The sequence below is a fragment of the Rattus norvegicus genome, chromosome 1 (genome assembly GCF_036323735.1).
Source record: "Rattus norvegicus strain BN/NHsdMcwi chromosome 1, GRCr8, whole genome shotgun sequence".
NCBI lineage: Eukaryota > Metazoa > Chordata > Mammalia > Rodentia > Muridae > Rattus > Rattus norvegicus.
Genome location: NC_086019.1, coordinates 134,371,218 through 134,510,879, shown reverse-complemented (window position 1 = coordinate 134,510,879; position 139,662 = coordinate 134,371,218). Strand labels below are relative to the sequence as shown.

The window sequence follows — 139,662 nt, the reverse complement described above, 5'->3', positions numbered from 1 at the left end:
TATGCTGAGTTCGTCTAATTTGTACCCATGAAACACTACACAGATTACTTAGAACATGTGTCCTGTTGAGAAATCCGTGTGCTAAAAGATGATAGCCAGATGAGTGCTAAGTTTTCCAAGGAGATCCTACTTTGTTCCATGATTGGAAAAACCAAATATGAGCCCCTATCGGAAACTTCTATCCATTTCTCTGTTTATTCTAATTTATAATGAAGCTCTATCACTTTGACTACCAAAAACATTGGGGGTGTTACAGGGTCAACTATTCACTGAGTGTGAAGTGTTAAAGAAACTAAATTTAAATTCAAGATTTCTTATGCTCAGCTCAGCTCGGCTCAGCTCAGGAAGGCTCTGGGCACTCAGTCTTCCGGGTGTTACTGTATGTGGGTCCTATGTAAATAGATCCAGTTGTACTTCATTTCCAGCTGTTGGCACTTAACAAAACTAAGATGCCCTTGAGAGCACCAGATGGTCCAATCATGGAAGTTTAAAGAGTGGATCTCCTTTGGGGGTTTTAGTGCCCATTAGAAGTTTACCTAACCCTCTTTTGTATGCTGAATTTTTATCACTATAACATGTTCTAAATGAGATCTGCATTGCTTCTCATGGGCAGACTTCAAGAAAAAGCAATATGTCTCAATCCTTCTTTTTACTGAACTATAATGCCTTTTATAGGGGCATTTTTACCCTTTGGAAATACAGGTTTTCAGAAAGCCTGAGTTCCCCCATTTAAAACAACAACAACAAAAGATTGTTACTTAAGGCATGTTTAGATCAAATGTTATTTTTTTATGAATTCATGAGACAACAATTTAGACTAGACTACATATTAGAAAAATATTTTATCTTGGAAACACCTCGAAGGAAGAGGGAAATCTCCCTAGACTTGAGACAGACTACATTGGATAAAATTCCATTGAAGGGGGATGGAATGGGTCAGAAAACCTAAGTCCAAAGGAACCAGTTCTCTCCAAAGGAACAGATCATGGTTTTTCCATGTCTAATTTCTCAGTTTGTGACTCTTGTGGGAATTTTTAAACCCATAAAATGTGCCCTTTTTTTCTGTCCCTGGTAATGGCCTAATGAAATAAACACTCATAAATATATGGTGTTCCCAGAGATAAGATCTGAACATCAGATGCCTTTTACCTGTCACTGGAGGATGATTTATTGGCAATGCATTAGTCATGTGATCTCTTCCAGTTATTCACCAGGCCCCAGCACTGAAGGTCAGTCAGTTCTCTTGTCAATGGATTCTTTTAAGTGTTCTAATGCCCAAGTGCCTAATGAACCTAATTTTATATACACAACCAACTTAAAAGTCTACGAAAATGGTCATTGGACTTCATTGGATACTTATAAGTTTAATCTGAATCTCAGAGATTTGCCCTAGGACTGGTAACCCTTTGCATGAAAACTGAGATGCTCTGACCCTGCAGGAAGCAAGAGTAGATCTACTTTGTGGACATTACCATTGGATTTAAATTAAATGAATGCCTGGGTGGATGGATGGGTGGGTGGGTCAGTGGTTAGGTGGACGGATAAATGGATGGATAAATGGATGGGTGCATGTTACCAAGATTTGAGTCGACGGGAGCATCTGGCTTGACTTCAGAGCTTCTGGATTGAGCACACAGTGCTTTACCAATAGGAAGAGACAGTGGTTGCTACCCTTTTCATCTTTCCTTTCTCTTCAAGAGGCAGTCAGGAAATAGGCAGGCTTTACTTCGCTTTCTCTTTTCTTGGACTTCCAGGACTTATCTAGGCATTATAGATGCTTTAAACCTGAAAAGCAGCCAGTTCCGTGTGACAAGTGAGGCCAGGAACTCTACCCCACACCCCACTAAGTTGAGAATTATATACTTCAAAAACACAGAAGGAAGCAGGACTTCCTTTGCCCACATCCTGTTCCTTCTATCCGGCTGCCTTTTCCTAAGCCATTGTTTGGTTACCATGAAGAATGATTTTACTTCCTATAGTTCTTATCTCTGCTGCCTCTGATTGACGTTGAAGCTTTCTCTTTTTCCCAATAGCACCACATTAGTATGACAATGGGGATTCCTGAGGAAATTCAGAAAAACTGGACATATCTGCCATGATTTTTATACTTCCTACTTTTATTCTTTATTATACTCTATGCTAGATATCCAAGTAGCTGCCTAAGTCTACAATGGGCAATGCATGTACCATCAGTTAATTCAAAGTACAAAAGTATGTTTGTTTCCTGAGCACTCAATGAGTGGTCCAAGCACTTGAAGTCCCTGCCATAGCCTGAGACAGAGCAATGAGGCCACTATGTGGAATCTATATACTTAGCTTTCTATGAGCCCTTGTTTATTAATAGGACTTTTCTTGAAATATTTAGCCCCCTCAGACACTTTGGCCTTGGATGGAGAATGGAGGCTATATTAATACTACCCTCATTGCTTATAAAACCAGCTCTGTAGTATAATGTCAGCTCAAAAATTTAACATATATTGTTATAAAAAGTTTGCTAATGAGAAATCAGTTTCTAAGTGGAGTAGGTATCAGATATCATTCTACCTCTTCAAGCCTGATTGTAAAGAATGAAAGGATTCCAAGTTGGTATTGTCAGAAAAGTGTGCTAAAAGAAACAAGACTGAAGAAGTTTGAACCATGAGACATAGATATGGTGGGAGTTCCCACTAAAGTCAGACAGCAGAAGGTAAAGATCGACTGCTTGAGCACATCTTGAAGACATCATTTATTTCACTACATTTAGACTTTTCATTCTCATGATCACAACTAAAATGTGAACTTCTGGGCTTGACTTTCCTTAATGAGTTTTGTATCTCTAGTGCCTGGTACAGCTCTTGCCACCAGCAGGTCATATATCTTCAGACTCCTCGGTCATAAACTTTGCTCAACACATGAGTAATCAAATGACCGGATGTGCTTTTGAGCTTCTCCTCCCCAGTCTCTCTGGGAGCCTTTGGTCAAGCCACAATTCTTTCTTACTCCTGGCATCTCTCTAGACACATTAACACTTACCATGACCTCCTGTCTACAATTTACAATTTTCTGGTCTGTTTCCAGTTGCCACAAGCCTCTCTTTAGGGGAGTGGTGGCATTCTGGCGTCCGGGTTTTTCAAATTCTGAGTTGAAGACTTAACATGTTTCTTCACCGGACAGATTAGCTCACTGATCATCCTGGATTGAAGGTAGCATAGCTCCCACTTCTAGTAACAGCACAATCAGTTGTTTCTGGTCTACAATCCCACAGCACTGAGTCTTTCTCTACCCCTGTACCTGAGCAGATTCCCTTGGTATCAGAAAGAGACCTCTGATTTATTGGGATTGCAAAGTCTTAATTTACAACACAAAACTATTTTTTTTCAGTGTCTGACTGTACTGGCCCTCAATCCTGTTAATCCTCATTTAGTTATTTTTAACTGAAAGCCCTGCCTCTTATCCTTAAAAACCTCCCTTAATTTGATCTTTGGTTAACCTGGCTTAATTTGATCTTTGGTTAACCTGGCTTAATTTGATCTTTGGTTAACCTGCCTTAATTTGATCTTTGGTTAACCTGCCTTAATTTGATCTAAGGCTCTCTTTGACCCATAAAGTTGCTCTGACATCTTTCACATTTCACTATTACTCCATCTTTATCAGTGCTGTGCTCCCTAGCAATTTTACTTTCATAAGACGTCCCAAGAAATCTGAATTCCACAGTCACATCCATTTAAGATCTGTGTCACGCTGAGTCCTTCTCCGTTTTTAACCCAATAAAAAATGGTAACAAACCTGGGCTTCTTAGTTTTAGCTAAGTATTAGCTTAGTCTATAACTAAACATAGACCTTCTCTCCATGCCTGCTGAGTCACACCCATTAATACTCTACAAAACGTTTTAGTTATGCAGTTTATTTTGGAATAGTGCCTAGGCAAAAATTGTATTTTAATCCCCACTACTAAAATAGTAAAGAAACGAATAAAACTTTTTATGGTGTTGATAACCCTCTTCTTTTGCCTTTCTAACACATTTGAAGACTGTTCTTTTGTATAAGAAGCTGTTATCTCTATTGACTTTTATAAAATTCTCTTCGCTTTAGCTACCATATAGACACAGATAGACCTCTTCTGTGTCTCTAGACAAAAATTGAACCCTAAGTACTGTGATTTCTACTATGTTCTTGTCTTCATCAGCTGTCCACTTACAGCACAAGCTGCCTTTGTTTATGATCCAATTTACAAATGCTATGCGCTCCAATCCCAAACCAGCTGGTACCCCAACCATCATTGTCCAAACATCAATCATTTGCATTGACTGGAGAAAAGTTAGAATGATCATTTTTTCTCAAGCCAGATATGCCCTTCTGGCTATGTTGCTTTCTGAGTGAATCTGAGGGTTTCCTTCTGTAAAATAATTGCAGGAATAATATTTTTGCTGATGTTGTGAACTTAGTGAGTACCTCATGTCTATTGTGTTTTTCCATTTGAAGTATCTCATAACTCCCAATTCTCCCCTGATTTTTCTTTCTTTCCCACAGTTTAGGCTAATGGAATAGTTGTAGTTCTCACTTTCAGGACCTCAATATCTCTCCACTCTATAGAATGACTAACTATTCTTAGATATGTAATTGTGACCAAATGGATTGTATAAAAACTACCTCAATTGCATGCACAATATTTTTATCATGTAATGACAAAGCCAGACTTTGTGAATTAAAGTATAATGATTATTGGGATACAGAGTGTTTATAATTGTTATTCTTCTTGTTACTTTTCCACTGTCTTCTGAAAACTGAGAAGGCTTAGAAATGTATCTGTAAGTTCTATATGTAATAGCCAGAAATTAAAAACAACCTAGATATCCCTTAGCAGAAGAATGCATAAAGAAAATGTGGTATATGTATACAATGGAATATTACTCAGCTATTAAAAATAATGAGAGCATGAAGTTTGCTGAGAAATGGATGGAACTAGAAAAGATCTTCCCTAGTGAGAAAAATCAGACACAGAAAGACAAACATGGCATATACTCACTTATAAGTGGATATGACTCATAAAGTACAGTATAAACATGCTACAATTGACAGACCCAAAGAAACTAAGTAACAAGGAGGGTTCAAGAAGGAAAGCCTGAATCTTACTGAGAAGGGAAAATAAAATAGACATTGGGTCTAGATGAAGGGAGGGGACTGAGTAGGAGAGCAGGTGAGGATGGGAATAGGAGGGAGCAAGTGAGGGAAGAAAGAGGGAAAGAGTACTGAGAGAGACTACTACAATGGGGGAGGTTGTGGATTTCCAGGTTGAGTTAGTAACCTGGGACAATGGAAACTCCCAGGAATCTTTGAAAGTTAAGCTGGCTAAGACTCATAGCAACCGTGGGTACAGAACCTGAAACTAAGCAAAATTTTCATTGGGGGATTGGGACACCAGACCAGCAACGAAACCTTCAACCTATAATTTGTACTGCCTACAAGATGTGCCAGTTTAAATAATATGGAGCAGAAACTGAGGGAGTGGCCAGCTAGAGACCCATGCCATGAGAGAGAACCCATTCCTGCCCTGATTAATAATATTAATAATATTATGCTATGCTTGCAGACAGGAGCCTAGTCTGTCACCTGAGAGGCTTTACCCAGCAACTGATGGAAGCAGATGCAGAGACCCACGACCAAAATTTAGACAGAGCTTGGAGAACCCTGTGCAAAAGGGGGAGGAAGGGTTGAAGGAGCGAGAAGAGTCAGGACACCACAAGAAAACCTATAGAATAAGTTAACCTGGGCCCATAGGTGCTCACAGAGTCTGAACGGGCAACAGAAAGCATACATGGATTAGACTTGGGCCTTCCGCTATATATAACAGTTGTGAAGCTGGGTCTTCATGTGGGACCCCTAATAGCAGGAGCAGGGTCTGTCTCTGCTCTGTTGCCTACCTTTGGACCCCTTTCTCCTGTTTGGGCTGCCTGGTCTAGCCTCAAAAGGAGAAAATGTCCTAGACTTACTTCAACTTGATAGGCCAAGGTAGGTTGATATCCATGGGAGACCTCCCCGTTTCTGAGGAGAAAGGAAAGGAGATAAAGGGGAGGAACTGAGAGGAGAGAAGGGAGGGGAAACTGAGATCTGAATATAAAGCAAATTCATTAGTTACTAAAAAATACCTTTTAAAAAGAAGGAAAAACATCTGCAAATAGGAGCATATCAACTGTTCTATATTACAAACTGCTTTACCAACTGGACACTTAGAAACTCCGTCAACACTCACAACAGGGGAAAGAACAAAGTGACAGTGACTAACAGGTAAGAACTGTTCAAGGTTAATCCATATGTTCATAATTTACCACAATAAACAATGAGGTAATGGCCCATAGGGTCCTCTTCAGACAACTTGGACTGGGCACAGTAATGGGTTAATCACATATAGATAAATTCAGTTTTTCAAAGCTCTAAAGATGGGAAACATAAGCTGGAAACTGGAAGCTCCTTTGTGGTGATTTTGCTTTCTGGCTTGGGCACTTGTGAGAAACAAAGTTGAGATGAAGCTTTTTAGATCACCAAATAGCTGATTTTCCAAATATGGAGTTCACATAGAGATATCCCCTCAATGTTTCTCTTAACAGTGTTCACAGCCATCTGTATGGGACAGTCTTCGTTGGTGGGTTAATCTACGTTTTGGGGAGTCAGTGCTGAGTGACCATACACTGTTTAAAAAGTACTCTTTCTAGCATTTGGTTGGCCAATGCCTCCAATTTTTAGAAGTGCTTTTTAAACTGGTTCCTACTCTTTTATCTCCTGCCCTTGGCTTAGAAGCAAAGCCACAGTTTTCTCAATTCTTGAGCATTAGCATGCTTGTCCTATCAGGAGGACAATCACACTTCATTGTGTTCAGGTGCATTAATGCTCAGTACATACAACCAAAGATGAAATGGAGCACGACTGGAAAATATAGTTAACCTGATTTCCTGAAAAATGTGGGTGCACAATGTCCCAGCAATAGCTGGGATCCACGAGACTTGCTGAGGCAAGAAACAAACTGTAGCACATGAAAATGGATGGGCGTTCCTTTTAAGTGGAAATTGGCTAAGATTGTAAAAGTGTACAATGTAAGAGTTTTTCCTTATTTAAATAGCAGGACATTTACTTGGTTGGCTTTAAGAAGAGAAGGACTTCTCGGTTCCAAAAGGCATTTTGTGACCAAGGTTCTATCTTGTGACCAGTTTGAAAGCATCTATTACAGCTTTGGGATCTGTAGTTGATATCGTAAGAGTTTAGTTTCTTTCCAATGGACAGTTGGGGGAAGAAGTCATATCCACAGCATAGTAGTCAGCATGTGGAGTCTTGTGGTACTTAATCCCTTTAACCCTCTAGCCACATCTGTTCCTTGCACTTAGTAAGAGATCCCTTATAAAGGTTCATTGGATTTAATGAATTTCTTTATGTGTATGCAGTATATTGGCATGTGTGCAGTGTATGTATGTATTCTGTTCACATGTACATGGGAAAACAGAGGTGGGCATCTCTGTGAATATGTAGGTAGGTAAGTGTGGCGGCCTAAAGTCGATATTAGGTGTCTTCTTCAATTACTTTCTAATATTATTCATTGAGGATCTTTCAGGGAATCTGCAAATCATGGGTTCTTGCTATTCTAGATAGTCGGGTTGCTTGGGAGGTCCTTGATGTCTGCCTATACTGGGATTTTAGGCTTTCACGTCCACTTGGCCTCTTAAATAGTTTTTGTCCATGGAGACATATCCCCAGCTTCGTAGATCTTTTAGGTGAAGTAATTTAGACTCGCAAGGAAGAAAAGAAATAAAAAATGCTGAGGTAAAGTCACATAGTTTAACTATCTTGGTATTTCTCAACATAAATAAGTGTAGACATCAATAGAGCCCTGAAGATCCTAAGACAAGAGAAAGTTTCAGTCTGGCATCATCAGAAATAACACTAAAGGTCTGAGTGGTTCCATGAGGTCATTTACCGAATCCCTTATATGTTCAGTTCTCACTGTAAGCAACCATACAGGAACTTCAAAGACACACATGCTGTGCAGGGGTTTAGAAGTCAATGAGCTATCAAGGCAGGTCATAGAATCCAGGCCAGATATTGCTATATTGGTACTATCAAGGTACTTGTATGTCATGCTGCATTATCTCCTAATCTACCCTCTTGAGATCCCTATAGAAACCAGGGCCTATATAGAGTAGGTGGGAACCACGGTCTTATATGTAACGGGAACAGTTTCTCTCTTCTTGGAATTCCTTTGTGGGAGAATAGCAGGCATGTTATTCATCGCAGAGAAGTGTGTTAAGATTTTTCATAGGGGCCCAAATATCTTTCTGGAGCAGTCAAGCAGTGTTTGAAATCTTCCTAGAGAAGCTGGAGAATAAAACACTCGGGATGTTTATGTGAGGGTCAAGTGGGACAGAGAAAGCAAAACATTGTATGAATCGTAGCATTGATGTAAATTATTTTTGCATATCAATGTATTCAAGTATTTATGAATGTTTCTCATATTGCATGTGTCCTATACACAGCTAAGAATTTTTTAAGTTTCCATTATTTAAAACAAGTAACAACCTTATCTCAACGTTATTGAACAAAAGCAGTGCAAAGTGTAGCTGTTATAATTATATGAATATTTATATGATAAGCATAATTATGCTTTCCTAGATATTCTAGTCTTTCAGTTGTTTGTATGCATGTATTTTTTTCCTTTTCCTTATCTTTTTGCCAAATCCTCAGTGCTACTGTTCATTCATTTGCTTTTCTTTGTACTATGTGGGCAGAACATCACAGGATATGTCTAATACTCAATACAATATAGATTAACATCCATTATTCAGAAGTCTTAGTTTTTCTTTTATCTGTTACTATGTCAGGAAAGCGTTCCTGAATTTTTTAATCTCCAAAATTTATGTTTCGACATTCGGTTTCTTTATGATAATCTTCAATTAGTAATCCATATTGGAAGAAATTCCTATTCTATGTCATCAGAGAAAGATACTTGGGAAGCTTCTGTGTCCTTCCAAATGAAGGTTCTGACCCCTCCTCCCACCGCAATCATAGCCCCATTTGCAGAATGGTGATGGGATCATAAATACGGGAGTTTTGGACTCTAAATCACTGTTAGGCCCTCTTGCTCTCGGAATCTGCATTTTCCTTCCCAAGTGGATGACTTTTAGTGTAAACAAGAGAGCTCCTGCAAAGACTCCCTTGAGCCTCCCTGTTGGGAGCCTCTTTCTGGCTAGAGGAGTCTGGCTGTGCCTCTTTCTAGCCCTGTTATGGTCTCAGAGACCCATCACAGTCTGTCTTCTTGCTGCAAGCCCTGTACTTTGATATGGAGTGCTAGCAAATAATTTTCTTTGATGAGGTCCAGAATCCAGTGTTGTTTCCAGGCAAAGCCTGCTCTCCTATCTGCAGGGAACTTTCACAAGTTCATTAGGCAAGACCTTTCCCATAAAACTGGCAGTCAGTTTTTCAAGGTGCTCTCTAGCCAAAGCCCACTGCAAAAATGCTCAGCACTTCCTCACACACCTGACGTCTTTCCAGAGTCCATGAACTCTGCAACTGGTAAAGCTATACTTGAAAGATAATTTAACGCCACCATTCTCCTGGCTGTCAGTTACAAGGCCTGAGATCCTTCTGGGGGCATCTGAGGATTCCTCCTTTAGATTCGTTTTATCACTGTTACTGGGATTTCTGCGTTTTAGAGGAAGACAAGGCTTGAGGCTTAATTCTAGCATTGCCGCTAGAGACATGGACATATTGGCATATTAATATAGAGGTAGAGTTACAGGGACAAATAGTAGACATCAAAAGCCCGAACCTAGTAAATTTTCCATTAATGATACATCAAACAAATTTCCCTACCTGTTTGCACAAACCTACAATCCCAATACTCAGAAGACTCAGTGCTATGAGTTCAAAGCCAATCTGGACTACATAGCATGACACTGTTTCTGCTCCCCTTCTCCCTTCCTCCCCCTGCCAAAACATGATGATGATAATGATGATGATGATGATGATGATGATGATGATGATGATGATGATACAAAACAGCAAGCAGTTGGACATGTTGAGACATTTTTTGAAAATAAGTATCTTCAGTGTTGGTTGCTACAGTTGTCTAGGCTTAGGGCTTCTGGAAATTTCCATAAGGTATAAAAGAACCTCTTCTCTCCTTTTAGCAGACAGACTGAGACAATAGAAGGAATGCACAGAGAACAGGTCAGCTGGGTTCTCAGGATGACAATCCTCAACAGTTACAATTGGAGAGGGCTTGACCGACTTAGGTGATTCACTTAAAATCCTCCTGTGAAATGTGGCCCCTCTGGCAGGTTTTATTTGTTTTAGTTTAGCCATTTTTTTGGTCTTCTTTCCAGTAATTTATATTTACTAAAAATAAGCCTACCCTAAACTTAAACTGGACTGGCCTCAGATTATTTTTTTCCTTCAGTTCCCCCACCTTCTAGCTACCCGAGCTCTGCCTCCTGTGCCAGAATATTATAGAGAAGGCGTTTTGTTTATTTGAACTAAGCCAGTGACCTTTGCCAGCATTCGAATCATGAGCTGCAAATTACATGGAGTACCTTCCCTGCAAGATGACCAAATGGAATCAAGTTCCATGGCCTTGTGGGATGAAGTTGCATTTGCTCAGAGCTCCTCAACTTTTTAATGAGAGATTCTGAACAACAGATAACCTTGACACAATATGAAAAAAGATCCTCAGTGGTAGGGAAGCTTTTTTTGTCATAATGGTGATGTGCAAACTTCAGAAGATTTAGCCCTCAAGTTTGGACACACTGCCAAGAATGTGGATTCCTTTTTAGAGTGTCCAGATGTCTCATGTCTGTAGAACTGTGCTTTCTGAGGCATTTTCTTTATTTGTTGGTTTAGATCAGTACAAGAAAGTACATTGCCTTCTTGAATCTAATTCAAGTCACTTCCCGAGTCAGAGAAGCATACCATACCTCCAGATACCTATTTTTATCGTTTAATATATTATGCTGGACTTTTATTGACTGTGTCAAAGCTAGACTTCTTTTAAAACACACATATTTCATCTTAAGCAAGTCAAAATGTTAAAAGTCACTGTATAAAAACCAGAGAATGCCATGGAAGAGTTAGAGATTATCAGGAAGCAATTTTTAAAGAGTTCTTCACAAACACCAAAGGAAAATCAGATGGGTTTTTGATAACTTTGTTCTGTTGTATGTCCTGACATGTTGCATGCTAAGACTATCTTGGTCATCTCTACCTGACTACCTCTGTGTGCCGATTCTGGTTGTGACTGCTAGTGGTGGACAGAAGATTACAGAAGGACACATTTTTTACTTGTTGGTTCAATTTTATTTCTAGGCAGTTTGAGCAGATTCAATACCAAAAAATCCGATTCTCTCAGGTGAGGATGATCCTTTTGCTCACTCACCTCAGTTCTGAAAGGGGTCAAGCATTTCTCCATTAAGCGTAGACTGAACTTATGGTCTCACTAGAACTGCATGTGTGTTAAGCACATTTTTGACTGCTTTACTCCTAATAGTGCCCATAGTGACTGGGAAAAGAACACTGGTGCTCTTTGCTCCTTATGCATTTACTACGACAATGACTTGGGCTTCAGAACCATATAATCAACAGTTCCCATTTTGAACAGGAAAAAGACAGTCTTAATGACCTCAGTCACAGATTTGGTGTTTGTTGATATTTGTTTAAGGGAAAGGGTGAGAGTTACCACAATCCAGAGAGATCTCATAATGGACATGCTCTCTCTTCACTGAGAATGGCCCAATACATGTTTTAGGGTGGCGGCTGCATGAGAACAAATCTCTCTGGTGTGTTTGCTGGGTTATATCGTGAGGTGGCAGTCTTTCTTACAATTTGTAATTTGTTCATGCATTCATAGTGAGCCCCTTTCCAAACATTTTAAGCACTTACAATTTTCATAATCCTAGATCCTGCTCTTCACTGTTGTGACCCAGCATTTAGCCTAAGAATTGTGTAAACATTAATGAGTCCTTGGACATTCTTGTCTGTGCACTCCTGAGAGCAGTGACAATGTCTACAGAGGACCTTTAAAGATCCTATGCCCCTCCCACACAAGCACCGTGATTAAACTACAGACACCAAAGGCTGGAAAGGAATGAGAGGGATCTTGGGATGGAATGAGATGTTTAGGTCTAACTTCAAGTTCACTTTTGTTGTTGTCTTCCGACTAGTGATTTTTCTAACAATGTGTAGACTCCTGGGGAAAATGTAATTCAGAAACTTATGAAGGTCTCCTTAGAGAATTGGAAAAAGACCCAAATAAAGACATAGGAGAGATCGTCAGAGGTCTGACTAATCATCTGCCTTGTGCAATATTTATACCAAAAGAGAGGGAAAAGCGAAGTAGTATCTTGTTTACTAGTATACTATGTAAGCAGTGGACAGCACATTCTGGGAGGAGTTTAAAAGATGTTTGGAGTATTTACGTAGTACTCCACTTAGTGGCACTTTGCTTCTCTCTCTAAGCAACGTTACATAGTTAAGTTACTTTCTCTTTATTTTTACATAGATGCGTCAGCCACTTTCCTCATGAAAGATTAAATGAGATAATGCATATAAAAGTGTTACCTAAACCATAATGTGCCCTGCAAACATTATACATTGTCAGAGCCCATGAATTTATTTAAAAAAAATAAAACACTCTAGTTCTTAGAGATATGCAGATACTGGACAGGGATCATTTTTTGCTGAGTCCTATGCAAGGTCTGAGTGACAGTCTCCTCAGAGAAGCAGGGAGGAAGGAGAAATAAAACAAAGAAATGAAGCAAAGAGGCAATGTTGTTTTTCCTCACAATATTTTAATTCCATCTCTATGCTCACAAATGTGAACTCGTTACTGGCTTCTTGGCTTTCCAGAACCTAGATTTCGTGATTGCAGAACAATAGAATTGAACTTAGTAGCTGAGAAGAAAGACAAGCTGGGGCCTATCTTGGAAATGTAATCAGTAAAGTGAATACGAAGGGGCCAGAGAAGGAATTCTTCTCTGAAGCAGTAGGCTGAATGAAGATTTCAGCAAGCTTGGTATACAGTATGTAGAAATAGCCATAGCAGACACGGTCATTAAGACACTCAAAAATAAAGTCATATAGTGAGGGGAGAATGGCTAGGATGGGAGGATGTGGTATTCCTAGAGAAAGACAAGTCCACGTGAACAAGAGACAGATTGGATAAGTCAAGAAGCTGGTTCTCAAGGGTTAGGTAAGACTTCAGAAGTCTTCAGAAGACCCTTAGCATTGATGGTCCACAGGTTCGAGTTCATGTCTCAGTGATACAGTAAGTATCACTTACAAGTACTGATGCAGATCAAGTCCTTAGAGAAAGGTGTGTCTTAGACCAGTGAGAGGCTGCTCAGAAAAGGAAGTTTAAACCATCTTGCTAGCATGGCAAACGGGGAGAGATAATGCTTTCCTGTTTCTCGTTGCTCAATAGGACAATGGCTAGACACAGGCTTAGTTAACTGAAGACATAGAACAGTGTTCTCTGTCTGTGTGGAATATGAATGATCCCTGAATTTCTTCAAGTCACAATTAGTCATGGGTAGTTCCAATGGAGTCAAAGCTTTAAGAGATTACCCCTATCGCCTACCCCTGTCCCAGGCCAACTGAACTTAAATCGACAGTTGCAGGTCCTTGTGTTTCCCCATGTGGCTTAGGTTTCCTAAGTGGTTTCAGTGTAAGCTTAGGAACCATTTACTTCCAAGTCTTAAGATTAAAAAAAAAAGTGTAAGAGGCTTACACTCAAATCACTTTTTCTATGGTGATTCTACTGTCAATTATCTCTAATGGCATCTAGAAATGCATCAAAGGGCAATTATTAGCAAGAGACGAACAGTGCAAACTGACACCATCCAGGTGGGCCCAACAAGGTAAGTACTGAATCTGATCCTTCACAGTTCTTTCCATATTGAGTAAAGAGGAACCAAGTTAGGAACCTTCAGCTACTCAACTTCTGTTGGTCATTGAGACTTCTTAGTTTGAGTGCAGATGTTCAAGCTTCTACGAAGGCTGGCCCTGATATTATAGTGGGCGGCACTGCAGACAAATATTCTGTGGCTTAGCTGACCTAATGACTATGGTCACAATTAGTCATTGGTAGTTCCAATGGAGTCAAAGCTTTAAGAGATGTTACAGTGCCGAGGACAAGGGATATAAGCAACGGAGCCCATTAAAAATCCCAATAATCTCGACTTTAGCACTGTTGATCTATTCCTGTTTGTGCATCTTGAGTCATTAGCTCTTCCCAGATCAATAAGGTAGAACAGAACTGGCCAGAACTCAGGGGCATTCTTTTAAAATGTAGGACTTTCCAAGAAGTCAAAGAGTAATGGCCTGGTGGGTATCCAAGCAATATATAATCAGCATGGGGCTTAGCAGTAAGAAATGGGTACAGATGTCATAACACACTGCATTTAGTGCATACTATAGTTGCTATTCAACTCAAATCTTGAGTCCTAGAATGATGATGGGGCATGTCAGGTACACAGCAAGCATTATAAGATGTCCAGAAAAGGCATCTTTATGGAAAAACAAGAGGTGATGTTGTACTCGGGCAATTGGGTAGAATGAAGTATACTTAAACTAAGAGTTCAAGGCTTGTGCCACGGAACAAACTTGGACCAAGTCTCTGGATGTGGAACCAAGTTTTTCTAGGCGCCAAGGGGCCTTCGTGCTTGGCTGATGAACAGCTGTTCCATTGCTCCCTGAATTCCCCAGGCCTAGGGTCAAGAGGGTTTCCAGGCATTTGGGGGCTGGATCAGAGGTTGGGGTTAAGTGGTTCCAGCTTCTATAAAGAGGCAGAAAGCCAAACTGATCATCGCTTTGATTGTTTTAAAACTTCTAGTTTCTTCGCCTAACTAGTTTTTGGTATGTGAATAACGTCCATTTAGTGGCAAGCCCAATGCAAAGAGATTAAATAAGCCCCTTCTAGGGAACAAAGTTAGACACTATAGCCCTATGCCCAAAATGCCATAGGAGAAGGCTCATGAAAGTATTTATCTGAGAACAACTACGTGTATTTGATAGTCTATCAAGCTCAAAAAGGTCTGATATTATGTGGAACATGTAAAATACTTTAAGTTACTATTAATACACATAAGGAAGCCATGTAACTATGGTACTGGCACATTATTGATAAAATATGATTTTCAAAGGAGCAATAATCTGTATCCCCTTTCAAAATTAAAATGGGATTTGTTTTACTCAAATATTTGAAAAAATATACGTGTTCTCTTACTTGGAAAAAAACAAATATTAGTTGTTAGAAGAGATCATATAGTCCTATAATTTCTCTGTCTCTGTCTCTGTCTCTGTCTCTCTCTCTCTCTCTCTCTCTCTCTCTCTCTCTCACACACACACACACACACACACACACACACACACACACACACACACACCACTAAAACAAGCTCTAAGGGAGCTGGCTAAGAGTTGTGTTACCCAACATATCGCTGAGCTAGCAGTTAAACAACCTCCCACACACTCCCCTTTTGTGTGACCAAGTAGTGCACATTCTTAAAACAATAATGGGACTAAATTTGGAGAGAACAGGCCCTTAAGTTTCAATTTATTTGTTTCACAGTCACAGCCTCAAACTGAAGGGAAAATTATGTAGCAGTTTGATAAATAAAGCCCCATACATTCAAACACAAAATGCAAAATGAAAACTTTTAGAACTTCAAATAATCAAGGACCTTAGATTAATTCCATCAGTGGTGGTGAGGGTTTTTTTTGTTTTGTTTTGTTTTTTGGTTGTTGTTGTTGTTGTGAATTTGCCGGAGAATTTGGTATGAAAGCTCTCTAACTAGTGTCTGATTATATCAGTGTCTCTATTTCCTTTTAGAACACACATCTGTTGTTGTGGGGGGAGGTGGATGGAGAGTGTGGTGTGGTTCTTATGGAAATACAGCAAAACTAAATATTTTAAAGCAGATGAGAAGAAACCCACAAACAGTTGGCTCACAAATGGTGCAACATTTTCCACGCACCCCTGCACAAAGCCAGCAGAGGCGGCATGGGACACAGCAGCGTGCCTGGTGGCCTCGGGTTTATCTGTTTCAAACACTGGACTGCTCTTGGTAGTTAGCTGACTGGAGGTTGTTTTTTTCTCTTTATCCCCATCTCTCTTTTTAATTGTCGTTACTCTGTTTTGCCTGAAAGCTGCAGTGTCTCACTGTTCATTATTCCCCGTTCAGTCAGATCCTGTCCAAAATTAACTCCTTGTGCACTGCTGTATTTTTCCACCTTGCTTCTTTCCAAAATACACAGCAGGGACCTCACTGTAGGACTTTTACATTTTTTTTTCACCTATGTTATATGATAACTCTTTTTTACAAATTCACTAAACTGATTTAACTGGTCTGTCTCTTTCATATTTAAATCTCCTAAAGAAAAGTATTCCTAATTATTGAAAAGTTGTGCCCCAAACCCAAAAGTTTCATATTAAGGTTTTTTTTTCTTCCCCTCTATTATAAATGGCTCCTTTCCTCAGAGCTTGGGAAAAAGTTGCTGGCTTCATTTACCTTTTGCTACCTTAATTCGAAATTGCTGAACGAGTTTTCACAGACTTCACCCTAAAGCTGGAAGGCAGGGGGACAATATCCAACAGTCATCACCTCTGGGGAGCAGAGTTTCTCCTATCAGCCTCCAGTTGTAGAGTCTTTAACATGAATTAAGGGCAGTCATCAGACGGACCATAGAGACAGAGAAGTCGCTGTTATAAATTAATGACTATTTGCCGTTCAGTGGAGGGCCTGTTTGTACCACATTTTATTGTGATGTGTTATCCGTATTCAGGGCAGCAGTAATTGGGTCTTAAACATGATAAAGTATCTTTAAGGCTGCACTGGTAGCTCAGCTCCCTCCAGGAGGTTTTTAACTCAAGTTAAAGAAGGTTAATCAAAGCTAATGAATCTGTTTTATCCATTGCCACAAGTTTGTCAAAAAAAAAAAAAAAGTGTGCCAGGAGATGACTGAACTAAAATCCGGATTGTTCGGCTGTGAAGGCAAAAGCATTTTTAGCATGATAATTTTGCAAGCGCCTTTGATGGCCTCGGATCCGTGGGATGACTGCTACCTGCGAGCTCTGTGTTTTCTTATCTCTCTGCTGCCCACTCCTCTGCCTTTAAACATGAGATGCCTTTTCCTAGCACAGGGAAGGAAATGCAATCTCACACTACATGCCTTTAGCGTGAGAATATCAAGAGACTGTTGCATTCAGAAGTTCAGAATAGCTCTGTTCTTTATGAAAGACTACGAGGAGCCCCCTAATAAAGCCAACTCATTAGAACAAGTGTTTGTTACCAAATCCCCCCACGCAGGACCACAGGCAATCGGAGCCAGGACATGAAGCAATTAAAGTTGCCTCCCTTCTAAACCAAGCCCGTGCCCCAACTGTTACCCACCAGTTCCATTTTGCTTTCTTATTAGAAACGTGCTGGAAGAATTCAGATTCATAATTTGTCAGGCAGCAGAGGGCCAGTCCATGCCTCACCATCGTTTAGAACATATAAGGAAGACAATTAAATAGAAAAACCACTGCCTTTGCCAGTGTGTGTCCTTTCCCAAGGTTCCAAGGTTCTAGAGCGAGCAGTTGGGCTGCCATACACTTTACAGTCTTGCAACCCTTGTCTTGCTGCATCAAACAACAGCAACAACAACAACAACAACAACGGTCTCAGCAGGAGATCAGTCTCCAAAATCTAAATTCACAGTGGTGGAGAGTCTTTTATGTCCAAGGCCAGCGTTGACAGAAAGCACCCACCCAGGCACACAGGAGCAGGCTCACATACTTTCTGAGGCCACAGCTTTCCCTAAAGCTTTAGGTGATCTGCACAGAGATGGAATGCGTTGTTTAGCATTTCCGCACTGTGACTGGAAAGGGGGAAATGCTGCCTCTGAACCAGAAGAGCCAGCCAGCCCCATTGTGGCTTTCTCTCTTGCTTATTTTTTTTATTTTTATTTGTATAACACCGGGCTAATATTGGTGTTTTGAGGAGAAAGATGCGGGGGCGAGGGGGAAAGGCAGGACCCTAGCGAGATAGGAACCAAGGTAGGCCAACAAAAGCAAAGCCAGAAGGAAGCACCGAAAAACGAAACAACACAACACAACACAAACAAACAAACAAACAAAAAAACCAAGGACCGGAGTCTAGCTTTGGTCGGAAGAAGGCCTACATCATAGGTTTCAAAGCATTTTTTTTTTTAGATTCACAGGCGCAGCCCCCTTGATGAAAACTATTTGCTAAATTCAGGGCCCTGTTAGGCCTCAGCTAATTAGAAAAAATGGGCTTTTAAATTTTTTTTTCTTTTCCTTTCTTTCTTTAGCACCTTTTCTTTCAAGCGGTTAGTCTCAGGAGGGGGATCCCGGCTCTTGGCTGGCTGTTTTGAAAACACGCCTTTGAATGCCTCTCCCTAATTCACGGCTTTTGTTTTTGAGGCTTTGTGTTTGCCAGTTTGACCATATAACGTTATACATCTGGTGTATAGCTTGTTGGGGCTTTTTTCTCCCAGGGTTCCTATGCATTCCCTATAGGACCCTCCTGAGCTTCAATTTGACCGATCGTGTAACATAAAGGGGCGAAGGAGGGCCTAGGAGGCTGGGGGAGGCCTGGAGGTTGGAGGGGGCAGTGGAGGGGAGGAGGCCCAGGAGGAGACAGAGACAGAAATGAGTGAAACATAAAAAAAAAAGTTGAAAAGAATTCTTTCGCTGTCTTCTTTTCTTCTCACTGTTGCGACTGGACCCTGAGTCAGCCGGCGACAAGGCCTCGGTGGGAAAATGACGGGGCGCAGAATAGATAACTCATTGGAATTCTGGCAACATATTCGTAAATAAAACAAAAGTGGGGAGGCGAGCTGGGGGAGGCCGTGTGTTCCAGGGGAAGCGCAGAACTGTGCCAGCCCTGGGAGGACATTACCGAGCCAGCTCCCTGCTTCGCCTGCCTCTTGCAGGCAAAAATCTAAGCTGGTCAAATGGGAAGGTTGGTGACTGCTCTGTTAATGCTTGTGAGCCAGGCTGCTGGGAGCTGTTTCTTACCGTAGACTGGAAGATAATTTTGCAGCCACACTTTGCAGCCTGAAGAAAAGTTCAAGTCGGCTGTGTTGTTTCTTTAGAGTCTGTCTGGTCTGTGCTTACAAAAGGGCCGCGTCGAACGGACCTAGGAAAATGAGTTTATTATGATCGCTCTTATTCCTAGCTCCAAGATTTAATTTGCATTTAACGTTTCCAACCATCCTGTCTTGTGTACACTGTTGGCAAGACAGTCTGAATATTAGAGATTTTTATGTCTGGAATTATTTATGTCTGTTTTCTGATGTTCAAGGCACCCAGTCTTTTAGCTGATTTTTCTATTATCTGAATGAATATTGATGGCTCTCCTGGAGCTAGTCCAGCTCATCTCAATTTCTCCATCTGAGAAATGGACATAGCCTATCACTGGAATCACAAGGCGTAGGGCTCACATGTCTTGAGCACAATGGATTTGTTTCATATACACAGTAAATAACACATCTTTGTACACGGCCCATTATAAGTTCATGGGTAGGATGTTCTACCTTACCTAGCTGCCTTCAGTTCATGCTGCAAGCTGGACACTGGCTACAATAAAACTTAGGATTCACAGGACGTGAGTATGCTTGTAGCAGTTGTTTAAAGCTAACGCCAGCAGCTTCCCCCCACCCCCATTTCTTTTCTTTGCTGCAGAACAATTTGCAATGGAATACTAGGCATGAAAAAGAAAAAAACAAAACAAAACAAAACAAAAAACCTCATATCAGGTGAAGCTTATGAGTTAGCTCTGCTTCTCTGAATTCAAGTTATGAATGGTGGGGGTGGGGAAGGGATATTGGTTTTAAATATAGCAATGGGGAGCAATTCAACTGACCTATTCAGAGTGTCTCAGAAGATTCTGCTGTTAGACGCACACTTTGTTAAGGATGTGATGAAACTTGTGGGTATCATTTGTGAAATAGCTTCAGTGTCTACAAGGTGAGAAATCCTACTGAGAACACACCCACCCGCCCACCCCTACACCCCATGCCTTTGTAAATCAAGTTGCTTGCTGATTAACCCTTGATAAATTTCTCCAGGTGGGAACCCATACCCTGGGCTGTCCTTAATCCTGCCACCTGGCAGATAAAGTGACTCCAAGGGTTAAACACAATTAAATTGGCAAAGGTTTTCGAGGAAGTGGTAAAATCCCATCGTTTCCAAAAAAAAAATGTTTAAGATGCCTTGCTGTCCCAGTCAGACATGTGGTTTGACAATAGGCTAAATTCAAAGATTTTTTTTCTTCCCCCTCTGACCCTTAATCAGAGCAGAAGGGGACGGCTGCTTAGCATGGAGGTATACTTCATCCTGACTGTCCTAAAAACACAGCTTACCTCAAGGAGGAAGTTAACTGCTTAAGAAAGAGTTGTTCATTGGGAGCCCTTGCCTGGCAAGTTTGGTGCTTTGTTTTCTTGTTTGGTTTTGTTCAAACTCGTCGCAGAACTTAGAAAACTGAGATCACACCTAAATAAACACCAGAGAAACCCACGGAGCCAAGTTCAAATCCTTAGACGAATTGTTTAACTTCACAAAATGTAAAACTGTCTGGCGGAAATGTCGTCATCGAGCACCAGCCGGCGCAGAGCGCGTCCTGTGTCCCGTAAAACAATATATGATGTCCGAACCATACACAAATCTGTAGACATCCTCACTTCCTGTTTTCATTACGTGGTCCAGTAAACCCAACACATCGGTACTGCTTGGTGATAACAGAGACTCCCCAAACCCTCACCTCTCCTCCCAGGTCCTGAGACACGGTTCTCTCTGTTTCTGTGTGAGCTGATATGACTGATTCTAGAGGAAGAAGAAAAAAATGCTGGGGTAAATTTGGTTGCAGGCAGCAGTAGCTAAGAGACAAATGGCCGTTACCCACTTAAGGAAATAATGTTGTGCTGACTGACAAACTGCCTTTACACCTCAGCTCCTAACAGCTCTCACAGAAACTAGGGACTGTCAGTAAGTAACAAACCTGATTTCTAAGGTCCCCAAGGTAATAATAATCCACTAATTTGACTGGCTCCCAGCTGGTCCTCTCCAGCAGTTTCTGTTTGGGTTTTTTTTTTTCCCAGCAGAAAAGACTTCTTCTCTTTGGAAAAAAGAGGGGGTGGGGGGTGGAGTGAAGAAAGGGTGGGCCGTGAAGTTAAGAAGTAGTGTGGAGGGAAAACACATGGAAATTTAATGTGAAAGTTTCTCATTGCAATAGAGCTGTTAAGTTTGGCATGAAGACGGCTATCAGATGGCTCCTTTGACATTAGTTGAGCCTTCAGTAAGTAAGACAAGCCTGAAGGATTAGGTTGTCAACTTCAACCTGTCATCTTTGGAGTCAGGGGAAAAAAGGTGCTTCCTCTTTTCCTTTCTTTTTCTTTTTTCTTCTTTTTTCTTTCCTTTTCTTTCTTTTTTACTTGTCTTTCTTTCTCTTTTCATGCCCCCCCCCCTTGTTACTGGTTGTATCTTCACTCGTTTTGAGCTTTCAACCCCGGGCAAAAGAGACAGTTAATGGGCGACAACCTCAACCCCACACTGCTCATGAAAGTGTCGTCTTTAAAGACGAGAGAATCGAGCAGGCTGTAAGACTAATCGCCCTGCGCCGGTATGAATTTATCTAAAGAGGATTTCATGTGGAACCCCCGGAGCCGGCCGCCAAACGGATGACTGCACAGTTTAAGAAAGTTAGTGGGACTCGTCCCAATCAACTGTCAGGCTGCATAAAAGGTTGGGGGCGAGCTGACTTAAGCAAACAATATTTAGCCATCTAAGGATACCATAAGGCCTGAGATTTTGCTTTGTTGCGCTGTCAGGAAATATTGGTACGTATCAAGTAACACTCCTGGTGCAAAAGAGGTGCGTCTCCTTTCGGACTATCTCTATTTACAAAAGAGGCCTGTGCTCCCAGAAGGGTGGGGGCAGGGGACGTGCCAAGCCCAGCACTTCCCAGAGGACTTTCTTTACTTGCTTTCCCTGGGACCACAATCTCGTTCAAAGAAGGGGGGAAAATGAAAGAAAGAAAGAAAGAAAGAAAGAAAGAAAGAAAGAAAGAAAGAAAGAAAGAAAGAAAGAAAGAAAGAAAGGAAGGAAGGGAAAAAAGAATTGAACTAAAAAATCTCCTCCTTCTAAATAAATTAAACGTTATTTGAATTTATAAATTTCCTGAATGCCTAAGACCCTGCCCATGGCCCCCCCAGACTATCTGCTGTGGATTTTTTTTAAATCATGCTTCTCATTGTTTAGTACGTTCAGAAGTATGTTCAAAGCATCTGAGTCTCCAGTGTAAAATACAATCAGGACTATCATCTAGCTATCAAGCCTACACAGTAAACATTCGAAAGAGGTCCCATGAGCCAAAACTATTTTTGTTAGAAATAATCTCCACAATCCTAATGACTCATCCCTTTTAGTGCTTTAAGTACATGGGGAGAAAAAAAAATCATAATGTCTCCAGTTGGAAAACTGCACTGGGTACATTGAGCTGTTACTGAAGAATGACAGTTGAGTTGAGGAGTTTAATTTAAAAGGAAAATAAAAAAAGAATACAAAACAAAACAACAACAAGGACAACAACAAACATCGTTCTTTATCAGAACACTCTAAACATTCATTTGCCTTCAGTATTGTTGTGCCGGGGGTGAAATCCTTGAAGATTCTGGTGGTGAGAGTGTCAAAGACATATCCCTTGGCATTAAGAGCTGTTCCTTGAATCCAGATTGAACTACTCGAAGGGAAAGGAACGTGAGCTACTTAACAGCATAATAAACCAGAAGAACCGAAGGGAAGAACCCGCTTGCTCTGTGAAGAAGATCACTCCTAGTTAAACAAAGAAATTTAGGGTCGCCTGCTTTTCATGGAAATCACCTACATATGGCCTTTGAAATTTGTCACTGAAGATGGTTTCGCTCTAAGGTAAAAGCCACTACTTTATAGTCTTTCAGCTGCAAGTCTCCAGGTTTTTTTTTCCTCTCTCTCTCTCTCTTGGCCTGCAGCCCAATATGAATGTATGATCACTAGCGTAATAAGTTAAACATCTGAGTCTTTTTGAAGTGCCTTCAATGTTACAATGATGTGATGGTTGATTGCCGAGCAGTCAGCTCAGAAAAGAACTACCTTCTGCCCCCTAGTGGTAGAAATTAATCATGGCTGCCTCGTCATACAATGCTCTCAGCCACCTCAGTTTTCCAGTCTTATGCTTAATAGTTAATGCTGCCTGGGATTTGTTAACGAGTCCCTTAATAATCTGTAACGTGTATCTTTCCTTTTTTTCCCCTCGAGGAATGGGAACTCGCTATTTTCTCAGACTAATCCTGAGCTCTTAATCTTGGAATCCACCTGTCTCAGGTTCCCGAATGGTTGAGACTTAAGGTGTGCCCTCTTGCCTAGGCTGCACGGTGGGGAGGGGACTGCTTCCTGTGTCTCTGTGTCAAGCCTTGTATAGCCTCAACACTCCGTCCTTCTCAGTTAAACAAAGTATACTATACTATAAACAGACATCGTCCCTAATGTAACTTCCTTCCTGGGAACATTCTGGATTGACTTAGTGGGAAATATTAAACAAGTATGACTGGATGGTGTTGCCAAAACTATAAACAAAATGGACTTATAATCCAAGAAGATGCTGTGAGCTCTTGGGTATTTGTAGAGACTTTTATGTCTCTTCTCAGGTAACAATATGTTTTGTTTTGTCTTATATTGGGCAGTATAAACAATTCAAACTAATTAGCACTGGATATGCCACAGGTCACATCTCCTTGTGTTAAAGTTCATCAACTAAGTCACATACACTGAGAAAGGGAAAGGGATTGTGGCGTGTTGTCGAGAACATGGTGGGGAAGATAAGGTTACATACATTTCCCCCCCCTGACTTGCAGGCAAACTGAAAGGAATGTGTTTGAGTTTTTGTTGTTTTTGTTTGTTTGTTTGTTTTCTCCTGTATTGAGTTTTTGATTATTTATTTGTTTTTCATCTCTCACACAGGAGTCAAATCCCACACACAGCCAAGCATTAAAAGGCAGGTAGAAGTGAGCACCCACGCTATGGGCTATGGGTGCCCTTCAGGTTGGATATGTGTTTAGCTCTCAACGTGGTTAGCTCTCAAAACAAGTGAGTGGCAGCGAGACCGGGAGGCTGAGAAGGAGGAGAAGGGGCCCGTGGAGAGGGGATGGGACAGCTGGACCATGTGGAATGTGTCAGTTTGCTTCTGTGCCACCATTGTCCTGCTGATGTTGGAATGCGGGGAAGGCTCGAGGTTATTGAATAAGGAGCCATGTAGATTCCAGCTGTCAACATGCGATCAGCTCTCTGTACAAAGAGAAGTTCTCTCTGGCCTCCAGTTTGATTGCTAGTGACAGCTACACGTTTCCCTGGGCTCTTTATGCTACCAGCTTGCATTTGGGTAGCCTTTGGCTCTGTTCTCTTTTCGTACTGGCCCTGTAAGTTTTAGTACCTGGCTTGTGAGGACATGGTGACTGACACTGAAATGACAGGGACATCAGGCCTAATTCCAGAAAGGGCATCAGGACAGGGTAAAAACAAACAAAAAAGTTGTCTCTTTAAAGAGAAAGAGATTGTGATTGCTTTATTTATTTAGGATCTATGCTTGTGTATATGTGGTGTGTGTGTGTCTGTGTGTGTGTGTCTGTGTGTGTGTGTGTGTGTGTGTGTGTGTGTCTGTGTGTCTCTATGTGTACATGTAAGTGTGGGTACCCGTGTGTTCAGTTCTGTTCTTCACTCTTGTTTTGAGACAGGGTCTTTCCAGTGACCCCAAAGCTTGCTGTTCCAGCCATTATACCTGAAGGATCTTTTTGTCTCTGCTCCTGCAACCCTAGGGGTTACAGGTCCCCACCACCACATCAATTTTTACATAGATACTGGGGATCTGAACTCAGGTCTTCATGTTTGTACAGTAAGCACTTTACCCACTAGTCTCATTGAGCCATCTCTCTATCCCTGCAGGATTTTCCTTGCAAACATTTACTTAAAAAGTATAATCCCAGAGGAAAAACAGTAGACTAGATGCCCTTTCTTATGAGAAGCATGTCAACTGGCGTGTAACTATGTTAATAAAAGCCTTTCTTCTGAATTGCTCCAGTGGACCAGAGGAGCCTCACAGTGCTGAACAGATCAGAACCCGGTACTTCTTTTGCTGTCTGCTATCAAGCACCCTGACTCTCTGTTGCTGACATTGCTGAGAATTCTGTTGAGATTCTGAGGTCCTCTCTATAAGCTGGAAGGGAGGAAGTTGAGGAAGACGGGGAGGAGGGAGGGGGAGAGAAAAGCCTTTTCTGCCTGAGCCCACACTAAATCTCTTTGAATCTCATAGGAGGTCAGAGGAAAAAAAATAACACATACTTGTTCATGCAGGCAAATGTATTCACATCTTAGGGATTTCATATGCCAATTTTTAATGTTTTTATCACAGCCGATACACAACATTTTTGGTTTATGACATCTTTCACTGTAGGAGCCAGAGGGGTCAAGGACACCACAAGCAAATCCACAGGATCAACTAACCTGGGTCCATAGGGGCTCACAGAGACTCTACTAACAACGAGAGAGCCTGCTTGGATCTGACCTAAGTCCTCAAGTTGAAGAAAGCAAGTTGATGAGCTACACTTTGAATGATTAAAGTTTCTCTCAGACACCTCTTGCCTGGCTGCATAGCTCCTGTGGTCATCCTTGTGACTAGGCATAGCAAATGGTACTCTGGAGAGTTTCCTGATTGGTTTTTATACATTGTTATCTATAGGCTACATACATAAAGTTCACAATTACATATATATTACATATATATGTGTATGTGTGTATGTATGTGTTATATACATATATAATTCTCTTTAAGTTAGCCATTGTACATATACAATTTTCATGGGGATATTTCCTAGAATTATGTGGCTAATCATATGGTTTTAATTGTTAACTGAGAGAACTTTGGCCTGGGGACCACCCAATCCATCTCTCTTTACTTAAAAAAGTCATAATTTTTTTGAAACCACATTACTTTCTAATGAGATTTAACTGTTGCATTAGTAACTTTTCTAATTGCTATGATCGAGTATCTGAAAAAAGCCCGTTTGAAGGAGGACAGTTTTATTTTGGTTCACAGTTCACATGTGAACATCATTCAAGGAGGCAACTGTGGGTTTTGGAGACGGTGGGCTCACATCTCAGCAGATCAGGAATCAGAGCGAGGAGAAGCTGACTCGTAGCTGCAGTTGGCAGCTTAGATACTCCCTGTGTTTTCCATTCTTTCAGGGGAGGACTCTAATATGTGGCCTGGTAAGGAACTATCTTTGCTCCGTTAAATTTCTCTGAACTAGCTCTCAGCGACACCCTCAAACATGTGCCTGATGGATGCCATAGGTATTGCATAAATCAATCAATTTCACAACCAAAACTAGTTATCACAGCTCTATAACTCTCCCAGAGAAGAACCCTTGGGGGAATTGGTTACAGGATTCCCACATGACACAAAATTAGCCCATTACATAAGTTGACATAGTATATACTATTTCCATAGAATGTATGCAAACCCTCATACCACTGTAAATGGTCTCTAGGTGACAATTATGTAAATCATTATGACATCTGATCCAGTGTACATGCTGTGTAAAAAGTATCAAGATGCCGTGTCATACAGGGATAAGAAAGAGCAAGTGCGTGGTCAGCACATGTAATTGTTTTTAAAGACAATTTTCAATCTAATACTGGATGGAGCTGTGGTTTGGAATTTGCATACATTAGGACAATTGCACTGAATTTGGATGATGTGGAGAGGTCACATCTTAAAGTTGTTTATTTATTTCAAATCATCGCTGTGGGCAACAACCTTCACTCACTCACTATTGAGTGTGGTCAACAATGAAAAGTACACCATTGCCAGTCAGGGCGCTTCTCTCTCCATGATTGGATCACAGGGAAGTCGGTGAGCCTTGTAACCATGTGTAAGGAAGAATCCGTAAAATGGCCACCTGGAAATTACCTAAAAGTCTGGAGCAGAAAGAGAATTTCAGCTTTCATTGAAACTTTGAGTCTTTTGTTACCTGTGAGGTACCCTGCCCTCATTTGGACCCCTCTGCCTATTGCATTCAAATAACAAACCTCCGGATTCCTGTTCCCCTTGAACTCTGCACCTAAGGCAGTGCTTACTGCCCATTCCTGCAGGCACAGCCCAAAAAGATGTTGAGATCCTCGGGTAGTTTCTAAAACATGCTTTCATGAAGTTACTAAAAACTTGTTTAAGCTCCGTGTCTTCTGGCATTGCCTCTCAAAGGTGTTCTTCTCAGGCTCTCAACTCAAGCAACTGTGCACTCTGCTTTCTGTGCAGTAACTAGTTTTTTCTCAAACACAAGGTAGAGGAAAGGCTAATTTCCCCACCTTCCTGTGGCAATTCCCTTATCTGAGCATCACCTAAGGCTGTCCTTAGGTCCTTTCCCAGGGGCTGAGCTCCTGATCAAAAGGCTTGCCTCTCACCAGTTTCTCCAGGTAACACGCCACTGTCTTGCTTCCTCACCTGGCACACTGCCCTCATCTGCTTCAGGCTCCTGCCATTAGAAATGTGCCTTTCCCACGCCTGTCCTGTGGGCAGTGACTTCCTGATTCTCCCCTTACAGAGTAACTTACGCTCTTCCTCTTCAGAACCTTGTATCACATCTGCTGCTAAGACTGCTTGATGAGAGCCACTTGAAACTTCTCCCTCGCTAATTCAGCCCAGAGAGAGAAAGAGAGCTGACATAGCGAGCAACAGTGCCTCTGTGTTTGCAGGGCATTGAAGCCAAGCTCTGCCCTCTTGCAAACTCCAGTTGCAACTCGTCTGGGGGTTGCGAGGGTCATGGAGGGAAGATCACTAAAACAGTTGGCTCTTTTGAGCAGGTTGTACCTTGACCTAGGTGACTATAAAAGACAAAGAGATAAGGAGAGAGAGGGAGGAAGGGAGGGAAGGAGGGAGAGAGGGAGAGGGAGGGAGGGATAGAGGGAGGGGAGAGAGAGAGAGAGAGAGAGAGAGAGAGAGAGAGAGAGAGAGAGAGAGAGAATATGAAAACGGGAGAATATACATCTCTATTTGCACCATTTAGCTACAGAGGAAAAAATGCAGAAACCACCTCTCAAGTCAGGAGAATACTCCAACCAGCCAGGGTGTTATAAATTAGAGGCTGTCAGTATTACAATGTATATTAATAGTCACACCTCTTTTTAATGAGTTTGGCATTGGCAGCTGAGAGGAAATACAAGTCATCATGGCTCTGCTCATGCAAACCCCGACAAAGGAATCCGTAATAAATCTTCCTCGAACAGCACTCACCATAAATATGTATCACAGAAGGCATCTGTTTTACATTCTGCATATAAATCAGCATAGCGCTGAATAGCAATGAATCAGCTTCTCAATGCCTGATTTGATAACAAATCGACTTGGATCTTAGGAGAGAGAATTTACAGCCCTCACCCTCAAGACAGAGAGTCAATACTTAAGACGAGTGCCAAGTTAACTTTTCTTCAGCAAGCAAGTTTACAGAATGAGAGTCTTGGTGCACAGGGTCAGGGCGAGGGTGACCCTGGGTAAGCCCTCCTTCTGTAAGGAAGCACAATGTAAGTCTCTACCTTAAAGAAGGTTCAAGTAAACAAGAATGGGTTTTGGAATTCTTCCTCTTTTTCTCCTGTTTGACATGGTTAAGATTTTGTTTTAGTTTAAGTTAGTATGTATGAAGGAGGGAGAGTCTCACGAACAGAAGCAAAGGTGTCTTTTTGTTTAAGAGATTGCTGGAAATACTCTCACTCTCACATCGAGGTTGTTAACTATGGTTCTAAAGATGTTATGTATTAAGAGTCTCTTGCCAAGGTACAGCTGTCTACGCTGGCTGACTCAGGTTGGCAGAATGTGGAACAGGCTCTTCTTCGTTTTGGTAGACTGAGGGGAGGGACAGACTCTCCTACGTCATGCTCTGCTGAGTGGACATCCTTCTTCCTCTGTAAGCATCCATTCCACCTGAGGCATGAAGTAGACCTCTGGCATTCTGTCAGTTTCAGTGTTCTTTGACAACCTTCCACCATTTCCTGAAGTTGTCATACTTACACAGGCTTAACTGCTGTGGCCAAGGACACCAAGATAACTGTCAGGTGAGGACTCCATTCTTGGTAATTCATTCTGCCAGTCATGTCTCAACACCAGGAGAAATTCAAAATTCCTCTCAAATCTGCTTTACTCAATGCATTGAGAGTACGAAAACACCTTCCTTCACTGGGAATGGAGTCAGAGAGTTTGTGAAATCCTCGTCCATCAATGATAATTACACAGGCACCTCTTTCTCACAGATAGGTGCTCCCAGGCTTCCACAGGGCAAGATGAAGCTGGTGGAGACAATAGGACTGCAAGATAGCTGTCAGATGAGGACTCCATTCTTAGAGACTCATTCTGCCACTTACAGAAGACCTTGAACTACACATGGTCCCCCTCCTCAGAACTTGCTTTTCACAGAGAGAACGTAGTCATACCGCACATGGATAGAATGGCTCCAAGACAGAGTTACTTCCTAAAGATGGCTCGAGCCATCCATCTGCCTCACAGCCCTGCCCCAATGGGAACCTCTGAATCAACTTGGTTTGCTGTAAATACCTTTTCTAAAAAATAAAATCTGATTTGTTTCAAGTTGTAAATACATGCACTTTATATTTATTTAATAATGAACATGATGGGGGTCATATGAAATTAATTAAATAGAAAGATTTTAAATGTTTTAGGCTTACATGGATTGGACCAAAAATTGCAAGTGATCATTGATATTAGTTGGGTCTTGACCTGCACAATGAAGTGAAGCTTAACATGTTGATGATTAAAGTCTAGACCTAGACTTTGTTTGCCCTGTACCATCCCTGTGGCAAGGGTGTTTGCAATCATGGCATCTATATTCCACCTCAGTAATTCGAGTGGATGAGATTTTAAGACTAGGGCGGCATGTCTCTCCTTTAGGGGAAGAGCAAGACTACTCCTTTTTCTAGATTGTTTTTGTTCCATGGAAATACTTTCCTTCTTTCATTGTCCCAGGCTTGCTTCAAACTTTCCGTCCTGATGAGTATGTACTCGAGCTCCTAATCTTGCTACACTTCTTGGTGCTAGGACTGAAGGAATATACTGTCATATTCAGTTTATATGTTATTGGGAAAGAAACCCAAGCACAAGGAGCAAGTGTTCTACCAATGGAGACACATCTGTATGGCCTGCTTTGCTTGGCTTTCCTTCCTTCCTTTCTTCCTTCCTTCCTTCCTTCCCTCCCTTCATTTCTTCCTTCTTTTTTCTCTCTCTCTTAAAAAATCAAACATTCTTGGACCTAATTATGAGAGTAATCTTCTAGATATCAGTATGTAAATTACCAAATACACACACACACACACACACACACACACACACACACACGAGATTTAAATAAATAAAGACCAATGAAACCAGTAAACAAATTCAATTCTGATACATGGAGCTATAAAATGTTCTTCTTTGAATTTTCTAATGAGTCATATTAAATGAATCCTCTACATTGTGTTGAGTTATGCCCGATCAGATTCATAAGGGCAAATAGGGGTGAAGCAGCCAGGGACATGACCTCCACTTGCCTCCATAATTAGTGTGTATTGTTGGGTGAGAGGGAAGAGGTGACTCAATGGGAAACAGAGAAGCTATTTAGAAGATGGCCACAAACACTTTCTGTTTTCAAAACGTCCCCCAGATACAAGCCATCAAAGGATATGAGGGAGGTAGTGTTTGAAGTCTGGTTATACCTCAAAATATTAAGGATGTTATCAAGTACTGCTTATAACTCAGAGGTACAAGGAAAATGATACATAATGAAATAATCAGAGAACTAAATAATCAGTAAGCAGAAACTCCCTTTGGCCTCCAGACTAATCTGGAAGGGAAATGCAGATTAGAGAAATCAAAGTTGCAACCTTAAATGTCAAAGCTACGTACATCACAGGACATGGACAAACCAGGAAGCAGAGTTGGGCAGGAGGTAGGATGAAGCAAACAGTGTACCCTGGTGAGTGTGCCCAGGGTGGTTGATAGGGACTTCCCAGGAACGAAAGGTGGGGTTTCCACTGAAGCCGCTAACTGAGAGCCAACTTTCTGGAGTCTGGAACCATGAGTTTTTGCATGTGAATTATACTCAAAATAACCACACTGGGGGCAAGCCACCATGGCATGAGCTCCTAAAAGAGATAATGAAACAAAGCAAAACAACAAATTAAGAAACCCAAGAAAATGAAAACCAAACACCAGAAGCCCATGGTCTACCTACCAAACAAAACAAAATCGCCTTCGGTTAACTAATTTACATTTGCTTAATTTCTCAAAAGTTCCCTCTTTACCCAAGGTGTCAACCAATCTTATTTGTAGTTTGCTTTCTCTTTAGAAAAGAACCTATTTATAAAACCCTGACTTGTTGAGGCCTGGTAGAGATCTGTTTTCCCCTCCATGAAGTCCATGGTGTGAAGAAAATCCTCAGCTACATTTCCCAGAAGCATATCACTGTAAAATGTAGGAGTTTGAGCTTGACCAAAATGCAAGGAAAGATCACAATCCAGACAAATTAGTTTCCTGAAACTTTGTTGTGAAGTCTCAAAGGTAACCAGGATAGCAGTGGGGGAGCCAAGGGCTCCTTCCCTCAGAGACGCACTTCAGGAGAGGTGTGGGAAAGGGCTGTTTTCCAACTGGGACTGCAGTGTGCTCAGAGGTCTTCCTCTCATTCCTGTCTCCTGTTACAGCAGTAGCTAGGGGGTGATCACAAAACAGGAGGATATTTATTTCCTGGTTCTGGCTGACTAATGAACCTGTAAGAGATGCTTGTGACTTCTGTGAGCTTACTCACACTGCAGTGTCTCTCAGTAGCCTGGCTCCTGCATTCCCCTGCCTCTAAGTATATTGCCTACTGGTTAAAAAGGTAAAGAAAACTGAATGAAACAGAACTAGGGGCTTTCAGGGCCTGTAACTAGTACTTTATCATTTAGTCGTCAATGCAGGGGGATAGGACTTCTTTACCTTATGTCTTCTGAATACTACTAAGTAAAAATTTTTAAAGCACGGTAGAAAGGGAAGGGAGGGGACGAAAACAAATGTGCCAAAAATGAAACCAGTTGATAAATAGAATACCAGATTCACTGTCTCAACCACAATAATAATGCTAAATGGCATATCTGAAATGATCCCACCGAGTCCCCTCCCTCTCACAGCCTCACAGGATATCCTGTCTCCTGCAGAAACAAAACATGGAAATGAATCAGCCGATAAAGGATTTTTCTCCCATTGAAGATGTTGGTGATTTTGTCCTGTGTTGGGGAAGTTGAACATTGAGATGGATATTCATAATCTGTGGAGACCTCTGCCTCCCTCTTGTGCGATGCAATTGTGTGTGTGTGTGTGTGTGTGTGTGTGTGTGTGTGTGTGTGTGTGTGAGAGAGAGAGAGAGAGAGAGAGAGAGAGAGAGAGAGAGAGAGAGAGAATGGCCAACTGAAGGTAAAATGCTTTCACACCATAGACTGACTGACTTAAGTATATAGTTCTTTCTACCATGGGCAGTCAATCTATTGACAGACTCCCCAGCTGCCCAACTGGCTGCTTTTCTTTTTCTCAGGATATATGTGAATATTAATGTAGTGTCGGTCTATATTTTACCTTCTCTTTGAGGGTACTTGGGAAGAGGATAAGCTAATATCTGGGGGAGGCTCAGTGACATTGTAAACAAGGACGATAATGATGATTGTATTGAGTATGCATTGTGAGATCATTTCAGAATTCTTACCACAATGCTTGTCATTTCCAAAGCTTGAGTTACTCTTATACAACAGATATTTTTATAAACTTACAGCTGAAAATGAAGAAAGAGAAATTCATTCCTTACATTTGCAAGATTGACATGGCCTAGAAAAGAATTGTTCTAGAGTCAGATGTAGGACATTTTCCCCCATGCTTTCAAAGGACTGGCACTTTGGCTGTCTCCCCAAAGATAAACTTAGTACTACTCACATTTTTTTCCTATCCAGACCAACCTGGAGATTTTGCTAGAGAGAAATATTTTTAAAAGGATGCTAGGAGAGGTGTGTGCAGTAGGAATTTCAGGCAGCTTCCAAGGTTAATACTTGTTCGTGTTTCCATGGACAGTTCCTTTTATTCAAAGACAACAGGATCAACTCTGAATAGCTGATGCTGTCCCCAGCCTCTTGGGTGACGCCTGGGCAGCAAAGCCATAGTGAAGTGTGTGTTCTCTACAGAGCATTTGGGAAAGCTACAAGGAGGAGCTTATGGATTTAATGGAAAAGGAGAGAGAGAAGAGACAGACAGACAGACAGACAGAGAGACAGAGAGAGAGAGACAGAGAGAGGCAGAGAGAGACAGAGAGAGACAGAGACAGAGAGAGATTTGTAGGTCTGCAGTACAACTATAAGCTAGCTGAATGTCCTGTCCACATTTCCACTGTGGGCATTTAAACGGGCCACCCAAACTGTTGACATCCTTCACTGACCCTTCCCAAACAATTGTGAACCTAATGACTTTGTTTTTGGATTTTGGAACTGAACTTTACAGGGATTAATTCCAACCATGGGTGGTGCTGAGAAAATTCAGCCGTACCAGAACTTGGCTTAGACCACCAGTGCGTTTCATGTGAGGGCCTTTTCCCATAATCTGACTAGCATGGTTTATGAATGTTCTGGGGAGCAAAACCTGGGTCCCAGAGGCTGAGAAAGGGCCATGCCCTGCTCAGTTGGAAGACCACACAGCCGTCCTCTTTCCCCTCTGAGTATTTATAGTTCGAAAAAAACACATCACCTCTCTCCTTCGGAAGCTGCGGGTGAAAGTGAGGAGAGAGACAGAGCACAGATCGTGTCCTCCAGCTGAGAAAGCCTCACTCTTGGAAAAGCTAGGAAATAAATAAATAAATGAAGGAAATCCAAATGGGATCGCTCTTCAAACACTCAGATGATCTTATGCTAACAGTTGGGATTAAACAGCTGTCTCGTGGTTGTGCGAGCATAACAGATGCTGCGTGAGTGTTTCCTGCTAGCTTTGTTTTGGTTATTGCTGTTTGTGTAGTTCATTGGGCTGAATGCAGCTTAAGGGATACAGGTTTTTATGATCCTTCTGTGAGGCACAAGCAGCTTCATCATCTCTCTAAGAGGAGAGGGGATGTGTGAGAGGGGATTGTAGAGGGAGTGAATGGTGGACTCTTCAGTGTCTCCCTGGGAATGATGTCATGTCGGTGTAACTCTAACGCTGGTTTATGACCACCTTGCCATTAAAGTGGTCCCCAGCCTTTATTTTTATTTATCTATATTTTTTGTAGAGATTTTACTCTATCCTGATATTCTAGTATAATGCCTGCAGCTGGAATAGAGTTGTGGAACATTTCAAGAACACAGATGGCTTTTGTTTGTTTGTTTGACTGATGAATTGTCCCTCTCACACTTCTTGTTCTCCTGTCCCTTCAGAAACTGGGGCTACTTTCTTAGAACTTTCATTCCACTCTAGAGGTCTGTGGAGAAGGCATAGTGGATAAACTGCTTGCTGTGCAGGCATGAGGACATGAGTTCAATACCCAGCACCAATGTCAAACACAGATGTGGTAGCATTTGCCTCCAGCACTGGAGAGCTAGGGTCTGATGGGCCCACAGAATTCTCTGACCACTCAGGTGAGCCAATTGCTATGCTCTAGTTTTAGTAAAAGGCACTGTTGTAAGAAGTAAGATAAGAACTTGTGGAGACAACATGGTGGGTAAGAATACATTCTGTGAATGCAAGAGGACTAGAGCTCCAGTCTTCTGTACTCCATGGAAAAACTGACAATTGCAAGTGTGTGTCACCTCAGTGTGTGTCATCCTACGTTGATCTTAGAAGGATCAACTGGCCAGCAGAGCTACCTGACACAAGAGCCTTAAGTCCACTGAGAGACTCTGCTTCAATAAATAAGACTGAAAGCTACCGAGAAAGACAACAGGCATTGTCCTATGACCTCTCAACATGTGCATGTGAGTGTGCATACTTACATACACACACAGAAAGGCAGAGAATGATAGAGGAATTGCACCCTATGTCTACTCCACTCATATGTGCATGTGGGTACTTGTTCATCCCACACATATGCATACACGCACATTAACATATACTAAGTGTATACATGAACACCCTGCACAATCAGTTTCATTCTCCTCTGGAAGTGAAGATCACTATTCCCACATCAGCCAAGGGATGAATGGTCACCATTTTGTTCCCAGACCCCTTTAGAAGCTCAATGAAGTCACTCTGAGCTCTATCACATTACTTCCTCAAAACAAAAACATGAAAAACGTCTTCAAAGACTTCCAAGATTCATAACACACTTCACTTAACAACAAATCAAATACTATTATTATATGGAAAATGTAAATGCAAAGTGTAGCACTTGCTGTGTTCAGTATGCTCGGCCTCAGCACCGACTGTTTACCTCTTCTCCACCAGGAGTCAGTAGATAGCTCAAAGGGCACTTGACAAGGAAAAATGATTACCAGATAGTGGATACCCAGAACCCACGTCTATGTCTGTAAGCCCAGAACTCCTTTAGTGAGATGGAAGGTAGAGACAGGAGAATGCTCTGAAGCTGATAGGCTAAGTAACCTGCTGTACACAATGGTGAACAGTAAGAGAGCTGTCTCAAGGGAAGTGGAATGTAACCATTAACATTTGAGCCCCCATATGTATATATAATGTGTATATATAATGTGTATATATATATATGTATATCTCACACCACCTCTCTCTCTCTCTCTGTCTCTCTCTGTCTCTCTCTGTCTCTCTCTCTTTCTCTCTCTCCCTCTCTCTCTCTCTCTCTCTCTCACACACACACACACACACACACATATGTACATACATACACAAGCACGCATACAAACACATATACAAAAGCATACACAAGCACACACACACACATCATAGACAGGCACATAGGATAAAAAATTTCCATGATACATAGCTGAAACTTGAGGATATTATTCTAAGGGAAATAAACCAATCAAAAAAGCTAAACACAAATGAAATAAAGCTAGGGATTTTTAAGGCATATAACAGGTGCTTCATCATTTAGTAGCAAATGCTGAAGGATAAGATTTCTTTACATCGTGCCTTCCAAATCCTGCTAAATAATTTTTTAAAGCAGGGTAGGAAGGAAAAGGAGGGGATCAAAGTGAAATTAACCAAAATGGGTGTCAAGCACACAGACGGAAAACAGAATGGTGGCTTTTAGGTTAGGAGATAGAGCAACTGAAGAGTTAGAGTTTAATTCTCATAGTGTGGAGATTTGAATGACCATCTACCAGAGGTTCAAATATTTCCATACTTATTTTCCAACTGGCGAGCTGTTGGCAGGGATAAGGAGTTAAGTCACTAGGGGTAAGATGTGATGCTTCAAAAAAAACCATCCCAGGCCAAGTCTCTCTCTCTCTCTCTCTCTCTCTCTCTCTCTCTCTCTCTCTCTCTCTCTCTCTCTCTCTCGGTTCTTTCTGCCTGTAAATCAGGATGCAAAGCTCTCAGCTACTGCCACAGCACCATGCCTGCCTACTTGCCTCAGTGCTCCCTGCCATAATGGGAAGGGTCTCACACTCCAGAACTATAAACCAGTCTACAGTGAGGTGCTTTCCTTTATAAGGGTGTTCTTGGTCATGGTCTCCCTTCACAGCAATAAACACCAAACATAGAATTTCAGTTTGAGTGGGATGGTCTTCAAGTTTACACAACATTGGGAATGAACTTAACTGCACTCAGTATTCATGGAAAACTGGTAAGACAGAGTAACCTTATGCTCATTTTACCACAATGAAAACTATTCAGTGGGACAAAAAAAGGAAGGGCCACGGGGACCTGAGACTTGGAAGCTTCCCTTTGAAACCAGCACCTGCCTCTTTTTTTCCACTGTGAAACCGGGCATAACATACGGCCCACTGTTTAGCTTTACTGGGTATTCACACACTGTAGCATGACTGCCTTTCACACCTGTAGGATGAGCACAGGTCAGACCACCTCAGAGGCTTGGTTTGCCCCTGCCTTGAGGACTAGAGCTTCCCCAGATCTTTACCCCTTTCTTTTCAATTTCCATACTAATTAAAATTAAAATCCTTCTACAAGATACCTTTTAAGCATTTTTGTCTTTTTAATTTCAGATCATTTAATCTTCTGCCACTTTTTCTTAAATAATTTGTTATTATTATAATGCCAATATGGGCAAAAGTTAGGTAATACACACCAAGAGCTTTTCCAGTCTGTCAGGATGGAGGTCAATAGTGCATTGCCACTCTCGGTAAATTCTTTCAGGATAATCCCTCGAAGATAACCTGCTGAGTATTGTTTTTCTAGTTTATTGCGGATCTAACCAGCTAACGACAAAGATCAACCATCATAAACGTCTACAAAATGATAGAACCTATTATAGGCGGGGTGTGCAGAAAGGTGCATTCATAGTTTATTGAAGTGTTAAAAATTATTCTTTTGCAAAGCAATCTGATTGTATATTTAAAACATAAATAGCCTTTCACTCTGTGGTTCACTAGTAGAAATCTACCCCAAGGAAGAAAAGCAACCCCCTTTAAGCACTGCAAAACCGATGTATAAGCATGTTTTCTATAGCACTCTCATACTAAGAAAACAGTCAATTAAACATGGTATGGAATATCATGCAACCACTAAAATAACAAATTAAAGCTCTATCAACTGAGTAGTGGAATCCTATAAAGATATCGAGAACCCTATGAAGGAGGCATGGATCATTTTTGAAAAATAAAAAACCCTCAGATATATACCTCCCTTCTACATCCACCCATAGTTGATCATAGGATTACATTTGTATGAGAACATCAACACTTAATGATACAGGAAGGCTTATCAGTAAGCAGTTCACATCATTGAGGAGAATGGGCTGGCAAGAGAGAAGAAAGGAAGATAAGAACTTATAAGCTGTAAGAGAAAGACCACAACACAAACGGTGCCATCGAAATGAGTCATTTTTATACTGATTTTTAAAATATGTGTGAGAATAACTGTAAAGGAATCTACTTTGGAAAACGTATCCCCCTGTTTCCATCTGTGTAACAAAGTGCCTGAGATAAGCAGTTTATAAGGAAGAAAAGCTGATTTTGGCTAAGGGCTTTGGGCTATGGCTGTACAGTAAATCATGGCGGGAGTGTTTGTGTGGTGGAGGAGGCTGCTCACCTCATAGTGGCCAGGACGCAAAGAGATAGCAGGAGTGGATAGAAATCCTGATACCTTCTTTCATGACACGGCACAACTGACCTCGCTCGTCTCACTAGGTCGTACTTCTTGAGGCTCCATCACATCCTAAATGTACATACTGGCAGCCATCCCCTATGCTGTGGGTCTCTGGGGAGCATGCGGGGTCTAAAGGAGTTCATCCTCCAATCAGTTATTTTTATAACTAGAACCAGATGACGTTGTCTTTTGCACATCATCTTACTGGTCACTTTTAGGATGGTGTTCATAGCTGTCACAATTAAAAGTAATCACACCCCACCCAAACTGACTTTTCTTCCTTTTTAGAGATAACCTTAACCCAGAAGACATACACAGAGTAAAGTAACAAATTGATAATTATTTAATTCCCAAACGATGTTTATTTAGGGCCAAGCCAATTATTATAAGTTAGGTCATCGTCAAATCAGAGCAGGTTCCTGAGCCTGGTACAATGGCATCCCCCAAAAGAGGAGCTGAAGACAATACTACTGGCTACAGTCTTAAGTCTCGCTCCAATTCAGGTATCGAAATTATAGCACACAATCCATGTACTGCTTCTTGGCACTGATATGAAGGCTCCTAGAAGCAGCAAAGTACAGTGATACAGGACCAGGGTCTGTCATCCAATGACAAGAGACTCCTGATCCTGTTTTCTAACTGCATTCCTAAAATGGGTTGTCCAGAGGGTGAGAGTGTTATGGATGGGGTCCTGAATCTGTTGCGTGTTTGTTCCTGAGCTAAAACACCATAAGCGAGAGTAATCTGTAGAAGGGGTTTATTTTGGCTGTGATTCCAGGGCAGAGTCTATAATGGCAGGGGAGGCATAACAGCAGGCTGTCAAGATGTTGAGAAACCACATCTCAAATGCTCACTAGAAGTAAAATGTCTGACCTGAAAGTGGGGCCAGTTTGTTTGTTATCAAAGCCCACCCTCCCCAAGTGTTTTACTTCCCTTAGTAAGGCTACAAGTTCCAAGAGCTCCACCATCCCTCCCAAACAGTACACTAATCATGAACCAAGTGTTGAAATGCCCGAGCCTAGGAGGGGTACTCTCATTCAAACTGCAAGTCCCTATTCTGTATTTCTTAACTTTGATTCATTTCTCTGTGTCTTGATTCACAAGAATCAGGGTTCATAGGCATCTATTTTCAGATTTTTTCAAATGTACTATGACATACTTTTGTGCAAGAGGAAATATGATCAGTGGCAATGTAGACAAATTGTATCACAGTAGTGGGCCTGGCTTCTCCATTGCTGTTGGCATTTTCAACAGCAAAGTTGGAGGTCATTTTTGTGTTGTTTCTCAAGTGTTTCTCTTTCCTTCTATTATTCTTATGTGTTTACATGATATTGACTTTAATAACTTAATAATCTTGCTTATCTTTTAAGCTCCACCCACTCCAAATTACTTACAATGCCATGAACTTATTAAATGAAAACATCCAGGTCAGTTTCTGAACTTAACAAAGTTTTCTTTAATTCTATCTCTCATTATTTTTTTCTGCTACAAATTTTCTGCCTTGATAATACCCTTTTAATGTCTAAACCCAATCTACAGTTTATTATTAATATCCACATACTTTAAAAATATTTTTGAGTCCCTAATAGCTCACACTTTTTTCACCTAGACAATAAATTATCTGAGTTCAGTAACTAGCATCCACATGGCAGCTCACAAATATCTAGGACCAGAGGGTTTGACACCCTCACACAGACACCCTCACAAGACAATCACACATAGGTACAGGCAAAACACAATGCACATAAAACAAATAGAAAGAAAGGAAGGAAGGAAGAGAAAAGGGAAGGGAGAAGGAAAGAAAGAAAAAGTATGAGAGAATCATGGAAGGCTCTGGAGTCCCTAGGTTTCCTTCAAGGCCGTATCTCCAATGACAGGCTTAAGCTCCCCCTCTTAAAAGCTACACCCCCACTTTCCACTACCACCAAGCTCACAAGCAAACCTTTAACATATAAACCTTTGGGGTGCCTTTCATATTCAAGTTATAGGAAGCAACTCTCAGCCGGTAATCGTGGTTGACATCAGATTTTTTTTCAGTGCCATCTCAAAATCCTGTTTGTTTGCATTTTGGGGGGCTACTTTGTTTTTCTTTTTCTCCTACAGAAAAGAATGTTTGGGAAATGAACATGTGTTTACTACATTCCTCTTAGATTTTTCTTAAATTACTGAGTAAAACTGAATATATTTTATATACAAGGTAAGAACTTCATTCAATCCTCTCTGAGGATTTTGTTGGATGAGACCTACCCAGAACCTTCACAGTCCTTTCTAGATTGGATTCATCTGCCTGAACGTAGGCTTCTTATAGGCGCCAGACACTGTGTTTTCCCCTGAGTAAAGTGAGATACAGTCACCATGGCCCTTGTAGAATTCTATATCTCACCAAGAATTTCACAGAATTTCTTATTTTCTGATATCATAAAAAGGAAGACAGGTTATAGTTTTTTTTTGTTTTTGTTTCGTTTTTATTTTTGTTTTTGCAATGTTGACACCAGTTGCCAGTAACTAATGCAGCAGTAAAGCTTTAATAAGGAAAAATCCCCACTATTTCCTTCTGATCAAGAACATGAAATCTCTGGCCTTGGGGAGCATGTGCCATTCTCAAGGACTCACATAAGGGGAAACTCCTAGGAAGATGGGTTCCCTTTAAGCCATTCAAGAGAGGTGGGCAGAATAAGTATCCCATCATGAAATGATGTGCTTTTTCTTTCCAGAATTCCTACTGGTTAGTACAGTAGCTTACTGGGCCATAGCCATGTAGCTTCATAACACTGCCCGCTCTTCTGAATCACAGAGGAAAGTATAGCTTTTTCCTTTCTTTTTTCTATCTCTGCTATAAGCACGTCTTCTCTGATCCTTGACTCCTCTTCCTGCCACGTGGTTCCTTGACAATTATGTGACATGATTGGCTGACCTCCAGGCCAGCTTAGTTAAAAAGGCATAACTGGTTCATTTGGTTTTGTCTTTTGTTTTGTTTGTTCGTTTTTCTTTTCCTGCTTCATTTTCCTCCTCAGGACAACTTTTGAGACTTCTACCTTGCCTGCCCTGGAGTGGAATTTTCCTTGTAAGTTCTAGTAATAGTGTCCTGAAGTTTTCAGTTGAGTCTATTATTCTTAAATTCTATGATTTATTTATTTATTATATACATTTTTCCTGTGTGTATACTTGCTTGCTGGCCAGAAGAGGGCACCAGCTTCCATAATAGATGGTTGTGAGCCACATTGTGGTTGCTGGGAATTGAACTCAGAACCTCTGGAAGAGCATCTATTGCTCTTAACCTCTGAGCCATCTCTCCAGTTCCCTAAAATGATTTTATTATGAGAGTAAAAGTTGCAAGAGGGAAACGCTGTTTTCCTAATATCATCTATAATTCACAAAGGGATTGCCCACATTCCTCCATATTCTGTTTAAAATATTCTTATTTCAATGAAACAGTCTCACAGCGTAGTCACAAAAGGTGGTTCTCTAGAGGCAAAGTTTTCTTAGTTTTGTTCAAAGAGTAAGGTTTGCTTCGATTTGCTCAACAGATATTAAAGAAAACTACATTGACTAAGACGTAAAGTAGTATTTTAGGACCAAAGGATCATGCACATGCACACGCATGTGCACGTTCACATGCACACATGCACACACGCTGACTTAGAAACTACCTCCTAAAGTTTCATTCTTTTTTTTTTCACTTTCAGCGCTTGAATGTACCTACAGAGAGGGGACTTTCTAGAATCATTCAAAGGTTTTCTCCCAGAAGTCCAGATAAATCTTAAATAACCATACCTCAGCCATTTGAATGACTCTGAGACTTTTCAGAGTTAGAAATGGATATACAACCCATTATGTTCAACCTCAGCTTAGTAATTTCTCAAATATTGAAAGAGAAAATGAACACACATTTGCAAGATGGTCACCCTCAGAGCTGGTATTTTCGAAACGTAGAGAGTCGCATTTTTAATATCTGTAATCATTTCAGTTAACCAATGTTCCTTAGAAGGAAGCATTACAAGGAAGCATGAAGTTAAATGTCATTTGTTTTTTGGCAATTGCATCTGGAGGATTTGCCCCTTAGAAGGAATTTCTAGGTTCTGGCACACCCTGGTGCCAAAGCAGGTAGAGGCCTCTGTTCTCCACCTTGCAGGCTTGGGAAAAAGATATAAAATCAATAAGGTCAACATTGTCCAGTTAAAAGTCCTAAGTTCTATAACCACAATATGTAGCTCTCAACTGAGGACAGCCTCAATGACTGTCACCCGGTGATAACCGTGATACAAAGCATGGTATTCCTACAGTGGGAGAGTGGAGAGACATTCAGAGAGATGGAATGTGTTACAGCATTCTCCTGTTAAATAGGTTACTTATAACATCTTTTCTATTTTGACAAATGAAAGGAGCCATTTGCAAAGGGCCGTATGTCATAAAATTCCATTTGTGTGTCAAGAAAAAGGCAAACTCAAAAGGGTCGAATTTAGATTACTGGGTTGTTTGGAGTCAGGCTAGCAATGGGGACTGACTCTAATTGGTAGGGGAGGAGTATGTTTTAGAGTGAATTGTGTTGATGGTTCTCAATGTGGCATGTTTGTTTAAAATAAAACAGACTGAATATACACTTAAATCAGATAGATTGTATAGGAACTAAATAATACCTCAGAGTAATTATCCCAATCTACCTCAGAAATTGTGAGGTAAAAAAGAAACCCCAGGAAGTGTTAGAGAAGATGGGTATATGCATATGTAGATGCGTATTTCTCTAAAGTATGGAAAGATCTGGGTCTATGATACTTCATGAGGGCTATGAAAAGTGAAGGCAACTGTGGAAACCATAGAGAAGAAAACACTGGAGAGCAAATGGCTTGTTCCAGGATTCAGGGCTGGGAGCTAATGTTCTTTCTGAGAATCTGAGAGGAAAGCCCATGAGAGAGAATGCAATTGTCCAGGGCATTTTGTTAAGGAGGCTAGTGTTAGTCCTTTGCGAAGATAATACGTTATTTCTTTTGGTCAATCTGGGAATGAATAAGGAGAGAATGGAATTGAGGAACCAGATCACATAGCATTCATGAAGCAGGAAAAAGATTACTATGTTTAGGACTAAGAGGATACAAGTAAAGATGGACAGAAATAGATGAGTGTAATTCTTACTCAACCCCAACAGCTTTGAGAATTGGATTCTGAGGAGTAAATTAGGGAGTGGAATTAGAGTTGATGACACATTGTAAAACTGGCTAGAATGAGAAAGTCGAGGTTGAACAAGTTTGGGGAATGGGGATATCAAGAGTGCGTATGGTATATGTTGCCTATATTATTAGGCTTAAGCCAGTGATGAAGCTGTCAGCTGCAGTATAGTCCTGTTAGAACAAAAAGACTGAAGAAACCACAGGGTCTACTACACCACATGAGTCTAGATGTGTCTCCCAAGAAAGAGAATAGATCAGGTCCATTGGTCTTGCTTTGTCAGGTAGGAAAAGGCCAGGCAAGATGGCAGCCCCATAAGCCAACAGGGCACAGTTTGTGTGAATCCAAGGCAGACAGCAACTGGAGCAGGCTGAGACTGGGGACAGGAAGGTCCCCACAAAAGATGACTGAAGTACTTATCTCTGGAGAAAAGTCCAAACAGGTGACCATAGTTTTAATAAGATGAGTTTTATGAAGATGAGCAGGTGGAAATATCGGTAAGGGTAGAGTTTGCCAGCAAAATGGTGGAGTGAAAATCATAGCAGCTTAAGCTGCACGGATCCTTAATAAGGTCAGTAGGTGAGAAACTCAGGACCACTGTAACAGCTTGGATCTTCCTACCTCACAGCTGGACTGACACCCACATATGAGGAAGTGAGGGGAGGCTGAGGTGCAGTCGCTGAAGATGCTGGATTCATTCACAAAGCCGCATCTGGATTCGAGAGTAGAAGAAAGCTGGACAAATGGGAAGAACTCACATTTGATCTAAAAATACAGTTTGTTTTTTAATCAAGAGCCTAAGAATCAAATAATCCCTATTAAGATTGATTCCCCACCTTTATGAAAATTAGCACTTGCTTATTACTAGTTTGTTTACTGTTTTGTTCACATGCTGACACAGTAAATACACTGGATGAGACGATCAAGTGCCCAAAGTTTTTGAGGGAGATGAGACACAAACCTGGAGAATGGGAAAAATGTAGACGTAGAGACAGAAGGGCACAGCCAAATCTAGAGTTATTTTCCTGGGTATCGAATATTATAGAGACATTTCTGAGAGCTGAAGGCAGAGTTTTGCAATGAGAGTGTAGCTTGTTTGAGGCTTACCATTTTATTCACAAAGCGACATCAGTGTTAGGTAGGATCAGCTAGCATTGGTGGGGAGATGCGGCTTGCACAGTGTGGAGAAGGAGTGTGGTCAGGAGTTAACTTAATGTTAGAGTAATGTAAGGCAAGTGCTGGGTGGTACAAGGTTGTTACAGAAACTCCCAAGGAAGTAATTCTGACCTGTCACCATTGTCGTCATCAATCAGCTCCCGACACACCTGATTATTTATTGAAGGTCTCATTTGCATGTAGCATTTTTTAGGTACAAAAGAACGGTGTTTTATTGCTTCTCTTTGTTGTTCATTACAAGTTCTTTTTAGCTTTTATGGTTAATGTAATGTTTTTCTGTACATATAAAATTGCTCCTAAATGAAGTCCATTCCCTCAAGTGTTATTACCTTTACCTCAGGAGAAAATGGCCCTGCAATTTCCTCATAGGTCATTTCTTAGTCTCATCCTCTTTTATTTTACTCTCAGCAGGATAATTTTCTAAACATGTCTCAAAATTCTGTTGCTTGTGTCGTTTGAATCTCTCCTCTCTGAACTTTCCGCCATGTCTCCATCTCCCTTTGTATTATTGCAGGACCAAAGCTAAATGCAGAATTTAGATGAATGGATGGGAAAGTTAATCTCTCATAATCCTTCAAGGACAGTGATATCTTCACTGGTATACAGTGTCACAAAATAAGACAAGGAGATGTGACAAGCAGGATCTGTGTATCTCACCTGTTTGAATTATAGAACAGACATATGGCTTCTAATAAGCTGTTCGGAATGAGAGATGGCTCAGTTAGTAATGTCTGTTACATACTATCATGAGCACCTGAGTCTGGACCTCCAAAGCTCAAAGGGAAGCAAATGCGGTGGCATGCATCTGTAATCCCAGCACTAGGGGAGCGTAGATGCCTAGCGTTCATTGTCTGGTCAGCCTAGCTCAAACGATGAGCTCGTGTCCAGTGAAAGGCTGTGTCTCAAAAGATAAAGTAGTGATTGAGGAAGACATCCAGCATCAACCTTGGCCACTACTGTATGAACACAGAGATGTGCATCAAAGTAATATAATGTACACACACACACACACACACACAGAGAGAGAGAGAGAGAGAGAGAGAGACATACAGACACACATAGACACACATAAGCACACAGATACACAGACACAGACACACACACACAACAGAGAGAGAGAGAAAGACATACAGACACACATAAGTACACAGATACACAGACACACAGATACAAACACACAGATACACAGACACAGACACACACACACATGAGAGAGAGAGAGAGATAGAGAGAGAGAGAGAGAGAGAGAGAGAGAGAGAGAGAGAAAGTCAAGAGTTTGGGGGACTTAATTGGAGTTAATTTGTATTTCTGATTATACTTTATTCTCTTGAAAGGATTTTGCAAAGGAGACTAGGATCTCCAGCTAATGTAGCCTAGATTAAAATCAAATAAGATGAGAAAGGGTCTGGGATCTTTGATTTATGCTTTTTGAATGTCTCTTTATCGTAACATAAGTTTAAAACATATTTTGAAATTTGGCTATTTTATCCCCTAGAAAAACATGAAAGATTGATTATGGCCTCTCAGCATTAATATAAAATTCAACAGACAGCATTGAGCTTGCACTGGTGTCAGTAATAGCACTGGTTTTCATTTAGGTTAAATTAGCCTGTCTCTCACAATAGCCAAACATCCTTACCCTACCAACAGTAGGCTGGAGTTTTTCTGGTTTCACCATATTTTTGCCATCCTTGTCAATTTGTGGTTATGGAGGAAAGGATATGTCTTCAGCCATATGTGAAGTGATACCTCATTGTAATTCTTTAAAATTAATGATTTTATCATTTATAGTTAAAATCTCTCTCTCTCTCTCTCTCTCTCTCTCTCTCTCTCTCTCTGTGTGTGTGTGTGTGTGTGTGTGTGTGTGTGTATGCACATGTTTGCCGGTGATTATGGAAGCTATAGAAGGGCATTGGAGGCCCTGGATAGGGTGTTTCAGGTGGGTGTGAGCCCCACAATGTGGATACTGGGACCCAAACTCCTTCCCCTGAAAGAGCAATCAGTATTTTTAACTGCTGAGTCACCTTTCTCATTCCCTATTGTAGGTATTTTGGTGATGATTAGTGACAATGGACCTTGTATCACTTACTTCTTGGCCACTTGTGTGATGCTTCTTTCTCCTCCTCCTTGGACAGAAGATCTCACTATACAGAGTAGATTACCTTAGAGTTTTAAGTTCAGTCTCCCAAGCACCAGGATTATAGACAGGAACCACTGTGTGCAGATCCTGTAGCAATGTCTACTGCAGCTCTAAGCCCACTTGAAAATTTCATTGTCAGTTGTTTGCTGTTGAGTTCTAAAAGTTCTTCCATATTTTTGAAATTCATGTCTGATCTGCCATATGGTTTATAAATATTTTCTCCTTTTTTCCTCTGGTTGCTTTGCTCTGCAGAAGCGTTTTCATGTTCACGTAATATCACTTGTCTCTTTTTGCCTTTGTTGTCTGGGATTCTGGGCTCCTTTCCAAATACACACACCCAGGCCGATGTCGTGCCCCTGTTCCCACTCTGCTTCTAGAAGCCTCACAGTTTCAGGGTTTTCCTTCAAGTCTATAATCCATTCTCAGTCCAGTTTGGGTTGTGTGGATGGTGTAAGGGGAAATTCTCTGATTGTGGGTTTGCAGTTTTCCCAACACCATTTGTTGAAGAGCCTGTCTTTTGCCATTGTGCATTCCTGGCACCCTCCCCGCATAGATGCATAGATTGTATATGTATGAACCACTTTCTGTGGACTCTTTTCTGTGTTTTTGCTCCTCTATATGCTTGTCTAGCTTTCTTTGCTTTTCGTGTGCTTCTGTGACACTCACCAGGAATTCCTAGAACCTTTAAGAACAAGAAAGACCTTTTGCCATCTCCTATGCAGTGGTCGAAGCCATCTAGGACACAAGCTCCTTTGAGGTATTTCCATAAGAACACTAAGTCAGGATGTCAATGTCATTTTGTATTTGATTCCTAAATTTCAGAAGATGAGACCAAGCTTTGTTGTGTGCAAAGAGAAGGAAGCAAGGTCTTGGTTTCCATCTTCATTTCCCTATCACCACACTGAAGAGAGGAGAGGGCAGAAGAGGGTCCCTGTAAGACCGCAGGGTCACAAGCTCCCACAGGCAGACGTCTAGACTTTTAGAACTGGGGATGACAGAGGTCACATTTATGCATCCTTTAAAAAGGAAAGCTGATTTCCTCTTAGACTTACAGAAAATATTAACGTATGTACATGCATGTAAAATATGTATACCGACACATGGCTTTTTATCTATAGATGTATAATTTGTGTAAATGAATGTATATGCGTACAAATAAATATGCATGTGCACATGTGTATATACACGCATAAATATGAGGGATTCCCCTGTTGTGACTCTTGATTGGGGTTCAGAGGTCTAAAGAATCTACTGTCATATTTTTGCTGTAAAACAAAACAAAACAAAACAACTGAGTTAAAAGTAATCCCACAATTTCTTGCAAAAGAAAGCCCCTGTTCCCATGTCATCTGAAGCACTTCACTTGTTCGTCAGTGCTGACGGTCTCCATTCCCATCATTGGGAGTATTTTTTTTTTAAGTACATCATTTCCTGCACACTTGTAAACTGTAATCAAGTCCCAGGTTATGTTGCAAAAGATTACAGAACTGTATTCCCTCCGGCTTAGCCAGCAGAGCAAGCTAGAGAGTGGATCAGAGATGTCAGGAGAAGCATCTTTATATGCCTTTGTCTTTAAGAAGGTGAGTAATTGTCTCCTTTCTTGCTTGTTTCCTCCATGGAGAATTTACTGGCCCAAATTCTTTAAAAAGGCTCCTCTGCACTTCCATTTGCTGTAAGTGCGATTAGTTGCAGGTACAAAATTTGGAGCAAAGAGGCCTCCCGTGGCCTGTTGTGCCTGCAGTTATCCAACTGTGGCTGCAGTTTTTCAGTGCACAACTGATTGCACCCACGAAAGGAAAGGCTCGACTTTGAAAATGGGTCCCTTTAAGACAGCTGGGGGATTGCATGCCTCTGGTTGGCAAATTGCAATCTTTTCTCAGGCACCAGCCATCACGGAGACTCAAAGTGCAAGAACGAAATCCAGGTTAGGTATCTCTAGTGGGATGTGGGGGGCAGGTACTTGGACACATGTGTGCAAGACTACCCCCTCCTCTCCACGTTTCACCTGGATCTATTCATAGATGGGCATTTGTAGTATTCCGTCTTCCTTACTTCATCTTCTGCTTAGTTCTCCAAAAGCCTTGCAGAGAGCAGCTCCGCGTCACAGTGTCAATATAACACATTTAGCCAACTCTCAATTTGCTTTAAAGAGACAGCTACTGAGATTGACTTTTGCAAAGTGACTCTCTCCACCATGTGGCAAAGGTATCTGATGCTCCTGACTGTTATTAACTGTGTCACTGAGTACATAAGAAAGGGTTCTGAAGGAATTCCAGTGCGAATCCACTAATTCAATAATCCAATAACATAAATTCAAGTAATGGATATTAATACTATGCTCAAAACACGCTCCCAACGTTTATATCTCTCTTTCCCTGACGGACAGAGCATGCGTTGTGAGGGACTCTTGATGCAATAATAAAACCCAATTCTCATCCAGAAAAAAGAGAAGAAGAATCATTATGGGAGGGTGGTAATTTACTTTATACGACCTTCCATTGATTATTCTGTGGCTGCTACACAAATATCACAGGAGCTATTGATCGTAAAACCTACCAAATAGATCTCTAATAGCTTTTACTGGGCAAAAATAATTATGCCTGCACTGTGGTCAAACACACATAAACCAATGTGGAGGTATTAATGTATGGTATTATTACCCATCTGTCGGCAAGATATGGAGAAGAGCCTTCCCAGGTACACACTATGTCTGTGCGCCATGAAAGCTCAATTTCCATGCCAACAATTACAGCCAGTTATACGGAAAAATTGATTACTGTAACTAAAAACCAGAGCAGGAGAGCAGGCCTTCAGCTTTCCTTCATAAGAGTAAAATAATAACGAGGGGTCCTAATTGAGCCCAGGCTTCGAGGACACAGGAATTGAATTTCCCTGTGGCGTGTCGGCAGCTGAGTCAAGAGCTTCCTATCCAGTCTTGATCAAGATCAATGACCAACACACATAAAAGGTCAAGGTGTCTAATCCAAGAACTGACCATCTATCTCCCATGGAAAAATGTACGGCACAACTTAGAAAGGAGCCTCTACTGGCCATGGATGGTAGAGAGAGCCGAGGAAAGAGAAGTTCCAGTTCCACTTGGGTCAACCTGAAGAATGCTCTGCTCATACAGAATGCACAGCAGACCCTGCCAGACATAGGTCACACTCAGAGAGATTTACCCCCAACCCCAAACACACACACACACACACACACACACACACACACACACAATTGAAATAATTGGGACAACAGTAATGATTCCAGCAGCGTAAGCTCTAACTCTGGGTAAGGTATTTCAGATTTTTATCTGTGACTTTTCCTTTCACCCACTTGAAAGAATTATTCCAAATAATGCTATAAACAACTTCATCAATATGAACATTAAAAAAAAACTTCTTTCGAGTTATCAGTGAGGCACATGAGTGATTTGCTCATGTGTCTTATCTTGACTGTGGAAGGCTGAGAATCCCAGGACACGGGGTGGAGTCCTATTCCAGGAATCCCATTGATATAAATATTCCTGTTCCTGGTAAGTTTCCCAAGTACTTCTATCCTGGCCACACCACAGACAAACCTTATCAGGTAGTTCTTTAAAGCAGCCGTAGAAATCAGCAGTGACATTAAACTTGCAATCCACACAATCAGAAGATGACACTTCTCCAGAAGGACCCTTCAACTTCCCCAGTACAGCAGCTCTCTTTCTACAGCAGCAAAGCTTTCTGGTCCCTTTTAGCCACATTGGCCCAAGTACCAAAAGCGTGGCCAAACTAAAATCCTCATGCCTCTCCCCTTTGATGATTTATTCAGAAGCATGGCAAGGGTAGAAGGCTGAGGTGATGCCTACAGTAGTGGACATTGTCCTTGATGATCCTTCCTTAAGAGCGTTCCTTTTCTAAGACTAACATTTTCCAGAGCTTTGCACTCATTTCTTAACTTGACTTGTTACAACCTGGGATTTGGTCCTTGAAACCTTAAGTTGCTATTTGTGATAGCTGCTGGATCAGACAGAATGGTTTCCTAATTTTGGGCTATGGTGGACTGGCTGTGTGTGTGTGTGTGTGTGTGTGTGTGTGTGTGTGTGTGTGTGTGTGTGTGTAAGAGAAAGAGACAGAGGGAGGGAGAGAGGGAGAGAGAGACATGGAAAGTCAACATTGGTGTCAACCTCAGGTCTTGCTTGCACAGCAAGCACTTTATACACTGGCTCAGCTCAAGAATTGTGTTGGGTGTTGTTCTTGGAACAATGTTGCTTTAAAGGTACAAGGGCCATCCAGATTCAAACTAGGCTTGCAATTTCTCTCCGACCAGTGCCAGAAAGCAACAGGCCAGAGGCGTACATACATAATCCCCAAACTCCTCTTAGTTACTCTTTCCTTCCAAAGGGAAACATCATAACCTCCAGTGTTTTAGAGAATGACTCTTGTAAGGGTTTTCAAGGGACCCATGCAAAGCAAACATATTTCCCTTTTCTCACCTCCTCACCGTCTACACCTTGGGATTCAGCACAAATGCAAGCTGATCACTGGAGCCTACCTTTCTGGTTTTGGCCTTGGAGAACGCAGTGGCTCACAAGGGCACCACCAGCCTGTGAGGCATGGCAAGGAGAGCAGAGGGAAGCTGCAGGCTGTCTCGCAGGTGCTGCCCCACCGGCCATGGGATCTGCGATGGATGCAGTGCTCAGCGGGGAGGAGGATGGATGATGGATGGTCTGTCTGCCCGCCCGGGTCCCACCAGCGGGGAACCTGAGCATGTAAATAGGATCACACTCACAGCACAGTGAGGCGCCGGAGCAGGGAGGGAGAGAAGCCTGCACAAAAGGACTGGGCCCTGGGATGTTTAGATTTTGAAGGTTAGTTTCTATTATATCTTGGTGGGAGAAAGGAAAACCTCCCGGATCAGAAAGCAGAGGCAGCAGAGCCCTGCACCATTTCGGGATTTCGGGCTGCTTGACAAATCAGCTCGCCAGCAAAAGCAGCCGCTGTACTCAAACTGCAGACACTTCAAAACTCTTACTAGGTCTTAGTGATAATGATTCCTGGTCCGAATATGAGACACACCGTGGTATCAGACATAGACACTTGTTCTTCAGCCTCATACTCGGGCAATGTTAAAACCACAGAAAACTGCTTAAAGTCGAGAAAGTAGGAGGACGTTTCCAATATTCTATGCAAGGTGACAGCCGTAAGATCACTTGCTATTCAAAGCCACTAAGACTTCACAGAGGCAGAGGTGGACAAAGAATAAATATTCTGTGTGTTAGGAAGTATAACATTTTCATCATTTACGTGCTTAAAAGTCACAAGCCATTTGAGCATGTTTTGATCGTCCTGGTTAAAAGCAGGAAGCCCATGGTTTTAGCCCATTCAGAGTAAAGAGTCCTTTCAAAGTCATTAGGGGTTGAGACAGATAGATGGATAACAGAATACATGTCGGTATCAGCCACTGAAATGGGCCTGCTAGCAAGTCATTGTATCACCTGGTCTCTTGTTTGGCAACTGAAGGACAGGCCCATTCAAGGCAAATATTTCTCCCAGGCAGCCAGGCTGCTAAAAGGAATACATTTCATGTCAAGGAAAAGCGAGCCCAGTAGTAAGATGGTTCTTTCACCTCTGAGAGTTCAGGAAGAACTAGATCCCCCCCCCACCATGTAGAGAGATTGTGGTTTTTCTGAGGGTACCTTAAAATAACCCTTTTCCTTCTGTCCTCAACACTGCCCCCACTAGGGAAGTGAGAGCTGGGTTTGAAACTTACTGCCAAGGTGCATGTTAAATAATGAGTCTAAACCGAGAGGCTGAAGTGTCAATGCATGCATTTTTTAAAATCATTTTTTTAAAAAAAATATCACATTTTAATACGTTTTTCTAGGAAGCAGAAAAAGTTAAAGACACCTATTCATTCTACCCAATTGGGTTCATACAGAACCCAGAGAAATGTAAACGCAATCAAATCATGCTTCTATATGTATTAAATAAAACAACTGAACATTGGGGCTTTTCATAGCACATTATCTTAATGTTATTACAAAGTACTGCATCAATGGATTTCGGTAGCTGCATCGTCTTTCATAGCTTGTATATATAACTTGCTCAGCTGTTTTCCTACCCGGTCTCTGAGTCTCTGGCTCCTTTTAGATGTCAGTGAACAATCCAGTAAGGAACATTTAAAAAAAATGTCTTAAATTATGGATTTAATGAATGAGCCATGTGTTCTGATTTTACACACACACACACACACACACACACACACACACAGAGACACAGACACACACACACACACACACACACACACATCCTACTCCAGGGAAAGAAAATTATTATATGCTACTTTTTTGCTTTATTGAGGCAAAATTGACAAAGTGCATATTCATGCTTAGTGTTACAGAGGCTCTTAGTAACAATATCTAGTAACATAGCCGATGGAAAATATTATATAATATTCAATTTCTCTGCTTTTTAATGAATGTGCTTACACCCAATTGTTCTTCTTATTTGATATTTCTTTCTGCTTAATTTCTGGTTCCGTTCTCATTTAGTCCCAAAGGTGGCTCTGACATTTACAGATAAAGTAGAACACAGCACTTTCACAAATCATTCTTTCAAGCTGTTAATTTTGAACTAAAGTGGAAGCTATAGTTAAAGTGGTCACAATCAGCGACGCAGGAAATCACAACAAAACTGGGCTGAGTTGCAGGCAGGAATTATCTACTGAACTTAGATTTCCAGCAAGCCTTTGCTTTCTCTCCAGGGTGGCCCATAAAATGATATTCTCATCTGTGAAATTACCCCCAGAAACTTAAGGTGCGTTACACAGATCGTACGCTCTTATTAGGAAAGCCAGAATCGTTCATGCTCGCACCGGCTCGCCCTCTACTCTGAAAATGCGTGTTGTTTTCTTAAGCTATGAAGCTGGTCATTTAAAAATGTCTTCCTGTGTTCCGGCACCTTCCACAAGCACACCGGTGCCCAGTAAATAAAGTAGCAGCCCATGTCCCTTTTAGCAAAAGCTATATATCTGGTCGGACTTGTAATTTGCTCCGTTTATATCCTTTGCCCTTGAACTCTGGTTATTAACGCAATGTTTCTCCAAATGATGCCATATAACTCTGCGCGGAGCACATTCACAGTGTCACCACGCAAACTTGCTAAGGGCCAGGGCCAGCCGAGGAGGGAAGAAATGACTGCTGAAATGTGGGAGTTGTAACGCCTGTCTCTAAACGGAACAGCTGTAAAACTCACTGCTAATATTCAAATTGCAAGGCCAGAACTAGATTTTGGCTAATATTCTAAAGTCTGCTCAGAAAGCAATTTTTAACAAAATGGCTTTGACTGGAAAAAAAAAAAAAGCCAAAACAACTCTTACAAATAATGCACTAAAAAAAAAAAAGCTAACTGTGCATTTTCAAAACTAATTTAATTATTTAATCCAGTAATTATTGAATGTCAAGGATATGGGCATATTTCCCTCCCAAAATAAAATGCACAATGTATATGCGTTGAACTCCAGACCACATTCCTTTGCGCAAGCCAAGACAAAACACCACTTTTTATTTTAAAGATTATTACTTTGCATTGCGTGGGAACGCTTGTGTGAGATGACTGGACATTGGCTGGGTCTAATAAGTTTTCGAACAATAGTAAAATCTCCTAATTAAAATGTGAAGTGTTGGACAGGGAGCAGAACCAGTCTCCGTTCAGATTATCAGGGAAGGCCTCACTTAGGTAAGTGTGCAGTGGCTTGAACCACCCGCTTTGCAGGGGAAGTTTCTCTTCAACCCTTTGAATTGCAGAGATATTCACACATTTGCAACACTGTACCCCAACAAGAGTCTCTAGTATCTAAATCCTAAATATTATATTTGCTTCAAAATAATAGTTTCCAGGAAGCTGAAACCTCAAAATAATCTTTATTTTAACAGAGCCTCTCCTTACAGTGACTGGACAGAGAAAGTCTTTTGTTTATATCCCTTCATTTATTCTCGAAAGGGATCTTCAGAAGAATTTGGTTTAAAAGCGGCAATCTGCTTTGCTGAGCCCTAGAGCACACAGACCACGCAGTTCACGATAAAAGGTTTGTAAAGACGAAGATGCTAGTCCATCAACTGTTAAATTTCATGTTGAATCCAAGCTAATTTGGAATTTGACACACTTGACTATATGGTTCATTCTCTGCATTGATGGAGAAATAAAGAAGAATCTTCTAGCCTCTCCAGTTGGCTATCCTAGTACATATTCTTAACGAACATAAGATGGTCTGAGTCCATTTTCATGGTCGGACACATGACTGTGAGTATTGTCATTAGAAAATAAATGATCCACAGAGGTCTGAGAACACAAATACAGTGTTTGGTGACCACGAATTCGGAGGGAAATGAATTTAAAATAACAAATAAGGTATCTTGAGAATATTCATGAAACACTCTTCTCAGAATATAGGCCTGCCCACTTTGTATTCCTTCCCAGCCCCCTTACTGTCTGCCTACCTATACCTGAATCAAAGAGGTACTGCACGCTTAATAAATGTCACCAAGCCTGTGATTTGAAACTCGAACATACTACTTAGCTAAAAATTATGAAAATATAGTGAATTAAAATATAAATGTCATTTTCAAAGATTCCTAAGCATCTTAAGACTTCATTCATGAGCAGGTGTCAGAGACAGACAAATTGACTACATCCGTCATCTCAGAAATCCTTCCTCAAAGAGCAGTCAATGAATGCCCAGCCTCTTGAATTTAGTTTATAAATGGATGCTCTTGAATATTTATCGTTTTATAGAATTAGACAGAAATGTAACAGAATCGAGCATTCTAACATTGATTTAAATGAAAACAGATTTGTGTCGAAATATTCCCAGTTATGAATTTCATTCACAAAATGATGGTGCTATTGCAGAGGGAAGATTCTGTTTTGGTGACCCTGGATCCTTGGTTATACCCCACTTTCTCTCCTACGGAACTGCTAAGGTGCCCAGATCGCTAAGACTGTATACAATATTCAATGTATGGTTTTTGATAATTGAGAGGGGGAGTTATCTTAATTGATTGCAACGACAACAACAACAAAAACAAAAAACATATGTGTTTAATTCTTGATAGAATGAGGGCAGAACTTATTAAAAATTCTGAGTGACTCGAACTTTGCTGACGCTGCAGATTAATAAGATTGTCAACTTTAGCCTACTAAATAAATTCATTTACATAATCTCATCTCATATATGGTATGATTACACCACCTCTGGTTTCAGGAGTTACTTCCAAGATAAGAAGGTATTCCGTCCCTGGTTAGTCCTCTCTTGGTTTTCCCCTCTAAGTGTAACTCCTTCTTGAATTTCCCTTGTGGCTTTTCAAGTTGCCCAGCCTTTTAAACAAACTACCTTCCATTCTCTTCCTCCTCAGTATTATTTAGTGTTACAAGTTAATTTATTGACTTTCTCCTAGAGGAAATGGGTGTTTGACTCTTTTCACTAATCCTGTTCCTCACTTTCTCCAATCTCTTAGTTTCTCAAGAAGATTCTGTTGTCATTCGTGCTAAGTTAACGAGTAGTTTGTATCATTACAAATAAATCCTGCTGAGATCTGGTTTAGGGGACAAACTTGTTATTGCTTTGGTGTTTTCTGGTGCTCAGGCGTTGGTAACTGTGTTGACATATTTTCTTCTTTCACACTTACCTCTCTAGTTACCAAACTTCCCTCTAATCTTGGAACCTAGACTTGTATGGTCTTTGCTGGTACGTGAATAGTTTTAAAGATTTATCTCCAATTACAAGCCTGAGTTTGTGTGTGGAAATAGCATCAAATGAGGGCAGGGCCCTACAGAAGTTGAAGTATCAGATCCCCTGAAACTAGAGATGTAGGTGTTTGTGAGATGTTTGATATGGGGGCTAGAAACCATATTAAAGGTCTCTGGAAGAGCAGTGCAAAATCTTAACTGCTGAGCCATTGCTAGCCCTTGGTTATCGAATTAAGAATTTGGAGGAACATCTTCCCAGAGTCTTTTTATCTTCCTCCACTGCATTAATTACCCTTGACTCCAGGGCAGAGCGACATTCTGGGCTCTCCCTTAACAACTCTTGTCTTTCTCAGATAAGTCTGCCCTTTCTCAGGGTCCCCTCTTTGACTGGCTCATTCTGAAAATGTTCAAAAAGTTTGTGGTGTCACAGTGTTCCTGTATTGTAAAGAAATTAACTGGGAGTCCCTGCAGTCAAACTCCAGGGTACAACCTCTTCTGTATTTTGTAGACTTTTCTCATTTTTGCTGGAGGATAATCTAAATTTACATGTAGGCTTCTGGATTTGGTACTGCTTCAATTACCTGTTCTTTCTCTAATATGCCTTCTGTTGAATGTTGAGCTTTCTAGTAAAGGAAACTGAAGAGAGAGATGGAGAGAGAGAGAGAGAGAGAGAGAGAGAGAGAGAGAGAGAGAGAGAGAGAGAATTTAAAAAGCTTTTATTAAATACAGCAATGTAGATCCTTATATTCAGTCCATTTTCTTGAATTAATTTCAACAACTGCATACCAATGGGCTTTTCTTTCTTTCTTTTTGCTAATTTATAATTTTGCATGTTCTGCCCTCCTTTCCCTTCCCTCCTCTCCCCTCCCCTTCTCTTTCCCTATCCTCCTTTCCCCTTTCCTTTTCCTCCCTTCTCTTCCTTTTCTTCTTCGTCCCCTTCTCCCTCCTTCCTTCCTTTCTCCTTCTCTATTTCTTTCTATTCGTATTTATCATTATAGCATCCTGTGCTGTCTTGTCTCTTCTCCCGAGGAGGTGAATGGCAATGTTCATAAAACATTGAAAAATATTTCTTTTCTCAGTAGGCTTTCTTTCCAGGATTAGGTTTGTTGGTTTGGTTGGCTGGTTTGGTTTGGTTTGGTTGTTTCTCACTCTTTGTTTTGATTCTAACAAACAAATCAAAACAAACTCATCTTTCAAGAATATTTTTAAAAGGATGGAAAAGGTATTTGGGTGCCCAGGAACTGTAAAAAGAGTCTTCTCATCTCTACAGGTCCACTCCAGCCATTTTGTGAACAAGCTCAGTATTATTTATTTACACTAATTTATGATAAACTCTATAACATAGAATCTTCTAGAGATACAAGCCTTGCTTCTAGTGTCTTGCTTCTCACTGAAAGACAACCTTTGTGTATCATAGTATATCAATATCATCTATGGCTATAACTCTAATGCCTTCTGTTTTAACTCCTCCAAAACCAATTTCTCTGTATTCTAATTTGGAGAGTCATGGACAGATGCCTTACAGCTTCAAAACACAATATGCAGCTCTAACCTCGAGATAACTTCAGCCCTCATATCTCATCTTTCTTGCCCTTCTCTTCCTTCTGCACCTTCTGTATAGTCTAAGCTGGCCTGGGGCTTGGCTCTCTCCTGCCTTAGACTTTTATAGGCTGGATTATAGGCATGGACCACCATGCCCTGCCCTGATCTAAACCCTCCTTCCTTATTAAGATTTTTATCTTGTAACTGAGGTACTTGGTGTTGTCAGCTCTTCTAGATATTTCTTCTGCTTAGGTCTCAGCACTGATAAGTTCTCTAAGCCATTTGCCAGCTTCAAGGTTTTGCTCTATACTATTCTGTTTTGTCTTCTTTGTTATTTTTCCTACCTCTTAGAAATAATCTAAACTATATCAAACAAACACAATTCTTTTAGTCTATTTTGGCCATTTTTTTCGTGGCAGTTAACTTCTGACACAAATATTCAAGCCTCATCCAGAAGATACTTTTTAAAAAAATTTTATTTATTTTTATTTATTTATTTATAAATCTCAATATTAGTTCCCCCTCCTCCCAGTACCCCCTCAGGCATATCTTCCCCCATTTCCCCTCCTTTTCACCTCTAAGAAGGGAGAACCCTGCTCTGGGTATCACCCCTTACTCCAGAACATCAAGTCACCACAATGCTAGGTGCATCCTCCCCTACTGAAGCCCAACAAGGCAGACCAGTTAGGGGACAGGGTCCACAGGCAGACAGCAGAGTCAGGGACAGCCCAGACTCTAGTTGATGGGTGACACGCATGAAGAGACCAAGCTACGCATCTGCCACATATGAGCAAAGGGGGGTAGGTCCAGCCCATGCTTGCGCTCCACTCCCCCGTGTGTGTGTGTGTGTGTGTGTGTGTGTGTGTGTGTGTGTGTGTGTGTGTGAATGTGTGGCCACAGGACACCTTGTCAGAATTGGTGGTTTCTCATACCACCTGGCTCCTGGGGACTGTACCCTGACCATCAAGCTTGGCAGCAAGTTATTTACAGAGCCATTTTGCTAGCCAAAGAATAGATTATTTTATTTGAGATTTCAAAGCACTTTGAAATAAAGACATATAGTTAAGAATACTGAAATATTAATAGTTATAATTTCCCAATTTTTAAGGAGATGCTAATTTCATATACCAAATGTTTTAGTACTTCCCAAGGTTATCTCAATATCATATCATCTGAAGTAGCATATTATTATGTCATCAACTGATTAGCCCCAGTGTTAGTAAAGAATGACTGACTATGAAGGGGAACAGGCAGAATGAGTGATGAAGAATTGTGTTTGGCATCAGCCACGATAGGAAATGTTATCACACACTAAGGCTTAATTTCTATTATGGGGTTATTAAAGACTGCAAGTTGAAAATAGGATAAATAGACCACAGAAGAGTTATATTCAATGATGCAAGATTTAATGAAAGCAAGTTGTTTCTAATTCAACTTGTGCCTATGAACTCTAATGAAAGTGAGTGTTAGGCCTGAAACTCATCTACATAAAGCATCGAAATGCCGGCTGCGTCTCAGCGTGGAGTTAGCAAGGAAACTGTCTTATGTCTGACCCTTCACATCTCCTTTGAGGAAACGCAGCATCTTCACTGTGATTCCTTGACTTAATCTTAGTAGCATCCAATTAACGAGAACCATTGGTACAGACCTAAGAATGAGCCAGAGGATCAGTGTTTCCAGGAACCCTATGCACATGGCTGATGTGGATATAAAATAAGACTTAAAATATTACTAGCTTTAATATCATTCTCAGAAGCTGCCCAAGTCGAGTGCAATATATTTCAGGCTTGTGAAGGTCAATACAACTAACAGATTGAAATACTGTCCGTGACTTGCAAAAGTCATTTTTGGGTAAGCTGTTTTTCAAGATTTAAATTAAACATAATTTTGGGCAGGATTTCTTTCCTTTGTTTCTTTCATTTTCTTTCTTTCTTTTTTTTTTAAATACAAGATTTCATCTTAAAAGGAATATCACTTTCATTCTGGGTTGTCAAGTAGATATTACCATCTTGGCCATAGGCTTGATCACATGCTCCAAATACTGATTAAGGACTGGCCCTGTTATTTGAAGAAACCATATTTTTTAATCATTCAATATGAAATGCCAAAGGTTTTCGCAAATCTTGGAACTTCTTCCTGAGGTTGTAATTGAGAGAGAGAATTGCCTGGTGTTTACGAGAGAGAGAGAGAGAGAGAGAGAGAGAGAGAGAGAGAGAGAGAGAGAGAGAGAGGATTGGAGCCAGTCACATTTGGGTTCACCCACATTGGCCATTTGTCAGCAAGCTACTTAATCTGTCTCTGTTAGCTAGTTACCTCCTATGTAAAAGGAGATAATATCTGGTGTCTGTCAGATGCAGTGAGACAGGTATCTAGCATCAGATTAAGAGCAAGCACACATATAGTTAACAGGCCTTGTGCTGTTGATATTTAGTTTAAAATTACATTCATCTATTTTATTGTGTATATAAAGGGGAGTGGGAGAAAGTAGAGGGCCGTGGCTGGGTCATACATACCAAGGCATGGTCTGTGCAGGTTAGAGGATAATGTTCCAGCATCAGTTTTCTCTTACAGTTGTTTGGGTCTCAGGGATCCCACGTAGATGGTCAGGCTTGGTGGCAAGTGCCTTTACCCAATGAACCGTCTCATTCCTCCTCCTCTAAACCTGCTGTTTAAAACAGGGTTTCACGTAGTCCAGGCTGGTCACAAACTTCTGATTTTTCCACTTCTGCATCCCAAGTACTGGAGGTGCAGGCTTGTACATCACATGCCACTAATTCCTGCTGGTGATCTTATCATTGGCATTGTGAGTTTATTATTACGGTTATCCACTTTTCTATGAGCTGACATTTTGGTGATGTTGATTTTATATGTAACTCCGAGATGAAATCCCAAATGGGTATATTGTATAGCCCGATTTAACTAGATTTATTCTTATCATGAACTAATATCTTGCAACATCTGGGAACCTAGTTGTTTGACAATGGCAGCTTACAGATTATGCAAATCTGTGCTATGAGCTCCCTCTGAATAAACTGGACTTAAGAGTCAAGACTCCACTTTGCACTGTGCTCATGAATTCCTTTTCCCCTCCTCCCCTGTACAGGGTCAGGCAGCACTATGGCTCTACCTAGCCCATGCAGCTAGTCAAGGCAGATCCACTAGTTCTATTGGGGGTCTATACAGTAGTGCATGCCAGGTATCATAATGGAGGGAGTCAAGTCAGTTTTGTCTTCTCAGCTGTTCTTTTTGAGACTAGGTTTGCATACGAATCATAAAATAATGGAGATTTGGGTAGCATTTTATTAAATTAATTTTTGCTCTAATATTTTTTGGAAGAAAGAATTGGCTAACTTTAATCTCTAATTGCGGGTGAGTTTTTATATTTTTAAAGATTTCCTTTTAAGTACTTCTATGAATTGGTTAATAAATGCATACACACAAATGGATAGATACAATAATATGATTTATATTTATGTGTATATACATATATATACATATGTGCATGTACATATGTACATGTGTGAGTTTTTGTGTTTGTATTTTCAGTCCAGTTATGAGAATCTAAGGAGAAAAACGTTTGCTACCACTGATCCATCCCTCCAGTTCTTTCTAATTTTTTCTCCATTTTTTTTAAATATTTATTTATTATGTAAGTATACTTGTAGCTATCTTCAGACACACCAGAAGAGGGCATCAGATCCCACTACAGATGGTTGTGAGCCACCATGTGGTTGCTGGGATTTGAACTCAGGACCTCTGGAAGAGCAGTCAGTGCTCTTAACCACTGAGCCATCTCTCCAGCCCTCTCCATTTTTAATGTATGCTGTTGGATAAGAATTTCCTAATCACTCCACATGTCCCTGGGTCTTTTACCCTCAGAGGATAGCCAATGGCTTCATTTCATTTTAGTCACCTAGAAAAAAAAAACTATACATTGCATCCTTTGGACTTTCAGATGTTTGGGAGGATCCTTCTTGGAATAAGCGTTCAAGCTTGGCAGTTCTATAACGTATCTTCTGCATGGGCATGCACCTTAATGTTCCAGTTTCTCCTCCCCTTGCATTGACCTCTTAGTGGTTCTACTATCTCCAAATGGATCTGTGAGCCAATGATCAGTCCTTTAAGAATGCCTCACGGTGATATTTAAGACCAAACCAAGAAGAATACTCTTCTTGGAAAACTGAAATTATTCAATAATTTGTATCTAAAATGTCTCCCGAAGGATTGTGTGTTAAGGGCTATTGGGAGATGGGAGATGGTTTGGGAGGTGAAACCTAGCAGGTGGAACTTACAAACTCTGTCTTTTTGCAATCCGTTCCATCTCCAAATTTGATTCTTCAAAGTGTCATATGAGCTGTATTTACCAAATTAAGAACTTACCTCTTGTTTCTGTCAGGCAATTCATTGAGACTAGAGTATTTGTGTCTTTGATTTTTATAAAGAGCTAATCAAATTCAAATACATTCTAATACACTGCTGCTCATGATTTGATATCAGTGAATCTAGTAGTGTTTTCTAGGACAAGCCACTACCTGTAGAGGCATGTGAAGAGCAAAGGAGGGTAGCACATGAAGATGTATCTTTTTTTTTTGGAAGTCTTTTTTTTATTAACTTGAATATTTCTTATTTACATTTCGAATGTTATTCCCTTTCCCGGTTTCTGGGCCAACATCCCCCTAACCCCTCCCCCTCCCCTTCTTTATGGTGTTCCCCTCCCCATCCTCTGCCCATTACCGCCCTCCCCCCAACTATCACATTCACTGTTCACTGGAGGTTCAGTCTTAGCAGGACCAAAGGCTTCCCCTTCCACTGGTGTAAAATGCATCTTCTTTAGCACTCTTGGGATGGCCAAGCTATTTAATGTCCTTGACAGGCTCATACTGTCCTTACACCTTTTAAAATGTCACCTTTGAGTGTTAAGAAACATGCACAAGCCCTGGGATAGTCGTCCTCTCTAGAAATCATTAACACTGGATAACACACTTTAAATTCCCCTGTCACTATCCCTCCCCAAGCTCTGTGCTCCCTTTCTTCCTTTACACATACATACATGCATGCATACATACATACATACATACATACATACATACATAATTCATACATACATACACATACACACATATGCACATTAAACACACACAATTTTAGTGAAAGAAATTTTTAGCAAAAATGAAGATAGGTGATATTTTGGGTAGGACCAACTGCGTTGTCATTTCGTCCTTGTATCATGTAATATGCTTAATCAATAATAAATTCTTTTATCTCCATCTTCATGCTGATTTCACTTTGCCTATCTCTTATACTGCAATTTAGATATGACTATCTATATATTTAAACATATATATATATATATATATATATATATATATATATATGTTTCTGCTTGTTCATCTGTTGTTGTATTTTCCAAGAGCGGTCTCTGTAGGCCTGGGTGTCCTAAAGCTTACTCAGTAGACCAGACTGGCCTGAAATCCAGAGACCTGTCTGCCTCTGTCTACTGAGCACTGGGATTAAAAGCCTGAACTTCCACTACTCAGCTAAGACTTTTTTTTTAAACCTAAACTGATTAGAATTAAACTGCATAATTAACTACTGGATTAAGAAGCCATATAACTTTATGCATGAAATAAGCTTTCTGAATCCTCCGATGAAATCCTCATTGTGCTCGAAAATGTACTGTGAGAAAATATTTATAGTTATTGAGGGCATAGCACTAAGATTTTGATATGCAAAGGGCTCTTACAAGTTGATAAGGTAACCCATAGAGAAATGGACAAAAAGTTAACAAAGATTTCAGAGGAAAACAGACAATAACTGTCTGAAACACTGGATACCACACAAAGCAATTAGGAAAATCATTATCAATTATTGCTTTCCTAACTGAAATAATTTGTACAATATTGATTGACACTGCCAAGGATGAGTGTGGGGTTGGTAACCATTGAAAAGTTTGGTATTATCAAATGTAAACTAGGTAACTGGAAAAAAAAAGGTGTCCTCAACAACTGTGACGCAAATGCCACAAAAATGTATGTGGAGTTTTCTAGATAGTTTTTTTCATAAGTGAAATACAGTAGTTGTCTTAAGACTGTGCAACGGGCAACTGATTCCTAAGCCTTGATATGTCTGCACTAGAGAATTCTAAGCTTCCCTGACAAATGCAGGTTAGAAAAGATGTCTAAGACATGTGAAGGGCAAGGTTAAAGCAAGCCATACTTGCATTTTGTACATAAAACAGAACTTGTGTATAAAAGTAGATGTAAATTTATGTTGAGACAATCAGAGGGGGAGGCACAAAATTCTAGAGAGTCTGTATTTCCTGGAAATGTATGGGTGTGGAGCAAATGAAATCCAAGAGAAAGTGAGAGAAAGGAATTAAGAAAAGTACAACGAGATTTAGCACCTTGTTATTCTGACTGTTTTGACCAGTTACGAAATAGAATGCACATAGGAATTATATAATTAACAAAAACGAGAAATCCATTATTTCATTTTCGTGTAATAACTATTAGATGGTTATTATATATTGTTAGGGACTTGGAGCAGCTCTTCATATGTTCTGGATTCTACCAGACTGTTCCTCACTCTTTTCTTCAGTGGCTTCCCTCGCCCATCCTTCTGTACAACTTTATGATCCAGCCATATGCAGTTGAAGGCTATAAAAAGCACCCTGACTTTTACTTATGGCTACTGTCTGCTACACCTAACCTGTTTGTCTATGCTCTATAATAAGTTTGACTTAAACAACCAACTCAAAATGCCTTCCTTGTGTTTCCTTCTCCCACTAACGTTCAAGGATAAATTATCATATGCAAATAGGTGTTTTTTCAGTATTTGTCATCTTCTAACTTAATATCTATTAATTCTAAGTTACCAGTGAATCTTATTTATAGGTATGGACTATGTTCTTCCATACAGTAAAATAAAATTCCACTAAGTATTTTTTTTCTTTTAAAATTGTTGACTATATTTATGTGCAGTTTTTACTTTAGAATCAACTTGCCTTGTACCCTCAATAATCCGTTGGCAATGTTGGTTGAACTTGCAATCAATTTATATAAATATTTGGAAAGACTTACATTTTTGTGGTATTGAGTTATTCAGTTTATAGGCACACTTTCTACATGACACATTACTAGGTATTCTTTATCACTGTCTGGTAAAAATGAACTTTCTTCTTTCTTCACACAGGCAGCTTTCTCTTTAAGTGGTGCTGTTCTGAGAAACGCTGTGTTATTATTCTGAATGGCCTTCTTGGTTGTCAGTATGCTTTGCAAATTTCCTATTTGCGTTAAGAAAGTGTGATGTTTTGCAGTGTAGACCTTGTATTTCCATCACCCTATGAACCATAGGGCTCTCGTATTCTCCTTTCTGTCTTTAAAAAATTTGGCAAACAATCGTGGTTTTCCTAAATTGTGATTCATTTGTATTTTAATTTTAGTGCTTATCTTTCTTAGGTTTTCACTTGCTATCATATTAATCAGCATCTCTGACACAGAGATAAACTGTAAGTTTCACCACTCACTTTGTGAGTTTTGATAGCCATCATTCTAATATTCCACTTTGATATATCATATGCACTACCCACTGCTTAAGGTTGAGACATCCTTTTGTCTTAGCTGATGTTTTGTTGTTTGACTGCCTTTCATTTAAAGCATAACTGTCACTTATATTCTGGTGCCATGATACAGTGCTGCAGAGCGTGTTTGGGGGTCAGGACACTGCATATATCACTTGGCTGCATCATTTAACATCTGTCTCAAATTTTCACCGGGAAAGCACAAGAATGAATGGAATTTAATCTACTGCGAAAATTTACAAAATTAAAAGACCTTACTGGTAAAGAGTTTAAACAATGTGGCTAACCAAAGAATTATAAATATTATTCTTACTAGTAGAGAGGTCTCCCTTTAATGATAATGTTTGTAGATCATAACAACAGATCTCTTGGTATTACATCATTGGGACATTTGAGAAACACATTCTATTTGTTCAGGATCTCTATGAATTATTCCTGGACTGTGTTTGCTCATATTTTAACCTGTTTATATATATACAAATGCTTTGGTTTGATATGTTCTTATTTTGAAATTACGGGGATTTATTCTGCACTCACTGGTTCTCGTTCTCTCTCTCTCTCTCTCTCTCTCTCTCTCTCTCTCTCTCTCTCTCCCCCCCCCTCTTTCCTACTTCATCCTCCTTCTATCTCCTCTACCTATGCTGAATGAGGCTTTAACAATATTATTTTTGTGGCAAGTTTACAGTAAACTCATATAATGAGTTTAACGTGCCCTGCTCTTTTTATGTCTTTAGGTATTCTACAAAGCAATTTCATAAATAACCATTCTATAGAGTTTATCCTCTAAAGCTTGGAGTCACTTTTAGTGGTAGCTGTGTGACAGTGCCTTATTTGTCTTCCTAATTACTGTTATACTTGGGTTTTCTGGTTTTTGACAGAAAGCTGATGCTATGGTTCATCCAGGCCTTCCATGTTGTGCGTCAGGGAGTATACAGTATTTCCGTAATGGCCTTCAAAAAAACCAAGTTTATAAAATGGGTTTTACTTACTCTGATGCCATTTTGTTGTCTTATTTTGGAAATCCTTTGAAAATGTTTGTTTCGACTTGCCAGCTATTTCCGTATTTTCTTTGCCTTTCCTGAGACTAGCAGTTAGATGGCACGTTTCCATCCATATTGTTTTTACATTCAAACTGTTTTGTAATTTTGGCCTCGCTGATTCATTTTCTCTATTTTTATTCATTCTGAGGTCATCGCTCATGAGTTTTCCACAGTATATTTAGACTGTATTTGTTTAAACTTTCTTGGACACTAGGTTCCATGTTTTATTCAGTTTCCACTTAAGTGAAGGTAGAAAGTTCAAGTCATGAGCAGGACCTCTGTGTCCAACTAAAGGCACATGTTTGTTGCTTTTCAATAATCAAAGAGAAACAGGAAATGCACATTTCTATCTTTCAGGAGCTCAGCATGTAATAAAGAGATCACCTTGATCAAAGAAGGATGCAGGTAAGAAGACATGAGAAGGGCAGGGCATGAGAAGGAATGAAGGATAGAAGGGTATGGAAGAACAATAAAAAAAAAAGAAAATCAGGATAAAATGGAGATGTCACATTAGGCCTATGAGCAAAGCACTATGGAATGACAAATCTGCAACAAGGGACAGTCACGATTGTTCTTCTTAGCTCAAAGGATTTCAATAAGAAACAAATGAATTAATAATGCATGAGGAACCATTTTGAAAACTGTATCAAAAGATTAAGTACAATAGGTCAGGTGGGCAGGATAAATCTTGAATCTCCACACTCAATCAAGAATGCTGCCATTCTCAATGTCAGCTTCATCTCTAATTGGGTCTCACACTTTTAAAATGCCATCCAGAAAGTTCTTAATGTGCTCCTGGTGCCTTGTGCACACTGCACTTGTCCCATTGAAATGTGTCTCTGTCATAATACAATGATTAGTTTATGGCACAAGTGCTCAGTTACTGCAATCTTCAAATAACTTATTTTATGACTATAGCCAGGAAGTTGTGGTATTTGGTGGTTTTCTTCCAATGGTTCCACAAACGGGCACCTCATGGTCACATGGTCATATCAGTAGCCTATGAATCTCCCTCAAAGGTATGTAATATCCCTTGGTCATTTTGAGAACTAAAACTCATCCAATACATGGCATCCATTTCACTCCACCTCCTTTCTCCAAGCCCCTCTCTCACAATAACACACGTTCTTGCTATTGGGGGCCATAGCTATAAACACGCAATATAGCATAGTTCATGTATGATAGTTCCAATTGTAAATTCAAAGATATGACTGGTCAAGATCACCAAAGTAGAAAAGCAATCTATTTTTAACCTATGATGTTCTCTTGGATTTTTCTTTTGGAGAATTTTGTTCCTCAGTGTTGCCTGAAATTGTGTTTTGACTAAATTATCAATCTGCACAGGACAAGTGTTTCTTCTTCATGGTTCCTCCTTCTTAAAAACAGTAAACTTCTCTTTTGTGGCCTCTAAAATTCCCTTTTTGTATGATATGGTTCCGGTAGTTGTAGGGTGAAATGATTCAAGGTGGTCCACCATGCTACTTTACTTCTCTTGACAAACTGACTGGATCCAGATAGCAGACTTGTGGTCCCTTGATTTACAGAGATATTCACAACCTGAACAGAATTTAATATATTTCTATATGACAGAAGAAAAACTATATGGCAGACAGAGTTATGCTATTGGTTGATTGACCTTAAAGTGGACTATTACCTTGGATTATTGGAAAGGGCTCCGTGTGAGCAGAGGGATTCTTTGCAGGGAAAGATAGTCACAGGAGAGATGGATCAATTTGTTCTCATTACAGGGCTTCTTCGTGGAGTCTGAGAAAATAAGTTGTATCTAGCAGTTAGAAGTCACAAACATGAAATTCATTGCCCGGCGCCTCCAGAAAAAAAATCTTGGTGAGCATCTTGACTGTGACTCAGGGAGACCTTTATTTCAGACTTCTCATCACGAGAGCAGTGAGATACAATTTCTGTACTATTAAGCTGCTCAATTTGCGCATAACATGTGGAACACAATTTCATATATATTTTATGTTCACTGTACATTGTGTCTCTCTTGGAAGTTTTTACACATGGATGGTGACTGCAAAGCAAGATTGAGGAGATAGGAGATGAGAACCTGGAAGTGCTAGAGTGTATTTCCAGAAAGCTAGCTTGTAAGAATGGACTGATCAAGGCAGAGATGTAGGGAAACAGAACCAGCCTTAAGCTCCCCATGCTTGGGTTAAGCAGGAATAGCTACTCTACTTTCTAATGTGCATGTTTGTACCAGATTCTTTGATATTTCCTCTCAAAGCTTGGAAAGATGGCGTCTTGGGAATGAGGAGTTGGCTTAACATTTAAGAGCATATACTGCTCTTGCAGTAGAACTGAGTTTGATTCATAGCAACCACATCAGGTAACAAGTGTTACTGATGTACACACACACACACACACACACACACACACACACACACACACACACACCATTAAAAACAAGAAAGACCCAGGGGCTAAATATTCATCTCAGAGACTCCTGTCAAGCACAGCCCTCTATGTAAGAAGGACATGGCACAGACTAGGGTACTTTGAACTCTCGCAATGTCACATGATCCTTTAAAAGCTAGCTGTATGAGTAATTTGCAAATCATTCTTTTCCATTCTCCTTGACTAAGTCAATGCTTGACTCATAAATAATTCAGCATCTTTTAAATTCACATCCAGACCTGTTAAATTAAATAAGCATGAGGCCATTGGACTGAACTTGTCCATACTTGGGTTCCTGTGTAATGAACTTAACAGTATGTTAATATACCAAGCTACATAACTTAGAAATCTAACTTCTATGGTATATAGCTAGGTCTCATCCAATCACAGCCATCAAAGCTCTAGTCTATCGCAGACTCTTAAAGAACTAGCCCATGCCTCAGTAGAGAACTCTTAGACAAAATCAATCAAATTTGATTTGAGCTTTTCATTCCTTTCCTGTCTCCAACTACCCTCTGTCCAACATTCTACAGCCTGCAGCTCACTCCTATCTTCTGGTTCTGGTCTTTCCTCATCCACAGACCACATTTAAAGCTCAGATACAAGGCTATCTTTTATTGTTGAACTCTTTCATGGAGCCCATATTACAGAACAGACGTCTGGTTCGGATGGTGGTTAGTGGTAAGAGTCAGAGGCAGAGTACATACACTTTAGTTTTGTGTTAACTCGTTTGACATTCCTCACTGTCTCTTGCTCCCTTTGTGTTATGGGTAAGAAGCAAAGGAGTATAAGAGTCATTGGGTAATTTTAGTTATACAACCTTAATTATACTCTTCCTTAGGGCTAGGCTATCATATCATGTAAGAGCTTCAGAACAAGTCTGTCTTTTAGATGTCTCCCATTTTGAGGAGACACAATCATCTATCTATCTTCCTCCCTCCCTCCCTCCCTCCCTCCCTCCCTCCCTCCCTCCCTCCTTCCCTTCCTTCCTTCCTTCCTTCCTTCCTTCCTTCCTTCCTTCCTTCCTTCCATCTTTCAACTAGTCTTCTTTTCTATTGTTTTGTCTTCTATCTCAGGCTAGCCTCAAATTCAAGGTGTAGTTGAGGATGACCTTGATCCTCTGGGTCTCCTGTCTGAGAATTGGGATTATAGACTTATATCAACCTATCAGCTGTCTGTAGTGCGAAGGTTGAATCCCAGAATCATTTGTATGATAGAGCAGCAGTCTAACACTTTCGATATATCTCTAGCTCTCATTTCCCTTTCCTGTGTTTGCCTCTGCCATCTTAACAGCAGGGAACTTTGTAATGGAGACCCATGATGAGTTGAAGTTCTGTGTACCCATAGTATCTTGAGCCACTTGGGCTATGTTTCTATTCTGGGCTTCTTCGTGTCTATGTGACTGTTAGCATGAAAACCCCTTCATCTGTCATTTGTTTCTGGTCTAACCTGTGCACCATGTCTGGGTTTCTCAGACACACTGGTGCATTCTGATTGGTGTAGTCATTTCTCACAGTGCCAACCAATGTTTGTTACTTTGACACTTCTTTGACAGGAAGTTTGAACTCTGTTCTCCCCGTTAACTTTGGTGTTTGTTGTTTCTAGTCCTAATGGATGCTGTGGAAGTTCAGCTGTCCCTCCTTCATCATTGTTTGCATAGAGCTCCTGGGTACACGTATACCTTTCTTTAAACTGGATCCATGCCAAGTTTAAACAGAGAAGACTGGAGTGAAGTCAATAGTAGCTTCTTTCGAACTCTCCTCCAGTTCCAAGTCCACTGTGATCTAGCATCCTCAAAGATGGGAGTTGAGGACCAAAGACTGAGTTTAACTACCATGTCCTGGTTGTATTTACTCTAAATTCAACACATGAGCGCGTTCCTTTGGGCCTAACTATGGCAAAAAAGGAAAATTAGAAACCTGCCATCTTTCCCTCTGAGCTCTGACATGGAAAGCTCCTCCTTAACTCTTTTAACAATTTCCTCCTGTTGGTGGGATGGGAGTAGACCTAGGGAGATACCCATGGAATCTCTTAGCTACTACGCTGATGTCTCTTTGTTATAAAGTGCTCCTGCCTTAACTTGGTTGGGGTTCTTTTCATTCTGTTGCACTATAGTTATGGTTGGGGGAAGGTCTTCTCCCTCTTCAGATAAACAGCCATAAAAGAAGCCACTTAGCATCCCTGTCACTGCTTCTCTTCCTGCGAATGTGTGACCATGGTGTTAGTCATGTGATTATAAGGTAGTCACAACAGGGTAATTAAGACTTTGCTGCAGTGGCAGTTCCTCCAGAGATGCTAATTTCCCTCTTGACTTACAGTGCCATGCAGCAGTGAAGATGCAGGACCTTGACAGACTCCTTAGGTATCTCTACATCTGCATCTGAGTCCTCATGCAGTGAGTAGCAGGCTCTGCATGATGATAGGGACACTCCCAACAAAGGGCCATGGTCATTTATGAGAATACCCTTGTCAGCACCATCTCTAGCAAGCAGTTCTGGTGGGAACAGCCTTGTTAGGTCACATTGAGCATGTGCAGGCTGTATTCCACAGTGTACACACTTTGCAAAGTGTGAGTTAGAATGGCAAACCAGTTACCTGAAACAAGCAATTAATGGGAACTCAACAAACAGAGTTGAGCCCCAAGTAATAAATACCATAAAATCTGGACATGAACTATATACCCAGTTCTGCTACTTGGCACAAGTGTTAGCTTGAAAAAGTGACTTACTTCTCAGAAACTTCAGTTTTCTCCTCTAGTAAATGTAAAGAGTTATCTTACATTGTCAAAATTAAAGGAATTAATACATACATACTGAGTATTAGCCAATCTGACCATGTCTGGTAGCAATTCTGCTCCTTATTGCTTGTACTGATTGATGAATATTTCTTTCACCCTCATTTAATGTTTACATGTTTAGAAAATAAAAATCTAAAGTATCAACCTGGTGACCTGGGCTCTGTAGCTACAGTGGCTTTTCTCCAAACCAATGACCCGAGCAGTCTTCTGGACCCACCCAGTACAAGGAGAAAAGAGTTCCCATGAATTGTTAACTTATCTTCACAAAGAAGCTGTGGCACCTACACACACACACACACACACACACACACACACACACACACACACATATATATATATATATATATATATATATATATCAGTATCCAGAATACATAGCATAAAAAACAAATAATTTTCACAGTAAAAATGTCTTATGCAACATTTGCAATATACTTCTATTTAAAATGTCTGTTGTTTTCCTAGATCCAAATTCAGCTGAACATCTTGAGTTTTACAAGGCAACCCTTACCTCCATGCTTTTGTGTAATAAGGGACTAGGGCATGTTTGCTACAGCTGCCATAGAAGGTGGTGATGAGAACGCAAGGGCTGGAGATGTTGAATGGTGCTTAGAAGCTGTTATGCACAGGTGAATGACTTGGAGGCTAGATTCTCGGGATCCATGTCAAGCCAGGCATGATTGCACCTGTACGTAAGCCCAAAGCTTCCGTGGGAAGATGGGAAGTAGAGACAGGAGAATTCCTGGCAGATCTTGGCTCAGCTAGCATGGCGTTAGCAAGAGTAATGAATTTCTAGCATGTGGGACATGAGGACTAATACCTGAGGTTGTCCTCCGACCTTGACACTGGTGATGTCCCATACACACACAGGTAAAAGTCAACAAAAACCACTTACATGTAAATGGTTGGTAGACTGTACTGGATATTACTGCGAATGCTGGTGCTCAGATAGGTTGAAGAATGTATATATATAGCCAGTGAGATGCTGTTCATTATGAGCCAGTTACTGGGGCTGGCCTGTAGTCAGTTGGGGTAGGAGTTGGAGTAGAGTTTGGTGAAGTGGAAACGACTAGATCTTTGGAACATTAGTTATGTCAAATGTTTTTCTGGGCAAACAGTTTAAAGGATGTCTTGCTGAAGCAAGCATGTGAAAGGACACTTGATGAGGGAGTATAAATATGACCCCAGAGACAATAGGGCACTGAGCCTTGGTTTGCTTTCCTCCACCTCACTATTCTTCGCTAGAGACACTCATGTATTGGTTTGCCTTACATAGTGTTGTTGAGCTCAACTTGCAGTAACACTGTCATTGAGACAAACTCTCCCAAGAACTGCTTGTGAGGTTTCTATGGCAGCTGCCTCTTCTGGGGCCTCACCTCAGGCCCTCTGCCAAACATGGCAGTTTCTTCAGTACTGAGAATTACCATTGCCTGGTGTCTACTTGCTGAAAGGACTGGACTGTAGCTGTTGGTTCGTGCCTGGTGTCTGCCTGCTTAGAGGACTAGTCTGCACCTGCTGAATCACATCTAGTGTTTTCTATTAGACTGAACTGCTGCCAAAGAAGATCAAACTCACCCCCAAAGAACTATTGCTGAACAGGTCCACTTCCCCCATGTCCTAATTACTTTTGTCTTCTGCTACCTCTGCTGGGTGGTGGGTTAGAGGAGAGGCTGAACCCTTATTAGCCATAGGTTGCAAAGAGTTTATGTCTACAGGTTGGAGTGGGAGTAGGCATGGGGCCAGAGGTGGCCGACCAGCCTCTCGGGGTTGCTCAGACCTCACTGCTTTGTCTCACTTCCAAGCATGCATAGCTGCCTGTAGTAAGTGCTCTTTGTACTTGTGGAGATGAGCGTTAAGTGTGAGGAGGATTGTGAAGGGAACTGCCAACCTTTATACAGGGACGGCTATTTCCTTTTTAATTAAATTTCCAGACATGCAATTTGCCTCTTCCGAAGTGTTGGGGTTTTCATCAGCTTTTTCTTGGCGCAGTGGCAAATCACATAGGGCTTATTACAAGCGCAATCACGGGAGGGGCAGTCCGTGCCCACTCATGCCGTGTCTATATTTCAAGCTTAAATACTCACCTAAGAGAATCATGGAGAAAAGTCAGGGTGCAAAGAACAAAGGAAATGATGGAGGTTTTTCGGCTCACATACAAAGGTGTGTATTTCTGGAAGTAATTATGTCCTTTCATTTCCTAAAAGGAAAAGGAAAACCCATAAAGGAGTCTTTATGTTTTCCCATAGCCAAGTACCTAGACCTGCCTCCACAAATATGGTGAAGAATAATCAAGGATGTGTCCTGGCATCAACTTTGAGCCTCTATATGCACAAAACAGTGTGCCCCAACACATGCAGAGTTTTGCATACATACATACATACCCATCAAACAAACATACATACAGGTATATAAAATTTAAAAGCAAAAAAGGAGAAATGGGGTTCGTGCCTCTACAGTTCCCAATTTGCTAGATAGTTGTTTTCCTTCAGTAAAATGTCATTATGTCAAAAATACTGTCTATCTCCATTGTTTGCTTGGATACAGCTAGAGAAAGGAAGATCACGGTGGTAAAACTCAAATTCCTTTGAAATCAATTCAGCCTGTTTCATATCCCTACATTCTTGGGCATGGACCACATGTAGGTCAAGAGTAAAGATACCATTTGAAAATCTCCCACACTGTACATGTAAATAAATCTCTGAGTTCATTTGGCCTTTGACTCTGCTGTAAAAGCCTTGAGTGAGGCTGAGTGTCTATTGAGCGTCTGGGGAAAGGACACTGCGGAAGTACACGCCCCACCCTCCCCATAGGGCTAGCGATCTCAGGGCGGGGCAGAGGGTTCAGTGGGTACAGCATTTGCCAAGTAAAGACAAAAAGCTGCTTTCAGATCCCTATTAGCAGTGTAAGCACCTGGGCATGGCAGTATATCTGTGTCTGTGATCCCAGTAACGGGGAGGCTGTGACCACAAGTGCTAACAAGTGCTCTACCAGGTTCTCAGTAGAGCTAACCAGCCTACCCTGAATGATGGGAGGGTCAGTAACAGTCTGAGTTATTCTCCTACAATAAGATAAGAAAGTTACTACAGAAGACATCATATGTTTATCTCTAGCCCCCACAATCATACATACATACATACATACATACATACATACATACATACATACATACCTATAATGCTGAATTCACATATGCTCATGTACAAAATTATGTTCATATATGTACACACACACACACACACACACACACATCTCTCTCAGACACAAACACTAAAAACTGTGTGATTTTCCTACAACAGACATGAGCAAGTTTTCTGTGTGTAGAAACTCAGAATCTCCTCTTTTCATGGGCAGAAATTGAAGATAAGACCTTGTGTTGGAGACTCTGGCTGCAGCTTGAAACTGTTTCATGAATGTGCAGTCCCCCTAAGTCCCCAAAGCACTGCCACTTTGCAGTGCTTCCAAAGATAAAAGTCCCAGCAGGTTCTGTGTTCTCAGGGATGCGCAGACTCTCACTGGCCACAAATGAAGGAGATGGGAAGTGAGCTGTGAGATATTCAGACTAATATTTAGATAACTGCAGTCTATCTCATCTCAAAGATCAAGCAGCTTGAACCTGAGCCGAGTTCTCACTGACTTGTTTACTTGGTCTCTTTCCTCCAAGCAGGGCATCTGCAGCAAAGAGCAAAAGGAGAGCTGAGACTTCCGGCTGACCTTGGAACCGTGAATGACCAATCCCAATAACAGATAATGGCAAGAATAAACAATCACGAACATTAGGAAGGTGTCAGTTCCAGTGCCGAGAAGAATTAATTTCCGATTTGAGTTCCATTCGCATAAATACTCATAATGACTTATTTAAATCCAGACCCTGTTAAGTCCTCAGTCCTTAGTACCTAAGCCAACAGTGTGGGTCTTGTATTTAATCGGTTACTGTAATAAACATATAAAATGTTTTTTTTTTCTTGAGAGGACAGAGCAGTGGCTACATAAAAGGACATCAAATGACACATCCTCCATCTCTCAGCAAATAAAAAAGCCATCAGCGCATAACAAGGCGGTGATAAAAGGTGCTGAGGCCAGTAAGATTAAGACTTTGTAATAAGGTTCGGGCGCCAAAACTGACAGCCATTTTCTTTTATATTTATCATGTCCTCACATTGGGGTGAGAAGCCACGGCTCCGTCCCATTGCTGGCTAGAATTTATAGCAACTCCATTATTAGGAGATTGCACTGAAATGGGGTAGAGGTATGGTTTTCTGAGAACGTTACGATAGCCTCTTACATTATACACTTGACAGGTTTGTCAGCTCCTAGTAACAAGCCTTGTAAAGTACTTTAATATCATTAGCACTATTTTCTTAATGTGTCTGCTCTCCTCGCAGCCTGGAAATACCATATATCATAGGCTGGAGGGCTACACGGACTGCTATCTTTTCTTTTCTTTTTTTTTCCTGGCTTCTTAAATGTGATTTTATAGTAATACGTAGGCCTGATATTTTAATCAAAATAATGCAGCCATTTTCCTTTATTGATTAGTAAGTAAATATGTATAAATATGCAGTTAGGGGTGGGCAACCCTTTTAGAGGATATTGAAAACACATAATGAATGGCCTTCGGGGTAATTTTGCCGCCTGCCTGCTTAAGTTATCGGCTATGTGCTAGAGGGTTTCTATGTGACTTGCCTTGCCCATAGACCTCAGGCAGACACCTGCAGGAGGGAAAGGACTAGGTCACAATCAACACTCTACAGTAGCATTGCAAGACAGGCAAGACCTAAATCAGAAGCCTTTGAAATGACTGCATCTCCCTCTCGCACTTTGTGTAAACTGGCACCAATTATAATCTAGGCGATGGTTCATGGTGCATTTAAACAGTCCTTATTTTGGGTAAGCCCTGCTAGGCTTTCTTCCTCTTTCAGTGATGAGCATGTTGACGAGAGAACGTCTGTCTGTATCACTGAAGTAAACTCAGAGGCAAAGCCCAGTTTCCTCAGCAGTGCAACTGTTTCTTAAGTCTGAAATTTCAAAAACAAACATAAGCTGCTTTGTGAGTGTTATAATAATAATACAGTATAAGTTCAGTTACCAACTCATTTAAAAACAGGATATAGACCCTACCAACATTATGAATAGTTTTATATCTAACTTTGATCACAGAAATTTAATTTTTGCCAGAAAAACAGCATTATATCTACACCAGTGGGGATGGATACATGTGAACACACACACACACAGACACACACACACAGACACACACAGACACACACACAGACACAGACATACATACACAGACACACACACAGACACACACACAGACACACAGACACACACAGACACACACATGCAGGCATACACACACACAGACACACACACTGACACACACATGCAGGCAAACACACACAGACACACACATGCAAGCACACACACACAGACACACATAGACACACAGACACACACACACAGACACACATAGACACACAGACACACACACAGACACACACACAGACACAGACACACACAGACACACACACAGACACACACACAGACACACACACAGACACACACATGCAGGTACACACACAGACACACATAGACACACAGACACACACACAGACACACACACATAGACACATACACACACACACTCATTCACATACACACAAAGGAAACTGTATTATCTTCTGCAAAATTTTCATGAAATTGTTTTGTCAATTTAAAAATGGGAATTTTCCTTGTGTATGTGAGCTCAGATTAAACAGCCCCCTTCAGGTGGGCAGCATTATTAGAGTGAACTATTTGCACCCATTGCTCCAAGTGGGCCATATTTTAGTTAAATAGAAACATTCCTTACTCCCTCCTTTCAAATGGGAGATGACCACGAACTTAGAGTCTGTGACACAGTACGCAATCAAATAATATGAATGATAAGACTGGACAGATGGGTGAACCATTCCACTGTCATCCCATGGGCTGCTTGGTAAGATACACACCTGTGCCTTGTAGAAGAACAAAGACATGTCACTTTTCTTTGTCATCGATACATCTGCAGATCTGGGTTCACAGAACAATTCTGTGTGACTATCTCAAGGTATCATCACTGAGCTCTCTGTTGGTATCTGGAAAGTATTCAGCAATCTGAAATATCTGATAAGGACTTATTTTAATGAGTATCCAATGTTCATCATTAGTCATTTACAAATATTGCTCAGGGTGGACAGAAAGGGGTGGGTACTGCTCAGTGAGTTGAATATTTGTTGAGCAAGCATGAGGAACTGAAATTGAGTTCCTACCATGTGCACTAAAACAAAATAAAACAACAACAACAACAAAAACAACAACAACAATAACAATAACAACAACCCAAAGATGCCTATGCACTTAACTCTAACCTCAGCACTGTGGTTGGAGACCGTAGCTTCTGGTTCAGGGAGAGACCTAGACACCTGAAGCCTTCCTTTTGTACCCAGCACTACCTGCACACTGCACAATCATGACAAAACACACACACACACACACACACCCCTCATAAACAGAAAAATGCTTGATCTTTCTCTCATGGACTCAATATTATTTAGGGAATAAGAAATGAATAATAGTGAAGGAAGAATTTAGACATTTTTCTTCTTCATCTCTGAGTATGATCTTCTAGTTCCTCGGTGAGACAGATGTTCCAAGATATATTTCACAAAGTAGAACAGTCACCTTATATTTTTCGACTTAATAGTTCTGTTTTGATATTTTTTTAGAAATGGCCTAACAAGTCCTTTATTTTTATTGTATTTTCAGAATTTTGCCAAAAAAGAAAATTTGTGTTTAAGATCATCTCTCTATTCACATGAACAAGAGGATTGGTAGAGATCAAACTCATACTTTTGTCTATTCTTATAGTCAAGACAACTTGCTATGATATTTTTCCTTTATAGTACAAATGATTAAATTGTATATTTTTCAGAGGGGTCTAGAAAGACCTAACTCAACATACCTTGCCCATTTTACATTGCTTCCTCTGAAGGGAAACCATTATTTGTGTACTCACTGAGTATCTACCGTGTGAACTTGTTCCTCTCATACAGCCTAGTTAGCATGAGAAGGTTGTTCATATCTTTTGATTCCAGACTATTCTCCACCAGTCACATGGCTACTCAGAAAAATATTTCATGTGTTTATTGCTAGAGGTCATTATGTATTAGATTCAGTGTACTAATACTATCACAATCGATTGTATGTGAGAAAATATCTACCAAGTTGTATGTGTGTGTATTATGATATACACAATCTTCTTTATATAAAGATGCTTTAATATCTTAAAAACTTTTAGAAAATATACTAATGGGCAAAATGTATAATTAAAACACCCAGCCATTACTAATTATCTAGCAGGTACAAATCAGAGCAGCCAGGAACTAAGACCTCGTCTCAGAACAATATTAAAAACAAGAAAAAGAAATGACTTGTTATACCCATGGGTCAACGCATCTCCATCCTCATCTGAAAAGCCTCTATTTGCAGTAGATGGTTATTAGTTCAGAGATCCGTGAATGGCCTAGGTGCAGAGACTAAGAATAAAACACGCTTATCCCTAAATGGGACATGTGTGTCACACCTCGTCTTCCAAAGGCCTAGGGACCATTGCAGAAAGAGGAGGGTGGGAGGAGAGGGGGAAGAGGTAGAGGAAGGAAGAGTTAAGAGCCAGAAATGGTAGGTGGCTACCAGGAAGCACTACTCTGTGGATAGAGCAGGGCAGCTGCAGTAGGGTCTCAGAGAGGTTGCAATAACATCCACAAGACTTGTGCAAACTCAAGTTGGACCAAGTCCCGGCATAGTGATGGAAATTGAGCATGAAGCCCCACCCTTAGCCATGGAGCTAGTGACAACTGTTATCTGGTGGGAGAGGAAGAAACACAATAAAAAAGTAGCCCATGGTAAGTTAACCATGCTGCAGGCAGTACATCGGTCTTCACGCTCTTAATGAAGAGAGAGGAGACCCCCACAAAGTTTAGGTAGGTAGGGAAGAAGGTTGATTAATAACAATAAATAATAATTCAAAAACCCTTTTGTGAGGATGCCAAGCAATGGAACACATACGTTGTGGTGATATTATAAACCAGTGGACGTATGTGAAGGGGAGCACGGAGGCTCTTCGCAAGGGTAGGTATAGGGTCATCATCTTTCCTGCCATTGGTTATATATGCCAAGAGAGCGAAAACAGTGTAGGAGAGACAACTGCCATAAAACGTTTACTACAGTCCAGTTCAGCAGCCTCATGGTAACCACGGACAATGGATAGAAAAAGAGATTGTTCACATGTCTGCCATAGAGGAGCATCTGGAATGTCCTGACAAAAACATGCCATTAGCAACATCAGGGATTCATGGAAGGATGTTATGCTAAATGAAATACCTGAGCCCTGAGTGGCAAATGCTGCATCTTCCTTTGTGACAACTAAAAAAGTGGACCTCAAAGGCAGAGAAAGTAGAATAGCGCCCTCCAGAGGATGTAGGAGGCATAGTGGGAGGATCCAAGATTTTAGATAAAAGCAATGAATGAAAAAATTCTATACTACAGCCCAGCATATGACTATAGTTTACACAGATGACCAACAAACATATGGAGGACATTCAGTAATAAAATTTACTACATACTCTGAGAGAATCTGAAGAGAGGGCACTGAAAAGTTGCCAACACACGATAAGAGATACAAGTTTTAAAAAAGAGAATGTTAACCACCCTATCAGGATGACACCAATATATACCAGATCTTCATACCGCGCTATTTACCAATCAAAAATATATTAAAAAAATAAAATTAGATCGGGCCAAGGGTTAGAAAACCTACATTAAGGAATCACAAGTCCTCATTGTTGCTTTTGTTCAATATCTTAAGAAAACAGGAGGGAAGCATTGTTTTGTCTCCAGAAAACCTGCCCCGGCAGGAGTTTTGACATATAACTAACTCACCGACTACTGACTCCAGTGCGCTATGTCTTTCTGCCTTACTTATCTAAAGGGCAGGAAGCCAGTAGCTCAGAACCACCCCTTTCTGCCTCTCAGAGGCTGGCAGACTCTTTTAGGTCGCTGGATCTGAACTATTCGCTGGCCTTGACTTGCTTCTCCACGGAGACCTATGTAAAGGCTTAGGCCCAAGCTTTCTCCCCACTGCCGTTTTCTATGCTCCCTGAGTGCCCCTTCTTCCGTCCAGGAAAAACCCTGTGGTTTTCCTTTCCCTCAAAGCCCAAGTGAGCCCTGAGACAAGAAAGGACTCACCAGCTTTGGGTTTGCCCCAAGGTTCCTTCCCTTTACCTCGACACTGTGAGATTTGAGAGACTGTGGATATTTTCAAAGACAGACGCTTCTTTGCCAAAACCCAGGCAGAGCATTTGGATGTTGTTCTTCATGCTTCACCAAAAACTGTGAGTGTGGAGTTAATTAACCGAGGAGTGCCAGAGGGAGATGTCTGGGTGCCATGCTGGGTCACTCTCTGCCTATTACATTCAGAATGGCAGCTCACCGAAAGGAACAGCGGCAAGCCCCAACAGTTGCCTGTCTCCGCACCTTGGTCCCCACAGCACTAGAGTTTCAGGCGTGTGAATGACCACACCCTGCCTTTTATGTGCGTGTTGAGAATCTGAATTCAGGTCCTAATGCTCACAGAAGTGCTCTTACCCACTGAACCATCTCCTTCCAATCAAAATTTCCTCTTGATGACTAATTGCCCATAGATTGAATTGTTCCCTTTTTTATTTCAATGAATAAGTTCATTATTTTGACTTAGCGAAGATGGAGGACGAGGGGACTTCAATCTAAGGCTGAATAGAGGATAAATTGATGTAATCTTCTTGGACAACAGTTTAATATTATCTAATCACTTGTAAATTTGTTTCCCTTCTAATACATCAATTTGACTTCTATAGATGCAAACCTGTGAGAAGTCTTGTGTCTCTGCCCAGCACTATTCAGAATGGTCTACAGCTGGAAAAGACACACAGGCTCACCTATAGCAGAATGGAATAGAGCGAAGTGACACGGAATGGACGAGATCTGCACACTTGAGGAAAGAAGAGGTCAGCCAAGTATGTGAACATCTGCAAGCACTGCTGAAAGAGGAGCCTATGGAAACACATGGATGGGTCCATTTGATCCCACTGAAAACCGGCAGATCCATAGCCCATACTGGCGGGGCAGATTTATATGGAGGAGAAGAGAAATGAAGGAAAGAGAGTTACAAACTATACTGTTTAGGTCTGTGTTTCCAGGAATGTGCAGAGACAGAATGGAAAAGTGTCAGCGAGAGAGAGAGAGAAGGGTTCCAGAATGGATTGGTAGCAGGCTTTCTATTAATCATGCAATAAAAGAATAATGGCATTCTTAAAACCTAGGTAATTTAAATTGCACACCTATAACTCATGCATCTTCTAATATAAATTTTAAAATTTTAAAAGTAGCAATTACATAAATAGGTGTCCATGATGTGAAAAAGAAAAGAAAAGAAAACAAAACAAAAACAAAAACAAAATAAAAAACAGCTCTATTCTTTTCTTATTAAGAAATAACAGAATTCTGACAACGACCAACTAATATTTTAGTATATGCAGAAATGGGCAGTTCTCTAAATTGTACATCTCGCTCTGCAAATAAAATATAGCCTTATAGCATGAGATGTAAACCCAAGCTATGCAGAGATTATGTAATAAATCTGGAAATTATAATCAATTCTCAAGTGTTTTATATGGAATACTTCCATAAGAACTTAAGAGTTACCAGTATGTATAAAGATTATGATTTCAAATCAATTATTCAGACCTTTAAGTTAGCCAAATGCAGTCCATTAAAATATTCATTGTTTTATGTGCCTGTCTCTTTGGAGGACAATTTTCAGGCTGTCTGAGACACCGAAGATATCACCGTCCTGTCTCTCCCAGGTGTGTTTAGCATGTAACTGGAGGTCATTGTCACTGAGTAATTTGAGGGGATTTAGAGAAATCTTTTTCGTCCTGCATCTTGGAGTAGTTTGTAGCATTTGTATGGAAAAAGGTGACAGCACTCCATGTCCCCTGCTGAGCCAAACGTGCCTCCAGAAACAAGAGAAGGCACTAAGACCATAATGTCCCATGATATCCCATAATTTCCTCTCTCAACAAAACTAAAGGCTCATACCATCATTATACAAAGGAGGAGACTGATTGGGACTAAGAGAACTCACTCCAAGTTCTGGCTATGGAGAGAACTGTGGCCTTTCTTCATGAATCCTCTCTCGTATGAATCTGTCCTTATCCCCCCAAACACTAAGAACGGACAAAGGGTGGCCATTATAATGATGCATACATCAAATGTGGACGTGGGCACAAGTCTTTATTCACAGTGGTCAGTGTGGTTCACGTACGTTATTAAATTATATCGTAAATTTTCATTTTGGGTCCCATTAGCTGATGGTGACTGATGCCCGTACATCAATCAAGTCACGTTGTCTCGTCTTTAAGGGATTAAGGATGCTCAATAGAAACTATAAAATATTGCCTTTGAACGTTTTAAAGTCGCCGATTGCAGAACGTGTGTTGACACTTCTGTAGGGATGATTGTCATGTGCTTATTTCCATTTTCCAGGGTCCTTCATGCTCACACTGGGCGGGTAATTAGCGGAGCTAAAAACGGCTATCTGGGACTGCAACATCTCAGCTGTCATCCTGCTGGAGTGTGGAAAAAAAAAGTTATTTTGTAAAATGAGAGCCCAGCGGTACAGTCGTATTGACTTTTGTGTCATGTTTGTATCAGTTTCCTCGTCAAAACAAGTTTCCCAGTTCCTCCTGGCCCAGAAGGTTCCGTTTGCTTTATGAAAATGAAGCTGTCTTGTTTGCTGGTTCATAAATCATTGTCAAGTGGAGCCGGATACCAGAAACAAGTTCAGATTCCAGGATGATTATCCTTACAGATGATGTATTAAATATACAGAATACAACTTGATTTTCATAAGCCACGTTGACTTTGCAGAACAAAGGCTGCAGAGGGAAATTATCTCATAAGGGGAGGGGTGAGAGCCCGCCGAAGCTGGTCAGGTGGGAACAACGGGGAGGAAAGGAAAGAAGGCAGGGTATCCGAGCGAGCGCAGAAAGATGTGTGAGCTTTCTCCACTTCCCTCTTCGGTATTTCCCTGCCGTCAGACCTCTGAGCACCCCATGCCTCATAGGCATTTGTGGTTTTGAGTCATTTAGGAAACATGTTCAGAAAGGATATCCTTCCTTCTTCCTCTGTGCTCTCCAACTTCTCTCTCATCCCCTGCTCTGACTATTATGCTCTTAGGTCAGAGCTCTCTTCCATTTATTCACGTGTTTTCCTGGAATTAACCTGGTGTGAGGTGTCCCTTTGTGCTACAGTAGCTCATGATCTCAAGTTTCTCAATGACTTTACAAAGCTTTCTTGCCAGGCTCTGGAACCAATTCTGGTGGAAAATCACAGTGGAAGACTGGGTAGATGGCTCAGGGATCAAAGCACTTGCTCCTGCAGAGGACCTGGGCCAGTTCTCATCACCCACGTGGGAGCTCACAGACATCGGTAGCTCCAGTTCTGACTTTCAAGGGCACCAGGCACAAGTACTGGTGTGCACACATCCATGCGACAAAACAATTTTACACGTGAAATAAAATAAGTAAGTCTTAACAAATTGCAAAAAAAAAAAATCGGAGTGGAGCCAAGAAGAGTCAAGGGAGGAACAACTCAAGACATGTATCAACACAGGGAACTAATCCCTATTTTTAATTTTAATTAATTTTTTCTCATTATTTTGGGAGAGGCTCCCTCACATAGTTCTACTGACTGGCCTGGAATTCACTTAAACTAGTAGTGAGTTTTAGACGTGGCTGGCCGTGAACTCACAGAGATCCACCTGCCTCTGATTCATCAGTCCTGGGATTAAAAATGTGTGCCCCCACTGTTTAAAAATGTTATTTTATTTTGCTTTGTGGCAGTCACTGTGTGGTCCTCAGTGTCCTGGACCTTGCTGCGTACACCAGGTTGGCCTCAGTTCTCAGAGATCTGCATATCTTTACTGGGAGGAAAGACACACAGAACCAAGTTTCGTTTAGATTCCTTGTTCTTACTGTCTTACTGTTCACTGAATGAAAACCTTATATATCTGAGAACATTCAAAGGCATCCCACTAACAAATAGAGGGCTTTCTGCTGTCTGAGATGCCTTTTGTTTAAATGGATTACTCACTTCCTACCGAATTCCCAAAGCTTTTTCAGAAATGTTTCCCCAGGAACCCTTTCTCCCCGACAGCCCTTGTCAAGGCCCCTGTCTTCTGGGCCTTGTCTTTGAGCTCCTTCTCATTGTTCCATTTTCATATGTTTTGGAGGAATGGGCAAGAATTCACTGCATTTTGTGTAAATATTGGCCTCATCTAAGAACATGAAAATCTTGCAAGTGTAGTGGTTTTGTTCTTGCAGAGTTGTGCCTAGACGCACAGCACATAGTAGGTTTGCATTAAATGGTTGGATGGCAAACATAATGGGAAATCGAAAAATACGGTCCCAGCCACCAGAGCTTCTGGATCGAACTCTTTCAGAAGAGCAACTAGAGGGAGGTGCATAATATCACCAGGGCTGATTCCAGTGTCAGTTCGGATTCCTTCCAATGGGAGTGAGAAACTTCCAAAGCCCAGTGGCAGAAAGCATAGACACGGTGCCATGAAGTTCCTGAATTATAAAAAGGAATGTTCTCTGCCTACCAGGAAAACGCTTTCATATGAAGACACAACTAAAGACGCTGCACATACCCATGCTCATGTTTGCTACGTGCCTTCATTTTGCAGTTCAGAGAACGGATGCCCTAGGACATTGCTATCTTATATTAGCTGGTACATTTGACTGACTTGTCACTGATGGACATAGCTGGTAAGCCTATTCATTTGTTCAGAGGGAAAAAAAAGAAGAAATGGAAAATTGCCATTTCTTTTTAACCGATACACATAGATGACCTCTCAGGGTCTTTATCTCCATATGCAGATCCATCATTTCGGTCATATGACTCTTTGTCCCAACTCATAAACCCAAGTTTTCATATTTGCCATCAACGAGCCAAAATGTCTTCTTGAGCTTTGTACATTCTAAAACAGATGGGGCTTCAGAGCAATAAACCATGAGCTTGTTGCACACTTCATAAATATTGAGTTTGAAAACGTTAACCTTGCTTTTCTACCCCAGTGATGTGGAAAGCCTGAGACACATACTTGAGGATGAGCGAGTTTCCGTGGAGCGATCGATAGAGAAGGCCCGCACGGTTTATTTTCCATTATGGATACCTGACAGGTCTTTGAGTCAAGGACTGGGGCGGGAATTCTATAAGGCTGCTGCTTTTTAGGAAAGATCATCAATAACATATGTAGCCAAGCAAGCTAAAATAATTACAATCAAATTTCATGCTCCAAGGCATAAACTGATTCCCAGCACAGGTCACGGTGGAATTGTGCTGCCTTCACCCATGTGTGCCGTTTCTTGTTTTGTTGGTTTTCAACCCTTTCCCTGTCTTACAATACAGATCGCCGTTCTCCAGAATTCAGGTCCGCTGAGCCCACACCTCTCCTTGCTTGCCTCATAGGCAGGTTGACTTTTTCATCATGCCTAAGAATTTTTTTCTGTGGAGTAAACCATAGGTTTAGAAATGTCACCTATCCTGATTATGGACTTTCCCAGACTTATATGTGCAAGTTGTGAGTGTGAAGGAAAGAGGAAAACAAACTAATCAGAAGCCAGCACTCCAGTGTCTGATTTAAATGATGGCCATGGACCATTCTCTCTCTCTCTCTCTCTCTCTCTCTCTCTCTCTCTCAGGCCCTCTAAGCCCATCTATTTTTGGTTCTAGCTTTTTATTCTTTTTTAAAATCTCCCCCTTTCCTTAGCTCAATATTGACTGGCTCCCTCTCTCATTCAAAGCTCGATGACAACTTAGGTCTGTTCTATTATGAATAGCTTTGGAACCCATAAACAGTAACTTTTACCCTTGGTCCCAGGTTCTTTGAAGACTGTGGATGCACAGGAGAGAGCCAATGGTTACACTCAGTCATATGCTTCTGCACACTTAGCATGAAGGCCTTTCAGATAATTCCATTCTGTATATCAGAGCCAACTAGCAGAGCTTTGGGCTGACAGGAGGATACATCTGGGCCCGATAACAATTGCGAATACTCAGGGCACACTCTTAAAAAGAGCTTGTGTTACCATGTGAAACAGCGTGTTTTACAACACTCACAACAGTCAGATAAATAAAACAGCTCTCGACGGTGCAAAGCTTGCTGGGGGAAAAATGTATTTCGTAACATTTCATTTAGAGCAGAAAAATTTCCCCACTGAGAAGGGAACATTTGACCCTGAGAAAATGTTAAGTTCTTTCCACAGCTGCTTGAGGTAATGACAACGCAATACTCTGGCCGGCTGTTAATGATGCTGTGTGGAAAATGACATCACCTCTCCTTCAGAGGGACAGTTTTGGAGACGTGGGTCCAATCTGAAAGAGTAGAGGAGAGCTGGTTTAAAAAGTCAGCCTCCTTACACAGTTTCAAATAGAAAGAGCTGGAACAGAACAAAGAGTCTGTACCTTTATGTTAGCACGCATGCTAAGTGGATGATTTCTGTTGGTTTTGAAACTGTCTTTTGGGGCAGGCTTAATGTGTGGAGCACAGCTCAAGTCAATTGAAAGATGATCATTCATGCTTTGGAAGGAAGTCAGGTAGGAAGAGGAGAAACAAGAAAACAAGCCCACCCTCATAGAGATGCTAACTGAGCATTGCAAGTGAGTTCCCAAGGAAGCCTGCTTGCTCATGAGGCCACCAGTTCCCTTCCCTCCTCCTATAGAGAGCTACAGGATCCGAAGCAGAGAAGCACATTGACTGATACCTGCCATTGTCTCCCTGCTGCCCCCCTTTATTGTGCCTTTGTGGATACAGTTTGGCATGTGAGTGGTTAATATTCTATCCTGGCATACAGTCTTGTGACACTTTGTAAATCTCACACATCTACCCCTTCCAAACAATTTTTTCCCTAGACTTGTCTGTCAGGATCAGAACTTTATCACGAAGGAGAAAAGGCATAACACGTGACTCCCATCTCTCAGGCACTCTGAAGCCTTTCGCTTTTTAGCGAATGCTTCACTTCTGATTTTTAACACATTAGGGAGGGCTTTGGTCTCTGTTTAACAGATGTGGCTGACTGAGGCTGAGCTTTATGATGATGTCCCTCACTCCAAATCCCACATCAGAAAGTTGCAGAACCCAAGCTCAATCCTATTAACTTTAACTAGATAAAGATTCATTATTGATGAGACTACCTTAAAATAAACAGTAATTTCAGCTTCAAAAGTGCACATCTTTTTTTTTCTATATCTCTGACATAGAGTAAAGTCAATAGGTCCACCCACAACATGTTTAAAAATAACCCTGAATTCAGATGCCCAGGAAAATGATTAAATGAACTGATAAGGCTTAGGGAATAACATACAATATCCTGTGTAGATGTTAAGCCTCCTACATAGATGGATCCTGAATATACCTCTAACCACGTGCTATTTTAACAACCGCACGCCGTAGCTCCCAATTTATCCTCATGAGGAGGGAAATAAACACAGATTTTCTTGACCGTAATTAATGTGTTTAGGGACCACACTCCACGTTTTACTGAGTCCCCATGCACTGGGCTCCTCCGGTCATCTCTCTTGAAGACAAAATGCACCTTTTTCTTAAGTAGTCCCGAGGTTTATTTTGTTTGTTGATTTGGGGGATGGTGGAAGGACATGGTTTCTCTGGAAAGCTGGCTCCTGTGTTCTCAGGGGTTATAAAAATGGGAATGGATTTTATTGGCAATCCCCGGGAATAGTGCTGAGACAAATGGAAAGCTGAAGATAAGGATCCTCTGAGGTGCGAACATACAGCTGTTGGGAATTGCCAGAGAATCGGACCAATAAAGGAAGTCACTATTTTTCCAGGCCTGAAGTGAGTTATAGGGCGAGACGGGTGTTGTATATTTATGTAAGGCAACAGCAGGGAGTTTAAGCGGCTGGATATTGCTGAAAGAGCATCATTCACATTCAGGCGGAGACAAAAGGTGGAAATGAAGCAACATCCTGGCCAAAGAAGGCCTCAAGACAGAATAATAACAGTTCAGAGAGGGGGGCTGTGTGCACGGCTGAGGGTCGGCCTCCAAACCAGGAAATGATCGAGATGCCTTGTCAGATCTTCAGAAAACAGTCACACACACGCACACGTGCAGGGATAAACATACACACTCACAGTCAGGCCTGGCCAAGTGTCCTTGGGAAGGAGGTCATTTCTCTTTCATAGAACTGGGGAAAGAATTACCTGCACCCTTCATCAGGGTAGCTGGCAAGATATGTTTACTGAGAGTGCTGGGGGAAACCTACCCATTTCCCCTTACTTTTGTATATGTACACACATATGTACAAACATGTTTTATACACACAGTATAAAATATGATATCCCCATGTGTCAGTGGACTTCCTGTTTGCTCTTCATTATTACATGGACTCCAGACTCACTGGGTTCGAGCAGATTCTAATTCAGGACAATTTTCAAAGAATGAACACAGTTCTGCTACCCCAGAGTTCCAAGGAAGGGGATGGGCAGGCCAAGAGACTTACTTATCTGCTTGTTCATTTATTGTCCTTTTGTTTAGAGTAAGTTGCAAGCTGAAGGGAAGGTCCATGAAATCACACACTCCTCTCATGACAAATGCTGAGAGGAACAGAGAGAAAATCTGCTTTTTTTCTGGGGTGGGGGGAGAGGGCAAGAATGATCCAAAAATAGAAAATAAAGAAGTTTCAGAATTTCAAAAACATATTCATAGATTGTCTGTGGAAGTGTTGAAAAAATATTTTGCTTTTATCCTCCTAAGAGAAGCAGATGAAGAGAAAAAGGGGGAGATAGGGAGCAAAAGGAGGAAAAAGAGAGGAGGGTAGTGGGGAGTTGTGAGGATAATTATGATCAAACTAAATTGCCTGAAAAAACAGTTTTAGTTAAAGAAAGAAACAAAAAAGAAAGAGAGAAAGAAAGAATTAAAGAAAGAAAGAAAGAAAGAAAGAAGTGAAGAAGAAATAATGAAAGAAAAGAAGAAAGACCCTAGTACACCCAAATTCTAAATGTTACTGAATTTTCAAATGTTGGGTTGTAGGTGTTTCTGAAACTGCTCATTTGAATACAAATAAACAAACAAACAAACCAAGCACAATCAAACCGAAAATCGCTTATCCTACAGGCAACTTTCTTTAACGCTGAACCTGAACGTTATTAAAATAAGGAAGGTGCACAGGGCTGGCCTCAAAGTAGTGAGAACTATCCAAAAGTTATCTGAAGAACTGATACAAAAACTGGGCAAAAATCTCAAGAACAATCAAAGTGCTTGGTAGTAAGAGGAGTACTTTGTGCAGCATAGGGAAAGCTCATGAGCTTTTCTTCTTTGTAGGAAGAATGATACACACTCATAATGGTATCTCCTGCGAGGAGACCATATTTAAATCCTCGTGGGTATTTTGCTCAAAAGTAAAGGGAATGGTGAGATTATAAGAAAGCACAGAATGACTTCCATGTTTCTTTGTTATTTTCTTTCCTTCTTCAGTCTTATGGCTAAATAAAGGAAAAAAACAAAACAAAACCGCCAACAACGAAAACTAAGCAAGACGGATAAAGGTGGACTGGAACACAGTGGCTTCCTCCACAGACTCTCCTTGCATTCTTCTTGCCACCTTTCTGCTTCAACCCCAATATTGTCAGAACATGGGGTTCAACATCTTTCCTAATCATCAAAGACAAGGAAGACTATGGAGGCCCAGGCAGACCTCCTACCTCAGACCCAGAGAGTGAGCAACTTGTGTATGGTGACAGTTTGTGTCTATGGTGACAGTTTGTGCTGCCATTGCTGATGGGCTTACCAGACAGGGTAGAGAAGCTGAACCCTCTAGAAACCACACATACACAAAAGTGATTCGACTTGCCAACTTCCCATTTTCCACAGGGGAGCATCTCAGGGGCTGGGGTCATCCTGCAAGTTCATTCCTGGCTTCTAAAGCATCAGGTTGGGCCATAGACAGCTTTTCAAAACCATGAGCCAAGTGGTCTAATCCTGTATGGGAAACCTAGTATTTTGACCACACACCTCATCTCCTGGCACATTTAGTGCCTGGCATTTAAAAAGCATTTATGGAGAACATAGAGCAATAGGTCACTTGCTGAAGCATACATAACCTAGAAGTACTTGAAGAAAAATGCCCCTTCCACAGAATTTAAGAGCCATTGGGAAATAAAACTAAAGAAGTATTGTTCAGTCTCCATATAAGTGTTTATGATGTATGGTCAGGTGGATAGAGTCATAGGTAATTCAGACAGAAACACACACACACACACACACACACACACACACACACACACACGATTCTTTATAACAGAGGTAGAAGGGAGAAGGAACTCATCCTTCCTTTGGCTTCTCCCTTAAATATTTGAGAAAGAAGTCGCTAGTTACATTGCAACACCCATGGGTTGCAGTACACAGGGGGAAAAAAAAGAAAAGGAAAGAAAAAAGCCCTCGACTTAAATAGGGATTTTAACCTTTCCACCTCAGCCTCTTATATTTCCTTTCCTTCTACTCAAAGCATTTAGGTAAATTAGGATGAGATTCTTCCATAAACATGCAAGGGATCTGTTAAACTTTCATCTCTAATTTATTCATGAAGGCGCCAGGTCTTCTCTGACCTGGCTGTGCATCATGCTGTCAGGATAACTTTCTCCCTTGTTGAGGAAGGAGACGGAAATGGGGGGAGGGGCACAAGCCGGGGTAACTGCTGCCAGAAAACAGGACAAGGCTCCTCCCAAACAAATGAATGGAACCCACCAGGCCTTCCTGCTTGGTTAAGTGATTATAAGCAAATGCTTGTGAATGGTAGACAGAGAGCTAAGCATACACACATGGGTACACGTAGAATAAAAAACTGATGTAAGCTGTATATTAAGAACGTGTAGAGTATAGAATGGGAATATATTCTTTAAATCATATGTAATATAATATATGTTCTCTGTGCCTGGGGTTGTTTATGCGGCAATACCGTATAAGCGTGCTATCGGCTTGGTGCGCTATAGGATATAGTAGGACATATCTGAATGAAAATCTATAAGTCAAATTGTTTACAGAGCTATCGTTGCTGTAGCTCTAAAGGTGTGGAAGCTTCAGATTGGGGATTATTTATCCTAATAATTAGTGTCCCCATGTGAAGGTCTCTGTTGTACTCTGAGCAAGAGAACGCATGTGTGCATCCTAGCTAATCCCTGAACATGTGTGTGCTGTGAAGATGTAACATTAAGAAGACCCTCAGTTTTGTTCTCGAACCTGACGGTAGTTTGACATATTGGTAGTTTCTATTCTAAGTTTCTCATCCTCTTACATTTTCGTTCGCACTGAGATCATTTCCCGGTCTGTTTGTTTCTTTTCTGTCCACGGGTCTGCCTTTTGGAGGCTTGCAGAACAGGAAGTAGTCCTGTGATGTGAAAGCCTTTTTCCGTGAGTTGATAAATAGGTTGCTTGGTTTTTGCCATCCCCACCCCAGCGTTCAAAAATTATCATCTTTTATACATGGGAGAAAGGGAGGGGTGTGATCTGGCATTAGTTCTTTTAGTCGTCAGGAAATTACAAAATGTACACTTGCGAAGTAAGCAATTTTTGCAGTCTGCCTGCACATCCATCTTTTTAATGAGCCTTGTTTATAACTCCACGCCATGCTTCTACTCACCTACCCTGTTTACGTCTTTGGCCCCTTTAATTAAGAGAAGAACCAGTTAAAAGAAACTGGGAAGAAATATTAATATGATCTGATTAATTCAGCTAGCAGGAGGTTATGGGGTAGCAAGGTTATTATAACCTATAAAGGCAATATGAATAAAGCTGTATCCATTTGTAATTTTATTAGGCGGAGCAAATTAGTGAGACTGCATAGCAGTGACAAAAGACCTGTTCCTATTCTCCCTTACCCCCTACTGCAAGGGCCAGGTGCCCAAAGTTAGGCTCCATATTAGGCAAATGAGGTCTGATAAATCTCAGCTGCTCATCTAATGAGAACCTCCTGAGCGGCCGCTATGCTAATTTGGAAAGATTAGCTGGGATGTGTGTGAGTGTGGCTAGTTAAGGTCCAATGAGATAAAAGTGAAACCAGGCAAAGGGAACCAATACCCTTAAAGGGTTAAAGACAGAAAGTCTCTCCGGGGACAGGTAAGGCAAGGCTGACAGATCTACAGACAGTAACAGCTATCAAGAAAGAAACTATCAAGGGTAGGTAGAGGAGTGGCATACAATCGGAAAAACTAGAACTTTCCAAGGCATACTGCTGTAACTGGCCTCTTTAAATGATGACCACCAGAAAGCACACCTACAAGGCCCCCTCTTCCGCTTCTGGAGTCTTCCCATTGCAGAAGACACTATCATATCAGAACAAGCCTTGTCTCCAGTTTGATTGAATCAGGGAAAATTGTAGCATTTGTTTCTGGCAAAAATGTAGTGAATCTTGAAAAGAGGGATTTAAAGAAAAAGTCAGTGTGCTGAGAGCTTTCAACACAAAAATCTTATATATCTGCCGTAACACAATTCCTCTGCAGACTTTGGAAACACACTCCTTACATCAGAATTCTGTCTAGAAAGATGTTCTTAGGGCACCAGTAGACAGTGTGTAGTTTCCCACGACTTGCTTCCACTGACCAGTTCTTCCAACTCTGATTTCCGACTTTCTGTGTATCTAGTTGTTGTTCTCTGTGTCTGATGCATCTCACTCTGTGGCTCTTCCTTACCCACTCTCAGCCTGCCTCCTTCTACACAAACTCTGGGAGTGGAGGAGCCTGCCCTCTGCTGTGGCTCAGGGCTGGGATTCTGTTCAGTTCCTTGTAAGCATTATTTTATTTTGATACTTGAATATTGTTGTGGTTCTTAGTCAGAGAAGAGATACAAATCTGTAATGGCTTATCTGAGCTATTAGCCAAGTAATAAAAGTAGCCGTCTATCACCAGTAACACGTTCCAGTGCATATCTTCTTTCAAATAAGCACACTTAGACATTGGCTAAAGGCATCAGATGATCCCAGAATTCCAATGGAAAGACTAAAAGCATTTTAAACAGGTATTCTCATGTCCAAAATCATTCAAATATTTTAATTTATATTAGAAATAAAAACAAAGTTCAAAAATGTAAGACAAGATTTTAGATACTACTTTCTAAGTAATGTCAATCAATTTTAAAATGAACATTTGTATCCCTTTCCAGAAATTCATGTTAGAAAACATTCCAAGATGCAATAGTGCCAAATGGTAGGGCCTTTGGGAGAATAATTAAATATGGGCTAGATTTTTGAAATACAGTTATGCAAGGACTCACATTTCAGAATAAAAACAAGTCCTTTGACCTGTACGTGCATACCATAAAACACCTACACACACACACACACACACACACACACACACACACACGCGCACACGCACACACACACATGCACAGCACAAATAAATGAGTATTTAAAAAGAGACAGATAGAAGGTTCAGCAAATGAAAAGCACCAGAGCATCTTCCAGAGGATCTGAGTTAGATCCCAGCACCCACACAGACACTCATTAGCATCTTTATCTGGAGTTCCAGGGAACATGATGCTTTCTTCTCGCTTTGCTGGGTACCAGGACTATAAGTGGTACACAGATATCTATGCAGACAAAATACCCATACAATCATAAATTTTCCTTCATTAATTTATTTACTCTACAGCCTGATCACAACCCCCTCCCTCCTCTCCTTTCAGTCTCACACTCACACTCGTACCCTCCATTTCCCTTTTCCTCAGAAAAGAGGAAACTCTCATGGCTTCCAACCCTGGTATATCTATATCAGGTCTTCAGCTAAACAATAGGCAGAGCTCTGGAGTCATGTGGAAAATTAAAATTTTTAAAAGACAAAAAAAGCTTGAAAAAATTAAAACTTGGAAAGATGGAAAGAAAGGAAGGAAGGACGGAGGGAAGGAAGGAAGAAAGGAAGGAGGACGCTTGAAAGAGCTGGCTGGAGGCTTTTACCATACCAATACATAGAAAAGTACATCTGTTAAAAACCAGGAAGACATCCCCATTAGGATGCTTCTGTCTTAATCTTGAACTTCTCAGATCCTAAGATCATGAGAAGAGAAATTCTTTTATGTATAAGTTAGTATCTGTGATGGGTATTCTTGGTTATCAACGTTACTACACAAAGAATTAAGTAGAACCAATAATGGAGGGTATATCTGTGAAGGATTTTTGATTAATCTGAAGTAGAAGATAGATGAAGCACTTCATGTCTTGAGGCAGGAAGACACACCTTTAATATGGGTCACACCTGATGGAAGCCGATATAAGGACATGGAAGATGGAAGCTTTTGGTCTTTGCTTGGCCTCTCGCCTTTCTACTAAGTCTATTCCTTCACTGGCATTAGAGCCCTCTTCTTTGGAATTCCAACATCCATTTAAGGCCACCTGAGACATCCAGGCTTGTGGACTGAGCAACTTCTGACATCTCATATATATATATATATATATATATATATATATATATATATGAGATGAGAGAGATTCTATAAGTTCTGGTTGTCACTCTAAAGAATTCTGATTAATACATCATCTATGGTATTTTTGTTATGAGAACACAAACGGACAAAATAGGTTTCCAGGAAAAAACAATCACGTATTGGAAATCAATATGAAGAAAGCATTATTCTAAATATGAATACTATCCTGACTACAGGATGCGGTACAATATTGGTGAAGTTCACTGTATTATGGAAAGTATGTAGGAAAAATTCACCTGAATAGGCAAAAATTGGTCAATCATTAAAACATGTAATATCCTCATTTTATCTCAAATGTACCTCTTGGGTACGAAAACAATAGACCAATACACAGTCCCAGACATGAGGGTGTTTGTTCAATATGGTGACATATACAAACCAGGTCCCATTAGCTTGATTTCTATTGTGACACTGTAGCTCTCTGTTGGTGTAAGCACACTCCATGGTGTTCACATAGTGCTAAAATTTTGTAGCAACACATTATCAGAGTGAGGAAACACACAGCTCTATAGAAACATGGACATGGGTTCTACAACAAACACATGGAAATACTTCCCAAGCTCACTGGGAACTTTGGCTCCTGGGTTATGATACTTTATTTAAAAAGAAAATTGCTCCGACCACTTATGACCACCTTTTCAGTAGAAAATATTCATGGGCATTTAAATATTTATATGAAAGCCAAATGGCCCCTCATCCTTTTCACTAGCTCTTTGCTTCCATGTCTCAACTGAGAAGTTAAAAGAACACCTTAAATGCAGAATGAGACTTCACTCGGAATGGCTAATGCCAAGGTAATAGAGACAGTCATGCTTGTGTGATGCAATGTGTGCTCAAATGCATATCCTGCACCACTGATGAAAGTGGCCTGTGGTTTCCACCACCCTTTCATCATTGCAGCCACAGACTCAGAGAAGAAGTTAGAGGACTCATTTAGTTAACTGTCCCTGTGGCTGGGTGTACTTCTTTATGTGGGAATCTCGGCTCTACAACCACTACTGTGTGTCTTAGAGCAATTCACTTCAACTCTCTTTGCCTCAGTTATCTACTTGTACAGTGACAAAGCGTCAATAACAATGATTAAACTTTGCAGTTAGGTTAAAAATTTAAAAATGAAGTACCTGCAAGTCAAGTAGAAAAAAACACACAATGAATGGCTAAAAGTAGTTGTGATGACGATGTTTTCTTTTATTAGGGGAAATCATTTTGAAAACTGCTTCTCCCTCACACATAACAGTGGACTCTTTAAAGCAAAAGTAGTCTCAGCCACCTTCCTGTCACCTAAGGATAATGGCACAACACTCTGCCTAAAAAAGGGGGGACACAAGCCTATCTACGTCATCAATTTGTAGAGAGCTGGCAGGAAGGGAAACAATCCAGACAAGAGCGTTCCTTTCACTTTCCTCGGAGTGCCTGGGCTTTCCCTCTTAATCATGTTTTCCCTTTGAACAGCAGCAATAAAGCATCAGATAAGTACACACGAAGCCACATGGAGATTTGAATGCTAAGTGCCACACAGAACAGCAGCAAGCCGCTCATGTTTGTATCTGTCAATGACGACGGGGGTCCATGAGCATATGTGACCTTATTATTTCTTACTCTGGTAAAATGCAACTGTTGACGTTACCGGATGGGGGAAAAAAAGCAGAGAGTCTGGAAAACCAGCTCTACCACCTTCTAAGCTGCTTTCTGCTATTCTAAGAGGCAGTAACACCCAGCTCGGGGAGGTAGGGGATCTCGGTGATGAGACATATGTAAAGAACCTGGCACTCCACAAAACCATAGCTATTGTTATGATCCCTATTCACAGAAACATCACCCTGTGGGTGCTGCCAAGCAGAGCAGGCTCGGAGTGAGCACCAGTTGGTCTGCTGCTCAGCTGTTCTATACGGTGAGAAATACTTGTATTACATCAATGGATAGGGAGTTCCTGGTGGTTTCTGAAGTGGTGAGTACGTGGTTGCTTTTGACCGCGCAACACAGCACAAATATGGTGGAAACCTGTGGCAGAGAATTGCTTCCTTCAGGGTAGCTAGGCGGCGAAACAAACAAACAAGGAAGAAACAAGGTGGGGGCCACCATGCTACCACTGTCCTCCTAAACAGTGTGCCGTTAACACCCCTACTTTCTTCCATTGGTCCCTCCACATCCAAGGCCTTAAGCTTCAGTACCACCAGGCTTTGAGGCACAGCTCAGATGGTAATAATGCATTGACTTGGAAGACTCTGAATCTGATCCCACCCTTCAGAGGTGAAGCTGTGAGACGTGAGCGACGACTGTGCACTGTACACAAAGCAAGAAGGACAGCAGCGTCTTTCTCTGTAGAGTCCCTCCAGTCAGTTTGCTCAGGAATTCTTGTGGAAACTGGAGAAAAGCTTATGAACTTGCCACAGGATAATAATTTACGATCAATAATATGAAGGGTGTTATAGTATAGAAACATAAACTAATATGACTATTAATTCAGCAAACAGTAAGATGTTGAGGTCAATCTGGGGCTGTCAACACTTCAGACTTGTGGTGGAATCCTGCTATTTTGAGATGAGTGACCATGGAAAGTTCGGGAGCACATCAGTAATGACTTTTGATGACAGATTAACAGAAATTAGTGAGACTGTTGTCTTGTGATGTCCACATTCACATTGAAATCAAACAAAAAAGCTCTCTTACGATTTAGTGAAAATTAAATATGAACCTGCCTATTTCCATGTTTTCTTTGCTTTAGAATTCTAGAAACTGTCTCTGGGAGATGCTGGGCTGTGAAGCTTCTGTTGAATACTGACAAACATTTTGTTCTTATTTGTGTGCTGTCATTATCACTTTGACAGAAAACCAGGTCTCGTACATTTCTGTGTGTGAGTCCGGTGTTACTCCTGCCCAGACTAGGGCTGGTACCATGATTATTACAAATAATTCAAAGTATTGTGGTACGAAGTTAAAATGTCAAGGTTGAAAGTATCTAGATATGTGAGGCCTTACTAATCTAGGAAGGTATTGTAGGAAATGAAGTGCTTTGTGAAGCAGGAAATGGCTTCAGTCTTCAACAACATCACATCCAATTGTGTGGGATAGGAGGATTGAAATGCACTCTGGGAAGGTTGCAGACTGAAGAATTCTTCATTCCACTTGAACTTTAAGCCTTTTGGTCATTGACCCATATTCTTAGACAAATGTAATAATCCACTCTCCTAGAGGAGAAATAATTCTTCACATGATTTAATTAAAAGCTCTGAGTATATTTTATGTATATAGCTGCTTGCCTCAAATGCCATTTGAAGAAGACTGATAGGTGTCAGCCAATAAGGAAACACAATTGAGGAATCCATCGCACAGACAGGCTACAGGTCAAATGGATGTTTCCCATGTCGACAACAGTTTTACATAGCATTTACAGCCCGTGAAAAGCCTGTGTCCAAAAGCATGCATTAAAACGTGTTCATCGTCTATGCCTTTTGAGAAGCAACTCAGAAAAGCAGGCTGCTAAACTTGACCTTTCATAAGACTACACACTTGTGGCTCCTGATTGTTTGTCTATATTTGCCGTACTGAAAGGATTAATTGACTGTTCAATAAAGTATCACTTTACAGATCTGGATAGTCTGTTAAACAAACTAACAACCACCTTGTTCAACATGTAGATATGAATGGATTGTTTTCAGCTGGATCCCACTACTCTCTACCTAGGTGTGGCAATTAGGTTATTGATTTTAGGTAAATGTCTAGTTAATTATGCAGTAGGCTTTATTTCTTCTGTTAATTAAGCTACTGCTCCTTTAAGTCAATAAACAATAGTCTCAAGAGAAACGGGGAGATTCCCATTAAAGGTTCCAAGTGTTCTCTCAAAGCAGGCAGAACGTAAGCATCATAGGAGGACTGTAACAGTGAGTTATGTGACCAGTTCAACTGTAATTTATGTCTAGAATTAGGATAGAAATCTGAGTAGAAGTATTTTCGTAACTTCCTGCTTATTGAAACTGCCTGAGAAAAACCCCAGCCCCCACTGTCCCAATGACAGCATTTTAGCTGCCCTTACCCATGAGTCCATGCGAATGATATCACTTCCATTTAAGAGTTACTTATGAAAGTGATGTAACTGACAGAAAGTGGGCAGGGCTATTCTCAGAAGTGTCCTGGGGAGAGAGTATTGGTACATCCAGGCCATGCTAACTGTCTTTTTTTTTTAACCTTACCTTGCTTTAGACCCAGCATGGATTAACAAATGGTGACTCTCTTGTCATCATTCATTCGCGATTTCTGTTTGTTGATTTGGGTCTTTTCTGCTCCCTTCCTTCTTCTCCACTTTTCTCTCACCCCCACCCCCCCGCCGTCTTTGTGGCATTTTGATAAAAAGCAGTGATGGTGAGGAGTTGCTATCCTGGGAACCTACCAGACTTAGGACAGGCCTCATAGTGTAGTTTCCTAGTTTGATGAGGCTACCATACTTAAGACTGTGTGCTGTCTATTCTGATTTCAGTTCCTAGGTCTTACATTTTTGCAAAAAAGATAACATTTTGCAGGCTATAAATGAACACTATTTATTTAATTAAGTAACAGCAGAGTTTGGGACAAATTTCATATTTTGAAAAGGTTCTTAGAGAATTCAAGCAGTCTAATACCAGCTCTCAAACATGCTATGGGTGCTTGCTATCTTCTCCTGACTAGTGAGTAATTCAAGAGAAATAATTTTGACAGTGATCATAGCTAATATTTACTGATTCCTTAGTCTGTTTCAGACATCACTGTAAATAAATGGTTCACATTATGCCATTGAATTCCAACAAAACATTCTTCAATAAAACTTTATATGTCCATTGTACAGATGGAGAAACTAAGGTAGAAAACCCAGGGTCACATAGCAACTAAATGATGGAACAAAAGAATTTCAATCCAGAAGCAGCAGGATCAATGTTTGACCACTGACTCCCAGAAAAGCAAACTCATTAAACATGACCCACATACCGGCTACAAAATCTTAAAACTATCTACCTGTACTGTGTAGCCAGAAATCCTTTTGCTTAAACATTAGTCAGTTTAACAAGCAATGGTTTCATTTGCCTCATTGAGAAACAAGCCTGGGAAATGGCATTTTACCAATCGCAGAAGGACCATTCAGGAAGGGGCTGGCATTCTAGCAAGCAGTTGGGGTACCATTCATCACGATATGTTATAAATCTCATATCGACCTTCCTAAACGCAAGAGTGATACATAAAGAAGAACGTGCTTCCCCTGACTGTATTGCTTATTCACAGGATAATTGCCAAGCAGCAAGGGCATGCCACGCTTTTATTGTTATCACCTAATCACGTTCCAGTATAGTTGGCCATAGTGCTAGTGACCACAGGGTGGCTTTTGCTGTTTCTTCAGAACTAGACAATTTCCTTTTATGGCAAAAGCTAGAATTATCTAAAGAATCTAAAACTGGACTTATCTGAAGTACATGACACCAGAAGAAACCTGGTAAAAGTGAGTTCTGATGTTTGTATGAAGCCTGCTGTACATAATTTTCTGAGCTGTTTTCAATCATGCAAATGATTTTTCCTTTGCAATATGCTAATGCAATCTGATTTATTTCAGTTGTAAAAGTTAATTACAATGTGTTTGTGAGTCCCTAAAGATGATGTATTAAATGTTTATAACCAGGATTATTAAAATGTCCTGTCTCGATTACAGAGTTTCTCTTTCAAACACTAGAACTAATTGTAGCCTTAAATCACAACAACCTCACCGTTAAAATTAACACAAGGGCAACGTTGCATAATTTTAATTAATTTTAATTTGACCAAAGCAAATTAATTTTTGTTTTCTAGAAGGACAGCTAAACTCTGTCATAGCTTCTGCTATAGAGGGTTCATAAACCTATTCTCTTTCTGGTCAGTTCAGTCTTTTCAAGTCTGTGTCCCAGCATGGCCTCCTTGTTTATATTTTTCAGTCCAATTTTCATATCCAGTCATCTCTTCTCTTCAGGTTTTAGTAAGTAAATGAAATTGGAGAGGTCTATACCTATGGCGTATGGTCAGGGACACAAATTTTTCACTGTAACTTCTAGATTCTTTTTAAGCCCAGGTCTTTGGACAGCATGTTCAGAGACAGAAAGAGGCTGTAACTAGTTTCTATCATTAGCATCCCTAAGAAGCTACTGACTCCTTTTTCAAAGTTTGCCAAACAGGTTTCTAAAGAATATACTCCTAGTTCGTTGGTTCTCAACCTTCCTGACACTGCACAAACCTTTCTTCAAATTTTGGTGACCACAGTCATAAAATTATTCCATTGCTATCTTGTAACCATAGTTCTGCTATTGTTATAAATTGAAATATAAATATCTGAGATACTGGATGTATGGCATTTGACCCCTGTGACTCAAAGGGGTCAAGATCCACAGGTTGAGAACTGCTGACTTAGATTAAATTGGGTCTGGTCTTCTCTCTTTTCCCTTGAACTTCACGCATGTGACAGTTCAATATCCACTATAATTATTAAACCTTATCATGCTGTATCAGAGTACTTGAAAAGTTAATACCTTTATTCTTTACGCTTCTTCCCTGGGATAGTCTGCTCTCCAGTCCTTCCCTGTATGAATGTGTATTCAAGGGATATTTGCTTTGTAAGTAGGAACTGCCATTATAAAGACCCTTGACGATACATCTCAGAAACTCAATCATGTCACTTAGAAGCAGAGGATGGAGATATATTACACAAAATTTCTGTGTTGTGTACTTTTGATTATAAAACGCTAGTTGTTTTCAATGACTAAACAACTACTTATTTTAATTTACATGTAGAGATGAAGATTTAGGGGATGGTGAGGTTTATAATCTACCTTTGTTTGTTGTTGTGAGCCAAGGTCTTATGTTGTAGTCTACACTGCCTAGATCTTGTGTGTTTGAGGTTGGCCTCAAACTTCTGGCAGTTGTCCTGCCTCAAAATCCCATGTTTTTGGATTTCACATAGTCCTGAAAATCAAATCCTGGGTTTTGTATTGTAGACATGTGTCCTATCACTGAGCTCCATAGTCAGCTCCTGGTTCTTTGAGACAAGGACTTGTTATGCAGCACAGGGTGGTCCTTAATCAGAGAGCCTCCTGTCTCTGTCTCCTGGGGACTGTGATCACACGAGTGTATCATGATGCCACCCTCATTGTCACATTCCAATACATACTTATGTACTTGATGTTCCCAAAGTTCAGAAAAAAATCTTATTTCCTGGCCAGGTGATAATAATAAATCAGAAGTGACATAATTCACAAGTTTACTATAAAAGCTACTGTAACTATATACCAAGGAAGGGAAATCCAAACATAGTTATAATTCTTTAGGCTCCAGATGTGAGGACACTGGTCTATAATTCCAGAACTTGAGAGGCTGAAGCAGGAAGATTTTGGGAAGTTTGAGCCTAGCCTAGACTATACCAATAAATCTAGTTTGGCATGGGGCCACATATGTACACAGATCACATAAAAAGGCATATCTGTTTCTAAACTCTCCGATTTAGTCCTCTAAAAGTAGAAGAAAATGGAGTTACAACTCCATGATAACACTGAGCATAAACTGGATGATTCCAGGAGACTGGAAGATTTGGTCCTTCTCTACATGGGAATGGGGCTGGCAGCTCTTTAGTTGTGGTATATACTTTTTTATAATTTCACCTTTCTGCTGCTATCCATTGGGGGCAAGTTGGCGGTGATTACATGGCACTATTCTAAATATGGCTCACTCATCTGGGTGGAGATGTTTGACCAAATTAGATCTATAAAAATTTACTACAAGATTCTTAATTAAGGAATTTAATGAGTCCCTGGACCTGGTTATCTCTGTAACAGGCAAGGCTTTGAGTGTGAGATCTACTCCATCTCATGCCATGAGTATATTCACCATCAGTGAAGGTATGCATTTCAGTTAAGGATCTGGGTGTGATGTTTCTGCTTAATTTTTTAAGGTAATTGATATATAGGTGAAAACATTTGCTTGTGTGCAAATAAACATGTACTTCTATTTAAACTGGACTGGAAAGATAGCCCAGTCATTGAGGTATAAAGACCTGAGTTCAGATCTCCTGAATCTAGGGGGAAAACTGGGCACAGTGGTGTGGGAGGAAAAGGTGGGGAGAAGGATGGTTCCCTGAAGCTCCTTTCCAATTACTTTAGGTTCAGTGAGGGGCGCTGTCTCATCAGTAGGTGAAGATGGAGTGTGAACCAAAAAACACCCCAACATCTCTGCTTCTTGTCTCTGTGCATTTGTACAAATGTGCAACTGTCTTAGGTGTATACCTATGCTAACAAGTACATAGAACATGTATACAATACAATGCATGCTCCCATATACACTCTTATTCTATTCATAAAACCATGGAAAGGATGCCTAAGCTCTAGTTTGATAGCAGTACATTGGTGACGACTATTATCTTACTGGAAATTGACAAGTAATCAATACTCAATATTTTCCATGTCAACAACTGTTAAAACAACTCAACACAAAAATATTCAATCCTCTAAAAAACCAGGTTGCTTTGAAAATTGTAGGTATAACAATGGATAAATTCCATTTTTATTTTGAGTTAAATATGAATTTCAGGAGGAAGAGGATACAATTTAAAGTTTGTTTTGAGAGAATTTTCTTTGTAAGTTAATATTTGCCAGAAAATGTCAATTCATTTCAGAATCCCACACTTCTAAAATGTCCCGAGAAGTGTAAGAAGAGGAGAGTTAGGAGTTGTCATGCCTATCAACATTTTAAGAGGGTTAGGGGAAGTATTTTACCCTCCAAATGCTTCATATAAACATGTTTACTATAATTCTACGTATAACCAGCCCTCTGTATCCATGATTTTAAACAGGTGAGTATAAAAATGTTTGTTAATAATGCACCAGGAGGTTAGGAAGATGAACTATGTGGATAGGTATATGAAACCTGGATCTCTAGAACCCAAAATAGGCAAAAAGGTGTGCCTATAATGCCAGCACTTGGCAGAGAAACGATGGAACCTTCCAGACAAGCTGTCTAGCTAGACTAACTGGGATTGGCAAACTCTGGGGTCAAGCAAAAGATCCTAAATATTGAAAAAAATTGAGGAAGACACCAGACATCAACTAGAGGCCTACACATATATACCTACCCAAACATACACTCTCACATATAAGCAGACATGATACAAATAGGCTCTATACATTCATACACTTTCAAAAAGAATGGATTAATACTAGTTACATTTTTGTGGCTGTTTTGCCCTAAACAACACAGAGTAACAGCTATTTCCTCAGAAGCAACTTGGTGTTAGACAGTCCATGACATCTAGAGAGAACTGAAAGTGCTTCAGAGGATCTGAACCTTATACCTAAGTACCACATCCCATGTGATGTAATTGGACATTTGCAGATGTTGGTCTATGCTGAGGCTGTGTATTAGTCAGAGCTCTTAGAGAAACAGAACGAAGATAAATCACTTTATGTAGAAATGGGATGTATGAGAGAGTGGTTTACAGACTGAGGCCAAGGTAGTTCCACAATGGATGCCTACGAGTTGAACAATTCATTAGCTGTTCAATCGCTGGAGCTGGCTGTTTCAGCTGGTCATCAGTAGACTATGGGATCCCAGCAAAGTGGGTTCTAGAAGGAGTGAAGAAGTAGACTTGCTGTAAACATGGGAACAGGCAATCAAAGAACAAAAGCTTCTCTCACTTGTCCTTTAATTCAGCTGCCATGAGAAGGTGTTGCCCAGATTCAAGGCAGATCTCTGGACCTAACATGGTCCTGTTAACTACCAATCTTTTTCAAGTGTGTCCAACAACTTAGGTGTTTAATCAGTTCCTTATGTTGTCAGGTTGACAACCAAGAGTAGCTATCCCAGAAGAATAAGATACTTTTGGATGTCAAGTGTTGACTGTGCATATTTGAACAGAAATAACTGATAGCATTTGATGCAGGCTATGAACAATGACATTAATGTATTTAACACTTTCCACTTTAATCTTATAAAACACAAAAAACCCTCAAAGTTGAAGCAAATCACAAGAAGTATTGGGTATATCATTGGGCGGTTCCCCCAAACTTCTGAATGCAAAGAAGTGCATGTAGTGGAATTCAGTGTGAGTGAGACTCCTTGAAGATACTCAGATCGTCAAAAACCCCTGGAGGAAACTCCACTATCTTGTGTTTTAAAACATAGGTCTTACCATTTATCTTGAAGAAACACAGACACAAAGAAATTTTGGGAATTTCATAAACTTCCCCTTTTCACAGTGCATCTGTTTGGAAGAGCTGGCTGTATCGTAGGGTGGGCTTTACATCTCTCATATATATTGTAGCGTGTCTTTACAACTCTCCACATTGTCCCTTTGATGCCACGGCTTCTTTTGCTCATGTTGCCAAGTACTTGTGATCTTCTGCTCCCTAATTTTATGGATGACACTGGCTGGCATCTAAGTGCCAAAGGCTTAATAGTTGCCATTTATAAAGAAGCTGCCTCCACCCACTATTGATGGAGTCTTTTCTGCTCTTGTTGCTGAAAGGACACGGGCAAGAAGAATGAGTGTACTGCTTGATGCAGACACCCATGGATTGGAGAAATAAATCTCACTTTGGCTAAATATGCCAATGACGACACTGCATTCTTCAAATGCTGTCAGTCTTATCGAGTATGGTTCCAAGGCTTGAGATAGAGTCCTTGCTCACAAAAGGATGTTTTTAACCCTGAGACCACAGGTCCATCCTATATCAGCAAAAAACCTTCTGGACCATGAAAGTAGTGTTTCTTTGCGAGCATTCCCACTTAATATAATGAAGCAAATATGCCCCGATGATTTCTGAAGGCTATTACTAATCCCTTAAAATCAGATCTCTAAAATATGGAATATCAAATTACAGACATGGCATAGTGGCTCCCCCTATAATCCTAGGGAAACTGAGGCACGAGGACTGGCACAATGTAAGTCCATCTGAGTTCCAGACCAGCCTGGGCTACGGAATTATATAATGCCTCAAAAAGGTAAAGAATATTAATACATGGAAGAGAGGAATACCTTTTCAACCTGATGGCTAGTGGAAAAGATGGTAGAAACCATTAACTTCAGTCTTCAACTTTCTGATGTCACTCTAGGGAGTTATAATGCTAATTACCCCATTCACCTAACCCTTTAGATGTGTTAATAGGTGAACAGATATACAATAAAATTTGAGCTATCTGTTGGTTTTCTATACAAATAAACTTGGAAATTAAAACAACACGCAAATGTTTATGATCAACAAATGAAACACTCATGCACAGACACAATAAATTATGTACAGAATCTAGACACGGTCACTTACCCTCTGATGAAAGAGCTTAGAGAAAGAAGAAATGAAAGCAGAGACTTTATGTGTGGAGATGGGAAGACACACTGCAGTTGACACATCACCTCATCCCAAGGGAATCTCTAACTCACCTGAGTCATGTCCAGAATCCATATCATTTTCCTTCTTTTGTCTACGTAACAGACAAACTGGCTCAAAGTTAAAGGGAAACACAAAGGATTTGGAACAGTCAATAGGACACCAAAGAAGAACCAAGTTGAGAAACTGACACTGCAAATACAGAGGCAAATGCTAGCAATGAACCATTGAACTAAGAATGGGATCCCCATTGGAGGAATTAGAGAAAGGATTGAAAGAGCTGACGGGGCTTGCAAGCCCATAAGAACAACAAAGCCAACCAACCAGAGCTCCCAGGGACTAAACCACTACCCAAAGACTATTCATGGACTGACCCAGGGCTCCAGCTGCATATGTAGCAGAGGATGGCCTTGTTGGGCACCAACGGGAGAAGCCCTTGGTTCTGCCAAGGTTGGACTCCCTAGTGTAGGGGAATGTCGGGGGGGGGCAGGAAGAGGGTGAATGGGGAGGGGAACACTCTTATAGAAGAAGGGGAAGGGAAGAGAATGGGGTCTTATGTCCAGGAAACAGGAAAAGGGAATAACATTTGAAATATAAATAAAAAACTATCCAATACCAAAAGAGGTGTAAATAAATAAAATAACCGATTAAAAAATAAAAAGAAAAAACTGACACTGAATTCAATTCCATCAGAAATGTGCAGTAGTTAAAGGCCTCAAGGTTCCAGAAAAGGAAGACCAAGAAATTAGGCGGGACACAATAGAATGGCCAGAAGTAGATCTATACTGACTTACTCCCTGACCCTAAGAAACAAATGCAATGAAAAGGGGGACACTCACTTCAACAAGCTCCACTCTCCAGTGGAAACTAACCAGAAACTTACAATAAGACACAAAATGAGCTGTGAGTTTCTATAGAAACCTCACACTTTCACAAAAATAGACACAAATATAAATGTGAAACTATAAGATTCCCTAACATCAGAGAAAACCTAATGATACTGAATTTGGCCCTGCTTTTTCTTTTTCTTTCCTTCCTTTCTTTTCTGTCTTTCTTTCTTAATCTCTTTCTTTCTTTCTTTCTTTCTCTCTTTCTTTCTTTCATTAATATACCACTTTCAGCACAATCTATCCCAATAAAGTTGGATTTGATTAAACTTTAAACTTCATCCAGAGAATAAAGCTGCAAACTGCAGATTGGGAAGAAAATCATTTTTCAAAACATCTTAAAATGGACTGTTAGGTAAAATATACAAAGAACACATAAAACACAGAGGATAAGTGGCCTAGTTTCCCATGGTTGAAATAGCTCAATACCATCTTACAAAGACATAGATACATGTTCTCCTGAAGATGACAAATGAGAAGAAGGGCAGAAGAAATAACGTCCAATGTTTGTGTCATCAGAGAATTGCATCTTCAAAGAGTGTTAGGCTGTTCATGCATACCTATTAGAATGGATAAAATCTGTAAGGTCAACAACAACAAATATTGAGTGGGACTTGAAGCTACAGCATCTCCCATTCATTGCTGCTGAGGTGCAAATTGATACAACTATTTTACAAGACAGACTGATAATCTCTTTAAAATTAAGCGCGAAACAATATGGTACATAGTCCCATGTCCTGTGACATTTTATCACATGAGTCACTTCTGTCCATGTAAAACCCAGCAGGGGGATGTTTAGATAAACTGTGGATATAACAGACAAAACATGGCAGCAGCCAAGATTCCATTCAACAGAAGAATGCTTAAGTACATTGTGGGATACCCAGATAATAGGATACGTATTCAGTGGGAAAGAGAAGGATCTTTTGAACTAGGAAAAGATAAGGAAAAGATAAAGAGAAATATGAAAAGAGAGAGCTCAATGATAGGGGCTAATCACAAAAACTATACATTATATTATTAAAAATATGCAACATGTGAAAAAGTTTCAAAACCATGAATACAGCTACAAAAATGACTACTGATGGTTATGGCTGTAGAGAAGGTGAGGAAAGGATGGATGAATATAAGAAAGCAATTAGGGCAGCAGAATCACTGTGTATGGTATGGTAGTAACGGACACTAACCAGCATCTGTGAGAGTGTATGGACAATAAAATGCGGAGTGAACCCTAATGTAAACATTACTCTAAAGCATTTTAAAACTTATCAATATTGGTTCATCAGGTAGCACACTAATAAAAGACACAGGGAGGGCTGTGTGGGAATTCTTTGTAACTTCAAACAATTGTTCTGTAAACCCCCAAAGGACCCGGAACGACTTAGTAATTAAATATTATAGTTCTAGTGGTTGTTTTTATAGGTTCTTCATCAAGGCATAGAGAACGTTTTAGATCTGCTCAGAAGGAGTCTTGTGGACTTGGAATCAGTGACTATTCATGAGAGAGCAACTTTGGAACTTAGAACTAAGAGAAGGGTGCGACTGAGCACAGCTTTGATGGAGTCCACTCTTTTTCATCTGAGATAGTGTAACATAAACAACATTGCTGCTTATGCTCTCTAAGTAAACATAAGCTGTGGCTCTGAGGTTTGGTAGTGACTGTCATTTCTAGCATTTATATACTTGGCATGCTTTCTGATATATACTCACTTCAATTCACAATACTTAATCCCCAAGGGCAGGCAGTTCATGTATGGGAGCAATGAGACCTCACTCTTGTATGTTGCTTTATCTGAAAGAATAAATGTGTGTATTTCCCCCTCGACAAAGAGAATTGCAATCCCAATACCAGTGTTTGGGACAAATCCATTTGTCTTAATCTCGGCAGGCCGTGGTATAAATACAGTTTGCATTGTTCTCCGAAAATTCTTTCTGTTAAAAAAAATATGTAATCAGCTGCCTTCCTCTCTAGTATAAGGTACGTGTGACTGGGGAGACCTTTCCAAAATAAGGTTGCGAGAGTCTTAGACAACAGATAAGGCTATTCTGCCAAGCTGAAATCTAGGGAAGGAGGCAATGATAGATATCTCACTAGAGCCCCGTGTTTCTAGATAAACATTTCTGGCTGTGGATGATCTTACATATCTGCTTTCCTGTGTTTCTTCTACTCACTGTTATTGTTGTATCAAACCCTAAAATTGGAATTCGTGACAGAGGAGCCTCTTGTTTTCTGTGTGGGGTTATCAAGGCCATAATAAGCAGTTTTTCCTCTTTCCAGGCCCTTAATTGTATTAGTAATCTCAGGATTTACTTTGAATTGTGAGAAATGGGCAAAAAGAAAAAAAAAAGATCCAAGAAGCACAAATCGGGTTGTGAAATGGAACTCTTATGTCATAAGCGCAGTGTTTCTCATCGGAAAAATCTCATCCTTAACTATGGGAAAAAATGAAGATTGCTTTGGAAAGCCACAAGGAATGAGATCCTTCTTCCTTCGTCTCCTCACAGTTTCTGCAGAGTAAAAGGAGCAAAGAACTCCCATGTCAGGATGAATCAGCCAACTGGAATTCACACATAGAGAAAGATGAGGGGCCAGGAGCTACAGAACGCCAGATGCAAACAGGAGAATTACAGCGGTTCCTAAAGGGCATCCCGAAGTCAGCCCCATCCCACCCACTCTTTCCAGATCCTGGTTTATGTCCTGTCTCCTCTACTATAAGCAAAGCAAGAGATAGAACGATAAGGAGACAGAGCTGGGCAGTAGGGTGGGAAAGTAAAAATCTTGGGAGGCTGAAGCCTAGAATGAGAAAATAAATATATATAGAGAGATACATACATCTATAACTATATAGCTAGCTGGATACATAGAGAGACAAGTAGATAAAGAACTTACTACGCAAGCACAGTGAGTTCCGAGAAGATTCCTCACGTCTTGTTAAAAAGAGTTCAAATGTATTTCTATCAACACTGTTTCCGAGGGACTTTGGAAGTCATATGGTGGAGCCTACCCCCTGCTTCCTGGATGGCTGTGCTCTCAAGGCTGGAGGGTAAATCTAAAACTTACATCTGGAAAGAGTCAGAAAACCCACAGGAGGGCTGTACCAAGGAACCCATTCAGCTGGCAGGTGTCCCCATATCTGCATCGAGTGCCACTTACCTCCAAGTGTTTTATGTGAACAGAACATGTATGTAAATTCCAACATCCATTACAAGTTGTTGATTGCTTGACAGGCTTTTCTGCTTTTCATTTTTCTTATTACAATGCGGAAAGTGTGTAAGATAAAACATCTAGGGAACAAAGTGAATAATCGTACGCATAGGAAAATGTGAATGCTACCGCACGACTTCAGTGGTTGGGGGTTTTCTGGGCATAGGATTTTACTTCCTGAAATGTGAATCGATGTGTGACTTGACTTTACAAAGTTAAATTGACTAGCGCGATGTTTAGACCTTATGGTGGGAATAATGAGTGACAAATGTGACTAAATCTCTTAAAAGTATGAAAGTGAGAGGGGGGAAGTTGTTTTTGATAAAAATTGTTTATATAATGACAGAAATTTAATGAAAAGATCAGAAGAATCCATGACACCTTTGGACTTTATATGAATAGACTGTTTGGGTCCTTAGCGGCGTTTTGATACGTGTACAGTTTTCCTTTTATTTCATTTGACTTTTGTCCTAAGAAAGCCTCCGTTCAGAGTCTGTTTGGCAAGAGGTAAATGGGGGATGGGTTGACAATTTGAACCAGCAATTGGATGGAGTTAAGTTTGGCTCAGCTGTCCCATGCTGTGAGGACTTAGCTCAGGGAAATAGGGAATACTCTGTAAGTCAGGCCAACCTTGTCAGTTAGGGAGACTATGGGTATCACACTGAAGCTGTCTAAGACTCTCAAAGAAATGACTTGGCTGCTTATTCATTTGCTGACGTGGAGGTATCGCAGAGCAGGCTGAATGCTATCCAAAGCATCTCTTTTGTTGGGTTTAGACAGTGCCTGGTGCATCTCAGGATGACTTCAGACTTGCTGTGTAGCCGAGGCTGGTCTTGAACTCCTGATCCTCCCTAATGTTGGGGATTATAAGCACCAGGACCACTCCCACTGTACCTTTTCTTTCATGCTCTCAGGTGTGTTAAATGTAGCTATCTGTAGCCACTGGAGCTGTGAAATGTGTCCAGTGAGGCAGGGGAAGGAGCTTTGATTCTCAGTTTAGCTCTAACCATTTAAGCCAGAGGCGTGTGGAAAATCAATGCCATTCTAACACAGGCACAGAGTCTACTCTGCGTCTCCAGTTCACAGGCACAGAGATTTGGAGTGAGGCAAGTTGAAATATAAAGACGTATTTTCCTCCTGCGGTGATCAGGATTATTTCTGAGGTTGCCCTCTAAACCACTTGAGTGCATCATGTGGCAAGAGCCAAAGAACAGACAGGACAGTTTCAGATATAGGCTGAAGTGGCTACATTGATTATTTTCCTTATTACTGTGACTAAATCCTGACCAGAAGCAGTGTTTACAAAGGAGGTTTGTTTCAACTTGGAGTGTATGAAGGGAAAGTGTCTGTCCTAGAAGGGAAGGAGCCTGTCCTGGTAGGGAGAGTCAAGCTGCAGGAGCCTGACTCTGAATTCTCTACTCATTGGATGCCAGGATGGAGGAATAGGCAGGGGTTTGGATGGGGTTATAAAATTTGTAAAACTTCTCTCAACAAGGAAATAAAAAGCAGGCAAGATACAACGTAACCTAACCCTGGTGATGGGTTTGCTTGCCCAATTTTGATTCCATCTACTGTCATTTCCAGATGCCAGACCCAGGTATTAACCCTCTTGTATCTCTGTTGCCCTGTCTACTAAATCAAAATAGCATTGAGGACTTTTGTTTGTTTGTTTTGTTTTGTTTTTGTTTTTCTATTTCATGGGAATGATTTAGAAGAAGGGAAGCAGTCTAGCTAGAGGGCACAGAAAAGCAGTTCCTTCAAAGTAAATCTGGGATCCCTTTTGACTTTTGTTATTTAAAAGTCATCTTCACATTCTTCCCCCACACTTTCCTCTTACTCATCAACTGCCTGTCTTAGTCTCCCGTTTTAAAACTGTGAGCAAACTTTGGCGACTGGGCTCTTCATCTTGAGAAAACACGTGTCTGTGGCATAGCAGGTCTAGAAGCCATTAACTGAGAAAGTTCATGAGCAAGAGATTTTCCAGGACTTGGCTGAACCTCATACTCTAGCATGGGATTCTTAAGCCCAAATCTCATTTTCTAAGCCTTGTTTCACTTCTACAGAAGAATAATGACATAGATGCTGGGATTTTTTAATTTAAAAAATATAGCTTTATTTGTAAACATTAGACTTTGCTGCAGTTACATGTTTTTAATGGGGATATTTCTTTGTCATCAAAAATCATTTGCACAGCACTATCAACCATACGTTTTGCAGAAGAACCATTTCCCCAGGGGCATGAGAATTCAACAGCGATTTCTCCTTAAGCTCTGGTGGGGTCCACAGGTCTCAGCTGCTCAGTCCAGACCAGCCGCCCTGCCTCAAACAGTGTCTCTAGCTGGCCTCAGTTTCCTTGTGACTTAAAGGTTGGTCCTTGATCTGCCCCTTAGATTATTCTACCTGGATGAAGAACTTTGGTGCACCTCTGTGTATGTGGGTGCATTCATGTTGTAGAAAAATGTTCTATGCTCATGGGGTGGGTGGATTCAGAGGACAACTTTGGGTGATGGTCCCCACTTTTCCCTCTTTTTGTACAGGGTATCTTTATTTTTGTTGTTTTCCCTATGAGTCAAGTCAGGTGGCCCACAGTTTCCCATGATTCTCCTGTCTCACCATAAGAGACCTGGGACTATAGATGCTCACCATACGTCATCTGTCTTTTATGTGGGTTCTAGGGATTTGAACGCAGGTCCTTTTGCTTGTAAGGCAAATATGTTCATCCACTGAGACATCTTTCCAGATGGTCAAGATGCAAGCATACAAACCACCAGCACAAATAGATTTCAGCCATGGCTTTTGTCAAATATCCTGGCTTTCAAGTAAGTCAGTGGAAATACCACCAAGTCCAAATTCCACATGTGGAGAAGGATGCTTTGCTTCCAAGAGTGAAGTGGATCCTAAGTCTATGACATATGTACAGTAGATAAAGAGTTAAGAACTTCGGTCTGTCCCTAGTTCCTAATCCTAAAAATATTCTGCTAAAAGAGCACCTAAGAAATATTAGATAACATTCATTCTGACACAAGAGACTAAGGCAATGCATTTTTTATAGCATGATGCTAGGCATTGTTGAAGAAATATGGAATTTAGAAGTAAAAAAAAAATAGCCCTTGATGAAATGGAGCAGTCGCCTAGAACCTCAAAGCCCCATCCAATCCTGAAATGTGAGACTGTATGGTGGTCTCATAAATCTAATGAGAGTCCAACATTACATCCCTTTCATATTTAACACCGTTCTCCAGAGTATACTAGGGATGCTTAGGTACTGAAATAGTAAACCAAATTTATAACAACCAGATCTATTTTGCATCCTTCATGTTTTCTGAGTTACGGAGAGGGAAACATTTGAACAAGCTAGATGTTCACTGATAAGTATTGCACAGCAGAAAGATGGGGTTTGGACTTCAAAAGGGCTGTCAGAAATATTTATTGATGTGAGATCTGGGCATTCATTCTCCATCTCGCAGGTCAAAGTGTTGGACTTGTGTCTGGTTTCTCACCTTTAAAATTAAGAAGAAATATCCCAAATGTTCTGGTATTAAAATTGAAGTCATAACTAAATACAAGAGCACTCACAAGTAGAATCATTTCCCATGAAATGTGAGCAAAATATAAAATTATTGTTACTAATGCATCGAAATGTCAGGAATAGTTTGCATGCAAGTCGTTGTGTGGGATCATGCACGGTACAGGCAGCAAAATGTTCTTGCCTATAGTTAGTTCACCAAAAGGCTGGTTGCTTTTGGCAGCTTTCCCTTACATCTACAATTAAAAAATTAAAGCAGATGTTTCCTTACAAAAGCTACATGTTTTACTTTAGATTGTTCAATCAGCATCAAGGATCAGGAAAGTCCCTTTTATATATTTATGTTCTCCTAAGTACAAATTGGCAAACATATATTTACAAAACTCAAAAAAATATTTGTTTCTTCTTAAAAACTGTTAACTGGACATTGTGCTTGCTCCCTCAGAGGGCATAAATATGGATAATATCTGTCCTTGTTTGCCAGAAATGGAAAGATTCACAGTGAAGCAGTGAGGACAGTCCCCGAGGAAATGAGACATTAAGGGGAAGAGCCGCTGCCCACATTTGCAGGACCAGTCACAGTTGTGCCCTCTAAACTTTGTGCTGGGGCAAATGAAGAGCACTGGTGTGATGTTTTGAATGAGAATATCCCTCATAGTTTCAGATGTCTGAACATTTCGTCCCCAGTAGATCCCACTGTTTGGGGACTTTTAGAAGATGTGGCCATGCTGGAAAAAGTATATTCTTGGGGACAGACTCTGAAGTTTCAAAACCTCCTGCTCTTCTCATTGTGCTCCCTCTCCTGGCTGCTTGCTAGGACAGATGCGAGCTCTCATTTCTACTCTGGCCGCCATGCTTTGCTGCCATGCCTCTCTGGCACGACAGACTCTTAATTCCTTCGGAACATTAATTCAAATAAACCTTTCCTTCTATAAGTTGTTAAAGTCATTGTGTTTTGTCTAAACAATTAATAAAAGCAACTATCGGCTGGCTTGATTGCTTTAGAGACAAGATTGTCTGAAGATACCATGCAGGATGTGGCTATTGCTTTTAGGTAAGCGATTAAGAAAAGAAAATAATGACGACAACAATACTTTGCAAAAATTCTCAAGATGATCAAAGGGCATTTGTCTTCTAAAATACAACAGGGTTCATGCTAAAAAGGATGCAATATGAAGTAGAAAGGAAGAAAAATGGGAGTATCAACCTGGTCAGGTGAACACTGGGTTTGTGTTAAGTAATGTTTATTGAAGTGAAATGGTGAACGTTTTCTCATCTTTGAGTGGGAGACATAAAAGTCAGCCAGAGCAAGCAGTTATAAGCTCAAAAACAATTTGGAGGCATGTAAAGGCTAGAGCTGGTGATGGTTACACCTGCTTCAGTTTATTCCATGAGATCCTTCTCTACTGTGGCTGCGCATGGAAGGCATTTCATAAATATCTGGGAAACAATGGGGCAAATACAGCAGACTCAATTTGCAAGAACAGAACAACAGCATCTCCACTCTACCGTACACCAGACTGTCAAATACAAATAGGATCTTGGTGAATATCGTTTCTTTGTAGGTTTAATGGGTTCTAAAAATCTATTTCATGAGGTATAGAGGAAGGCTTAGTTAGCATCATTGCTAGCTGAGGGTTAGTAAGGACAGTAAAAACAGAGGTTCGTTTTACATGTCAGCTTGACTGGACTAGCAGATACCTCTACAGGAGATGAAACACTCTTGCCTATGTCTGTAGCTTTTCCGAACAGAGTAGCTCTTGATTCAGAAGAGGGAAGAATGACTGCCACCACTAAGGACACTCTCTACCTCTCTGAGAACTGGCAATAGCAGGAAGACAGAGGCAAGGCAGGCTTGTTACCTCCTCCATGGCCAAAGCGCTCACCTTAACTCTTCCCTTGGACATTGGAGTGCTCAGGAAGACCAGACTCTAGGATACCGCTGACTTGCAGATTCTCAGATTGTCATCCTCAGATGGACATTGTACCGCAACCTCCTGTACCTGGCCAGCATCGGAACCCAGCCCGAATTCCATCCCTCTTTCCACTGGTTCTCCTGTTTGCCAATGCCTCATCATGAGCTTTGCTGCTGCCAGAATCATCAAACCTAACGCTCATACTAATACATTCCTTATCTACATCTCTCTACTTGTAATATATTTTCTATTTTCATCTATCTTCAATCATCTATAATTTATCATTTATCTACCAGTCTGTCTATCTACGTACACCATTTATCTCTGAAGGCTAATGGAAGAGACGGCATGGTTGTCCTTGATGGTGACTATGGCACAGACAGGTGTTTGCACAGCAGCGTCCCTTGCATTTCTGTCCTGGAATCAGCCTTAACAATTTGACAGGCTTTCTGGAAATGAATTGACAAAATAGAATTGGGTCATGAGGGAGTTGTACTTTTCACTACTTTTTTGTTGAATAATTCAAAGTATCATTTTATTCTCTATTTTGTAAAAAAAAATACACATTATGGTCCAAGAGCCTATACCAATCATCTAACCAACAGATGGAGAAATTCAGCGGTATGCCAAACTGCGACTGTACTAGATACTAATGGATTGCCCATGGTTTCCAGCCTTGGGGATGATAAGGCTAGACACAAAGGTGACCTGAATCTCCCCCAGGTCTTACAAAACTCGTTTCAGGTGTCACCTGGCTATTTTAACTTTAATTCTCTTGAATAAAATATATCCAGGCCTCTACAAACCCATGTTCTAATTTATTTTATGTAATGGTTTGGAAAGGAGAAAAGACATATGGCTTAAATCATATTTTATAGTTCTCGGACTAGCATGTGAAAATATACACGCCACCATACACTAGTACCTGCACACTAAAGTTCAATTACAAAGAAAGCCACTAATCCAATTGTTTTGTTTGTAGGCTGGATTGAAGCGCCTTGTTACTGTGATGTAGACATTTTCTCAACTCATACTTTAGTATTTGATGATCCCATTAAGAAGTGATGAATTGCTTTTCAGAAATTAAACATACGAAATTATTGGTTCCTCTTTTTCTGAGAGAAATTAGGTAGCATCTTGTTATACCAAAATAATTTGTCACCTTAGGTAAATGCTGATATGAAAGAGTGTATTGCATATTCTGTTTGTGGACTCTCTTCTCTGCCGAGTTTCTATAAGAGGTCTATTTTTCTTAGCAGACATAATTTTAAATTACATTTTATTTATGTATTTAGTGTGAGTCCACAGTGGTATCTCTCCCCTTCTCTTTTCCTACCACCTTTTCTCTCCACCCCTCTCTCCCCATAGGTGTACAATTTGGCATATATGTGCACACAAGCAGAGGTCAGAGGATAACTTGCTGGAGTTCGTTCTCTCTTTCTGCCATGTAGGACCCAGGGTGTCAAAACCAGGTAATCGTGACAAGCTTTTAGCAGCTGAACCATCTCACTGACCCCAATAGCTATATATAAGCCACTTGTGCTATGGGAAATGTGACTGCGCATACACAAAAATTACTTTTGTATTTACTTCAAAACTTATTTGATATAGAATGAAGTACTTAAAATGAACTAATTTGTAAGTAACATAGCTTGAGAGATTTTCCTAGAATCCAAAATTAGCCTTTATACTCACGGTGTGAGGTGAAAGCTGAGGGTCAGTGACTAGACACACACACACACACACACACACACACACACACACACACACAAGCAAATGAACAACCAAAAACCAAAAACACAAAACAGAACAAATCAAAACAAAAAAATCTGGGAGCCGAGTGTTATACTGCCTAACACCAGCGTATAAATCGAAACCATGGTAGCTATGCAGGCTGGCAAACATACCCAGAAATAACGTGACATTATGAGTCTATAGCCAGTTGATTTTTGGAAAAGATTCTAAGAACATAATGGGGGGGGGGTGCTACTGGGAAAATTAGAAATTGACAGGTAGAAAAGTGAAACTATACCTTTCTCATAAATTTTGTAAGACCTAAAAGTATGAGATTACATCATAATTTCATATAGAGAAGTCTTGGGATAATGGAGTGCACATTTTTTAAAATGGCACACATAGTGTGTCTGAGAAGTACACTTGTGCATGTGAGTGCAGTGTCCACAGAGGCCAGAAGAGGGCACTGGGTTCCTTGGAGTTAGAGTTACAGGGAGTTAGTTGCTCAGCATGGATGGGTACTAGGGATTAAACTCTTGCCCCTCTACCCCTTTGACTTTTTTCTTTTATTGGATATTTTTAATTTACATTTCAAATGTTATCCTCTTTCCTGTTTTCCCCTCCAGAAAGCCACTATCCGCCCCCCTGCTTCTATAAGGGTGTTCCCCCACCCACCCACCCCTTCCTGCCTCTCTACCCTGACATTTCCCTATACTGGGGCATCAAGCCTTGACAGGACCAAGGGCCTCTCCTCCCATTGATACCCATCAAGGACATCTCTGCTACATATACCGCTAGAGCTGTAAGTCCGTCCTTAAGTACTCTTGGGATGGTGCTTTAGTCCCTGAGAGCTCTGGGGTGTCTGGTAGATTGATATTGTTGTACTTCCTATGGAGTCCTATCAGCTCCTTCAATCCTTTCTCTAACTCCTTCAAGAAGACTCTGTTCTTAGTTTAATGATTGGATGCAAGTTTTCCCCTCTGTATTTGTCAGACTCTGGCAGAGCTCCTCTGGAGACAGCTATATCTGGCTCTGTCAGCATACATTTCTTGGCCTCTGCAATATTTTATGGGTTTGGTGGTTGTATATGGGATGGATCCCCATATGTGTCTCTCTCTGGATTGCCATTCCTTCAGCCTCTGCTCCACACTTTGTCTCCACATTTCCTCGTGTGAATATTTTTGTTCCCCCTTCCAGAATGACTGAAGCATCTACACTTTGGTCTTCCTTCTTGAGCTGGATGTGGTCTGTGGATTGTGTCTTGGGTATTACGAGCTTTTGTGCTAATATCCACTTATCAGTGAGTGCATACCTGGTATGTTCTTTTGTTATTTGGTTACCTCACTCAGGATGATATTTTCTAGTTCCATCCATTTGCCTATGAATTTCATGTAGTCATTGTTTTTAATAGCTGAGTAGTACTCCATTGTGCAAATGTACCACATTTTCTGTATCCATTCCTCTGTTAAAGGACATCTGGGTTCTTTCCAGCTTCTGGCTCTGGTCCCATTAAAGAGTAATACGACTCTTAATTGCTCAGCAGTCTCTACTGCTCCCCAATTTTTTTGAAAAGATCCTCAAAATAGACTAATGGGATTTTTATCAAGTTAAAAAGCTACTACACTGTAAGGGAAACAATCGTGAGAAAGCAACCCCCCCCCCAGATAATGCAGAGAACAATTGAAACCATGGCTCTGATAAGGGTTTAACATTCCAAATGTGAGAGACCCCAAAATTCAAAGAGAAGAAAAAAAACCAATGATTTAAGTCTGAAATTCCGGAAACTCAATGGCAAAAAATTAAACAAAAATATCCGTAGTTTAAAAATGATCGATAAACCTAAATGCACATGTCTCTTGAGGAGACATACAAATGTCAATACATGACACACATGTGTACACACAGGCACACATGCATGCACACACACACAAGTGCATGCACACGTAGTTATTTAGGAAATGCAAACATGAGCTGCAATGTGCTATCTGCAATAATACTCCAGAAAGAATAATCAGTATGAAGAAGACAAAAGGCAAGTGTTGTAGAAGAAAAGAACTTTGGGAGTGGTGGTACAAGTGCATTCACTGAGATCAGTACCTCGAAGAGACCTGTGGACTCCTGTGTTCTTTGTGGCTTGGCTCACAGTTCCGGAGAAATAGAATCAACCTCGGTGTGCATCAGTGGATGGAAGAGAAGAAACCTGCTACACATACACAACGGAATGCTAAGCCAGCCTTTAAAAGAATGCACTCCTGGCCTTTGTGACAGTTTGGGTGGAACTCAACAGCATTATCTCACGTGAGATATACCGGGCACAGAAAGATAAACTCTCCATGATTTTCCCTCGTTAAAGTCATATGAAGAAGCTGTTCTTATGCAAAATTGGTGGTTTAAAGGTGATGACCAGTGCCTGGGGTTAGGAAGAAGCTAGATACAGAAAGTGTAAGCAATGGCTAGTAAGTTAGAATTAGATAAGAATGAAATCTTATCTAATTTCCATATATATATGGAAATATGACTTAGCACCCCAATATTATATATGATTTATGTTTTCATGCACCCACTTCAAACAGAAATCATACAATCAAATGGTGAGAACTGAGTGGTCACTAAGATCTTAGAGGAGACTGAGCTCTGTTTTCTTTACTTGAGGCTCAAGGCTCTTGTGTCAATTTAATGTACTTCAGACAATAATGTACCAGAAGTGTGTATGAAAGCCAGAAAAGAATGATAATCTTATTCACATTATTACGGGGAATTCGTATCACTGACTCAGCTAGCACCTTATGATGGGCTTTACAATAAGTATGTCATGCAATTTTTACACTGAAGATTTGCAAAACCTCATGAGAGGAAGCTTGCCATCTATATTTTGCAGTAAAACACTATAGCATCAGTGAGCATAAGCTATTCACCCTTGGGCATCACTTATCCTGTATTCAAATGCTGAATGAGCCAAGCACTTCCATCAGTCCATCTACGTAAGATTGCAGAACAACAGAAAGGACATTCATACAGGGAAACGAAGGTGGCCCCTCTTACTTCCTTTCAACACATCGGATATCACACAACCTGGCTAAGTATAAAATATCAAACCAACACTTTGTGACATCAGCCCCCACACGCTACGTCAGTTCTGGGTAGGGGTGAAGGATGGGTGTCAATAATACCCCACGAAGAAGAATATTATGCATGAGGAAAACAAGCAGCTAGTTCAGTGAACGCGCAATGAGATGGGCATCTCAGCTGAACTGGATGCCAACGCTTGCACATCATTCATTCTCCCATTCTCCTACTGTAGCTGACTATCGATGTGGCCCTTTGAGAGGAGTGTCTTTCTAAACCTAGCTGGCTCAGCATTGGACTTGTAGATTTTCTTTGACTCCAGGACTCTCAGATTACCACAGCACAGATGAGAGAAAGTGGCCACAGGAAGAAATATGAACTTTCTCATACCTGGAGGGTTGAAGACTGCTTGGGCTTCACACCCCAACTTCACACCTTGGAATTTCCCCGATTTTGTTCTGACTTCTAATATATCCCTCTGAAACCTGATTTGCTGGCCTCCAATGCAGCTTTCTTGGGAACAAGACATTAGCAGAACCACCAGCATCCGTAAAAACTCACCATTCTTATGTGTCAACCTTTATTTTCCTAGTGGAGCTAGGAAGGATAACCTGATGCTTCCGTTCAACTCCCTTGGGGATCAGTGAAGGTTGTGAGAACAACTGTACAAGCGTGTGGCTAGCAGGTGATGGTGTGTGATGCCAAGGGTCCCGTTGATTGTCTGCATATGTATAAACACACTGGCTTCAGGCAGATGAACTTCTGTCAGTGGATGATATTGTGCTGCTGTGTCACCAAATTGGTAACGAAGATATGCAAATGACCTCATCAAAACTGGGGCATGGTTACATCTCCCTTTCATGTGTTTTTCAAATGAGTGGGCCTGAGGGGATTGCAAAGAAAGTATTCAATTTACTTAAAGAACGGAACTGATTGTAGACATCACACACTCCAAAATTAAACCAGATGATTATTGTCAGTCTCAGGACTGGAGGGTCAAAATTTACAGTGCAGAAGGAAAGCTCTCAGTGAGAACACTGTTCATATTTCCCAATGCTAATTAGAAGAGCATATCAGCACTAATATCTACCCTCAGATATTACCCAGGTATGCAAATACCACTGTTTAGATCGTAAAGGCAGACATTCTATAGTAAACCATCAGCTCACAAATAATATGGGTTACATTATTTAATTTTGAAGCTTGACTACATAGCTGACCTGGCCTAAACATAAATGTGATTTTTTTTTCAGAAAGAAGGGAAAGAAGCAAGCTGCCTGTATGCTCAAGAGTTTAGACACACAATAGCACTCCTCCCTGTGTGCTGATATTGTCTAACACAGTAGTGGCTAGACAATCTCCTTCATCGGGGCTTTACTTTCTGTGATTGGTCTAAAAGAATAAGTAGCAAATGGGATATCAAAACTATAATTATCATGTAGGCACATCTAACCACGATGATGAGTAGAGATACATTGTTCAACAACAATGTGCTTTATCTTAGGATATAAAAATTCAAGTGGCGGTGGGTTAGAACGCTGAGGCTCTTACTGAAATATCTTAATTGGATCATAAACAAAGGATTCACAGGACTCAGGAACCCACCAGTCTAACCTAAGCATTCTATATTTTATTATATCTGTTTCTGAGCAATTTTCTTCCTTAGAAAAAGGTGCCCCCCATCTTTTCTCAAAATTCAGTGGCCCTGGAAAACATGGGAACCCTTTGGATTCATTGTTTCTATTTTTGCCTGTGATACTTTGATGTCTCCTAACATTTAGTAATGATATCTTCAAATGCAGCTTAAATGCTGCTAGCTAGCGTTTGTTTCCTTTTGAAAATATTGTGAAGATGAGTCAATCATATTTTAGAAATTCAAGACCTCTTAAGCCAAAGGGTGTAAACATGAGCTCCTTTACAGTCAAAGAAGGGTGGCAGGAAGGATAGAGGAGTGTGGCTTGATAGCTCAAAACAGGCCCATGCTTACTCCCTTAGCTTTCCTATACAAAGGCCAGGACCATCTGGACTTCCCATAGCTCCTAGGTTGTAGTAATTCAGTAAGGAGTAACAAGCGGGCCTGCATTCAATTCCTGCCTTGATTTCTCTAAATGATAGATGTAATTTGAAACTGTAAGTTGAACCCAACACTTTCCTCCACCAGTGGTACCTGCCACAGTGTGCTGGACCCTTTACTCCAACTGACATACATAGCAATCCCCCATTGACACCATCCACAGGGCCATCTGTTATCCCATAACTGAGACTAGGACCTCAGATAATGTAATCAAACCATTTCTATACTGCTCCTCAATTGAATATTTTAGCTGACTCAAAATTATGCTGGTCCTTATACAGGAATTCATGCAATGAAAGTTGATGGAATGAAAGTTTTAGATATTCAAGAACTTTCAGACTCTTTTTAAATTTTACTTTTAAGTGTGTGTGTGTGTGTGTGTGTGTGCGTGTGTGTGTGTGTGTGTGTGTGTGTGTGTGTGTGTGTGTCACATGTGTTCAGTTACTCCAGAGGGTAAAGACAGTGTTGGATACCCTAGAGCTGGAGTTACAGGTGTTTCTGATCTCCCTGATATGGTTTTGGGGAACTGAATTATTAAGGAGGATCTTTAGATTCTTTTGATCATAGAGCCCTCAGCATCTTCTTCCTCCAGCTTCTTCCAATTCTCTCATCTTCAGTATTTTTTTTAATATTTTTGTTATAGTGTATCCATATCAAACAAGTATTTTGACAATGAAATCATGTTACTATTAGAAACACTTTACTATTATTAATTCAAAGACTGTGAAGTCATACCTTTTGACAAAGCTATTATATCGTTGGTATCTTTCATAAGCAATATCAACAATACAGAGAGAAGATGTGTTTGCAAAATAATTTCTGGGCCATTAAAATGACTCACTCAGAAAAGACAACTGCCCAGGCTACTGACCTGTGTTCAATCCCAGGGACCAGCATGGTGGAAGGACAGAACCTACTCTAGCTAACTGCCATCTGAGTTCCACCTGTGTGCCTTGACACCTGCGTGCCCACACATATACACTCATAAAATAAACAAATATCTGAGAACTTCAATAAAATCTGTAATACAATAACAGCTCTGACAGCACACAGTTCTTGAATAAGGAGAAAATATTGTATAGACTCTGATATGTAAACACCGCAATGTGCATATAAACATTTTCATCTCAACAGCTGATGGTCAAAGCTCCTTGTTGAAAAAAAACAGTACTTGTGATGTGGAAATAACACATCCTTTGGAGTGTTTTCTCTGTGCGCTGTACACATTTGGATATATGTGTAGTGTGTGGGGCTCAGTTGGACATCTGATATCTTCTTTATCATGCCACTTCATTTTGGGACATGCAGGGTGTCTTACTGAAACTGGGTCATGCTGGTTGGCTGGCCAGTCTGGTCTGTTAGCTTTGGAGGTCTGTCTGTCTCAACCATCCCCACTCTATGGTTATAGAGGCAGAGACCACTCCTGGATTTTTGGGATGACTACTGAGGACTTGAGGCTCTCCCATGTTAACATCATGTCCATCACCTGAATGCCTTAAGTACCTTCCCAGTTGGCTGTCCCTTTCTAAGTTCTAAACTTACTTAATGACAATGTTCTTTTTTTCTATTTTTTTTGACAAAGTACTCAAACTATTCAATGCCACTTTAAAAATGAGCATTGTGGGATGCGACAAACACATACATGTATTTAGCTTATCCTGTGATGGTATGAAGGGCCTAACAGGATCTGATTTACCAACTCTCACAGTTGTATGTTGCTCCAGAAATAACTTTGAGTCTGAATAGAAAATGCAGTTTAAAATTTTCTTTCTTTTCTTCTTTTCTTTTTTCTTTTAAATTTTCTTTTGGTACATGGGGTGATGGCTCAGTGGTCAGGAGCACTGGCTGCTCCTCCAGAGGAACTGGGCTCAATTCTCAGCAGCCAAATGACAGCTGGCATAGATCCTTAAGTTCAGTCCCAGGGGATTTGGGTTTCGTGTGTATTGCATACATGTGGTGCACAGGCATGTGTCCAGACAAAGAGCCACATGCATCAAAATAATAAACAAATACGCACATATGTATATACAAACATACATACATACATAAAATGCTTTTCTAAAATGAAAAGAATTTGGGGGAGGGGTGGTCAGTGAGATGACTTAACAGGTAAAAGTGTTTGTTTCCATGTTTGATGACTGGAGTTTGCTCTTGGAAACTCATGTTCTGACTCCAGAAAGTTGTCTGGATGTCATACATATGAGCTAGTATGTTCAGATACATGCACAAACCAATACCTGAAAACACATTTGCTTTCCGACATCTGAAAGCCTATGTGTTGACTCTCACGTGGCAGACAGAAGAAGGCGCACTTAAGCTTGAGACCTTATTAGACACATGCTCCATTCAAAAGTCTGACATTTCTCTTGCTGAACGCCAGGACTCCTTGGCTAACCTAGGGTAACTAGTCTGCCTCTGAATATCAGAGACCCGTGCTCAGAGATTCCAAGAGCCATTGCTAAGTGCATGGTATAGAGCAGGAAATGAAACCCAGCTTTTGTGGTTGTGCGCTAAAGGGGGATCGCAGGGCATGCAGCCTGATGAAGCTCACACTTCATGGATCTAGCGTTTTTCTCTTCTGCAGTTACTACCTCGAAGAGGAGACTCTGTCCTTGGGTTGTCACGATGGCATTTCCATTGCTCGCTGACTATTTCATGCCATCCTGCACACTCAGCCTAACACTGGCAGCAGAATGTCAGATAGCAATGGATTCCGATCTCTGCTCATAACTAGGAGAGATTTGTCTGGCCGAGGACAGGAGCAGCTGGGAGGCATTTTTGCTCAAGGAGAAAGATGACATGTTTCTGAACTGTCCCTCTTGGGAGGAAAAAAAATGAAGAAATACCAACTCACTAATTAAAACGAAAGCTGATGGGTGATAATTCCAGTTAACTGTAAACATGATATAAAACTCCAGTTTCTCTTTTCAAAAGCCTAGCAGAAGCTTGACTACCACGAGCTTTCTGATATATAAGCACCACATAATACTGTCATCATAAAAGTTTTGCATGAGGTTAACTACACAACTGGCTAATTACACTGCCTGACACAACCCATGAAAATCACGGGCAGGTTGAATTTTGGAGGGGATTCAGAGGTTTTATTGAACACTTGTTGCCTGTGAAAAGTGACTTGCTTACTCACAACCAGCCCGCCAGACCCTCTCTGAGTAAGCATGTACACAGTCACGGTTATGTATGCATGCGTGAGTATTTATACAGATATGAAAGCATTAGAAACCTCCTATGATTTCTAGTCTTTATTCATAGAGTCCCTTATCCTTCAATCCATACTCTGCTTGGGTATCTCTATGGATCCAATGGAAAAAATATCAAAGCTTACTTCATTTGTGTGTTGTTAAATATATTTATCCACAAAACTTCAGCCTCTGTAAATCTGTCTGTGATCTTGTAGACCAGTTCTTTTGGTTTGTAGACCTGGTCAGCAGTTCCGGACCTTCAGTGTGATGTGATTGGACAAAGTGGCTTCAGGAGGCAGCAACACAAGGCCCCTTCAGCTTTGCTGTGTGATCTCGTTTCTGACTGGAGAACCAAAGGATGGTTGGCTCACTTCTCAGGATGTATATGTTTGCAAAGGGGCTGTATAAAATTCTTTTCCCCTTTTAATTGTTATCACATCCTTTACATACATCTATTTAGCTGTTTATTTAATGAGCATACTACTTATAAGAAATGAGTAATAGCGTATTGTGACTTCTGTTTTTTTTTTTTAACTTGAGTATTTCTTATTTACATTTCGAGTGTTATTCCCTTTCCCAGTTTACGGGCCAACATCCCCCTAACCCCTCCCCCTCCCCTTCTTTATGGATGTTCCCCTCCCCATCCTCCCCGCATTGCCGCCATCCCCCCAACAATCACGTTCACTGGGGGTTCAGTGACTTCTGTTTTAACGACTTGTGGGATGGAGGCTAAGACCTGTTTAGAGAATATGTACATTGAGTCTTTTACACTCTTGAAATCAGCACCAGTATTTCTGTTACATAATATCAAGAAATTGTATTTTTAAAAATATTTCAGTAAAATTATTTTAAAGGAGAATTTATTTTTCCTTCACCACTGTGGAAGGCAGAAGGTAGATGACTACCATGATGCTGGGAGACAGCCAGCCCATGGAGGCTTGAGGAAGCTGGTTTACAACCTTGAATTCTGCATGATGGGCAGTATGTCTGCATCCACAAATTAGCCGTGCTCCACATGCCCGGCAAGAAGTTAAACACCAGTCCTTTAATGAGTAAAGTGCTAGACTATGGAAGGAGAGACTGAAGCAAAAATCGTAAATGCAGATGAAGGTTGGATATTCACAGAAACACTGGTTCTTACCTCTTTCTCTGAAGTGGGTACTTTTCATAGTGCAAGCACCAGACGAGCCATGGATAAAGAGAGGGCTCATAAGAATGCCTGTTCCTTCCATCTCAGGCTTTGCTTCATAGAGGAAGTTCTTGAGTCCATCAAACCACTATACTAATAGACTGAGAACAAAGTGACCTAATTGTTTAGGGATCTGCAGTGGAGGAAACAGACTCCTAACTTTGCGCTGGGTGCTGTGGTGCCTCCTAACCCTGCCATTTTAAGGTCATGGAATTTGCAGAATAACATGACCACAGCTGCACTGTCCAAACTTGTGACCCTTAAGTCACGGCCCCATGTACTCTGCGATTACATAATAATAATGTTTATTCTGTGCTTATAAAAATAGACATAAGAACAAGAAAAGTCACAAGAGCCATTTTAGTGGTGGATGCAGAACTGATTACTTAGTCCACAAACTGAATGTTGTTTTCACAATCAAAGGCTAGGTTTGCCTTATCTCGGGGAGTCTACCTTATAGTGAAGTTGACAAAAGACAAACAGTAGAAATGTGATACTAAGTTGTGACGGAATCCTAGAATAACCTAAGACGGGATGTGTTGGTGAAGAGACCTGGAGACCTGAGGCTGCTTTAGATTAGATGATCAGGTCAGGCTCCCCAGCAGAAGTCACACTTGACCCAAGACCCCCAGAGGTGAGAGGTAATCTGTTCCACACAGAGCAGGAATAAGTGACTACAAGATCCCTAAGGCAGGAACAATCCTGGCTTGAAGAACATGAATTGAAATGATCTGTACCTGTCTTTGCACCACTGTTCTCTCTTATTAACCCCCTTCCTTTCTTTTTCTACATGTGGGCAGGAGGCAAAAGGTCTGTAGGATGACACAATACATCCAGCAGCCTGGGGCTCTCTGAGTCCCTAGCAGGATATGGCTGATCTGTGATGAAAACTGAACTTGTAAGTAGAAGATTGGCTTATTACAAGCATTGGGGAGACAGAGACCCCACCAACACCCCAAAGTGAAGCTGTTATAGTTGAGAGTCATTTCTCTAGCTTGGACACTGTTTTAGGTATGAATGGATAGACACTATAAAGGTATGTCTCATAAGCTCACTGTTTCTATGAACTGCCAGCCAGTTTTACACACTGTCAGTCTCACGGAAGAATAATGACGTGGCTGGCAGTGAACAAGCTTACGAAGGAACCTGTTAGAAAAGTGGCAAAACTGCAGGAGATACACACTCAAAGCTTTGGAAATCGGGTTATATTTATTTCTTTCATACATATCTCCATTGATAAATAGCATGGGGCATGGAGAAAATGGTTAAAAGGTTTGGAGAGTCATCATCCCTGAAAAACACACACACAGACACACAGACACACACACACACAGACACACACACACACAGACACACACACAGATATATATATATACATATATATATATATATATATATATATACATATATATAATTCACAAATGTGTGGGATGCTGTACTAATCCATGTAGGATGCCTTCTTTCCCCTAACCTCTTACTTAGTTTTCATGAGGATCACTTCAATTGTTTCCATTTCCCACTTTCTTTAATCCTTTCCTATGCCTTGAGATTGTAGGGGCGGGTCTGTATGCTCTAAGTTCTTGCTCTGTATGCTCTGTATGTCTTATTTTCCTTTCCGACTGTTGCAATTAAATACCCTGACAGAAGCATTTAAGGGGAGAAAGCGTTTGTTTTTAGGTCACAGTTAAATGTATAAGCAGTCATGGTGTAGAGGTCAAGACATCAGGAGCTTCAGGCATCTTGACACATTGTGTCCATGATCAGGAAACGGGATGACAGTAAGCAAGCAGAACTCCGCTCACATTTGGCATGTTCCGCAGTCCAGCATCCTTTGCCTTTGGGAATGGTCCCACTGACAATTAAGATGGGTCTTCCCAAGTGAAGGAATCTAGATAGTCCAGGTGAGTCTTGGTCTTGTTAAGTTGACAGTTGACATTAAGCACCACACAGGCATTGAAGTCAGAAAGACAGCCTCAGACCTAACTCAGCCATGTAAGACTGGGAGCCCTGGCTCACATTGAACTTTTCTGATTTCGAATTTTCTCTGTAGTCATGAATAGTAACCTCTTCTCAAATAATTTGCAGAGTGCCAAAGAATATCTAGGGAAAGGCATGAACATTGGCAAAAAGACAAAACAAAACAAAACAAAAAAAAAACTAAATGAAACTTAGGCTTTGACTAAGATATCTATCAGAAGAGGGTTATAAGAGAATTCTGATTCAAGAATCCATGGGATTTCAAAGTTTTATTCTTTATCATTTTCTTTTGCCTCAAGCCTAGTGTCCACACTGAATCTAAGATATTTCAGCCTCACAATGAATGGAAGATGGAGGTTATGGTGGGAGTACGCCTAGAACATTCTATTTGTAGACAAATGAGCCTTCTCTAAGGAGAACTAAACCTGTCATTCCAGGAATATACTACAGAAATAGAACATTCTGTGGCATTAACAGACAAACACTTCTTCACTGTGCCATTTTTCACACCAATTCCCATTGGTTCAAGCAAAGCAAGATAAAATTGTGTCAGAGAAATACCCTGGTGGACACTTGTGGACCCACAGAAAATTTGCATAGTATTTCCTTTTTCCGAAGGGAAGAGATTGGCATTTCTGTCAGGAAAAGAAGGACACTGTGAGTATATAAAAATCTATCCTCAGACAGAGAAGGTTGTGGTTCAAGGACTAGGAAGAACCTTCTGAAGGGCTCTGGGGAGAAAAGCCAGACCCTGCTGGCTTTAGTGCATCATTGCCCATTTTGGATTTTCTTTTATGAGCTACACAGCTTGGACAGTTGTTTGCATGATGTTACCTTGTTTTGTATACATCTATCTCAAAATTTACTTCCCTTCAAAAATTCACTTGCCATTATCAAAACTCTTCAAATCCAGATGAGTCTGAAGTACGGCAATTGTTATACCCAGAAAAGCTTGCTGGTATCTGTTTAAATTCCTCCTACAGAGAGAGTATATTTAATTTCTTGGTAAATCTGAAGAGAGAACATGAAAGGAAAGCCATAGGTTGCATATTTATGGGTGGAAAAAAAGAATCAGGCATTATAGTTTTTAGTTCTTTATCTGAACACTGGTAAGCCACTATGAAAACTGCTAGCTGGCAGTCTCTCTTTGTCCCAATTCTGAAAATGAATGATTAGAAGTTTGAGGAGATGGCCCAATCAGAAAGTACTTGCTCTGCAGATAAAGGACCACAGTTTGATTCCTAGCAAGGACCTGATGTTGTGGTATGCACATGTGATCCCAGCACTGGGGATGGGGTTGGGGAACAAAGGTCTCTAATTTTGCTGGCTTGGCTGTCTAGGTAATCTGTGATGTCCAGGCTCTGTGAGAGACCTGTGTCAAAAAATAAGGTGGGCATTGAGAGAGGAAGAAGCTGATGTTGACTTTAAGTCTGTCATACACATGCATTGCATTGTCTGGTTTTCTTTGTCAACTTGACACAAGCTGGAGTTATTACAGAGAAGGGAGTCTTCCTTGAGGAAATGCCTCCACAAAATCCAGTTGTAAGGCATTTTCTCAATTAGTGATCAAGGGTAGAGGGCCCACTGTGGGTGGTGCTGTCCCTGGACTGGTAGTCTTGGGTTCTATAAGAAAGCAAGTTCAGCAAGCCAGTAAGTAACATCTCTCCATGGCCGCTACAACAGCTCCTGCTTCCTGGCCTGCTTGAGTTCCAGTCCTGACTTCCTTCGGTGATGAACAGCAATGTGGAAAGTGTAAGCTGAATAAACCCTCTCCTCCCCAAATTGCTTTTTGGTCATGATATATGTGCAGGAATAGAAACCCTGACTAAGACATGTATATACATACACAAGAACCTACACACATATGTTCACACATGAGTACATACAATGGCAGTGACCAGCACTATCTGAAAGCAGCTTGCAAATGCTTCCTGGAAGTTTCCATCACCTGCCGTGGACCACATGATTGTAGCTCCTTCTGAGAAATACCAACTGGTAGTTATTCATAGGGTAAGGCTTATGATTTGCAGGTATCAGAGATTGAAAGGGACAGAGAGCGAAAGCGAGAGCGAGAGCGAGAGCGAGAGCGAGAGCGAGAGAGAGAGAGAGAGAGAAGCATGTATAACCCCCTCTGCATTTCTTAGGTCTCTATTAAAACAGGACAGTTCATATTTATGAGCAAAGGAAAGCGTGATTCCAAGTCTCACCCCAGAGTCCTAGGGCAGTTGACATTTTTGATGGTACTCTTTGACCATCTAAGAGGCTGAGCCTTAAAGTTTGAAGGGGTAACAATTCTTAGAGTTCTGTGTGGTACCAAGTTATCCACACTCTTCTGCCCCACTTAGAAATATCACAGGCGGCTTCTGCCTCACTGCCTGGTTGAGTGATCCTTATACAAGCGTCTTTGTAGGTTTTTGAGTAAAGGTTTCCCTTATTAATTTCACCAGCCAGCATTCACTTAGCATTTGCTTTGAGGCATAATTGACAGGCAAGGTGACACCCGCTTGAGAGAGAGCCATAAATCAGAAATAATTTCCAAAATTGGCTGAAGGGCTGAAGTGTTGAATAGGCAAATACAGGTAAAAATCTCTTTATTAGGGCTGACAGGGACAGTGCGTGTCAGTGAAGTGTTCCCTAATGCACTGGGGGAGATTAATTTTAGGGCCCTTCTTTGCTGTGTGTTTCTTAACAAGTTCACCACGCAGGCCCCTAGGAGGGCAGGGGAGGGGCTGGAGATGAAGTCCCCAAGGCAGAGAGCTGCTTTGCTGCCAAATCCTCCATGCCTGCAATTACTCTGCTGTTTAGACTTTATTTGCATTTCGCATCATCTGTGGAAAAGAGCCATAAGTCAAAATCCAAAGGATGTGGCGAGATAATGAAGGTAAAGGAAGAAAAAGGAAAGGTGTTCAAAGGTAAGAAAATTACCTGTAAGAGAAAGAGAAACTATGTAAAATTTTCATCGAAAATACGACAAGGGGAAGTTGAAATAAAAATGGTTAGGCAATGGATACAGCTCAAACAGTGCCCCAGGCTTTATTCCCTAGCACTGCATAAAATGGGGGGGGGTACTGTGTGCCTGTGATGCTGATACTCGGGAGGTAGAGGGTGGAGGTCCAAAAGTTCAAGGTCACCCTTATCTTCATGGTAAGCTCAAGGCAAACCTGGGCTACATGAGACCCTTTCTCAAATGAGTGAATTATTAGATAGATAGATAGATAGATAGATAGATAGATAGATAGATAGATAGATAGATGATAGGTAGAGAAACATATAATCTCTTTCAATACTACTACTATTACTACTACTATTATGACCACTATTACTATCAGTACCACCACCACCACCACCGCCGCCGCCGCCGCCGCCGCCGCCGCCGCCGCCGCCGCCACCACTACTACTACTACTACTACTACTACTACTACTACTACTACTACTACTACTACTACTAATTGAGTTGTAAAGACTACATTACCATTTTCCCCACTGGCTCATGTATATTCCAGCATTGAACATCTATACTCTAGTTTTGTCCACTTTGATTAAAAAAATAAATTTGGTCACTTCATAAATTATGTTAGAGAGATGCTATGCCATTATTCTTAAAGGACACAGATCTGCCTTTCTCTAAGTATCCTGTGAAATATATTTTCCAATTTACAACCGAAAATAGGAAACAAAATGAAAAGAGTGCTCTGGGGGAAACAGTCAAGCATATTCAGAAGAGTCTGCAGAAGGAAGTCATCGCCAGGGTTTGTAAAAGATGGCAGTCTAGAGAATTGAAAGCATGAATGTCATAAATAAGCCTCATTTTAAAAAATAGGAAATGAAGATATTCCCTAACTAGCACTGGGAATATGACAGTATTGCTGAAGGAGATTCATTGGGCAAGTCAAACTTTGAGGGGGAAAAAAAAAAAAACCAAACTGGACAATTAGCCGAATTCTGCAGGAATGCTGCACTTGATAGTGTACTATGCAATTATTCTATCTAGTGATTAGAAAACTTTTCAGGATAGTATTATGATTAGTGTGTTTAGGACAATAGGAGAAACTCAGTAGAACAGAGCTATAAACACATGGTCCTCCAGGGCCCACCCTATGTGTTTACTTTTAAAAGTTTCACTATATCAGGAGCCTTTGGCTCACTTGTGCACGCCATAGTATGGTGTACGTAGTGTGGTAGATGGCAGTGCAAGCCCCGGGGCCTCATGTGGATTCCAGGTACTGCAAGGGAAGGCAAAGAGGCAATGTGTGGGAATTATCTATGCACATTTTGCAGCTCATTCATTCATCTTATTTATCCACAAGAGAAACTGGGTAGTCATGTGCCCAGTTATAACCTGAGGTTTTCTTAATAGAAGAAAACAATGGCTAGTACTAAAGAGTTCATGGTGCTCTTCTAAAAGACGTGGGTTCAGTTCCCAGCACTTTCATCAAGCTGCTCCCTCCCAGCTGCCTGTATGTTAACTCTTGTTCCTGAGACAGCTGATGCCTTTAACCCTCATGGGCACTTTTACTCCTGTGGATATACCTGCTCACAGACACACATGTGCATGATCAGAGAACAAACCCGAAATCTAAACTAAAGGACATAGCAAGAATCACCATTCTTTAGTATCCAGTCAGCAGGCTCTGATTTAGCCTCAGGTATTTTTGCAGGTTACATTGCAACACTGATATATTAACTTTCTCCAGATTAACAAACTAGCGAGCAATTCTGAGGCCTGTGACGTCCCTCTTCTAATTAAAAGTGTTCTATCCTCTGCTGGTTAAATTCAGTCCAATCCCACGAGCTTGAAAAGCTACTATCCTGATTTTCCACAAGTCAGAAACTATTATGGGTATAAGGCGCTGGGCTGGTTCTGAAAGGATTTATGGAACCTAAGTATGGATGGAAAGCTATGTGCAATTTTAGATTTGTCACAATAAAATGTAGAGAGAAATAGAAACGAGCAAAATCAGAGGCTGATTGGAGGAGAAGCTGTTCCCAATGCTAATCCTTGGAAGCTCTCATTGGTAAACTTTGCAGAGGCCACGGCTCAGCAATCACATGGTTGTTTGACTCTGTCTAATTCCCGAAGCATGTGTGAAGTGTAACGGGATCTAACGTCTGTCTCCTTCATCTTTGACTCCTGTGCATTTTCTCTTAGGTCGGATAGCATAGTGGAGCGTCTCCTCACTGTGTGGACATGTCTGATGAATCTTCTTAGGGTTTATGGGAATAACTTTGCATGGCTTCCTGTGAATTTTACGAACAAGGCATTGGCAGCATTTCAAATATAAGGGTAGTTTTTACTTTCAACTTGTGTTTAAACATTTGTTTTAAAGAAGTTTACTCGGGTCTTCTCAAAAATGATCCTAATTTTTCCCATAGGAAACACTTTACTCAACGGTATTTAGTTTTCTAGTCTTTATCATTGTTTCACGATTTGTTCCCCAATATTTCCATTCCACCTCTCGTTCTCTTCTTGTGCTCCTTACAAGTTAATTTACTCATTCATCAATGGTGTCTTAGTGGCTGCTTGAGACTGCGGCACCCATGTCTTATTCATCACAGTCTGCCTTGACTTAGTTTCACACTATCTGCCATACAGTGACACAAGTCTTGGTTCTGTTGCTGGGTTGTGTTTTATTTTTCAAGACAAGGTTTCTCTGTGTAAACAGCCCTGGCTGCCCTGGACTTGCTTTGTAGATCCTTCTGGCCTCGACTTCACAGATATCCGCCTGCCTCTCCCTCTCCCTCTGCCTCTCTAGTGCTGGATTAAAGTCATGTGCCACCAAGCCCAGCTCACATAAGCTTTTAATAGCACACCATTTGTATTCCCACCTTATGTGCTACCTTTCCTATATACTTTATTTTGTATGTTAAAACATACAAAATCGAATTCTGGGCTTGAACCCAGGTCCTTATGACTACAAGGCATCCTGCTACACCTTGTCTTTCCCCCAAAGGTATCATTCTGCCCACATGACCAAAGGTCTACCACTGCTTAATGTCAAATTTAATGTTGTATCCACTGTCGAAATTTTCCTCAAATTCACAAGTAGCAAACTTTGAAGTCTTCTCTTGTTCCTAACATGTTTCCTCCTCACCAGTTCTACTATATTTTTGCTATTCACTTATATACACTTCTACACACACACACACACACACACACACACACACTGCATATTGAGAGGTCTTCATCAAAAAATGTGCTTTCTTGGGCATAGGAATTTTGTATTAATTGTTTTAATTTAAATAATTCTTCCTAGCTCAAATGCTACTCGAGTCCTCATGAATAAACTTGTTGGAAGATATTGCTGAATATAATGAGGGCAATTTTCTTATTTGAAATTGTAGAAAATAAGTGATAGGAAGTAGTCCTTTTTCATATAATAAATCTTCCCAGATAAATTAAAAGACATAATGAAGCACTCTACATGTACACATACACTTACTGTGTATACACTATTTTAACATAAACATGAGTATCTATAAACAGCCAGACAGGATGTCTGACTCTGCCAAACATAAATATACTCAAATGTATTGATAACCCCATGTGCTGTGACCATTTGTCTTATTCTGTGTTGGGTACAAGTGTTTAATGTAGGCTTTAAGAATTTATAGACTATAATAAACAAAAGCATCAAATTATGCTGAAAGAGTTGAATTCAGTTCAGGAAACTTCACTGTCAGTGTAAAACACACTAAGGGAATTTGTAGTGATGGAAACTTTTAAGAAGTGTTATAAACAGTTCAATGTGTGTTTTTCTAAAAGCAACACTCTCCTCTGTTGCCCTCTGCTTAGTATCTACCATATTTTCTTTGGAGTTCAGTACATGGAAATATCTTTTGAGTGATAGAGGTTGATAAGTAATCATCAAAATGTCAGACAAAAGCTACAATTTTAAATTATGTAAACACACAAGAATAATGTAAAGCATAATTTGGGTAGGAATATAATACCTCTAACAAGCACCATACATCTTCTAAGTGATGTCTAAGTGATATATATCACTTATATATACTACACATTGAATATAATCTTACTAGACATATAATATAATCTGATTATACATAACATATGTAATATATGATACATGGTGAATGATATATGATAGATAACATATGCTATATGTTATATAACATGTAATAGGTAATACATGATATATTATGTAATATGTAATACGTAAGAGAGGATACATAATGAATAATACATGATGCAATTATATAAAATGCTATAAATAATATATGCAATATATGATATATAGTATATGTGATATGTGATATGTAATACATGATGTGTAATGTAACTTGTAATTGTATTATATACAATATCTAATGTATAATAAGTACATGTTATGTGATATGTGATATAATATGCTTCAATTTGCCAGGTCAGAACAAGCATAGGGAACACAATCTCCCTAAGATAGTGGTCATGGTGAAATCTGAGATGAAGTTCTTTGCTTCTGAAGGTTATACCTTTTTAACCCAAGTTTTAAACATGGAACCTAAGAGATAACCTTGCCAAAATTTTCAAGTATGCTTCATGATTGTTTCCACATTGTGTTGTACAGTATTGATGAGGACATGGGGAGTACTGTGTCTAGTGTCACCAACATCTCTAGCAAGTCATAGCTAAATATGGGTTACAATAATTGAAGGAGGAAAAGACAAGAATACCTTTTGGTAAGTTCAATAATAAATTAATCAACTTTAGACTCAATCCTAGAAGAAAGGATCCACATTTTAATTCACATTATCTTCAATGTCTCTGACAAGATATGATTTAAGCTTTTACAACCCCATTTGGCTCTTGGTGGATAGCTCACTGATTGGCTTACCTCACATGTGGCTTATTCTGTGATCACTGGCTGCTCATCTGCACGGATCACGTGAATTGCATGACAAACCTATATTGACACTTGAGTGCTATTGTCTCTGGAAATTTTCTTCTTGAAGATTGCCAATTATTTATCACAGCACATATTCCCTCCACAGTGGGAAATCATCATCACCCATAGACTTTGTCAGAGCAATTAGCCTAGTCATCCATGTCTAGTCTAGGAAACAGAAAATCCAATTCAAATGATTATATGTCCACAGAAAGATCCAGAAGTAGGAAGAGTTCAAAATTATATTGAGTTATCACCTAAAGACCTGGTTCCTTATAAATTTTGTGATCCAACTTATGTAGATTCAGCATCGTCCAAGATTTCAGAATCCAGTTAGCAGCTATCTGAGACACATACACACACACACACACACACACACACACACACACACACACACACACAGAGAGAGAGAGAGAGAGAGAGAGATGAATTTTCAGTTTTCAAAGAAGTTATAGGATAAGTAGTAACAGTAATTATGAGCAAATGTGTTTAAGAGTTTCTTGTGAAAGGAAGAGAAAACTATAGTAATGTGGAGACGATGTAGAACCATGAATTATAAAAGATATGATCATGGCGATGGTGGTGTTGGTGTTGGTGGTGGAGGTGATGGTGGGGGTGGTGTGGAAGGTGGTGATAATGTTTGTGGTAACGGTACAAGTGCTGCAGCTGATGACGACGATGATGATGATGATGACGATGATGATGATGATGATGGAGATGACGATGATAGTGATGCTGATTTTCATCAACTAGGACACAACTCTTGAACAAGTTTTCTCACATTTCCTCACCAAATGATCTTTCCTTGAGTTGCCTGGTCTTACCCAATATTTAGCAGATTTGTTTCTCTTTATTATTCTTGATTGCACATGTTTTATCTTTTATGTACATTTCAAATAAGTTCTCCAATTTGGCCTTAACTTTTAAATAGTTTGCTTACTGAGTAAAAGGTTGAGACACAGAACCAAATGGTTATTCAGACAAAGGACTCAAACCTGATCTCAACTCAATAACCTTTCAAGACATTCTGATGCAAATGCAGGGGAGTATGGCATGTAGGTCAGGATGCTACTCTAATAATATTTTATGACTCAGGACATTAAAGTGGTAGCTACCTTCTGTTAATGACAAAAGCAGTTCTAGGTGCCGTGCTTGGACACTCCATACATTATCTTATTTAATCCTCAAAATGCCATAAATTAAACACTGTGACCCCAATTTTAAAGATGAAAGAAATGAACTTCAGAGAGAATGAACACATCACCTATGGGTCTGCATTAGTAACTAGGAGAGAAAAAGGATTTGAACCCTGGTCAGATTCCAAACAACTATTCTAACCCTGTAAGTGTAATGTCCAAGATCAATGCTCATTAGAATTTGAACTGACCTTGGAGGTCCCTTAGTGTAGCTAACTTAAGATGCGGTAGAGAGTAGTCATTAAAAATGTGGAACTAAATGAATCCTGGCCTTGACATTTACTTGCTGTTTCCTTAGCTTTGTCTTACCTGTGATAAAGGAAGAACTTTGTAGTCTCACAGCGCAGGTGTGAAGTTGAGACAGCACATGATATACAGGAAGCAGTGCCTGGTTTCTAGTAACTTCTCAATAACTCTCTGCTGTTGTTATTGATTTTACCAACCAGACATTGCGATGCCACTCGGAGGATTTAATATGGTTGTCTTTACCCAGAGCTGAGTTTAATGACTCCTGATGCAGGGAGCTCACCACCTCCTGGAGAGATACATTCTATCTTTGGAAATTTCCAGTCATTGGACTGTTTTTCCTCATAGTCAGCTGAATGTTTTCACAACTGTCCCTAGCCATGCTGTCCAGAATGGCACAGAGCAACCATGTGACAATGTGTGGATGATTTTCGTATCTGAGACAGTTATGATTCTAAAACGAACAATCACAATGTATACCGTTTTTGTGTGCATCAGGTCGTCCATGGTCCTCGGGAAGTTCTGAGCAGAATCCTTTCCTAGAGATGTACGTGAGACAGCTCATAGGTAAACAGGACTCGGCTCCCCTCTGTGCTGACTTATTTATTAAGTAGCTGAGTTCAAGTTTTTGTTCCTCATTTACACAGCCGAATGATACACGTAAAGTTTCATCCATCCAAATCAGACTGTGTTTGTGCAACTGAG

General features: G+C 40.6%; 2 long non-coding RNA genes across 3 annotated transcripts; one reads left to right on the top strand and one right to left on the bottom strand.

Moving 5' to 3' along the window:
• Nucleotides 1-21,179: 21,179 nt before the first annotated feature.
• On the top strand, nucleotides 21,180-86,041 carry LOC134485136 (uncharacterized). Of its 2 annotated transcripts, none has more exons than XR_010063065.1 (2): nucleotides 21,180-22,945; nucleotides 81,798-86,041. It is a non-coding gene; the product is annotated as an uncharacterized LOC134485136 (long non-coding RNA). The 2 variants fall into 2 exon arrangements; XR_010063066.1 differs by lacking the exon at nucleotides 81,798-86,041 and adding an exon at nucleotides 25,500-25,820.
• On the bottom strand, nucleotides 58,639-127,803 carry LOC120099851 (uncharacterized). Its single transcript, XR_010063063.1, has 5 exons — nucleotides 127,608-127,803; nucleotides 73,971-74,083; nucleotides 68,329-68,438; nucleotides 60,569-60,720; nucleotides 58,639-59,703 (listed from the first exon to the last, which is right to left on the bottom strand). It is a non-coding gene; the product is annotated as an uncharacterized LOC120099851 (long non-coding RNA).
• Between the last annotated feature and the right edge of the window lie 11,859 nt (nucleotides 127,804-139,662).